The following is a 139,093-nucleotide window of genomic DNA, read 5'->3' as shown; positions in this document are numbered from 1 at the left end:
TTTTCCAATAAATTTTATAATTAGTTATTAACCTTAATGATTTTGGTGCTCAGATTATTCCCGATTTGGCCTCTGGAAGCTCCTTAAAACTAGAAGCCTGGAATTCATCCCAACTTCAGTGGAGTGGCATGATTCGTTTTACAGATGAGATCACTCTGACTGCTGTGTGAGAATGTACTTAGAGGGGCACAGATGAGGAAGCAGGGAGACCCTTGTGTAGTCCAGGTGGGAGATGTGGCTTAGATTAGGGTTATGACATACAGGGGGAGGGAATGGATGGATGTAAGAGAAACACTGGAAGCCAGGTGCAGTGGCTCATGCCTGTAATCCCAACACTTTGGGAGGACAAGGAAGGAAGGAGGATTGCTTTGAGACCAGGAGTTTGAGACCAGCCTGGGCAACACAGCAACACCCTATCTCTAAAAAAAAAAAAAAAAAAAAAGTAAGAATTAGCCAGGCATGGTTCTGTGCACCTGTCGTCCTAGCTAGCTACTTGGGAGGCTGAGGTGGGAAGATCTCTTGAGCCCAGGAATTTGAGGCTCCAGTGAGCCATGATTGTGCCACTGCACTCCAGCCTGGGTCACAGAGTGAGACCCTGTCTCTAAAAGAAAAGAGAAACATTGGAGGTAGAATCAGCAGGACTTAGTGGTGGATTGAATGCACAGAGAGGGCAGAGTTGAGAGCCACCAGAGCAGCGAGGGGAAAGGTGGAGATGTTGACTGATATGGTGAAGACAAGCCGAATGAGGGCTGGGTGGGGTGGCTGTGTTAGATGTGTCGAGTTCTCAAGGTCTGGAACATCTGGTGTTCTCTGACACCCAAGTGAAGGGTCAGCGAAACAACTGGACTCTGGAGCTGACAGAGAAGTCCAGACCAGGGGTCAACTTAAGGCCATGAATCCATGATCTTGGATGAAATGTTGTAAGGGGAGAATGTGAACTGAGATGGGACTCCTGGGGGAGTGCACTGTTTGGGAGTGCAGGGGTGTATGGCCAGAATTTGCAATGGAGAGATAGGTGAGGACCAGGGCACATGGCACCTGGAGTGTCAGGCCGAACACAGCGCTAGGGAGCCCACTGAAGAGTGCTGAGCAGGGCTGTGAGTGACAGGTGTGATTGGCATTTCAGGAAGACTGTTTTGACAGCCAAGTACAGACCATCTGGGGGGCTGTGGCAGTGGCTGATGCCATGGTCCTTTCTAAAGTAAATCTGTTCATCTCTTGCCCCTGGAGGTGGCTCAGCTGGGTCGCCATGCCTGAAATGTCCTCTCCTTGTTCATCTGGGAGCATAGACGACGATTAAAATGGCTGTCTCAACCGCACCTGCCAGCAAACTGGTGATGACAGCAAACCCGTGTCTCCCTGCCTCACTGCGGCTGGAGCCACACAACCTGCTTCAGGTACCTTTTCCCAGCCAGTTGTAATACAGCAGGTGTGGGTATGTACAGGCTGGTCCCTGAGGCTTGCTGGAGTTTGTTTGGAGACCATGATCCTCTGCCCTGGCATGCTTTTAGTTCAGCGTGGTCTCTATCATTCAGTCTGCCACTCATTCAAACGTTTATGTTGTCCCCTCCCACCCCGCACGGACCATGAAGGGTGGGTTCAGGTCTGAATGAACATCCTGGGGTTCATTCTGTGTAGTTAGTCCTCTTATTGTTGGACTAATTAATTCCAGGCCTCAGGACGTGGGCTTTGGGCCTGTGGCTGGGCAATGGGGCCAGATGCAACTCAGGAATCGGTGCTCAAGCCCATCCACTCATTCTGCCACTCAGCAAACATACATTAAGAATTCAATGCCTACCAGGCTCTGTGCATCCAGTATCAGAACATGGCTCCTGCCCTGTCAAGTCTAATAGTGAGTCATAAGTGAAAAGAATTAGTTATAGAGCAACCTGTAGAGTACCACAATCGAGGCACAGGACGTTCAAGATGTGATGACATAGACACAGCTTCACCCCTGAGAGCGGGAGAGGACACCAGGCAGAGCTTGAGGAGTAAGAGGGACAGGTCTGACGACATACACCAGGGGACCAAGCCCACAGGGACGCAACCAAGCATGTCTCTGTCCACAGGCAGGAAGCTCATTCCACTGCCTCTCAGGCCTCTGGGTGTTTGTTTTCTCTGTTTTCTATTTCAAATATTCCCTTTCTCCCATTTGGAGGGGGCGGGGACTGTTTTTATACTACTTCCCAAAAATCTCAACTTGCATGCTTAATTTTATTATTTTATCTTTTTGACACTAAAAGCATTTAATGCTGTTTTTTACCTCTGCATATAGCTTTGACTGTTAATCCTACTTTTTTATTTTCTAAATAGTCTGTTTTTAAATTTTTTTATTCTTGATTTACATCTTGTCCTAAGGATAATTTGAGATGCTACTTAGGTCTCAAAATTTCTAAGTGGTGTGTTTTATATTATTGTTAGTTGTATTGCATTTTGATCCGAGAATGGTTTCTAGAATTTCTACTTTTCAAAATTTACCAAAATATTCTTCGTAGCTTAATATTTATTGAATTTTATCCACTGTCCATGAAACTTGAAAAGAAGGTGTACTGTTTGTTTTCAGGGTAAGAAATTTATATGTTCATATCCTCTGTCTCTTATTTATTTTTTGATTACTTGTTCAGAAAATGTGTTAGAATATTTCCAATAAAACTGTTTTTCATGTTTTTTCTTGTATTGCTATATATTTTATTTCACAGTTCTTTGTTATTTAACATAAGGGAAAAAAAAAGAAATTAAACCTATCCGAGGATTTTGGCGAGGCTGAGGTGGGAGGATCACCTGAGGTCAGGAGTTCGAGACCAGCCTGGCCAACATGGCGAGAGCCCGTCTCTACTAAAAATACAAAAATTAGCAGGGCAAGGTGGCAGGCGCCTGTAATAATCCCAACTACTCGGGAGGCTGAGGCGGCAGGAGAGTCGCTGAATCTGGGAGTTAGAGGTTGCAGTGAGCCGAGATTGTGCCATTGCACTCTAGCTTAGGCAGCAGAGCCAATAACTCAGTCAGAGAGAGAGAGAGAGAGAGAGAGAGAGAGAGAGAAGGAGGGAGGAAGGAAGGAAGGAAATAGAACCCATTCAAGGCTGGGCACAGTGGCTCACGTGAGCCTGTGATTCCATCACTTTAGGAGGCCAAAGTGGGTGATCCCTCAAGCTCAGGAATTTGAGGGCAGCCTGGGCAACATGACGAAACCCCTTCTTCAGCAAAAAATACAAAAATTAGCTGGACATGGTGGTGTGTGCCTATAGTCCCAGCTACTTGGGAAGCTGAGTGGGAGGATCACTTGAGCCTGGGAAGTAGAGATTGCAGTGAGCCAAGATTGTGTCACCGCACTCCTGCCTGGGTAACAAAGCAAGATCCTGTTTCAAAAAAAAGGCTGGGCGTGGTAGCTCATGACTGTAATCCCAGCACTTTGGGAGGCTGAGGCAGGCGGATCACCTGAGGTCAGGGTTTTGAGACCAGCCTGGCCAACATGGTCATACCCATCCCTACTAAAAATATAAAAGTCAGCTGGGCCTGGTGGTACATGCCTGTAGTCCCAGCTACTTGGGAGGCTGAGGCAGGAGAACTGCTTGAACCCGGGAGGTGGAAGTTATAGTGAGTCGAGATCATGCCACTGCACTCTAGCCTGAGCAACAAGAGTGACACTCCATCTCAAAAAATAAATAAAAAGCAAAAAAATAATAATTAATCTTTAAAAATTAATTAAAAAATTAATAATTAATAATTAATCTCAGCCCTTTGGGAGGCCGAGGTGGGTGGAACACCTGAGGTCAGGAGTTCAAGATCAGCCTGACCAACATGGTGAAACCCCATCTCTATTAAAAATACAAAAATTAGCCCGACTTGGTGGTACATGCTTGTAATCCCAGCTACTTGGAAAACTGAGGCAGGAGAATCACTTGAACCAGGAGGTAGAGGATTATGCTATCACACTCCAGCCTGGGCAACAAGAGTAAAACTCTGTCTCTAAATAAATAAATAAATAATAAAAATATAGGCTGGTTCTTCCTCGTGCTAGGCATTGAGCCCTTGGAGCCAGGCCTGGGTCATCCCTGCCCTGCCTGCTCCGGTGCACCCTGCAAAGCCTCCTGCTCGTGCCCCTGGAGCATGGGAGGTTGCTGAGCGTGAGCGTCAGTGTCCGGCAGGAGCTGCGTAGCAGGGAGGGCATCCATGGCTGCAGCCAACAAGGGCAACAAGCCCAGAGTCTGGAGGAATATTTGCTTTGTGGCAAGCCACGATGCAGAGGGCTCCCAGAGCCACGTGTGCTTTGATGAGATGCTGCATGACTTGCTGGTCATTGACACCTGCAGTGACATTAGCTTTCTGGTCAAGGTTGGCTTCCCAAAGATCCTGCGCAGGTAAGAGATTACCTTCGCTCTGCACCCCCACCTCCCACCTGCACAGGCTGAGCAAAGACGTCCCTGAGGCACCAGTCCCCAGCTTGGTCAAGCTCCCCAGCGTCATACCTGTCCCTAAAGGTTACAGTGTCAAGTGCGAGTACTCAGTGCACAAAGAGGGCGTCCTCAAAGCGGAGATGCTGCTAGCCTGTGAAGGTGGCCCCAGCACCTGTGTGCGCTGGAACCAGGGGCCAACTCCATGACACACCCAGCTGCTGGATGATGTCAAGGGCACGGGTGCCACACTGGAATACAACTCACAGTACAGCACTGGCAGTTTTGACTGAGGCCAAAGCTCTGCCTGCCCCAGCCCCTCAGCCTTAAACGCAGCCTTAAACGGTCCCCATGACTTGCTGCATGATGGTGGCTTCCTCACCCCTCTCCACGGTGGGCACAGGGTGGAGTGGCCACACCCAGCCTCCCACCTCTGCCTTCATTCCTGCCATCACCCGGCCTCTCCCGCATCCTCCTCTCCCACTTCCTCCTCTCCATGGGCCTCAGGTTCCTGCTGGAAGACATGGGTTGAGACAGCAAAGAGGCTGTCTTGGGAAGGGAAGGGGAGAGCCTGGGCTGGGTTCTCCCACTCTCCACCCCAAGCCACAGGGGCTCCACCCAGTGTCTGGGGGGAAGACAGAGCTGGCTCTGTGACATCGTGGCCCCATCACTGCTGCTGCTGCCTGTCATCAGTCACCTCTCCTGCCCCTCCCTCTTCTCCACTGCTGTCTACCATGAGTAGGAGGGAGTGCGGTCCCCAGCTCCCACCCCTCAGGTCTCTGTTCATTGTTACTTGTTTTGTTGTTGTTGTTACTTGGTTTTTAAGTGACTGGTTGGGATAGAACCCTAAAGAAATAAAAATTCCAGTGGATATAAAATTTAGGTGGCTCATGCCTGTAATTCCAGCACTTTGGGAGGCCAAGACAGGAGGATCACTTGAGGCCAGGAGTTTGAGACCAGCTCAGTCAACAGAGTAAGACCCCATCTCTATCTACAAAAATAAAAAAATTTAAAAAAGAAATTAAAATATGTATTAACTGAAATTAAAAATAATAGAATGAAACTTATCTGATAGAAAATATACATATTTTTTAAAACTAGGCCAGGTGCAATGGCTCACACCTGTAATCCTAGCACTTTGGGAGGCCGAGGTGGGTGGATCACCTGAGGTCGAGTTCGAGACCAGCCTGACCAACATGGTGAAACCCCATTTCTACTAAAAATACAAAAAATTCGCCAGGCGTCATAGCGGGCACCTGTAATCACAGCTACTCAGGAGGCTGAGGCAGGAGAATCCCTTGAACCCAGGAGTCGGAGGTTACAGGTGAGCTGAGATCACGCCACTGCACTCCATACTGGGCGACAGAATGAGACTCCATCTCAAAAAAAAAAAAAAAAAAAAAAAAAAAAAAAACATGTAACTAAGGCTTGGTGCAGTGGCTCACACCTGTAATCCCAGCACTTTGGGAGTCCAAGGTGGGAGGATCACCTGTGGTCAGGAGTTCAAGACCAGCCTGGCCAACATGGCAAAACCCCACTTTTACTAAAAATACAAAAATTAGCACCTGTAATCCCAGCTACTGGAGAGGCTGAGGCAGGAGAATTGCTTGAAGCCCAGAAGCAGAGGTTGCAGTGAGCTGAGATAGTGCCACTGCACTCCAGCCTGGGCAACAGATGGAGACTTCGTCTTAAAAAAAAAAAAAAAAAGTAACTAACAATATCGGGTGGTGGGACCCGGGCATTTTTGGACCCCCATACCTTCACCCACGCCTCAGAGAGCAGCTGCTTTGAATTGGAAACACCAAATTTTCGTTTCACTTAAGTAAATCCTTCATCAGCTTAGCTTCTTGAACGTGTGCGTTTCATACTCAACACATCCAACCTGTAGGGCCCCATCCAACCAAACCACCAAAATCCCCATCGCGGCTGGGCGTGGTGGCTCCCGCCTGTAATCCCAGCACTTTGGGAGGGCGAGGCGGGAGGATCACTTGAACCCAGGAGTTCTAGACCATCCTGGCCAACATGAGTAGTGGTGCACACCTGGAATCACAGCTACTCAGGAGACTGAGGTGGGAGAATCGCTTGAACCCGGGAGGCAGAGGCTTCAGTGAGCCAATTGCGCCACTGCACTCCAGTCTGGGCGACTGAGTGAGACTCTGTGTCAAAAAAGAAAAAGAAAAAGAAAAAAAACTCCCTGTCCTTTAGTTCCCGAAGGGATCTTCGCTTTCCGATGGGCTGAGGCAAGAAGGGCGGGTCGCAGCCAAGTCACTGGCGGGAAGAACGGCAAGAACGCTTGCTAGGTCGCCGCGCAGCTTCCGCTGCGAAGAGAACCAAGGGGCGGGGCGGGGAAGTGAACTCCCCGCCCCTATGACGGTGAGGCCTAGGATTGGCTTGCCGCTGTAAGGCCACGCCTCCAACCCGGGAAAAGCTGCGGCCAGCAGGGCGGTTCCGAGAAGGACCAGTAGGGGCGGCCTGCATGTCAATCCTGTCCGCGGCGCCTGCCTCGCGGGGCGACGCCAGCGGCCCGGACGACTGAGACCTACCTCGAGTAATCTCCCTGGCCCCGCGCAGGGAGAGATGCCTCTGACCCCGGGGATCCTGGGAAACGCACGTTCCCCGGTTGATCATTCAGGCTGCACTGCAGACCCGGAAGGCAGATCCAGCGACTTTTTTTTTTTTTTTTTTCTGGAGATAGAGTCTCACTCTTGTTGCCCAGGCTGGAGTGCAATGGCCCGAACTCGGCTCACCGCAACCTTCGTCTTCCAGGTTCAAGTGATTCTTCTGCCTCAGCCTCCCGAATAGCTGGGATTACAAGTGACCGTCACCATGCCCGGCTAACTTTTTGTATTTTTAGTAGAGACTGGGTTTCACTATGTTGGTCAGGCTGGTCTCGAACTCTTGACCTCAGGCGATCCACCCGCCTCAGCTTCCCAAAGTGCTGGGATTACAGGCATGAACCACTGCTCCTGCCCAGATCCAGCAAATTCTGAGAATCCTCAGTGGACCCTTGTCTAAGCTGCTGCAAAAAAAGGGATTGGACTCACTGGTCCACCTCCAAGGAGCCTGTCCTGTCTGACAGTCCCCATTTCTGACAGTAGTCACTGGGCTTATCTGGCCTAAAGCCAAGAGCTGGCCCTGACTCTTGACATTCACTCGATGAGTGGCCTTGAGCAGTCATAGCCTATTTCTGGGCTTGTTTCTTCATGCTATTGTTAAGTCCTATGAGGACTAGATGTCCTCAAAGGTCTCTTCCAGTTCTTAGCCTTGATACAGACTTGATAACATGTGGAATGATTCTTTGTAAATCTCTTATTTATACAATTCACATTGCTATTTAGCCACCTTCACCTTCTTTTCTTTTCTTTGTAATACAGTGTCTCACTCTGTCACCCCTGGAGTGCAGGCTGGAGTGCAGTGGCACAGTCCTAGCTCACTGCAGCCTCCAACTCCTGGGTTCAAGCAATCTTCCTGCCTCAGCTTCCCGAGTAGCTGGAACCACAAGGCATGCACCACCATGCCCCATGCCTGGCTTTTTTTTTTTTTTTTTTTTTTTGAGATGGGGTTTCATGCGTGTTGCCCAGGCTGGATTGCAATAGCGAGATTTCAGTTCACTGCAACCTCCGCCTCCCGGGTTCAAGCGATTCTCCTGCCTCAGTCTCCAGAGTAGCTGAGATTACAGGCATGTGCCACCACACGCGGCTAATTTTGGATTTTTAGTAGAGGCAAGGTTTCTCCATGTTGGTCAGGCTGGTCTCAAACTCCTGACCTCAGGTTATCTGCCCACCTCGACCTCCCAAAGTGCTGGGATTACAGGTGAGAGCCACTGCACCCAGCCTTTTTCGTTTTTTTTTTTTTTTTTTTTATTTGGAGAGATGGCATCTCACTATGGTGCCCAAGCCCACCTTCACTTTCTGTACACAAAAGTTCTAGAAAAAGAGGGGAAAGGCTGGCTTGGCACCTAAAAATAAAATAGGGACTGTCAACAGATCCCTGAAAAAGTGACTGCCTGCACTCAGGGGATGACGCTGGAGAGGATAATGGAGTGTCCACTGTACTCTAACTCCCTCATTTTGCATACAAGGAAACTTTGACAGCAGCTAAGTCACATTAGGAGGAAGAACCCAGGTTTTCTGATTTCATAATCAGTTCCTTTACACAGTGTTAGCAAATAGAAGGCATAAATATGTTAAAACAGGGAAAGAAAATTATCCACAGGAATAAAAGCAAACAATTTAATTTGTAGCACTTCCCACTTTGGTGTACTTATGATTTCTATCCTGCCTACATTCATGGTGACTTACAAAGCAAAAATAGAGCAATAAAAAATAAAACAGAAGTGAGTTATTTCTCTCTTCTGCTTTTCCATCTATCACCATTGAAGAGTGCTCTCCACAAGAGCTTCTAACCCCTACCTTAATGTTCCAAACCCACCTTTGTAATCTTTTTTTTTTTTTGGAGATGGAGTCTCACTCTGTTGCTCAGGCTGGAGTACAGTGGTGTGATCTCAGTTCACTGCAACCTCCACCTCCCGGATTCAAGCGACTCTCCTGCCTCAGGCTCCAGAGTAGCTGGGATTATATGCGTCCGCCACCACGCCCAGCTAAGTTTTGTATTTTCAGTAGAGACGAGGTTTCACCATGTTGGTCAGGCTAGGCTCAAACTCCTGGACTCAAGTGATCTGCCCGCCTCAGCCTCCCAAAGTGCTGGGATTATAGGCGTGAGCCACTGTGCCTGGCCCCACTGTTGTAATCTTTTTCAGTGGTCACATGTCCACCTTCCAAAAAAAAAGAAAAAGCCACCTAACCCCCAAAACATGTGCCATTTATATGAACTGTTCAGACAAGGCAAATCCAGAGACAGGAAGTCCTTTAGTGGTTGCCTGGGGTAGGATATTTAGGGGCAACAAGTAACTGCAATAGATACAAAGTTTATTTGGAGTTGATGAAATGTTCTAAAATTAATTATGGTTATGGTTGCACAATTTTGTGAATATACTAAAATTCATTGAATTGTACACTTTAAGTAGATGAAGTGCCAGGTGTGGTAGCTCACAAGCGTAATGCCAGCTACTCAGGATGCTGAGGGGAGAAAACTGCCAGAGCCCAGGAGTTTGAGACAAGCTTGGCCAACACTCGAGACTCCATTGTTTTGTTTTGTTTTTTAAGTAGATGAAGTTGGCTGGGCACGGTGGCTCACGCCTGTAATCCCAACACTTTGGAGTGCTGAGTGGATCACTTGAGGTCAGGAGTTCGAGACCAGCCTGGCTAACATGCTGAAACCCTGTCTCTACTAAAAATACAAAAAATTAGCCGGGTGCAGTGGCTGACACCTGTAAACCCAGGACTTTGGGAGGCTGAGGCGGGTGGATCACCTGAGGTTAGGAGTTTGAGACCAGCCTGGTAAACATGGTGAAACCCTGTCTCTACCTAAAAATACAAAAATTAGCTTGGCATGATGGCAGGAGCCTGTAATCCCAGCTACTCAGGAGGCGGAGGTGGCAGTGAGCTGAGATTGTGCCACTGTACTCCAGCCTGGGCAACAGAGTAAGACTTCGTCTCAAAAAAAAAAAAAAAATTTAGCCGGTTCTAATAGTGCCTGTAATCCCAGTTATTTGGGAGGCTAAGGCAGGAGAATTGCTTGAACCTGTGAGGTGGAGGTTGCAGTGAGCCGTGATCACAACACTGCACTCTAGCATGGGTGACAGAGTGAGACTCTATCTCAAAAAAAAAAAAAAAAAGGAGATGAAGTGTATGTCATGTGAATTATATCTCAGTAGAGCTGTTACATCAAAAGAGGCACACCAAAAAGTAAAACAAAACCAACCAACGTGTGCCTGTGTTTCTTCCCTAGGTTCTGTGTGGCTGCATCCTCTCACTCTGGGATATCTGGGTGGTGTTCTCAGCTATCCGCTCCTGCAGAAGTTTCCTGCATCTCCAAATGTGTCCACCCCAGGATCCCCATCTTCCATCAGCCACCACTTTACACTCTGCCCAGCTCCACGTGGTGGAAGGAAGCATGCCAGCTCCCCCGATCTCCTGCTCGCCTGCCTCAGCTGCCACCTCATTTCTTGGTTACCCAGGATGGAGTTAGGATAGAGAAGGGGAGAACAGAACAGGCAGAAGACAGGCGAGTCCACTGGATATTGGAAAAGGGATAAACTTCCTAGAGCAAACTTGGAAAGAACAAAACATTTCAACAACCTTGAGAAGGAAAAGGTACTTTAATCTTTTGTGATATTTTTCCCTTGTGGACTACGAGTGTTTGAGTACCTTTTTTCATGGCTATCTTTTCTGGAAGTGATTCCAGAGGGAGCATCATTTTTTTTTTTTTTTTTTTTTTTTTTTTTTTTTTTTTTTGAGACGGAGTTTCGCTCTTGTTACCCAGGCTGGAGTGCAATGGCGCGATCTCGGCTCACCACAACCTCCGCCTCCTGCGCTCAGGCAATTCTCCTGCCTCAGCCTCCTAAGTAGCTGGGATTACAGGCACGCACCACCATGCCCAGCTAACTTTTTGTATTTTTAGTAGAGACGAGGTTTCACCTTGTTGACCAGGATGGTCTCGATCTCTCGACCTCGTGATCCACCCGCCTCGGCCTCCCAAAGTGCTGGGATTACAGGCTTGAGCCACCGCGCCCGGCCCAGGGAGCATCATTTTAATAGTTTATTCACACAGCTGTGAATTAAACATCTACTTTCTTTTGTTTTGTTTTTGAAACAGTTTCTCTCTGTGTCACCCAGGCTGGAGTGCAATGGCACAATCTCGGCTCACTGCAACCTCTGCCTCCCGGGCTTAAGCGATCCTCCCACCTCAGACTCCCAAGTAGCTGGGGCCACAAGAACATATCCCCACACCTGGCTACTTTTTGGATTTTTTCTTTCTTTCTTTTTGTTTTTGTTTTGTTTGGGGGGTGTGTGTGTGTGGGTTTTTTTATTTATTTCATTTGTATTTTTAGTAGAGACAGTGTTCTCACTATGTTCCCCAGGCTGATCTCAAACTCCTGGGCTCGTGATCCACCTGCCTCGGTCTCCTGAAGTGCTAGGATTACAGGCATGAGCCACTGCACCCGACCTAACATCTATTTTCTTCTTCTTTTTTTTTTTTTTTTCCTGAGACAGAGTCTCATTCTGTTGCCCAAGCTGGAGTACAGAGGCACAATCTAGGATCACTACAACCTCTGTCTCCAGCGTCCAAGCAATTCTCCTGCCTCAGCCTTCTGAGTAGTCGGGACTACAGGTGCATGCCACCATGCCCGGCTAATTTTTGTATTTTTAGTAGTGGTAGGGTTTCACCATATTAGTCAGGCTGGTCTCAAACTCCAGACCTCATGATTCGCCCACCTGGGCCTCCAAAGTGCTGGGAATACAGGTGTGAGCCACTGTGCCCAGCCTAATTTTTGTATTTTTAGTAGAGATGGGGTTTCACCATGTTGGCCAGGCCGGTCTCAAACTCCTGACCTCAGGTGATCTGCCTGCCTCAGCCTTCCAAAGTGTTGGGACTACAGGTATGAGCCACCATGCCCAGCACATCTACTTTCTTTATGACTTTATTAAAAGTTCACCTTTGGCCAGGCTCAGTGGCTTGCACCTGTAATCCCAGCATTTTGGGAGGCTGAGGCAGGTGGATCACCTGAGGTCAAGAGACCGGCCTGACCAACATGGTGAAACCCCCATCTCTATAAAAAATTCAAAAATTAGCCTGGGTGTGGTGGCACACACCTGTAATCCCAGCAACTTGAGAGGAAGAAGCAGAAGAATTACTTGAACCAGGAGATGGAGGTTGCAATGAGCCAAGATCGTGCCACTGCATCCCAGCCTAGGCGACAGAGCAAGACTCTGTCTTAAAAAAATTAAATAACGCCAGGCATGGTGGCTGAAGTCTGTAATACCAAAACTTAGAAGGCCAAAGTGGGCAGATCACCTGAGGTCAGGAGTTCAAGAACAGCTTGGCCAACATGGTAAAACCCCATCTCTACTAAAAATACAAAAATTAGCTGAGCGTGGTGGGGCTCACCTGCAATTCCAGCTACTCAGGAGGCTGAGGGAGGAGGATTGCTGAACACGGGAGGCAGAGGTTGCAGTGAGCCGAGATCATGCCACTGCACTCCAGCTTGGGTGAGACAGCAAGACTCTGTCTCAAAAAAAAAAAAAAAAAAAAAGTCCACCTTCTCAGAGAGGTCTCTGCTGGCCAACCTATCCAAAATTTCAACATCTTCCTGACCCTACTTTATTTTTCTCAATTTTTTTTTTGTTGTTATCTCTCTTAGTAGAATTTAAACTCTGGTATGGGTTGGAATTTTTGTTTTTTAATTTTTAACTGTTTTGTTCATAACTACAATGGTTACGAGAACCCAGAGTAAGTGCTCCCTAAGTATTTACTTATTGAATGAATGAATGAACCTACAATGTACTGGGCATTTTTGTGATAAAGAAGAAAAATCTTGTTTTGTTTAGACAAGATCTTCCTCTGTCCCCGGGGTTGAGTACAATGGCACAATTACAGCTCACTGCAGCCTCAAACTCCTGGATTCAAGTGATCCTCCCACCTCAGCTTCCAGAGTAGCTAGGACTACAGGCATGTGTCACCACGCCCAGCTAATTTTTGTATTTTTTTGCAGTGACTGGTCTCACTATGTTGCCCAGGCTGGTCTTGAACTCCTGGGCTCAAGAAATCCACCTGCCTTGGCCTCCCAAAGTGCTGGGATTACAGGCATGAGCCACCTCGCCCAGCCTGGAAAGTCTTAAAAGAATTTTGTGGCCAGGGGTGGTGGCTCACACGTATAATCCCAGAACTTTGGGAAACTGAAGTGGGCAGATCACCTGAGGTCAGGAGTTCAAGACCAGCCTAGCCAACATGGTAAAACCTCTCCTCTATTATAAATACAAAAATTACAAAAATTATGATGGCATATGCCTGTAATACCAACTATTCAGGAGGTGGAGGCAGGACAATCGCTTTCACCTGGGAGGCGGAGGTTGCAGTGAGCTGAGATCATGCCATTGCACTCCAGCTTGGGCAACAGAGCAAGATTCTGTCTCAAAAAAAAAAAAAAAAAATTGTAAACCTGACAAATTTATGGCTAAGAGTCAAGGGAGATAAACAGGCTAATCTTTCTTCCATCATGCAGACCCATCTAAAGGAACTCTAAGGTACAAGGAGAGAACATCCAGAATGATGCTTGGGGCTAGGGCCATGGATGCACATCTCATACCTTAACAGTTTCTGTGACTGAATTATTTCATATGGAGACACAGAAGATAGAGTGAATGCTAGACAACTCTCTGACTACCAGGATTGCCTTCTCATCCAAGCTCAGTGTCAGTCTAAATTTTTCAGAATTACATAGCATTTTAAGCTTCATTTCCCTCTTCTGTAAATTATGATGACAACATCTTCCTATGTATAAGAATTCAGTGAGATAGATTGTGAAAATGGCTGGGAATCATAGTTTACACCTGTAATCCCACCACTTTGGGAGGCTAAGGTAGGAGAATCACTTAAGGCCAGGAGTTTAAGGCCAGCCTGGGCAACATAGCAAGACCCTGTCTCTACAAAAAAAATTAATTTTTTCTTTTTGAGACGAAGTCTTGCTCTTTTGCCCAGGTTGGAGTGCAGTGGCACAATTCCAGCTCACTGCAACCTCTGCCTCCTGGGTTCAAGCAATTCTCCTGCCTTAGCTTCCCAAGTAGATGGGATTACAGGCATGCGCCACCATGCCTGGCTAATTTTTTTTTTTGTATTTTTATTAAAGATGTTGGCCAGGCTGGTCTAAAACTTCTGACCTCAAGTGATCTGCCCACCTTAGCCTCTCAAAGTGCTGGGATTACAGGGGTGAGCCACCACGTGCACCTGACCAAAAAATATAAATTAAAAAAATAACCAGATGTGGTACCATGTGCCCATGGTCCCAGCTACTTGGGAGGCTGAGGCAGAAGATTGCTTGAGCCCAGAAATTTGAGGCTGCCGTGACCTATGATTATACCATTGCATTCCAGCCTGGGGAAAAGAATGAGGCTCCATCTCTAAAAAAATAAAATAAAATGTGAAAGCATCTGTCATTCCCTGGTGCACACTAGGTGTTCGATACTTATCATCTTTGTCCTTTCTTTGGGAATCTACTTCTCTCTCTTGTAACAGGCTTGTTACTCAAGAGTTTGAAGCTATATTGTCTTTTGGTTTGATCTTTTAAAAAATGGGAAATTTCAGCCAGGCGCGATGGCTCATGCCTGTAATCCCAGCACTTTGGGAGGCCAAAGTGGGTGGATCACCTCAGGTCAGGAGTTCGAGACCAGCCTGGACCACATGATGAAACCCCATCTCTACTAAAAACAAAAATTAGTCAGGTGTGGTGGCACGTGCCTGTAGTCCCAGCTACTCAGGAGGCTAAGGCAGGATAATCGCTTGAACTTGGCAGGTGGAGGTTGCAGTGAGCTGAGATCACACCACTGCACTCCAGCCTGGGTGACAGAGGGAGACTTCGTGTCCAAAAATATAAAAGGAAGTTTCCCCTTGAACTTTTTAAGGTTTCATTGGTTCTGATTATATGTATTTTAATCCCTTAGGTAGAGAGTTAAAGAAGAAGGTTAGAGATAACTGGTGAGAAGGAGTTGGGGCTGACATCTGCTTTAGGTTTACTCTTGGGCACAGAACCCAGAACCTGAAGGAGCTGCCAGTGGAGGCTCTGGGTCCTGATCATGCCCCTCTTCAGCCCCAGATGTTTCAAAAAGCACAGTGCCAAGCACAGGAGCCCTGGAATCAGCCCCCATCGGTTTGAAATCCTGGGTCTGACTGTTACTTTCTGACCTCAGGCACCGACCTTTTTTTTTTTTTTTTTTTTTTTTTTTTGAGACAAAGTCTCACTCTGCTGCCAGGCTGGAGTGCAGTGGCGTGATCTCGGCTCACTGCAACCTCTTCCTCCTGTGTTCAAGTGATCCTCCTGCCTCAGCCTCCTGAATAGCTGGGATTACAGGCATGCACCACCACGCCCAGCTAATTTTTATATTTTTAGCAGAGATGGGTTTTTGTCATGTTGGCTAGGCTGGTCTTGAGCTCCTGACCTCAAGTGATCTGCCTGCCTCAGCCTCCCAAAGTGCTGGGATTACAGATGTTCAGACACGGCTCCCAGCCAACCTTGGCCTTCTCATTTGCAAAATGGAGATCCTCCCAGTGCTGACCCTATGGCGGTGGTGAGGCTAGAGGAGGCCATGGGCAGGAAGCACTCAGCAGGTGCTGGACTCCCAGGGCGCCTCTAGAGTTTGGAATTCAGAATCAGAATCACATTGGTTGTTTGGCTCACAAGGTTGCATGGAGACAGCTGAGACTGAGATGTAGCTTTGGCTGAATCCTAAGCAGGGCCTCCAGGTCAGGGGGACTGTGAAGAACTACCAGACTTCAAGACTAAGACTCTCCTCTCTGTTCTGGGGACTGCCTGTCCCTTCCTCTGTACCACTAATGCTCGGCCAGGAATCCGGGGAGCTGCTTCTAGCCACAGGCCAGGACTGAAAGTCAGTACCTATTGCGTCTCCAGGGCACCTCCTTAGGGCATGTTTCCTCAGACATTACTGAATGTCAACTACATGCTAAGTACTGTGCTAGTTGCTAGGGCAGGACAAAAGTAAATGCAAGGACCTTACAATCTAACTTGCGGAATAATATGTGTGTAACTATGTCATTACCCAACTGATAATTATTTGTTGATCACCTGCCATCTGCAAGAAATAAGACACGGATTTAGGCAAAGCCATAGAAATCCAGAGAGAGAGATGGCAGTGGTGTGGTCATGTCCTCCTAATGCAGTGCTCAGCCTCCAAAAAGGTTGATGAGACAGATGGAGGGATGAATGGTTGAATGGCTGTCAGGGAAGCCTTGCAGAGTGGAACTAGGCCTGGACCTTGCTGAACAAAACTTACTCACTAGAACAGATGGTGCAAAGATATGGTCCTCAGGGCTGGGAGAGGTGGCTCATGTCTGTAATCCCATCACTTTGGGAGGCCAAGGCAGGAGGACTGCTTGAGTCCAGAAGTTTTTTTTTTTAATTAAACTTTTTTATTTTTATTTTTGAGATGGAGTCTCACTCTCTCAGGCTGGAGTATGCAGTGGTGTGATCTTGGCTCACCGCAATCTCTGCACCCCAGGTTCAAGCGATTCTCCTGCCTCAGCCTCCTGAGTAGCTGGGATTACTGGCACCTGCCACCTCACCCAGCTCATTTTTGTGTTTTTAGTAGAGATGGGGTTTCACCGTCTTGGCCAGGCAGGTCTTGAACTCCTGACCTTGTGATCCACCCACCTCGGCTTCCCAAAGTGCTGGGATTACAGGTGTGCTGGGATTACAGGTGTGCTGGGATTACAGGCGTGAGCCACTGCACCCAGCCTTTTTTTTTTTTTTGAGACGGAGTTTCACTCTTGTTACCCAGGCTGGAGTGCAATGGCGCGATCTCGGCTCACCGCAACCTCTGCCTCCTGGGTTCAGGCAATTCTCCTGCCTCAGCCTCCTGAGTAGCTGGGATTATAGGCACGCGCCACCATGCCCAGCTAATTTTTTGCATTTGTAGTAGAGATGGGGTTTCACCATGTTGACCAGGATGGTCTCGATCTTTTGACCTCGTGATCCACCCGTCTCGGCCTCCTAATGTGCTGGGATTACAGGCGTGAGCCACCGCACCCGGCCTGCACCCAGCCTTTTTATGTTAAACTTTAAGTTCTGGGATACATGTGCAGAATGTGCAGGTTTGTTACATAGGTATACATGTGCCATGGTGGTTTGCTGCACCCATCAACCTGTCATCTAGGGTTGGTTTGTTTAGACAGAGTCTCATTCTGTTGCCCAGGCTGTAGCGTAATGGCATGGTCTCTGCTCACTACAACCTCTGCCTCCCTGGTTAAAGCAATTCTCCTGCCTCAGCCTCTCGAGTAGCTGGGACTACAGGTGCATACCACCAACCCTGGCTAATTTTTTTTTCTTTTTTTTTTTTTGAGACAGTCTTGCTCTGTCGCCAGGCGCCAGGCTGGAGTGCAGTGGCGCGATCTCGGTTCACTGCAATCTCCACCTCCCGGGTTCAAGCAATTCTCCTGCCTCAGCCTCCCGAGTAGCTGGGACTACAGGTGCACGTTACCACGCCCAGCTAATTTTTGTATTTTTTTAGTAGAGATGGGGTTTCACGATGTTGGCCAGGATGGTCTCAATCTATTGACCTCATGATCCGCCTGCCTTGGCCTCCCAAAGTGCTGAGATTACAGGCGTGAGCCACCGCGCCTGGCCAATTTTTTTTTCTTTTATATTTTTAGTAGAGATGGGGTTTCACTGTGTTAGCCAGGATGGTCTCGATCTTCTGCTCATCATCTAGGTTTTAAGCCCTGCATGCATTAGGCATTTTTCCTGATGCTCTCTCTCCCCTTGTCCCCCAAGTCCAGGAATTTAAGACCAGCCTGGGCACCATGGCAAAACCCTGTCTCTACAAAAAAAATTAGCCAGGCTTGGTGGCACATGCCTGTAGTCCCAGGCACTCAGAAGGCTGAGGTGGGAGGATCACTTGAGCCTGAGAGGTTGAGGCTGTGATGAGCTATGATCTCACCACTGGGCTACAGCCTCGGTGGGTGACAGAGTGAGATCCTTTCCAAAAAAAATCTGAGAAGCTCTTAAGGAGACTGAGTGCACACTCTCTGAAATTTGTCTTTTACACACATGCACCTCTTGGTCTACCTTCCACTAATGTGCTTTTGATTGACACAGGTTCCAAAAATCTATTTCTCTGTTCCATAAAAAACATCTATGTGGCTGGGCAAGGTGGCTCATGCCTGCAATCCCAGCACTTTGGGAGACTGAGGCAGGCAGATCACAAGGTCAGTAGTTTAAGACCAGCCTGACCACCATGGTGAAAACCCATCTCTATTAAAAATATAAAACATTGGCCGGGCATGGTGGCAGGCACCTGTAATCCCAGCTACTCAGGAGGCTGAGGCAGGAGAATTGCTTGAACCAGGAAGGCAGAGGTTGCAATGAGCCGAGATGGTGCCACTGTATTCCAGCCTGGGCGACAGAGCAAGACCCCATCTCAAAAAAAAAAAAAAAAGAGAGAGAGAAAAATACATCAGTACAAGTTGATCCTCAGGCTCTGAGTCAGGAAAATACTGGGGAGTAGTGGAGATTCTGGCAAACTTTGTGATGCAGCCTGGTCTAAAGGGAGCAGCTGGGCCAGGCACAGTGGCTCATTCTTGTAATCCCAGCACTTTGGAAAGCTGAGGTGAGCGGGTCACCTAAGCCCAGGAGTTCAAGACCAGCCTGGGCAACACAAAGAGACCCCATCTCTACAAAAGAGGATTTAAAATTATCTGGGTGTGGTGGTGTGTGTCTGCACACACCAGATACTTGAGAGGCTGAGGCGGGAGGATTGCTTCAGCCTGGGAGATTGAGAATGCAGTGAGCCAAGATCATACCACTGCACTCCAGCTGGGGTGACAGAGCAAGACCCTGTATCCAAAATGAATAAATAAATAAGAAATAAAGGGGGCAGCACTCCTCAGATCAAGCCAGTTGCTGAGTGCATGAACATGAGTGAAGTGCTTCCAGCTATTAAAAAAAAAAAAAAAAAAAACGCTGGAAATCTGAGGTTTTCTAAATGAAGTCTCTCAATTTTAAAATAATGGCTCCAATGTATTTATTTATTTATTATTTATTTTTATTTTTATGTTTATTTTTTTGAGACGGAGTTTCACTCTTGTTACCCAGGCTGGAGTGCAGTAGCGCGATTTCAGCTCACCGCAACCTCCGTCTCCTAGGTTCAGGCAATTCTCCTGCCTCAGTCTCCCAAGTAGCTGGGACTACAGGCGTGTGCCACCATGCCCAGCTAATTTTTATATTTTTAGTAGAGACGGGGTTTCATCATGTTGACCAGGATGGTCTTGATCTTTTGACATTGTGATCCACCCGTCTCAGCCTCCCAAAGTGCTGGGATTACAGGCGTGAGCCACCGCGCCCGGCCCGGCCTTATTATTTTTTTTTTAGAGACAGAGTTTTGCTCTTGTTGCCCAGGATGGAGTGCAATGGCGTGGCCTTGGCTCACCACAGCCTCCCAGGTTCAAGTGATTCTCCTGCCTCAGCTTCCCCAGTGGCTGGGATTACAGGCACGCGCCACCATGCCCGGCTAATTTTGTATTTTTAGTAGAATTTTGTATTCTTGGTATTTCTCCATGTTGGTCACACTGGTCTCAAACTACCGACCTTAGGTGATCCGCCCACCTAGGCCTCCCAAAGTGCTGGGATTAAAGGCGTGAGGCACCAGGTCCAAGCCAAATTATTTATTTATTTAATTTTTCTGATACTATCTCACTCTGTCACCAGTCTGGAGTGCAGTGGCTTGATCTCGGCTCACTGCAACCTCCGCCTCCCGGGTTCAAGCTATTCTCCTGCCTCGGTCTCCCCGGTAGCTGGGACTACAGGTGTGCACCACCATTCCCAGCTGATTTTTGTATTTTTTAGTAGAGACGATGTTGTTGGCCACGTTGGTCTCGAACTTCTGACTTCAAGTGATCCGCCCACCTCAGCCTACCAAAGTGCTGGGATTGCAGAATTGAGGTACCACGCCCAGTCACTGCCTTCAATTTAAAAAACAAAAAAGAAACTCTCCAGGCCAGTTGCAACACATTTCCCAGTTGCATCTGCCAGTCTGTGACCTCTACTTAGGGAACCAAGAGAGATTAGAGAGGTGGGCTTGAGCCAGGTTTCAAATCACCTTGAATGGCAAGCTAAGGTATTTTTGGAACAGGAATGTGGCCTGAGGCAAGGATTTGGGAACGCCTCGTAGTGGAGTTCCAAGTGAAATAAAGGTAGAGGCAAGAAGGGTTGCAGGGTGTTGCAACGACGCAGGTTTGCGGCGCTGAGGGGAGGACTGGAAGGACAGGTTGGATGAAAAAGATGAAGCCTACAAGTATGGTCAGAGGAGAATGACGGGAGCAGGCGCGAAGCAGGAAAGAAACTAACAGGCTCCGACTTTACTAAGAATGAACCCACTCTCTTGGGAGGGGCCAGGCAGTTTGGTGCCGCGCGTGCTGAGTTTGAGAAGCTAGCCCAAAAATCTGGTCTTGACAGCAACACGAAGCGGGGCCTGAGCTCCTCAGTGCGGCCCCAGCTCCGCTGCTCACTGCTGAGCGACCTGGGACGAGCCCGTGTGGATAAACCAGGCGCCTCTAAGGAGGAGCCAGGATCCCCTCCTTCCCAGGCTGGCGCTCGGGAGAGTAGGGGATTGAGGATGGAGAGCGCGGGCCTTCCCGCGGGGTTCAGGGTCTACAGCGAGGCGGGAAGGGGGCCCTTCCAGAAGTGGCAGGAGAGGGCCGCTCCCTCGGCCAGCCTCAGATCTCCTGAGCTTCGCGAGCACGAGCAGCTGAGGTCCTGGTAGACTCGCGCCCCGCAGCCACCGTGCAGAGCCGCGGCCCTCTCCTTGCCTCCCCAGCGCCTGGTCCTCCCTTGCTGGAATTCAGGGGTCAGGGATGCCTTTGGGGGACTCCTTCCCCTCCTACGGTCAGAGCGCCAGGTCGGGAGCCGCAGGTCAGGAGCCGGAGCCGGAGTCGGAGCTGGAGCGGGACCCAGGCCGGAAGTGCGGCACCCTCCGCGGGCCTCTCTAGGAGCCGGGGCGCCGGCGTCTCAGTGGGAATAACCCCTTCCGCTCCGGGAGGCCAGCGCCACGGGTTCGCTCGCTTTCTTCCTGAGAAGGGCCAAGTGGTCGCCGCTAGTCACTCTAGGGACATCTGGAGGATTGAGTGCCTGTAACAGCGCAGGGCCCCGATCCACCTCATGGCTTAGCTCCTCGGACAAGTTATTCAGCCTCTATGAATCTCAGCTGTCTTCCTCGCAAGCGGTTGCTGTTAAGGATTCCGTTAATGAATGCACCACTCAGAAGAGCGGCTGGACCCGGCGTAGTGGTGCGCGCCTGTGATCCCAGCACTGGGAGGCCGAAGCTGGAGGACAGCCTGAGCCCAGGGGCTTGAGGCACTGCAGTGAGCTATGATCACACCACTGCACTGCAGCCTGGGTGACAGTGAGACACTGTCTGAAGGGGGAAAAAAAGCTAGATGTCATTCTTTTCATTATTTTTACTCTGCTGCGAAAGGACTGCTGGTGGAGGGTCAGGTTTGAGACATGAGAATAAGAAACATGATAAAAATGATAGTAATAACTGCTATTTACTGAGGGCCTTCTGTGTGCTAGGTTCCTTATACACCTTATCTCTATAACCTCAGGGCAATTGTGTGCAGGGAATGTTAATATTATTCCCATTTTTATGGGTTAACGGGTTAATAACTGAGTATATGTCAGAGTCTGATTCCAGAGTGCACGATTTTCGCTCTCCTCTGCACTGAATCTCCATTTGGGAAATTTTCCTGGGAATTCCAAACTAAAGCATCAAACTTGAACGTCTAGTTAGTTCAGAGCTGTGCTAAATCACCTAATTCCTACAACAGGATGAAAATCATGAATGGTGCTGGCCCAGAACAGCCACCAACTTCATTTAAAGAAGAGCTCACGCCTGTAATCCCAGCACTTTGAGAGGCCAAGGAGGGACGACTGCTTCAGCCCAGGAGTTCCAGACTAGCCTAGGCAACATAAGGAGACCCAGACTCTACAAAGGAAAAATAAAATAAAATAAAATAAAAAGCCAGGTGTTGTGGCCTGTACCTGTAGTCCCAGCTACTCAGGAGGCTGAGGTGGCAGGATCACCTGAGCCCAGGAGGTCGAGGCTGCAGTGAGCTGTAGTCATGCCACCACACTCCAGCCTTGGTGACAGAGTAAAACCCTATCTTAAATTTAAAAAGAAAAAAAAAAAGGCCGGGCGCGGTGGCTCAAGCCTGTAATCCCAGCACTTTGGGAGGCCGAGGCGGGTGGATCACGAGGTCGAGAGATCGAGACCATCCTGGTCAACATGGTGAAACCCCGTCTCTACTAAAAATACAAAAAATTAGCTGGGCATGGTGGCGCGTGCCTGTAATCCCAGCTACTCAGGAGGCTGAGGCAGGAGAATTGCCTGAACCCAGGAGGCGGAGGTTGCGGTGAGCCGAGATCGCGCCATTGCACTCCAGCCTGGGTAACAAGAGCGGAACTCCGTCTCAAAAAAAAAAAAAAAAAAAAAGAGGCTGGGTGAGTTGGCTCATGCCAGGACTTTCTGAGGCCGAGGAGGGTGGATCATGAGGTCAGGAGTTCAAGACCAGCCTGGCCAAGATGGTGACATTCCATTTCTACTAAAAATACAAAAATTATCCGAGCTAGGCATGGTGGTGGGTGCCTGTAATCCCAGCTACTCGAGAGGCTGAGGCAGAGAATTGCTTGAACCCGGGAGGTAGAGGTTGCCGTGAGCCAAGATAGTGCCACTAGACTCCAGCCTAGGCAACAAAGCAAGACTCCGTCTAAAAAAAAAAAAAGAGGACCTTGTGACCTCGAAAAGAAGCAAGTTTTTGACAAAGACAGAAAGCAGACAGGGACTGTGTTTTAAGGATAAAATAAAACCATGCTCTTATGTGCAAGAACAATTACCATCCGGCCCCTTGTTCACACAGCCTGTGGAGTCTTGAAGAACAGCCCTTTTGTGCTGCCTTTCTCCCTGGCTATTAAGAGTTTGTGGAGACCTGGAGGACATGGCCTGTCTTGTCTTCCTTTCATTCCCTGTGGAGCTTGAACCCTAGGGATTTAGCAGCTAGAGAGTCATGGAAGAGAACAGGACAGGGAGTAGGGAGGGCCTAGGGTGAGGACTTGCTCACAGCCATGCCCTTGGCCATGTTGCTGGCTCTGCCTGATGTAAGCTTTGAGGAGCAGGGCACTGTCCATCTTGCCATCTCTGCATCCTAACCCTGAGAACAGTGTGGGGCTTTTTCAGGAGGATTCCACAGGTTGTGGTTTAGTCAGGACTACAACCCAGATTCTTTACCTGCTGGCTGAGAGCTTCATTCACATTGCATTCTCTCTGGTGGCCAGGTGTGGTGGCTCAGGCCTGTAATCTCAGCACTTCGGGAGGCCGAAGCAGGTGGATCACAAGGCCAGGAGATTGAGACCATTCTGGCCAACACGGTGAAACCCCATCTCTACTAAAAATACAAAAAATTAGCCGGGTGTAGTGGCACACGCTTGTAGTCCCAGCTACTCAGGAGGATGAGGCAGGAGACTTGCTTGAACCCAGGAGGCGGAGATTGTAGTGAGCCAAGATCGTGCCACTACACTCCAGCCTAGAAGACAGAGCAAGACTCCAACTAAAAAAAAAAAAAAAAAAAAAAAATTCTCAGCCAGGTGTGGTGGCTCACGCCTACAATCCCAGCACTTTGGGAGGCTGAGGGGGGTGGATCACTTGAGGTCAGAAGTTTGAGACCAGCCTGGTCAACATGGTGAAATCCCATATCTACTAAAAATACCAAAAAAAAAAAAAAAAAAAAAAATTAGCTGGGCATGGTGGCTCATGAGTGTAGTCCCAACTACTTGGGAGGCTGAGGCAGGAGAATGGCTTGAACCAAGATGCAGAGGTTGCGGTGAGCTGAGAGCAAGCCACTGCACTCCAGCCTGGGTGACCGGAGCAAGACCCTAAAAAAAGAAAAGAAAAGAAAAGTGTGCATGGTCTTTGAATCCAAGATCGTGCCATACTCCTCTTGGTGCCTAGTGTACCTTCTGTGAGACACTTACTGCCCTGGCCATTTACACCAGAGATAATTCAATGCAACCTGAAGTTCCCCCACTTTTTCTTTTTCTTTTCTTTTCTTTTTTTTTTTTTTTTTGAGACAGAGTCCTGCTCTGTAACCCAGGCTGGAGTGCTTTGGCTTGCTGTAGGCTCACTACAACCTATGCCTCCTGGTTCCAGTGACTCCCCTGTCTCAGCCTCCTGAGTATCTGGGACTATACGCACATGTCACCGCGCCTGGCAATTTTTTTTTTTTTTTTTTTTTTAAGTAGAGGCAGGGTCTCACCATGTTGGCCAGGCTGGTCTCGAACTTCTAGCCTCAAGTGATCCACTCACCTTGGCCTCCCAAAGTGCTGGGATTACAAGCGTGAGCCACTGTGCCCAGCCACTCTTTTTCACTTTTAAATTTTTCTGTAGAGATCGGGGGGAGCGTCTCACTATGTTGCCCAGGCTGGTCTTGAACTCCTGGGCTCAGGAGATTCTCCCACCTCAGCTCTTTTCACTTTTTATATTTTGAAAAAGAATCCATGGCTGGGCACAGTGGCTTGTACCTGTAATCCCAGCACTTTGGGAAGCTGAGGCAGGTGGATCAGGAGGTCAGGAGATCGAGACCATCCTGGCCAACATGGTGAAACCCCATCTCTACTAAAAAAAATACAAAAATTAGCTGGGCATGGTGCTGTGCACCTGTAGTCCCAGCTACTGAGGAGGCTGAGGCAGGAAAATCACTTGAACCTGGGAGGCAGAGGTTGCAGTGAGCCGAGATCAAGCCACCGCACTCCAGCCTGGGCAACAGAATGGAAAGCCGTCTCAAAAAAAACAAAAAAAAAAAGTAGTATTCGCATGATTAAAAGAAATTCAGCCAGGCGCGGTGGCTCATGCCTGTAATCCCAGCACTTTGGGAGGCTGAGGTGGGCAGATCACCTGAGGTCAGAAGTTGAAGACCAGCCTGACCAATATGGTGAAACCCCATCTTAAAAAAAAAAAAAGAAAGAAAGAAATTCAAACTGAAACAGAATTCACATGATTAAAAGAAATTCAAACTGTATAAAAAAGTAGATGTATAAAAAAGCAAGATTCCCTCCTGCTTCTGCCCACCCGCTTCCTGTTCCCTCTCCTGAGCTGAGCTCTGTTACCAATTTCTTGTGTCTTTCTGAGCTAGTCCATGCATATGCAAGCATCTCCTTTTAGAAAGCACAGAATGGATGGCACACAGTAATGCTTGCTTTCCCCTTGCCTTTTTCACATCAGAACCTATTTTGGAGAATGTTTCATCTCAGTTTCTACATAGCTGCTTTTATTTTCAAAGCCAATTATTCCATTATGTGGATATGCTATGATTTATTTAATCAACTCTACGGTGGACATAGATTATTTTCAGTCTTTTGCTATAAAAACATTTCAGTGGAAACTGTAGTACGTAAATAAATCTCTGTGTGCATGTGTGACCATGCCTGTAGGATCTAGAAGTGGAACTGCTGCATCAAAGGGTGTGGACATTTTGAACTTTGATCAGTGTAGCCAAATCTTTCTCCAAAGAAGTGCAAAAGTATGCCCTTACTAATGTTTGAGTACCTCTTTCACCACATAGCAGATAATTATATTCAATAACCTCTTAGGTTAAAAACAGTATTTCAGACCAGGTGTAGTGGCTCATGCCTATAATCCCAGTACTTTGGAAGACGAAGGCAGGTGGATCACCTGAGGCCAGGAGTTCGAGACCAGCCTGGCTAACATGGGGACACCCTGACTCTACTAAAAATGCGAGTATTAGCTGGGTGCCGTGGCACATGCCCATGGTCCCAGCTACTCAAGAGGCCAAGGCAGAAGAATCACTTGAACTCAGGAAGCGGAGGTTGCAGTAAGCCGAGATCGTGCCGCTGCACTCCAACCGGGCGACAGGGCAAGACTGTCTCAAAAAAAAAAAAAAAAAAAAGTGAGTGGTGAGTCTGTGAGCATAAAAATTATCTGGTTGTGGCGGTGCTCACCTGTAGTCCCAGCTACTCGGGAGGCTAAGGTGGGAGGACTGCTTGACCCTTGGGAGGTCGAGGTTGCAGTGAGCTAGGATTGTGCCACTGCACTCCAGCCTGGGCAACAGAGAAGACCTGTCTCAAAAAATGAATAAACAGGGCTGGGCGCAGTGGCTCACACCTATAAGCACTTTGGGAGGCCAAGGTGGGTGGATCAAGACCAGCCTGGCCAAGACGGTGAAACACCATCTCTACTAAAAATACAAAAAAATTAGCCAGGTGTGGTGGCACGCGCCTGTAATCCCAGCTACTCGGGAGGCTAAGGCAGAGAAATGCCTAAACCTGAGATTTGCCACTACACTCCAGCCTGGGCGACAGAGTGAGACTCCATCTCAGGAAAAAAAAAAAAAAAAAAAAAACAAATAAATAAAGCCACTATTACAAATCATATATTCCAGCCTTAATCCCAGTAGATGATCTAGAGAATGTCAAATTTTAAGCACTGGTTAGGCCAGGCATGGTGGCTCATGCCTGTAATCCCAGCACTTTGGGAGGCCAAGGTAGGTAGATCACCAGTGGTCAGGAGTTCAAGGCGAGCCTGGCCAACATGGTAAAACCCCATCTCTACTAAAAATATAAAAATTAGGCAGGCATGGTGGCTCATGCCTGTAATCCCAGCACTTTGGGAGGCTGAGGCAGGCGGATCATGAGATGCTGTAATCCCAGTACTTCAGGAGGCTGAGGCAGAAGTTCCAAGACCAGCCTGACCAGCATTGTGAAACCACATCTATACTAAAAATACAAAAATTAGCGGGGCATAGTGGTGCCCGCCTGTAGTCCCAGCTACTTGGGAGACTAAGGCAGGATAATCACCTGAACCCGGAAGGCAGTGCTTGAAGTAAGCTGAGATCTCACCACTGCACTGTCTCAAAAAAAAAAAAAAAAAATTAGCCAAGTGTGGTGGCACGCGCCTATAATCCCAGCTACCCAGGAGGCTAAGGCAGGAGAATCACTTGAATCCAGGAGGTGGAGATTGCAGTGAGCCGAGACTGTGCCACTGCACTCCAGCCTGGGTGACAGAGTGAGACTCCATCTCAAAAGAAAATTTTTTAAGCACTGGTGAAGTCTAAGAAAAACCAGGACAAACTGTAACTTTTGGCCCTATGGGGTTACTCCTCAGATACACAGTATCTCCTCTCTGCTCAGCTCCAGGGGCCAGAGAGAATGAAACACAGTGGCCCTGGAAATATCCAACCAGTAAGATGATGATTTCTGTTTCATACTCTAACAGGATAATATCTGGAGGTTTTGCTGTTTGCCCTTTTCCTTTTTTTCTCTTTTGTAGAGACAGGGCCTCACTGTTTCACCCCAGCTGCAGTACAGTGGTGCAGTCATAGCTCACTGCAGCCTCCAATTCCTGGGCTCGAGCAATTCTCCCACCTCAGCTTCCCCAAGTGTTGAGATTAAACGCTTGAGCCACGGCACCCAGCCTGCTTTTGTACTCTTAGAGCTACCCACTAGGTTTAGAGCAAGCCTGCCTATAGGGGCAGTCAAGCTGTGCTGGTGTCAAGCTGCTCTAGCTGCAGGTCATCTGTTAGGCCCCCTCCTTTTTTTCTTAGAAGTCTAGGGTCTTGTTATGTTGCCCAGGCTGGTCTTAAACTCCTGGCCTCAAGTGATCCTCCTGCCTCGGTCCCCACAAAGTACTGGCATTACAGGTGTGAGCCATCTCGCCTGGCCAGTAATGGCGGCTTTAAAAGCATGACTATCAAATTCATGGCAGCCATACTCAGTATCATACATCATTGGGGCTTTGTCTATTCATGTCCACGTTAGATTGGATCCAGAAATAGGGGATGGGGTTGAAGATGTGGCCCTGTGCATCACAAAATATTAATTTGCTGAAGACCCACAGGAGAATTTTCCTGGATGGAGCACATGAATTGTGGACCCAGTATTTATTTGCATAGGTCTCTAGAAAGATCAGCCAATCTACATATAGCATATGTTTTGTGTACCAACACGAGCTTCATGTTATAATTCCCTCTTTAATTTCCCCTTGCCATTTCAGTTATCTTAATCATAGCACTTACTCCATTACTACTGCTACTGTCAGTAATGACAATAGCCAAGATTCAGCAACAGTGAGTCAGTAAAGATCAGATGCCAGGCACCTGTTGGATAATATGTGTCTCTGTAAATGTTTCATGTCCTTTTTGAAACCAAGCAAGATATAAACAAAGAAACAAACAAACGAAACTGTAAAATTCCCTCCTCTCCTTTATGGGACTCACTTGAAGGTGTTCTTTAAATATCTGAAGCCTTATATAACTAGAGAAAGGCTCATAGGTAACCTTATAACTGTGTGTTTGAAAATGAACCAGCTGGGCGTGGTGGCTTACGGCTGTAATCCTATCACTTTGGGAGGCTGAGGCGGGCAAATCACTTGAGGTCAGGAGTTCGAGACCAGCCTGACCAATATGTTGAAACCCTGTCTCTACTAAAAATACAAAACTTAGCCAGGTGTGGAGGCATGCACCTGTAATCCCAGCTCCTCAGGAGGCTGAGGTAGGAGAATCACTTGAACCCAGGAGGCACAGGTTGCAGTGAACCAAAATGGCACCACTGCCTGGGTGACTCTCTGGTGCATTGCAGTGAGCACGATCTCAGCTCACTGCAACCTCTGCCTCCTGAGTTCAAAAGATTCTCTAGTTTCATCTTCCTGAGTAGCTCGGATTACAGGCATGTATCACCAAGCCTGGCTAATTTTAAATTTTAGTAAAGACTGGGTTTCACCATGTTGGCCAGGCTGGTGTCAAACTCCTGACCTCAGGTTGTCCGTCTGCCTAGGCCTCCCAAAGTGCTGGGATTACAGGTGTGAGCCACCTCGCCTCACCTATACATTTATTTACTCGATTACATATTTTTTAATAGCTTAAAGTTATGTTGACTTTAAAAATGTAAAAATTCCATAATTTCAAAAAAAAAAAAAAAAAAAGCCTGTGTTTAAGTCCTCTACTGATAGTAAGGACCATGGAGGGTTCTGAAGGGGAACGCAGCAGTACTTTTAGGAAGATCCATGGGGCACCAGATGAGCAGGGAGAAGTAAAGGGTGCTGGAGTGAGACAACACATTTGAAAGTCACTACAGTGATTCACGAATGAGGACCTGAAGACTCCAGTGGCCGGGGGTAGGGAAGTGAGAGTAGCAGGAGCGACACAGGCCTCAGGACCTACTCATGAAGGGGGTGGATCCCTCTGGCCTTGGGGAGCAGAATGATCAGGTGTAGTGTAGGGCAATGGAGCTGGTGAATCTGCGGTGACTGCCTAGTGGAAAGATCTGTTAGGGAAATGGAGAGAAGGAACAAGGCAACGAGGCGGTGGCTCATGCCTTTCATCCTAGCGCTTTGGGAGGCTGAGGTGGGAGGGTTACTTGAGGTCAGGAGTTATAGACCAGGAGTTCAAGACTAGGAGTTTGAGATCAGCCTGAGTAACAGAGCAAGACCCTATCTCTACAAAAAATACAAAAATTAAGTGAGTGTGGTGGTGCATGCCTGTAGTCCCAGCTTCAAGAGGCTGAGGCAGGAGGACCACTTGAGCCCTGGACTGAAGTAAGCTGTGACTGTGCTACTGCACTCCAGCCTGGGTGACAGAGTCACACCCTGTGTCTTAAAAACGGGTGCACCAGGAGTGGTGGCTCACACCTGTAATCCCAGCACTTTGGGAGGCTGAGGCAAGTGGATCATGAGGTCAGGAGTTCAAGACCAGCTTGGCCAAGATGGTGAAACCCTATCTCTACTAAAATTACAATAATTATCTTGGTGTGGTGGTGGGTGCCTGCAATCCCAGTTACTCAGGAGGCTGAGGTAAGAAAATCACTTGAATCCAGGAGGTGGAGGTTTCAGTGAGCCGAAATGGTGCCCCTGCACTCTAGCCTGGGTGGCAGAGAAAGACTCTCAAAAAAAAAAAAAAAAAAAAAAGCAGGGGGGTGTGGGCGAGAAGAGGGCTAGGGGCTGGGCAGCAGACATCTAGGGATTTGGGAATTGGCTACACTGAGATTTCTCAGGAAGAGAACATAAGGGAAGGGCTCAGGTCTGGGCTGTGGAAAATGCAGCTGTTAGCAGGCACCAGGAGGGCAGGCGGTCTGATGTGTGAACCATTACGGAGACACGGTAGGTTTTTGGGCGGAGGAGTGACTGATCATGAAATTCCAAGGTGAGAGGGACCTGCCAGTTCCTCAGCCTCAGCTCACGCCCCACATTTAAGGACTGCAGTTCTGAAAAGCAGCTGCCAGCACACCTGTGGTTCACATGTCTTCAGGAAGGAGGCCTACCCTCAGCGTCCCATGCCTGCAGTGAGACTCTCTCCAGGTGAGAGGGCACCTCAGGTGCGGAACAGCATGGATCTCTCGAGCATCACCATCCTGCCCTCTAGAGTGTCCCTGGTCAGAGCTCAGAGGTTGGAGCTTGTCATCTCAGGAAGTGGCTTTGAGAAATCTCTATCTCCTGCCTACCAGGAGGAGGCTGTGGGCTCAGACGAGGAAGAGTGAGGCCAACCCAGCTCCACTGGTCACCTCCTTCGGGAGAGGAAACATATTCTTCCTGAGAGGAAATACATTCTTCCCAAATGCTTGGACATGCATTACCTCATTTACCCCTCTGTCCCTTGGGTACCAAGGCTCATCTTCCCAAAGAAGAGGAAGCTGAATCTCCAAGAGTTGCCCAAGACCACACCAGCCAGTGAGGATGGTGCAGGATTTAGACCTGGGTCTATCTCCAGGACCTCACTGGAGTTTTTTTGTTTGTTTTTTGTTTTGAGATGGAGTTTTGCTCTGTTGCTCAGGCTGGAATAAAGTGGCGCGATCTCAGCTCACTGCAACCTCCAACTCCTGGGTTCAAGCGATTCTCCTGCCTCAACCTCCCAAGTAGCTGAGATTACAGGCACCCACCATCACACCCAGCTAAATTTTGCTAAATTTTTTTTTTTTTCTGAGATGGCGTTTCATTCCTGTTGTCTAGAATGCAGTGCAATGGTATGATCTTGGCTCACCACAACCTCCACCTCCTGGGTTCAAGCAATTCTCTTGCCTCAGCCTCCCAAGAAGCTGGGATTACAGACATACATCACCATGCCCGACTAATTTAGTATTTTTAGTAGAGACAGGTTTTCTCCATGTTGGTCAGGCTGGTCTTGAACTCCTGACCACAACTGATCTGCCCGCCTTGGCCTCCCAAAGTGCTGGGATTACAGGTGTGAGCTATCGCGCCTGGCCAGGAACTCACTTTTCTTGCAGCCCCTCTGGGCATAAGGCCCATTAACTAAGAAGAATGTTGGGCAAGTTGTTCATGACAGGTGTGGGGGTGGGACCCTCTTCATTCCTGCAAGAGCTCCCCTGCCAGGCAGGTCACCGCCATGACTGCAATGCCAGCTGACTGTGGGCAAGAGAACATGGCAGCCTTTACATCCCTAGGAGCAGGATACCCAGACTGTTCCTGGAGGATGTATCAGCCCAGATGGGGGTGCCTTGCCCTTCCCAACTCCTCTCTCCAACTCTGAGGGAGAGGACGGAGGGACTGAGAGGCTCACCCTTCCGTCCCAGACATGCTTGGGTCTATCTGAGCAGGAGAGGTGTGTTTAGGATCCACAGTGGCTCTGAAGCCAGCATGCTTGAGTTTAAATCCAGCCCTGCCAGAGGTAACCTGTGTGCAAGTTTCTGTCACTAGGCTGATAATAATGTTAGTGCCATGACTCACGGAGGTTTAAGGAGTTGCTACATGCAAACGCTTGGAACAGTGTCTAGTGATCAATAAATGTAACTATGTCAGTAGGCACCATCCTCATGTGTTACTCTGGAGCTGGGCATAGTGGCTTATGCCTGTAATCCCAGCACTGTGGGAGGCCAAGGTGGGAGGACAGCTTGAATCCAGAGGTTTGAGACCAGCCTGGGCAATACAGTGAGATCCTACCTCTACAAAAAATTTAAAACTTGGCCAGGTGTGGTGGGTCACACCTGTAATACCAGCACTTTGGGAGGCCGAGGCAGGTGGATCACAAGGTCAGGAGTTCAAGACCAGTCTGGCCAATATGATGAAACCCTGTCTCTACTAAAAATACAAAAATTAGCCAGGTGTGGTGGCAGGCGCCTGTAATCCTAGCTACTCAGGAGGCAGAGGCAGGAGAATTGCTAAACCCGGGGGTGGGGGTGGGGTGGCAGAGGTTGCAGTGAGCCAAGACTGCTCCACTGCACTCCGGCCTGGGTGACAGAGTGAAACTCCATCTCAAAAATAAATAAATAAATAAATAAATAAATATTCAGGAAGAAGTTTTGTAAGGAACAAAAAATTATTAAATTCAGTTAGCCAGGCATGGATGGTAGCATGCACCTGTATTTTCAGCTACTTGAGAGGCTAAGGTGGGAAGATTGCTTGAGCCTAGGAATTCAAGGCTGCAGTGAGCTATGATCATGCCACTGCACTCCAGCCTGGGTGACAGGAAGACACTGACCCTAAAAATTAAAAATTACTCAGAACCTGGGAGACATAGACTAAGGGGTCCAGAATCTATCCCTACAGCTAAACAGGGGTTAGGACATTAGCAGTGAAGAACCATTTATAAAATGAAGCCACCTCAGCCTCAGGGTTGAGGACACAGAGGAGTAACAGGGATGGTGACCAGCTGGCAGGTCAGTGCCGGTAAAGACGGAAGCTGCCCAGCCACAGCGAGTTACTGACGTGAAAATGAGGATTATGTTGCCACATCTTTGGATTTTCCAAAGAAGCAGGAAATTCTATTTTAATTTTTTTTTCTTTTTTTGTTTTTTTGAGATGGAGTCTTACTCTGTTGACCAGGCTGGAGTGCAGTGGCGCTATCTCAGCTCACTGCAACCTCCGCCTCCCAGGTTCAAGCAATTCTCCTGCCTCAGCCTCCTGAGTAGCTGGGATTAGAGGTGCATGCCACCATGTCTGGCTATTTTTGTATTTTTAGTAGAGACAGGGTTTCACCATGTTGGCCAGGCTGGTCTCAAACTCCAAACCTCAGGTAATTCTCCAACCTCAGCCTCTCAAAGTGCTGGGATTACAGGCATGAGCCACCATGCCCAGCAATTTTTAATTTTTAAAAATTTAATTCTTTTTTTTTTTTTTTGAGATGGATTCTCACTCTGTTGCCCAGGCTGGAGTGCAGTGGCGTGATCTCAACTCACTGCAACCTCTGCCTCCTGGGTTTTAAGTGCTCCTGCCTCAGCTTCCTGAGTAATTGGGATTACAGGTGCATGCCACCAAGCCTGGCTAATTTTTTTTGTATTTTTAGTAGAGACGGAGTTTCACCATGTTGGCCAGGCTGGTCTTGAACTCCTGCCCTCAAGTGATCTGCCCACCTCAGCCTCCCAAAGTGCTGGGATTACAGGTATGACCCACTTTGCCTGCCCGGCGACCCTCCCTCCCTTTCTTTCTTTCTTTCTTTTTTTTTTTTTTTTTTGAGACATGGTCTCACTCTGTCACCTAGGCTGGAGTGCAGTGGTGTGATCATGGCTCACTGTAGCCTCCACCTACCAGAAGTAAGTGATCTTCCTGCCTCAGCCCCTCAAGTAAGTGGGACCACAGGCATGCACCACCATGCCTGGCTAATTGTTTTGAAGTTTTTCATAGAGATGATGTTTAACTATGCTGCCCAGCCTTCAAACGCCTGGGCTCAAGTGACCCTCCTGCCTCAGCCTCCCAAAGTTCTGGGATTACAGGCATGAGCCACCAGACCTGGCTTTTAGCAATTTCTTTTCTCTTCTTTCCCTCACTTCTTTTCTCTCTCTCCCTCCCTCTTTTTTTTTCTATACAGGGTCTCACTCTGTCATCCAGGCTGGAGTGCAGTGGCTCAATCTCGGCTCACTGCAACCTCTGCCTCCCGGGCTCAAGTGATCTGCCTGTCTTGGCCTCACAAAGTACGGGGATTATAGGCATAAGCCACTGCAACAAGCTATTGTATTTTTAGTAGAGACGGGGTTTCACCATGTTGGCCATTCTGGTCTCAAACTCTTCACCTCAAGTGATCCACTTGCCTCGGCCTCCCAAAGTGCTGGGATTACAGGTGTAAGCCACTGCACCCAGCTGCCTTTAGTGTTTTCTTTAGCTTTCTTTTCTTTTCTTTTCTTTTTTATTTATTTATTTTTTTTTTTTTTTTTGAGACGGAGTTTCACTCTTGTTACCCAGGCTGGAGTGCAATGGCGCGATCTCGGCTCACCGCAACCTCCGCCTCCTAGGTTCAGGCAATTCTCCTGCCTCAGCCTCCTAAGTAGCTGGGATTACAGGCACATGCCACCATGCCCAGCTTATTTTTTCTATTTTTAGTAGAGACGGGGTTTCACCATGTTGACCAGGATGGTCTCGATCTCTTGACCTCGTGATCCACCCGCCTCGGCCTCCCAAAGTGCTGGGATTACAGGCTTGAGCCACCGCGCCCGGCCTTTTTTTTTTTTTTTTTGAGATGAAGTTTCACTCTTGTTGCCCAGGCTGGAGTGCAAGGGCAAGATCTTGGCTCACTGCAACCTCCGCCTACCAGGTTTAAGTGATTCTCCAGCCTCAGCTTCCCAAGTAACTGGGATTACAGGCATGTGCCATCACACCTGGCTAACTTTTTATATTTTTATTAGAGATGGCCACCACTGTTCCTGGGTTTTTAAAGCTTCTTCTGCTGTGAGCCAGGTGCCTTCTGAGATATGGGAAAAGAGGTTCTCCCTCCTGGGCCAGAGAACCCCCACTGGCTTCTTTCCTGCCACCATGAGCCTCAGTTTCCTCCTTTGAGGGGAGGTGTTTAGGGAAGAGGGGCTGGGACAAAGGCTGTCACAAATCCTTCCCAGCTGTGCCTGTCCCTGCAGCCACAACTAGCGCAGCCATGACTTCTATCAAGCATTGGGGCCATGTTTAGTCTGTAGGGTGTTCCCTCTCAGGTCTGCCCTGCCAGACCCTGCTCCCATCTCAGGGATAGTCCAAACAAAGGCTGGTCTCAGGGGACCAGCAGCCGCCAAATCTGAGATAGGGCTTTCTGGGCGCGGCTCGCACAGCCCTGGCGAGATGGAGAGCGGCCAGAAGCCCAGGGACCCTCGTGGGCATTGGGGCTGCCCCAGATGCCTAAGCTGCCTGCTCCCACTGGAGACAGGGACAGGGGCGGCTTCCCAGCCTCCTCCCAGCTCCCACGGCTGTCCCCTTTTTTCCCCAGGCTGCGGGAGGCAAAGGGTTAAATCCCATAGAGCTGATGCTCTGACTCCAGGCTAGAGGGGCCCGGGAAGCTGGGGTCACTTCCTGCTCCGTCCCAGTCACCCTGAACTGGTCCCCGGGTCCTCAGCCTGGAATCACCCCTTGAGAAGGACCCCAGAGTCCTCCGCGCCCAGCCCGTCCCCCGAGGCAGGGCACTGAAGGGGTTAAGTCCCCTGGGGCTGGATTCCGCCTTCCAGCTTTTCCCAGACCCCAGAGCCGTGAGTTGGGGACGCCTGGGTTCCTGGGGGGTAGCCTGGAGGGCCCGGGACGGCCGCCGGGGAACAATGGGGCCTGGGAGGCGGGGGCCCGGAGCCTGGGCCTGAGCCCCCGACCCCCGGCCCGGGGCCGTGGCCGGGGGTGGGGGCGGGCGGGGGGCGCAGAGGGCCGAGGATTCTGGGAAGCGCGGGGGTCGGCGGCGGGGGAGGGGAGCCTGGGGATTCTGGGAAGAGGGATCGGCCGGGGCCGGGGGCCGGCGCTGCCAGCGCAGCCCTGGAGGAGCCCGGTGGTGCTGGAAGGAGCCAGGACCCGGGGGCCGGGGGTGGGGGCAGAGATGCCCAGGCTCTGGATCAGCAGCGGGACGGGGCCATGGCTCCGGGGAACAGAAGTCCGGGTGTTGCAGGCAGTGCGGGGGCCGAGCCGGGCGGCCGCATTCCCACCGCCTCCATGTCAGGGTCACCCTGGGCCGCTCCCTACACCTCTCGGGAGGCGGCTCCTTCGTCCCTCCCTCTGCAGCGAGGCCATCGCGAGGTCTCAGGCTGGCGTGCCGGGCGCCTGGGCTCCCAGGGCCTTGGCCTCCCGCAGTCTTCCCACCTCCATGCTCTGTGCCGGCCCTGTCATTAACCCTTTACCTCCTACCGCTGGGTGGGAATTTCTCGGAGGTCATCGATGTCCACAAGCTCTTACCTGTTCCCAGCAAACACAGCAGAGCATCCTTCCCAGATGGGACATCAGGCAGCCCCCAGCCACCAGCGTGGCAGAGGTCCCCTCTTCCAGCATCCCAAAGACACTTACAGGCTGGAGAAGGGGGATTCTCCAAGCTTAAGTAGCTGCAGAGATGAAGAAATTAATTTACTTCCTAAATGCTAACTTCTGTCTCTCCTACTGCTCTTTGGCAGGGTGTAGCCCGTCTTGCTTCACCTTGGTCACCTCTCGGCTGCCTCCTGCCATGTCTCACTTGCCCCACTGCCCCTGTGCACAGTGCCCACCCCACACAGCCATTCAAAGTTTCCAGGCCGCACCCCAGAATTCTCCCAAGGCTGTAAATGGTGTGGGACGTCCTCCTCCTAGGGCTTTGTTCCTGTGGCCCCGTTCCCTCATACTGGACTCATCTCACTATTTTTGGAGTGATAGCTGGCTGTTTTTTTTTTTTTTTTTACCAGGGGGCCACTTGGAACTACTGCTCCTTTGCTGCCATCCCCTTGAAAGCTGATCTTTAAAGGCATTAGACCAAACAGGTGTTCCAGGGGTAGGAACATTTCACTCATTCATTCAACAAAGTTTCTGGAGCACCTATTCCATGTCAAGCACCATCCTAGGCTTGGGGAATAGCCTCAACAAAGCAGAACAAAAGGAGTGGAAGGAGGGTTCAGGTGGGAGTTGGGATAGGAGGGCTTCGGTGGGGAGTACGGTTCCAGCTCATGGGCACAGACCCACAGGCCTAATCACTGGGTCCAACTCCTTTTCTAGCCTGGGAAACCCCTGGGCTCCAGGAATTTCTCCAGCCTATTCTCACTGACAGCAGGCTCCCCGTGAGCTGTCTTCATCACCTGTCTCCTGCCAGCCTTCCACAAGCATGAGAGTTTCACATGACTCCCAAGGTCACCTCATGCTCTCAGAGACAGGGACGAGCCAGACACGGAGCCCTGTTTTTGTGATCTTAGCTCTGCCACTTCTCAGCCTTGACCTTGGAGAGGTCTCCCCGGGCATTGACGTACTAATCTGTAAAACGGACAGCCTGATTCCTGGGTCTCCTCACCAGGCTGTGGGAGAACTGGGTGAGAGAAATGATACCATGGCAGGTGCTGTGTCCCCTGCAGTGTTCACACAGCATCCATTCTCCCCTTCCTTTTTCTCTCCCTCTGGGTGGTTCCTGCAGACACTCCTGGCAGCTTTAAACTTCTCCTCTCCCCACCTCTGGCCTGACCCTCTTTCTGTGCTTGTTTTAACGGGAAAGTGCCCCAGTCCTTTTAGAGGGCCCTATCCCCGCTGGGAAACGTTTTTTGTTGTTGTTGTTGTTGTTGTTTTGTTTTCTTTTTGTTTTTAACCCTTTAAGTGTCTCAGGCAGCCTCGGTTCTCTTTGGAGCACAGAAGGGAAAAGTTTATTGGTCTCAATTAGCAGCCCCATTAAGGAGGAAAATTAGAGTCTTAATGAGCTTCCTCTGATTAACAAAATAACAGGTTTCCCAGCCTCTGGGCATCAGAGGTGTGGGGTGAAAACCTCCTTCCCTTGTGGATGTCAGAGACAGCTCCAGCCCCCAGTCTGGGTTCAAAGGATTATGAGTGATGAGTTTTTAATTACACTCTTAAATTCACCTGCTTACTTAGTTGTGATCTTAAGATCTGGAGCAGGAATCAGGCCTGCAGGGGATGGGGGCCACAGCAAGAACCCGTGCCCAGAAAAATGGGGTGGTAGGACACTGAAGCTCACATAAGGAGGAATGGGGCAGGACAGGGCAGGAGTGAGGTTCAGGGGGAGTAAAGCAAAGTGTAAAATCAGCTCCCAGTGTGTGCTCATCACTCTCTTCCCCCGCAGGGTCCCTGGAACACTGCAGTCCTGAGCTCTGGGATGGAGCCGGAGACTGCGCTGTGGGGCCCGGATCTGCAGGGTCCGGAACAAAGCCCCAACGATGCTCACAGAGGTGAGGGACACAAGAAGGGGCCTCAGTCCTGGCAAGACAGTGGCCCCGGTTCAGGGAGGGGCCTAGACTCTGGGGGACACACAGGGGAGGGAAGAGAGACCAGACCCCGTGTTCTGAAAGGGGCTGGGGGCTGGAGACTCCCTTTCTCTCTGTAGGTGCCGAGAGTGGGAACGAAGAAGAGAGCCCTCATCAGGAAAGTTCTGGGGAGGAGATCATCATGGGAGACCCGGCTCAGAGTCCAGAATCCAAGGACTCAACAGAGATGTCCCTGGAGAGATCCTCCCAGGACCCCTCTGCCCCCCAGAATCCCGCAACCCCACTGGGTCACTCCAACCCCTTGGACCACCAGACTCCCCTAGACCCCCCAGCCCCCGAAGTAGTCACTACCCCATCTGACTGGACCAAGGCCTGCGAGGCCAGCTGGCAGTGGGGCACGCTAACCACATGGAACAGTCCCCCGGTGGTCCCCGCCAACGAGCCCAGCCTCCGGGAGCTGGTGCAGGGCCGCCCGGCGGGGGCAGAGAAGCCCTACATCTGCAACGAGTGTGGCAAGAGCTTCAGCCAGTGGTCCAAGCTGCTGCGGCACCAGCGCATCCACACGGGTGAGCGACCCAACACCTGCTCCGAGTGCGGCAAGAGCTTCACGCAGAGTTCACACCTGGTGCAGCACCAGCGCACGCACACGGGCGAGAAGCCCTATAAGTGCCCCGACTGTGGCAAGTGCTTCAGCTGGAGCTCCAACCTGGTGCAGCACCAGCGCACCCATACAGGAGAGAAACCCTACAAGTGCACGGAGTGCGAGAAGGCCTTCACCCAGAGCACCAACCTCATCAAGCACCAGCGATCCCACACCGGCGAGAAGCCCTACAAGTGCGGTGAGTGCCGCCGGGCTTTCTACCGCAGCTCGGACCTCATCCAGCACCAGGCCACGCACACGGGTGAGAAACCCTACAAGTGCCCCGAGTGCGGGAAGCGCTTCGGCCAGAACCACAACCTCCTCAAGCACCAGAAGATCCACGCGGGCGAGAAGCCGTACCGCTGCACTGAGTGCGGAAAGAGCTTCATCCAGAGCTCGGAGCTGACCCAGCACCAGCGCACACACACGGGTGAGAAGCCCTACGAGTGCCTAGAGTGCGGCAAGAGCTTCGGCCACAGCTCCACCCTCATCAAACACCAGCGGACTCACCTGCGCGAGGACCCATTCAAGTGCCCGGTGTGTGGCAAAACCTTCACCCTGAGCGCCACGCTGCTGCGGCACCAGCGCACGCACACGGGCGAGCGGCCCTACAAGTGCCCCGAGTGTGGCAAGAGCTTTAGCGTCAGCTCCAACCTCATCAACCACCAGCGCATCCACCGCGGCGAGCGGCCCTACATCTGCGCCGACTGCGGCAAGAGTTTCATCATGAGCTCCACCCTCATCCGCCACCAGCGCATCCACACCGGGGAGAAGCCCTATAAGTGCTCTGACTGCGGCAAGAGCTTCATCCGCAGCTCCCACCTCATCCAGCACCGCCGCACGCACACGGGAGAGAAGCCCTATAAGTGCCCTGAGTGCGGCAAGAGCTTCAGCCAGAGCTCCAACCTCATCACCCATGTCCGGACGCACATGGACGAGAACCTCTTCGTGTGCTCCGACTGCGGGAAGGCCTTCCTGGAGGCGCACGAGCTGGAGCAGCACCGGGTGATCCATGAGAGAGGGAAGACCCCGGCGCGGAGGGCTCAGGGTGAAGCCCTACTGGGGCTTGGGGACCCCTCCCTGCTGACCCCGCCGCCGGGAGCCAAGCCACATAAGTGTCTAGTGTGCGGAAAGGGCTTCAACGACGAGGGCATCTTCATGCAACATCAGAGGATCCATATCGGAGAAAACCCCTACAAAAATGCGGACAGCCTCAACGCACACCCAGCCCCCAAACCTCAGTTACGACCCCCGAGGCTCCCTTTTGGAGGGAATTCCTACTCCGGGGCTGCGGAGGGCAGAGCCGAGGCCTCTGGACAACCCCTTAAGCCACCGGAGGGTCAGGAGGGCTTCAGCCAGAGGCTGGGGCTGCTGTCCTCCAAGTCCTATATCTGCTCCCACTGTGGAGAGAGCTTCCTGGATCGCTCTGTACTCCTCCAGCATCAGCTCACCCACGGCAACGAAAAGCCCTTTCTCTTTCCTGATTATAGGATTGGCCTAGGGGAAGGCGAAGGGCCCAGCCCCTTCCTAAGTGGGAAGCCCTTTAAATGCCCTGAATGCAAAAAAAGCTTTGGTCTCAGCTCCGAGCTGCTGCTGCACCAGAAAGTCCATGCAGGTGGGAAGAGCTCTCAGAAGAGTCCAGAGCTGGGGAAGAGCTCTTCCGTCCTCCTGGAGCACCTCAGGAGCCCCCTGGGGGCCAGACCCTACAGCTGCTCAGATTGCGGGGCCTCCTTCCTCGACCGCGTAGCCCTCACCCGGCACCAAGAAACACACACCCAGGAAAAGTCCCCCAGTCCCGAGGACCCCTCTCCAGAGGCAGCCACCCTGTCCACAGGCCAGGAAGGTGAGGGGGAGGCCACTACCCCGACAGGGAGCAGCAGCCACGGGGAAGGGGAAGAAGGAGAAAGCGCCAAAACCCAAGAAAAGCCCTATCTGTGCCCCGAGTGTGGAGACGGCTTCACAGAAGTCACAGCCCTCCTGCTCCATAGGAGCTGCCACCCAGGGGTCTCCCTGTGAAATGGGTCTGGAGACCAGGGGCCTCTCTCTCTAGAGAGGAACACTGGATTTCCCCCCCCCCCCAAAAAAAATTACATGGAAAGGAGGATAACCCTGTCAGATGATAGTGGAGTGGAGGAGAAAGAACCCTGGGATAAAACAGTGCTTTTACATCAGTGATGAGAAACCCTATAAAATTGTTGGTGGGAAGCACTTATAAGGCAGTAGAGAAAAACTGTTGGGTTAGAAACCCTATAAATATGTAGGAAAAAAAAAAGCCCTTTAAGTCTGTAGCAGAAAAACCCTATAAACCATAGTGGATAAAAGCCCTATTAATTGTAGGAAGAGGTCCCAATATGTCTCTAAACAACCCTATAAAACTGTATCAAAATCCTTAGGAAAATCCTATAGGGTTGGGGAAGTGCCTCGATGGCACTGACCCAGGAGGAGTGACCCTCAGAAGGTGCAGGAAACACTTCCCCTTCACTGTTCCACAGTGTTCTCTTCTAGCAGCCCTGGACAGTTCCATGGAGGAAGCAGCCCAACTGGGGGAGTGGTGTGGGAACTGGGTGGAACTGAAAAGGAAGAAGGGAGAAAAATAAGTGACCAGGAGCTCTGGAGCCCCCAGAGGAGATAAGACAGAGACTAGGAAGAGAAGGTCCTGCTCACTGCACTGGGGTTCCTTAGGGTTTGAGGCCAATTTTAGATGAATTGTGTGCATTAGGGAAAGAGGCTGTGGAATTCCTTATCAAAAAGAACCCCAAAATGAAGAAGAAAAACAAATTGGCAAGCCTTTTTAAAGGCTGAAGTTTGGGGTGCAGAAACATGGTCAGTGTAAGAATACTGAGAAACCACCACAAAAATTAGGGGGCAGTTTCTGTTAGATTGCTTTGAGGGGAGCAAAACAAGGTGGAAAAACTGATCACAGGGAACCCAGTTAACTCCAGCCCCTTTTTGCTTCCGGGAGCTTGTGAAACTGCAAGTTACAGGCAGGTCCCAGCTCTTAGACTGCGAGAGTTCTCCTCGCAACAGGCAGGACCACCCTTTGTCCCTGCCCAGCCAGGGACTTCTACTCTGCAAGGCCTCCAGGGATGGCGGTTGCCTCCCACCATGTTCTCAGGTCTCATCCTCAGGAGGTTTTTCCTGAAATCTAACTGCCACCAGTGGCAGCTCATTTCCTCGAATTCTGTCCTCAGTAGAGAGAGAGAATCGCTGCTAGTCGACCTCCAAAGAATAAAGCCCTTCAGAGACTTAGGGCCTGCGTGTGGGCCTCCCTAGCCTTCTCCAAGTCAGCAGGGCCACAGAATTTCTTAGAAAGCTTTGATTAGCCAGCAACCTGATTTTAAATCTCAGTCATTCAATCATCTTTGTTGGTAGCAAGGCTGCCCCGCAGGGTAAGGCAGCCCCCAACCCCGGGTAGGGGTCCAGACACCCCATGGACTGAGCCACAGGTACCTGAAGAGGCCACCGAGGCCATACCACCCTCCTTACCCTGGTACCTGGAGCCCCCCAGGGTTGTGAGGATCCAGCCTGATCTCAGCCTTGGGATGGATGGAATGGATTCCGCCCACTTGGCTCCTCTCTCCTCCTTAGCAAGAAACCTTCAGAGGGAAACAGAAGGATGAGAAGGGCTCCCCTGCCAGGCCCATCTCACCTCCCACACCACACAATTACACATTCATAAACCCAGCCAAGCTTGCTCACAGGCCTGGGCATACGTGGCTGGGGAGGGGCAATTGCCCTGTGAGATGGCGGAAGAGAGAGAACTCGAATGAAACATCCGTAACAAGAATCCCACTCCCTAACCCTGGAGACCCCTTCAGAAGGAGAGGACTCTGCTGGCGCTGGGTTGGAAAGGAAATGCTCGCCGACCCCGGCAGTGAGCTGTCCTGGAGTAAGAGGACTGAGATGCCAGATGCGGGGAGTCGCGTCTCAGAAAGGGGTGACCTGGACTTCTGCAAAGCTGCGGAGGAGACCTCTTAATTCCATGACCTAAAGGTTCACACAATGCAAATCCTTTGCCTTTCATCTATCCTGCCCCCAGCGGATGACCCTCACATTTAAAAGGATCAAAATCTAGAACACTGTGGGAGGGAAATGCCAGGCCTGCTGGGGAGAGGGAGAAGGCAGGCCTCAGGATTGTGGGGAGAACCTTGTTGCCATCCATGTAACGCCCCAGCCCACCTAAGTGCCAGGAAGGGAAGCACTACTGAGGGAGAGGCTGCCTGCAGGTCTCTTCCTGAAAGAATGCTGATGAAGGGGGCGTCCTTGTAAGACTGAGGAAAGAAGTCCTCCAAGTCTAGGCAGATTCCCCCCCTGCCCCAGGATGGTAGCAGAAACTGAAATTGTAGAGACAAACCCCTCACAAAGCCAGAAGCAGATGCCTTCAGAAATGGGCTTGAGGAATCTGTCCCCAGAAGAGTCCTGGGGAGCAGCTTTTGGGGCTCAGAGGCCAGTCCAGGGGGAGGCAGGCAGTGTGGCTGAAGGCCATTGCAGGCCTGTTTCGGACTAGGGTGTAGCATATGTAGTAGGATGCTCGCATGTTGTAGGGATGGGTGAGGGCTAAGGGGCTTGGCTCTGGTATGGGATGGATTCTGTGAGCAGTTTGTGGGATTAGGCATTTTGGAATAGGACAGGGGCAGGGTCAGAGACCTTTGGGGTGTGGCCTGTTCTCTCTTGCCCATCTCCCCAAGCTCCTTTCACCAGGGGCTCCCCTCTTAAGAGTGAGCTATGTCTTGGGAGGATTGAAGCAGGGAGGTGGCAGCAACTAGAGTTGCTCAGATCGGCTCAGATGAAGGCCTGGGGTCAAGGCATTTGCCCACCAGAACCGAGTCTGGAAGGCACTTGTCCAACCACATGCAGGCCACAGGCCCCTCAGAAACGCCCTGGTGGAGGGAGGAGTCCAAAAAATAGGGTCAGGGAGTCAGTGGGGAAAGCAAAGGGAAGAGCTTAGAGTGAAACTCGAAACTGCTGTGGATATGGAGGTCAGATGGGAACTTGGAACTGGGCATGAATCCTGAATGGTGGGGAAACTTGAAGCCATCACAGCCAAGAGGTGGGGTTCTGTGACCAGCCCTGAGGTCAGCAGCTCCCAGACTCCTTTGCCCCCACTAGGGAAGCCCCAGTCACCTGACTTGTCCCCGTGGAGTGAAGAGAGGCCCCACTTTTGAGTGTTGTGTGTCAAAAACAGTGTTGTGTCACCAGTGGTCATGTTGCTTAGTTGAAGAGAATAAAGGGAATAAGATTTCCTGGATGTTTCTTGTTTTCTCTTTCAGCCTAGAGAGAGCTGAAAGAGGGAGGCCTCGCCTTGAGCCGGGGCCCAGGAGTGACTGAAAAAGCTGAGCCCAGCCCCCAGGCCCACTCTTCACCCAGGGGTCCTAAAATTTCCATCCAGTGCTGGCTTGTGGGAGACTGAGAGGTTTATGAAGTTTTAATCTGCACACCCTTGGTGAACAGAGGGATAAATCTAATGAGATGACGGCAGAGACAAGCTGCTCTCATCGGTGCCTGGCCTCCCCACCAGCAGGACTGCAGAGTGGCTGCCTGGTAGCTCTGGGACTGGCCAGCTAAGGCCCACCTGTGCAGCCCCAGGGAGGCCTCTCTGGCCACCATGCTGGCACCCTGCCACGGGGAAGTTCTGAGGATCTAGTTTCAGAAGCTGGCATCCACCGGTCCTGGTTCACTTGGGGACCCTGGGGAGAGGTGAGTGGAGACCTGGCTTGTCATCTCACTCCCAGGATGTCAGCCCCTGCACCCTCACTGTGTGGAGACACTGAGGCTCAGAGAAGGGCAGCCACTTGTGCAAGATCCACAGCAAGCCCATGAAGGAAACCAGAATGGCCAGGAACTCAAGCATGCTCTATGCCCACTCCATCCTAATGCCAGGCCTGCCTCTGCTCAGTCTCCTGGGCCTAGGCCTGGCCATGGGGGGTTTGGGGGGGGTCCTGCCCCAGCCAGAAAGTGTTTCCCCACCTTTCCTGTACCCCTGACCAGGTTCAGTTTCTCCTTCCCTTCCCCACCTGGAAAGTGGGGTGGGTAGGGAGAAACAAGTAATGAAGGCTACTCCACATTCTCTGTGTGCCAAGCCCTGGGGACACTGAGGTCCATCAGAAGGAGTCCCAGCACTGGAGAAATCTGCAGGAAAGTGACCACAGAGGAAAAGCAGGCACAGGGCAGTGACTGCTTCAGAGACTTAGCAGAAGAGCTGTGAACCCAAAGATGGTGCCTGTCACAGTGGAGGGCTAGGAAGCTTCCCTGGGGAAGTGACCTGAAGGATGAGGGTTGCAAGAAGACCTAAGAGTAGGTGTATGGGCTGGGAGCAAGACAGGGGACAGGGGTGCATAACAGCTGGGAATGGGCTTACAGCAGAGGGGACTGAGGGAAGATAAAGGCAGAGTGCAGAGCCCACACTGTGGACCCCCTGGAGCAGCTCAGGGAAGGCACCACATGGAGATATTTGAGAGTGACATGATCTCTCGCTACAAGAACAGTGGTGATTCTCGAAGTCTGGAGCTCAGGAAAGAGAAGTGGCTGGAGCAGTTATGTCTTAGCTTAGCTAGAGCTATGACCATGAATAAACATACCCATAGTGGCAAAGTAGATCTAGTTTAGGAGTGGAGACAGAGAACCAGCAGAAGACAGCATGAGAAAAACCAGGACAGGACAGTGAAGCACAGCCAGATGCACGGGAAGTTTTAAGAAGAGAGTGGTCGGCCGGGCGCGGTGGCTCAAGCCTGTAATCCCAGCACTTTGGGAGGCCGAGGCGGGAGGATCACGAGGTCGAAAGATCGAGACCATCCTGGTCAACATGGTGAAACCCCGTCTCTACTAAAAATACAAAAAAAAATCTAGCTGGGCGTGGTGGCGCATGCCTGTAATCCCAGCTACTTAGGAGGCTGAGGCAGGAGAATTGCCTGAGCCCAGGAGGCAGAGGTTGCAGTGAGCCGAGATCGCGCCATTGCACTCCAGCCTGGGTAACAAGAGCGAAAACTCCGTCTCAAAAAAAAAAAAAAAAAAAAAAAAAAGAAGAGAGTGGTCAATGTCAGGCACCCACTGGCCAATCACAGGCAGTGCCCAAGGTCTGGCTGAAACGGGCATGTTCACCAGTGATGCCAACATCTGTTCACCCCCAAGAGGACAGCCAAGGTCAGGGTGGGCCCAGCAGTTTCAGTCTGCCTGCCACTGGGACCACTAGGGGTAGTAAGCAGTCAAACCATTAAGGTAAATCCTCCTGGCACCGCAGGCTCATGGGAAATGTTTATTAAGAGTCTCGTTCCTGGCCAGGCCTGGTGGCTCACGCCTGTAATCCCAGCATTTCGGGAGGCCAAGGTGGTAGATCACAAGGTCAGGAGTTCGAGACCAGCCTGGCTGTAGTGAATGAAACCCCATCTCTAAAAATACAAAAATTAGCCAGACATGGTGGTGCGTGCCTGTAAATCCCAGCTACTTGGGAGGTTGAGGCAGGAGAATCACCTGAACGCGGGAAGCAGATGTTGCAGTGAGCCGCCACTGCACTCCAGACTGGGCAACAGAGTGAGACTCCGTCTCAAAAAAAGTTTGGTTCCTGACCTCCCATCAGTGTTTGCTGGCCCGCTGACATTCTGGGATTTTCATCCCGTTCCCTTGGACTTGACCTTGAGTAAGTAGTTTGATGCCAACTTTTATTATGTATGACCTTTTGCCCCTCTGATAAGGAGACTGACAGGCCTTCAGAGCAGTTATCTAGGAAGACGATGCGTGGTTACTTGGCCTTTACTCAAGAGCCCAGGCGAAGGCGACTCCTGGAAGAGGACTGCGCGCCTACGGAGGCGTGGCTGACCTCCACCTGCGACTGCTGCGGCGCTCCTGAGACTGGTGCTCTCAAGGGGCGCAAGTGGCCGCGTGTCTATGATGTAATATCCTGCGTTTCTCCCACCCTCGCACCGCTGCTCCTGGCCATCGGCACTTCCTCAGCAGCCCGATGTCCTCCCCTGCCGCGGCCCGCGCTTCCGCCAGCTTGCCCGCCACCGCCAGCACTGCGCCCGAAGTCACCATGGCCCGCATCTCCGTCTCCAGTCCGCTGTGGTCCAGCAGCAGCAGCTCCCCTGAAGCCCCGGGCACCAAGGGGGGTCCCGAAGCGGACACAACTGCTAGTCCTCGCGAAGGCACCACCACTAAGAAGCACGCAGCCCCTACCATGGCCCTGGCCCCATCGCCCTCGCCGGAACCAACCCCACTGTGCACCGGTTCTGGCGCCAGCCCCAGTCCCGCCTCAATGAAGGATTCGCGCAGGGGACCCACAGCGCGCTGAGCCCAAGGGCGCCGCTCGGCACGCAGCGTACTGCTCCCGAAGGCGATTGCCATTAAACTCGTCATCCCGCTAATGTGTCCTGATCTGTGCATTCAAGGGATGTGGGGGTGACGCTGCTTAGAAGTGGCCGGCAGGATCTGGTTCAGGCCCGCCTTTGGCCAGGGCAACAGGGAAACCAGCTCTCCCTCCAAGAACCACTTTGCCTTGTACGGACCAGGAACTACACTTCCCAGGATGCAGCCCAAGGCGTCCTTCCATCCCCGGGCCAATGACATCCGGGGGCGTGGCCAGCCCGGGGGTATGTGGGAAGAGGCCAGGATGGTCCGCTGCAACCACCATTCTCTCCCCTTTGAGCCCAGTCTGGGATCCCTGCCGGCCGTTGTCTCAAAACAGCCTTGCTGCTGAGGTGGGCGGAAGCGGGGTTTCATATTGGCACAGGCTTCTCCCCCAGATTCACACCAAGCCAGGAAAGTGCCCAGCAGCTGCTGCAGCTAAAATCGGGGGACTACATTCGGGGTGTGAGGCCCGGCTACCATGGGTGCAGGCCGAGGGTTGAACGTTTATTCATCACAATTAACAGCCTATACAAGAATCTTAAAGCAGAGGCTATGGGTCTAAACGGGCCCCTGCAGCTCCAACCCTCTGGCCTCTCTGGGTGCTGCCCTCACAGCCCATGGAGTATGCCTGGGCAGGCAGACAGGACACAGGCTCAGTCACAGGGTGTCAGGGGAAGCTCTTCTACCTGGAATGACTGGAAGTTGGCCCAGCGGCTGGGGCTGGTCTGTCTTCCCCTCCTGGGAAGTTCCACCTCCACTGTAGTTAAGGCCACCAGGATGAAAGCAGAGTTAGGTCCAGGGACCTAACCAGAGCCTTGGGGTGCATGAGGTGGGAATAAATGGGCTTGGAGAGAAGTGGAGATTGGGAAGGGGCCTGATTAGCATAGAAACTAATGATGTTGGTTCAACACCCACAAGATGAGGACAGTGACTGCAGCAACCTTAGAGCTTCACAGAGGAAGCGAGTGATGCCGTTTGCCAGGAGGGTACCTCCCTTCAGTCCTTGGCACAAAAGCCAGACCAAGATGTCCAGGGAACTCCACAAGACAGAAGCCCTGCTGAGGTCAGGGGGATGATGGGTGAAAGAAAGTCTCCCTGGGGCCTGTGGTCCAGTCTTAAACAAGGGAACACGGACATGGCCCACTTGTGAGCTGGTAGGCAAGGAGCAAGCCTTCTCTACGGTAGGAGAGCACAGCCTGGGGAATTTCCCTTAGGGCTAGGATGCATCGATGGAGACAAGTTGGGTCCAGTTTCTGGGAAGCTCAGTTGAGTGCTCTGGGCTCCTCAAGCCTCTCAGGCAGAACTTGCCTGTAGGACAGTGCCCCTAGGCTGTAGCTCTGACCTTTAGGAAAAGATGGAACAGAGCTTGGCTGATGCTACGCCCACTACCATGCACCAGGGTCCCCAAACCAATTAGGTGGGCAGGGGCTGGGCCCATGGGGTCCGGAATGGAGGGTGGGACCACTAGACTTGGGATGGGGAGGGGCTAGGGGCACAGCCCCCAGGGTCCATGGTGTTCCAGAGTCCCCTGAGTTTCAGGTTCAGCTGATGTAGATACGATGGAAGTCGTGGGCACCAAAGGCCGCGTTGCACTTGGGGCACTTCCTCTGGCGGGCCTCATAGCGGCCCCGCACGCACTCGAAGCAGAAAACGTGGAAGCACTTGGTAAGGACTGCATCCTTCTTGCGGGTGTTACAGCAGGGGCAGGTCAACCGCGCCTGGGCCAGGCAAAGGCATCAGCTTGGGAACAACTCTGACAGTGCCCAGACCCCAAGCTGACAGCCGGAGTAGTCCAGGCCAAGCCCACCACACAGGAGACTGCACCTCATCCTCCCGTAACCCTGGAGGTAGGGACGAGCACTCTATGAATGAGCAAACTAAGGCACAGAGGCCAAGGTCTCAAAACTAGAAAGTAGCAGAGTCTGGATTCTAACCTGGGCAGTCACGTCTCCCCTCAAAAGGACAAGGACGCACAGGCCCAGCCTGGACTCTGCCTTGGGGCTTCATTTCCTGCCCCACTGGCCTTTTCTGGTGAAATCCCAATCTTGTCTACCTCTTCACCTGCACTTGCTAAGTCACAGCTGGAATGGCAATGCCACTAGAAATCTGTTCTCTCTACACTCAAATGGACCCTGCTATAGGTCCCTTCTTAGCCCGAGACTTCTCTTCTACCATCCGGAGGGTCTCACCTCCAACTCCAAACATGAATTGACTCAACCTGGCATCCCCCAACAGTCCTCCTCTGGCCTGCTAAAACCCCAGCCCAGCCTGCCGCCTTAGCAGCCTTCCTGCCATCACTCCTGTCTCCCAGGACCCTACGCACCAGCACTGAACAGGCTCCCAAGCCTGCCTCTACCTCATGGCTGCTTCCAGCTGCCTCTGCCCTTTAAGGCTCAACTGTTTCCAAGGGGTGACCAAGCCATACGTGGCTTCCACCTCTGCCTCTACTGACATTCCCCAACCCCATTCTTCAGCCCAGCCCTTCTGCCTTGAGCAAACTTTCCAGTCTCCCAAGAGGTCCCACAGGCACCTTTTCAGCATCCTTTGACACCACTTCACAGAACTTCTCCTCCACAGGCTTCCTAACCTCCTAAATGGTACTGGCCATCCACCCAGTTTCTCAAACCAGGAACCCAGGAATCCTCCAAGTGTTCCCTTTCCCTCACTCCATTCATTTGATACATCCCGAGTCCAAGCCATTCTGCCTCCAAAGTGTCTCCTGAACCCCACTTACTTTGGTTTCTGCCTCAGTGACTGCAACACCGTAACAATTTCCCTGCCTCCAGTCTACCTCTTACAGCCCAAATCCAACAGCCAGTCTAACCACATCACTCTCCTGTTTAAAACCTTTTGGCTGGGCACAGTGGCTCATGCCTGTAATCCCAGAACTTTGGGAGGCTGAGGCAGGTGGATCGCCTGAGGTTGTGAGTTCGAGACCAGCCTGACCAACATGGAGAAACCCCATCTCTGATAAAAATACAAAATTAGCCGGATGAGGGGGCACATGCCTGTAATCCTAGCTACTCCTCAGGAGGCTGAGACAGGAGAATTGCTGGAACCCAGGAGGCGGAGGTTGCGGTGCCAAGATTGTGCCACTGCACTCCAGCCTGGGCAACAAGAGCGAGACTCTGTCTCAAAAAAGCAAAAACAAAAACAAAAAAAACCATTTGAGGTTTCAACTTTGCCTACTGTACCCTTTAGGAGGTGACACCGCCTCTCCACACTGGCTCCTCTGACTACAACCTCCAGTGCTGTCCCACCAACAACCCCTCCCCTCAGGCCTCCACATCTGCTATTCCCCTTGCCTAAAGCCCCTCACCCCGTTCCTCATGGCCACATCTGGCCCTTTCTTCTGGTCTGCTGTGGTGACATTCCCTCCAGGAAGCCTGCTGACCCCAGGGCCAGGGGAAGGGGCTCCTTGAGTCCCCTCAGTCCCTCTGGGCTCTGCCATCACATTACACATCTGGGATGAAGAAAATTATTTGGCTGCCTCCTCCCACAACTGACTCAGTTTCAAGAGGTTAGAGACCAGGGCCAGTTCCTAGCTTCCCAGCCCACACCCGGTCAGGTACTGTGCCTGGTACACGGTCTGTGTGCAGCAAACACCTGGTTAGCATTTAACTCTACAACCGCTGTGTTGTGCTGCCACCTTCTGCTGCCCCATGTTACTTCCAGGGTCCCCTGACTCTCCACTAGTCTCACCAATCCCACATCTACAATTCCCAGGTGGACAGGGCACAACTTGGCCCATAGCCCCACCTTGTACTCCTTGATCTCCTCCTGGAGGATTTCGTCAGCATCCGCGTAGACCTCCACCTTCCTCTGCTTCTCTAGCTTGCGCCGCAGCCGTGAGATGTCCTCCTGAGGCAGGAGAGGCCTGGCTAAGGGCAAGGGTCCTCACCCTTAAGCAGCTTGCTCCCAGGCTAGGTCCAAGACCCTGGACCAACCTGGCCCAGCCCCTCACCCCTGCACACACCTGAGCTCTCTTGAGGTTGAAGCTCTCTTTCTCACGAGCAGCTCGGCTTTCTGCCAGGCAGGGCTGGATCTCCCGCAGCCGAGTCTGCACGTGCTCCAGCTGCACCTTCAGGTCCTCAGCCAGCTGGGCAGCTTCCACAGCCTGAAGAGTGTGGGACAGGAAGGAGGTACTACTGGTCTGACCCTGGGGACTCAGGCATGTGGAGTCATGGCCCACCAATGGTTGTGTCCAGTATCCCAGTGACGCCTGCCCTGGAGCTGGTCCTGCTTCCTGAGCTCTGAGTCTTCCCTTCCTATTCTCCCTCTCAAGTTCCTCCCCTGTGTGATGCTGTCTGGTTTTTGAGACTTCACAGGACTCTCCTCTCTGCTGCCTTCAACTCCCCCAACACAACACAGCTCCCCTGGGACTCAGCTCAAGTGTCACCTTCTGAGAAGCTCCCCTATTTTTCTTTGACAACACCTTAGATTGCTGAACAACATTTACTACGACCTGCACTATTTTATTTGGGGGATTACTGGCCTACTCCGCCTGCCAAGACCTGAAGTGCCAGCTTTGACAGGAAGGCAAGCACCTTTTTGTTCCCACTGTCTCCACAGCAATCAGCACAACTCCTAGTACATAGCAAGGGCGTAAAACATACTGCTTAAATGGGCCGGGCGCAGTGGCTCATGCTTGTAATCCCAGCACTTTGGGAGGCTGAGGTAGATGGATCACGAGGTCAGGAGTTTGAGACCACCCTGGCCAACACAGCGAAACCCTGTCCCTACTAAAAATACAAAAATTAGCTGGGCATGGTGGTGAAAGCCTGTAATCCTAGCTACCCTGGAGGCTAAGGCAGGAGAATAGTTTGAGCCTGGGAGGTGGAGGTTGCAGTGAGCTGAGATTGCACCACTGCAACTCCTGCCTGGGCGACAGAGTGAGACTTGTCTCAACACACACACACACACACACACACACACACACACACACACACTGCTTAAATGAATGAACTAACTAGTGAAGAAAACAGCTTCGGAAGAAATGACAATCAATGTTAATTTTAAACCTTTAGCCCAAGCTAGACATTTTTTATATTTAATACAACAATGTGACAGGGAACACCACCCCCACTTTACAGCTAACCAGTGAGTGGTTACAAAGGAGAGCATGGAGCTAAGGAGGCTTGAACCCAAATACCAGGGCCACTCTTTCTTGAGCAGATCAGTCCACCTCCCTGAGCCTCAGTTTCCTTATTTATAAAATGAGGCTAAAAACAAAATCCATCTTTTTTTTCCCCTAGGGACAGAGTCTTGCTCTTGTCACCCAGACTGCAGTGCAGTGGTGTGATCATAGCTCACTTCAGTCTCAAACTCCTGAGTTCAAGTGATCCTCTCACCTGTCAGCCTGTTACCTGAAAAGCTGGGATTACAGACGTGCACCACCACACCCAGCTATTTTTTTTTTTTTTTTTTTTTTTTTGAGACAGAGTTTCGCTCGTGTTACCCAGGCTGGAGTGCAATGGCGCCATCTCGGCTCACCACAACCTCCGCCTCCTGGGTTCAGGCAATTCTCCTGCCTCAGCCTCCTTCAGCTAATTTTTAAATTGCTTGGTAGAGATGGAGTCTCACTATGTTGCCCAGGCTGGTCTCTAACTCCTGGCCTCAAAACCTCCTGTCTCCCAAAGTGCTGGGATTACAGGTGTGAGCCACCACACCCGGCTCTAAACCTCATCTTGATAGAATTAGTGAGAGTGAAATGTAACCGAGCAGATCAAGTACTCAGCATGTGGTCTGGTAAATGTTCAATATGTGTGAACTGTTCTGGGAGAGCCTGGCTTCATCCCAGGCCATCGAGTCAGGTGCTCTGAGCAGAACCGGAAGGTAAGGAGGTGAGTCAGCAGCCCAAGCTGTGCTTCCCCCAGGCTGGGCCTCACCTTCCGCTTGTTGAGCTCTAGGGCTTGGCTGCGCAGTGTCAGCTCCTTCTCCACACCACCAAGGCTGCCCTGCAATGCCCTCTCCTTCTCCTCCAGCTTCTGCACAGTCAGTAGCTGGGCATCCACCTGAGGACCAGAGGACAACTCAGGGACACAACCCCCACCTCTCCAGCTCGATCCTGCAAACTGGAGGTGGCCATACCTGGGACTTGAGGCCAAGGACTTGCTCGCCCAGCTCATCTTTCTCTTCCCGCAGCAGCTTGTGAATCTGGTTGGCCTTGATCCGCTCTGACATCAGCTTAAAGTTGGCGTCGTCCTTCTCCCGCAACTGCTGTAGCAGCCGCCCGTTCTGTTCCTGCATGTCCTCAAAAGCCTGACCTGTCACATCCATCTCTGACAGCAGAGCCTCCTCCTCCTGTAGCAAGTGGGAGGGAACAAGACAGAACGTGGGATATGGACAGGAGGGCTGTGAAGAACCATGGGAAAACGCAGCAAAGCAAGAACCACATAGGGGACTCAAGACTATCAAAATGCTACAGGTGCTAGAGGCACCCAACAGGGTATGAAGGGATCTCTCTGCATTCAGACTCGAGGGCACTACAGGGGCTGTACCTGCTTGGTGGCACCCAGCTTGCGCTGCAGGTGTTCTATCTGCTCCTCTGCCTGCCGAATGCGCCGCAGGGCATCCTCATCCGCGATCTTCTTGCTCTCCCTTCGATCCCTCTCCTCCAGTTCCCGGATGCGGCTCCGCAGCTCATCCACCTACAACACAGGGAAAAATAAGCTCTCTTGGCACCTCTTCCTGCTGACCTAAGACTCTGCTCTAGCCTCTTTGAATGCCCCACAAGCCCCAGCTGCCCTCACCTCAGCCTTGGCCTTGCGTTCCGCTGCCATGAGCTGCACCTTATCCCGCTGCTCCTTGGGCGCCGACTTGTACATGTCCAGCAGCAATTTCATCTCCTTCTGGCTCTCCTGGGCCTTCCTGGCAAGAAGGTACAGGAGGGAGTCTTGGGAGTGGGACTGGGGGCCACCTATCAGGGTCAGGAAGAAGACAGGAACAGAGACTCACTTGAGCTCTGCTCGGAGACCCTTGAGGAGTTCTGATTCCTTCCGCTTGGCCTCTTCCACCTTGGACTTCTCCCGTTCTGCCCTTGAGAGAGCTGAAGCTACAGGCAGAGGTCCCAGGCCAGGACCTTCCCGTTCCCGAAGCTCCCGCTTGGGCCTGGCCTCAGGTTCTCTGCCCCGGAAGGAAGGGCCCTGGGCCCCAGGAGTTAAGGCCTGGACATCCTCTTCAGAAGGGATCAGCTCCTCCTTCTTCACTGAGGAGGTAGTAGTGGTGGTGCCAGGCATTGGAGCCATCTCCTTTCTGTTGTCGGGGGTACTGACAGGACCTGGCCCACCCTCCTCTTTCCCTGGGGCTGGGACATTGAGGCCAGAGTCCTCTGAGTGGCCCAGATTGGGGGTGGAGTGGGTAGAGCCACTGGGCTGGGCCCGGAGCTGCAAAGGCAGAGAGGAAGAGGCATGAAGTGAGATGGTGTTCAATGGAGTCTAGCCAAAGATTTTCCAAGGCAGCCCCTCCTCACCTTGCCAATCTCAGCTTGTACCTCTCGAAGTTTCCGCTTGTATCGCTGGGCATCCCCTTTTAGCTGGTGGTTGTGGTTTTGAAGACTACTAATCAGGTGGCGCATCTCACGGTTGATGGGCCCTGGGGGAGCATCAGGAAGGGTGTCAGAACTAGTTGCTGGGTTAGGGCTCCAACCCCTCAGTGGAGGAAGAGGCTGTGCCATCCACTTCCACTGTGCAGGAGGAAACATTATGGCCTCGATTGAGCATGACCTCATTGAAGTAAATAATGCTGACTTCAAGGAAACTCATCCAAAGGTAACTGGACACTGCCTATTCCTATGACTTTTGCTAATGTAGAGCATTTGTTTTTTTAAATAGAAACAGTGTCTCACTTTGTTGCCCAGCTTGGTCTCAAATTCCTGGCCCCAAGTGATCCTCCTACCTTGGCCTCCCAAAGTGCTGGGATTACAGGTATGAGCCACCATGCCTGGCCTAGGTTTTTGTTTGCTTTTTAATATATCCAATTTCCTTTAATAGAAAAGGTAACTGTAACATTCACAAAACTTAATCAACTTCTAGATTCTTAAACATCACCATCCTCCTTACACTTCCCTGGCCTCCCATCCAAAATTGCAACACCTTTCTCCTGATACTTCCCATCTTCTTTTTCTGCTTTACTTTCCTTAAGTTTATTTGTCAGTAGCTAACACACTTTCCATTATTCTTCTACTAGTCCATCTTCCTCTAGTCTGTCTTCTCCTATTAGAATGTTGCTCCACATGGCAGGAATTCCTTGTTTTGTTCACTGGCATAACCCCAAACCCTAGAACAGAGCCTGGCTCATAGATGGCATTCGATAAATCTTTGTAACACAAGTATCTGAGAGAGGGAGAGACACCAACAGACCAGAGGACTGTGGACAGGGCTGAGAGCTCAAAGTCTGCATGTGCCTGCTCCATCAGACACCCCAGTTGGTGTGACCCTCACTGTGCCTGGGAGCCAAGCAGTGCAGGCCGTCCTGTGAAAGAAAGGGGCTTAGCCTCTTGCAACTGGATAAGCAGCCCCACATCAAGGCCTAGCACTCCCAGATAAAGCCCCACCTCTGCCCTATCCTCACCACATACCCGCCTGCTCGTTGGCCGCCAGATTCTGCTCAAACTCGATGCGCAGCATCTCGTACTCCTTGCGTACCTGGGCCAGCGTGTCCTCCAGCTGGATGACCTCTGTGCGCAGCTTCTTCTGCAGCCCCAGCTCGTCGCTCTGTGGGTTTATGTGTTAAGGACCCACAAAGCCCCTTGGTCCCACCTCAGGACTCAGTGGTTTAGGAAGAAATCTATTCTCCAGGAACCACTGGCAGGCACACAGGGCCTCTGAAGCCAGGAATACCTCAACACTAAGGGTCTGGCCCTTAGCCTAGCCCCTATGCCTGTTCCAGGGCCATACCTCCATGTGCTCGATGTGTCGCAGATGGGAGTTCTTGGTAGCCAGCAGCAGGCCCCGAGCCTCGTCCAACTGGGTCTTCACTTGCAGAGATTCGTTGTACAGCAGTGAGAACTGGGACTGCAGCACACGGTACTCCGTCGTCTCCCGCACCACCTCCTCAGGAAGGCTCCGCAGGGCCACCTAGGGGCAGAGATGCCCAAATGGGATCAGCAAGATTCAGGGCTCAGCCCCTCCCTTCCAGGCGTGACCTTCTCAGCCCCTATGGCAGCCCACCTTGAGGCGCTCATTGGTCCGCACAGCCCCCTGAAGTTCGGCCTGCAGTTTCTCCAGCTCTGCCATGCGGCTGTTGGCCAATTCTTGGTTTTCCTCCAACTCTGCATTCAGCATCTCAAACTACAGATAGGGAAGGCAGGGAGGTGGGGCCAGGTGTGGCAGTAGGCCTCCCTTACATCCCCACCATTCGCTCCACCCCAACTGCCCCTGTGCAGGGCAGTGATTGATTCTGATGCCCCAAACCAAGGACTTTCCTAAGGGCTCCCAGACAAATTGGAGAAAATTCAATATTGCATGGTCAGTGCTGGGAACTAAGGCTCTTAACTGATAGGGAGTCAGGGAGGCATTTCAAGAAGCCCTAAAGTGAAGGTAAAGGGAAAAAGGGTACAGTGACCACCGGATGCCAACTGACTCCAACTCACTTCCATCTCTCTCTTCTGTACTTTGTCTTTGTGGTACTCATATCAAACCGATACATTATTTCACTGATTTCTTTCTTTTTTTTTTTTTTTTTTTTTTTGAGACGGAGTTTCACTTTGGTTACCCAGGCTGGAGTGCAATGGCACGATCTCGGCTCACCACAACCTCTGCCTCCTGGGTTCAGGCAATTCTCCTGCCTCAGACTCCTGAGTAGCTGGGATTACAGGCACGCGCCACCACGTCCAGCTAATTTTTTGTATTTTTAGTAGAGACGGGGTTTCACCATGTTGACCAGGATGGTCTCAATCTCTTGACCTCGTGATCCACCTGCCTCGGCCTCCCAAAGTGCTAGGATTACAGGCTTGAGCCACTGCGCCCGGCCTTCACTGATTTCTTATCTGCTACCACAAGTAGAATCTAAAGACATATTCTTTTATTTCCTGTCTGGTCCATGAAAGTTTTGATCTCTATTTTGTTCTTGCCAATATGCCTATTGCCTAGCACGAAGTGTTCAAAAATTTACTCAACAAGTATATGAATGTATGAAAGAAAGAGCAGCAGAAGTGACCAGGAAGGGCCTCAGCAGTGGATGTTTGTCCTTTGTCCTGAGGGGAATTTCAAGGGTGCAACAGAGAAGAGGTCATGGGAGGCGCTGGGAAAAAGATGCCACTCACCTTCTGCATGCTGAGTGTGATCTGGCCCCCCTGGAAGCCTGAGGAGCTCCCAGACACATAGTAGCCAGAGTTAAGCTGGGGAGAGAAGATAGACAGGCAATGAATGTGGAGGGGAGGAGCCAAGACCCCAGCACCCAGCCCTGTCTCACCTGCCCCAGCACCCCAGCCTCACCTGCTCTAAAGCCTCAGCCAGGTGCTTATTGAGCTTTTGCTCTCGCTTCCGCAGCTTCTCGATGTCCCACTGCAAGTCCTCCACTGTTGTCTCCATCTCCAACACCTTGGTCTCTGCCGATGTCACTTTATCCTGAAGCTCGGAGTACTGGGAACAATGAGGAAGCTGACGCTTGGATGGGGGACTTGGTTCCTGAGGTCCTTGGGTGCCCATCTAACCCAATTCCTGCCTGATTCTAATCCCACCCCCAAAGCCCCTGACTCCTCACCTCCATTGAGATGCGGTGATGCTTCTCCTGCAGTTGGGTGGCCAAATCCTGCAGCCGCCGGTTCTCACGGCCCAGCTCTCGGGTGCGTGCCCGAGCTGCCTCACTGAGGGGCTCACTGTCCCCTGGGAAGGCAGGGCCCAGGTAAGAGCCCAGCTCAGGGAAATGGGGCAAAGTACTAACTTATTCTGGAGTCTGCTATGTGCCCAGTGTGATCTATCAGCTGTCTTGCCAATTTCTCATGACAGAGTCAAGAGTCTTTATCCCCACTGCACAGCAGAGGAAACCAGCTCAGAGAGGGGAGCCACTTTCCCAGCATGTCCAGGTGAGGATGGCAGAACTCAAGTGGGAGAAGCCTGTCAACCTGAAAGGCCTGAGCCTTTGATGCTATGCATTGTGGATCCACAACCCACACAAAGTACTCCAGAGAGGCTCTACCAGCATCAACTCCTCCAACCCATCTCTCTAGCATTCAATCCAGGAATCAAAGTTGGAACCTCCATTTATAGCCTAACCTACCCTCCCAAAAACACGGCTGATTTATTCCTTGGGAAATTCTAGCCACCCCTGGACTCAGGCCTTAGGGGCATTGGGAAGGAATGCCATTAAGATGCAGGTGGATACGGACATCTCTTAGGTATGGGTACAAAGAACCCACCTCGGCTGTACACTCGCTGACAGAGTTCCTCCACCCGACGCTGTAGGCGGTCTGAGGCCTCTACCACACGGGACACAGCTGCCTTGGAGAACTCCATTCGGCCTTGAAGCTCCAGCTCCACCTCCTCACTGCTGCTGGCACCCAGTGCCACCACAAAAGCCAAAGCTGGCTCACTGAGAGGGGGCCGCAGCTGCACTGGCAAGGGCTCTGGGAGGAATGGATAGACCCTCATGAGGATAACAGCAGCAGTTATTACCACTCTGTACCAAGTTTCAGACTGAGCCCTTCAATACTCATGACTTACTTAATCAACACAGCTATTATCTCCATCTTAAAAGTGAGACAAATGAGGTTCAGGGACGTAAATAATTTCCTCAAAATTACCAGGACCAGGAAGGGCCTCGGAGGTGGCTGTCTGTCCTTCGTCCTGAGGGACAATGACCACCAAAGCTACAGAGTTGCATATCATGTCCTCAGGGAAGCCTCCTGTATCATGTACTCAGGAAAGCCTCCTGTACTTTCCCATTGTAAATTATGCACTCACAAACACACACATGCATGCACACAGCTACTCCCTTTTGGGAGAACCAGTACTTTTTGCTTACTATGTTTATGATAATTTCCTCCCTCATAGCAAGTGCAATACTCACTTCTAAAGCAGCGTCAAATACATAGTTAACACTCAACAGTAATAGTGTTTTGAAACAAGTAAGTGTCAAAACATGAATTTCTCTACAAACCAAGTTAGACTCCAAAGCCTGTGTTTTTGTGCACTGCACTTTACTGCCCAAACATGAAATCCATTTTGTGGGTAGTAATAAGGCAGGCAATTCAGGGGCTAAACACCGAAGTCCCCTCGTCCCCAGGAAGCTCCCCAGAACCCAGGACTCTGGTCCTACCCCTCAACTCTGATGTCCCCGGCTCTGGAAGAGGAGTCCCATCACATGTTAGCCCCTCCTGGGTCCCAGGTGCCTCAGGCACTGATGACAGCTCCCTCTGGCTCTCATGGCATCGGAGAAGGGCTTCCACAGTTTCATCCAGCTGAAAGGAGAAAGAATCAAAAATGTTATGAATGCCTCAGTGCTTTCCAACATGATACCGCTTTCCCAGCAGGTGAATCTGAAGATTGGCAGCTGAATCAAGGCCTGGTCTTGGAAAGCAGAAGGCACCCACCTGGGCCCAGTAGCGATTGACAATGAGGAGTGTGGCATCATCTGTGGCCTGCCGCTTCTCCAACTTCTCAATTCGTTCTCGGAGTTCATCTTCACAAGCCTGTCGCTGTTCCAACCGCTCTGCCAGTTTCTTGTTCTTGAACTGTAGTACCTTCAGGTCCATCTCCTCCTACCAAGGTAAACAAAGGGGTCGAGTAGGAGAGAGAGGGTCACGTAGGGCCAAGAAACCAATCACAGAGACAGAGGAGCAGAGCATCTGTAATGCATGGGAGATGGGGGTTTTCCCAGACTAACCGCTAACAGAATCTAAGGAGGTTCAGACAACCCACAGCGAAAGTGTCTTGGTTGTGAGGAGGCTCTCGTTGTTTCTGCCTGGCCCCTTCTAACTCTTTAGTCTTTGACAACTCACATGCCCTCTGGGAACCTGTTTTCCTATCTGTAAAGGGAAGACAGGCGTCGTGTTCTCAGATTCTTTCAACAGAGCATCCTGTAACGCGTACCTTGCTAAACGTGGGGAAGTGGGTGTAAGACTCTGGACAGTTTAGGCAGAGAACAGAAGGAGGGCTCTGACAAGTTCTGAGTGTTAAGGAAAGAGCCCACGAACCGTGGAAGAGATGCCTCCAAGACGAATGGGCTCGATAAGAGTGGTGGTGGTCTTCTCCTCACGACTCAGCTTCTTCTCCGGGGGCCCTGAGCCCCCGTCGCCGGCGGCGCGTTTGTTGACTGGCCCAGACATGGCCGCAGCGGCAGGTTCGCGCACGGTCCCCTGAGGGGCGTTAGGCGGCAGAAGGCAGTACTTCCGTCACCTACAGAAGACAGAGAGCAGAGATGTGGGAACTGCTGGTGCTTCACAGCCCTAAACAACCCCTACTCCGCAAACACCTGCTGGATCCCGCCCCCGCCGGCGCCAGGGCCCTCACCAGCAGCAGAGTCAGTTTAGGACAGCCATCTTGGATTTCACCGGACGTCACCGGCCTCCTCCGGTGCGCAGAACGCAGGCGCCAGAGGCAGCACCGGATGTGAGGAAACGTCTTTATCGTCTGATTCTATTGGTTGCGCTTGGTCCCGCCTCTCGGGTGCTTTGGCTTCTTCCCAAACACCTCCTCTTTCTCTCGGTGATTGGCCCGAGAGGCAGTTCCCATGGTAACTGACACCGCGCTCCCACTTCCCAGCCTGGAGAAGAGTTCCGGCCCTCCTATTGTTGGCAACTTGGAAGAGAGGGCGCCCAGGTGGGCATTCGCAACTCTTTACGTATCTGCGCGTTCTCTTCGCACACACTGGCGTGAGCCTGCATTTTCTGCCCTCCTTCCCTCGCAAGCACCCTTGGCAACGGTCGCCGTTGAGACAGGAAGACGCTCCAACGGATTGGCCCCTCCGCGCCTCTCCGCGCGCAGACTGGCCAGAGCGAGGCGAGCGCCCGGGCTTGGCAGCCGCAGACCGAGAGCTGGCTGTCTTGGAACCGAGGCGGCGGGAGCTCGCGGCGTCCTGCAGCACAGTAAGAGCGGCGAGATGCTCAACCGCAAGGCCAGCCACTTCCTGGGAATGAGGGTGCAGTCGGAGCTTGAACACCTCTCCGAGCTGCGGCGGGAAGCGGGAAAGGATCGCAGGTCAGTGCGTGGTTCAGCTGCGCGGACGCGAGCAAATATGCGGAACCAGTCGGCGGCGGCGGCGGCGAAAGCGGATGAAGACCCTGGAGCCAACTTGTTCCCGGTGAGGGCAGGACAGTCTGGTCCGCTCGTGAGTATTTATAAACAGGCTCCCCAGCAGGCGCCACCCGTCTTTATGTTTACTAACGTTCGGGACGTCTCCCAGGCTGCCTGGGCGAGGAGAGGCAGGGGTGTGTGACCCCGGTGGTTACTGTGCTTACGAGGAGCACTTGGGGCCTGCTGAAGCCCGCCCTCGCCCGCGCCTCTCCTTCTAAGTCCTTGAGATGAGATGGCAAGTTACATACAGCGCCTTCTTGTGCCCGCTGGAGATTCGCCATGGGCCAGGACACCATAGCTCTGCCTCCCCAATTCGCTTTCTTTCCACAGCCGCCGCTGCCCCGGCCCCGGATCTGCATGTGGTGAGTGTGAAGAGACTTGGGGAAAGTTACACTGAACACTTGGGTTCCTCCTTCACTGCTTCCCCAACTGTCCTGTCTTGTGGCCAGGGTATCCCCATTTTACAGATGAGGAGACAGGCCTGGAGATGCAATTATTCCAGGTGACTGGAAGCCAGCTTTCCAGCTTCCCCAGTCCAAAGAGGCGGTGTGAGAAAAAAGGAGGCAAAGACAGGATGTAAATGGAGTCTTATAGCCGCTGTGGAATATTGTACAGAAGTGGAAACTGAGGGCCACAGGGGGACTTGACCAAGGTCATACAAGGTAGTGGCAGAGCAGAAAAAAGAACTCAAGATTCCTAACCCTAGGCTTTAGAAATGGAGAGACTCATAAGAGTTCATTTAGGTTCAGAGAGGTAACAGTTTGCATAGTTACACAGCAAGTTGGCAAAAGAGTCCAGCTTCATGCCAGTGGCCTGACTCCCTGTCCCATGCTCTAGCTGTCACAGCTGTGTCATGATATGTAATGCCACCAATACTTTTTCTTTTCCTATAACAGGAAGTACCTGGACATCCACTCCATGCACCAGCTGGAGAAGACCACCACTGCTGAGGAGATGAGGGAGTAGGGACTGAGTGCGGTGGGAAGAGCTCTTGGGAAAGGCTGAGGGGGTCGGGTTGGGAAGACATGAGGAATGGCTGACTCCAAAGCATGTGGTGGGTGTGGGGTGATGAAAGGAGTTTCCGGTTGTCACTCACTCCTCTATCCCTCCCAAGGGTGCTGGCTGAGCTGTTGGAGCTACGGCGTCCTGAGCAGAGCCTACGGGATGCCATCACCGTGGACCTCTTCTGCCACATGCTCATCTTCTGCCGCCAGCAGGACTTCTCACTGGAGCAGACGTCAGCAGCTTGCGCCATGCTCCAGGATCTTCACAAGGCTTGTATTGGTGAGAGGGGGCAGCTACCAGGAAGTTTGAGCCCCAGGGAGAAGAGGAAGCAGAGCTGGCACAAGTGACCATGGGAAGCAGAAGCAGATTTCTGCCTGGATTCTGTCATTACTAGTACCATTATCACACACAACCCATCACCTTTCTAATTCACTACTTCTTTATCTGGAAATTAAGGATACGGCACACATTTTACAGGACTGTTCTGAGAGATAATATGTGCAAATATATGCATAATGCACAATAAAACCTGCTTCAGAACATTTAATAGCTGCTGCTTCGGAATGTTTAATAGCTGAAATGATCTATTTCTTGGTTTATTGCATGGCACTTCCACTAGAATATAAACTTCGTTAAGAGCAGGAACTTGTCTGTCTTGTTCAGTGCCTAAAACAGCATACAGTAGGCATATAGTGGGTATTCAATAAACAAGCCAGGACTGAAACCCAGATCTGTCTGCCTCTGAAGCTTATGGTCATAAACAGCTATTGAGTGAGGTGAATGAATGGTTATCAGAGAGGGGCCTCACTGTCACATCTTGCTTTCCCTACCAGCAACCCCCTTGGGCAACGTGGAGGAGTGCTACCGCTACTTCACCAGTGTCCTTTTTTGCCATGGAGTCAGGGTCAGTTCCCCTAGAATATTCTGGAACCTTTACCTGTCCCCACACAAGATCTGGCCCAGTCTCTCTCAAGTTTATCACCTTTATCTTCCTCTGAAGACCCCAGCAGGTGCTCCCTGCTCCTAGATTGCTGGGCTTTTGGAGGCAAAGCCAGGGCTCTGGGAGGTAGTTAGGGTTCTAACTCCCAGTCACCACCACAGCGGCCTCCTTTCAGCATCGACCTCTTCAAGGAGGAACAACTGCTGGCCCTGGAAGACTACGTGGTCAACACTTACTTCCGCCACTTCAAGCTCTATAAATACGTCTTCACATCCCAGGTAGGGGGTGGTGGACCATGAGAGGCAACCCTCAACCTCCCATTTCCCTCAGCACAGGTGCCCTCCTCTCAACCTAACTCTTCCTTGCTTCCCAGGTGCGGCTGGATCTATCTTTGACTTACATGGGGCTACAGCCACCTATACTGTGGCCGGAGAGTGAGATGGGTAAGTGAGAGTGCCAGGTCAGGTCAGGGCAGGGCTGGGCCGGGCCGGGCCTGGGGCCACAGTCTCTTCCTGCTTCACATTTGCAGAGAAAGAAGAAAGCAAGGAGGTGGAGGAGCAAGCAGTTACCCCCCAGGAAGAGGAGCTGGAGACAGTGGCCCCTCCAGAGCCAGAGCCAAAGCCAAGTGAGGATCTGGAGGGGGCAGGCTGCCCTATCCCTCTGAGCAGGTGTAGAATGAAGGGTTTAGATCACATAAGGACTTCAGACTTTTTGTTTTTAGTCATACAGTCCTTTCTCCAAATGATCCCTTATGTAGAAGTCCAAGCTGACAGATAAAAGCACAGCTGCAGGCCAGGCATGGTGGCTCATGCCTGTAATCCCAGCACTTTGAGAGGTCGAGGCAGCGGATTGCCTGAGCTCAGGAGTTTGCAACCAGCCTGGGCAATATGGTGAACCCTCTTACCTACTGAAATACAAAAAAATTAGCCAGGCATGGCAGTTTGTGCCTGTAGTCCTAGCTACTTGGGAGGCTGAGGCAGAATTGCTTGAACCTGAGGCGGAGGCTGCAGTGAGCCGAGATCATGCCACTGCACTCCAGCCTGGGCAACAGAGCAAGACTCTCAAAAAAAAAAAAAAAAAACCACACACACACACAGCTGTTTAGGGTGGGGCATAAGAGGTGGCTCCAGAATAATTATAATTAGAAAGCCAGTAACAGCCAGGACATACTTGGCAACAGGTGTGCTGTGCATGCCCTGCTGTAAGCATTTTACATACTAACTGATTTAATCCTCCCTCAAACCTACGTGCTAGGTATCAATACTATCCACATTTCACACGAGGAAACTGAGGCACAGATAGGTTAAATAATCTGCCTAAGGTCATACACCTACTGAGTAGGGACCAGAATTTGAATCTGCAAAGTCCAACATAGCCACCCTACCCAACTGCCTCTCATATACGGGCTGGCTGACATTTCCTAAAGGGAAGCAACATTCCCACCTGTATATCCCCCAGGGGAACTTTGGGGGCTTTGCCCAGCTAGGGACCATCCCCCATTCCCAAACAGCATCTCCCCTTGACGCATCCCTTCTTCCCTGTCTGTGCAGGCCACATCCAAGTCCTCCGAGCCTACATCAAGACCCAAGTAAACAAGGAGCTGGATCAACTCCAGCGGCTGGTGGAGGAGCAGCTCAAAGCCAGCGAGGAAAGGCTCAACAGCAAGTTGACTGCATTAGAGCGGCCCTTACAGCTACCTCCCGGAAAAGGCAAGAGCAAGACTAAGTGACCCCCAGCATTTTCTCCAATAAAGGTCTGGGCTAGAATGGCCCCATCCCTGTGCCTTGCTGAGTATCTTCTGGGCTTTCCTGCCCAGGCCAGACAGCAGACACAGGGGCCCCACTCTCCCTGGCATGTAGTGGATTTTATTTCATATGCAGCACAGGCAGCACTGACCAGGCCAGGCATGGCATTCAGAGTGGCTCCCTTCCACCCCAGCTCTGATCTCAGAGCCCTGGCCAGTGGGGAGAGAAGTACCGGGCTGGTCTTTAACAGGGTAGCGGGATTAGTGGTGGGCCTAAGGCCAGAGCCCAGAGGGGCTGGAATGATCAAACCCTTCTTCTAGAGAGTCCTACTTCCTGGGAATCCCTGGCGTTAAGGTCCTAGCCCAGCACCAGTGCAGCCTCATCCTCAGTTATAGCAGTAGAGTCTCCCTCCTCTTCGGGGCCCATGACAGGGAAAGGCCCAGGGGGCCGGTGCTGAAAGAGAGCCGCCCGGTTCTGCTGCTCCCCTTTCTTCACCCAGTGCCCATAGAGCCGGAAGGCACAGTTGTCAATGAGGCGCCGCACCGACCGCAGCGCATAAGGGTCCCTCAACAGTGCATTCTTGGTCAGCGGCCGTACGCGATGGGTGCTTAGGGCCACTCGTCCAGCAGCCAGCACTGTCCACACTGCCACCTGGAAAGGGAATCAGGGTGAGCTCCAGCACAGGGGAAAGATCACAGAACAGAGGCACGGGCCCAGACTCTTGACACTCTCAGGCTTACCCGGAACCGCTGGCGAGGGGTGAGGTTCCAGGCTTGGCTGCCTTCACAACGCTCAAAGAAGGGGTGCTGTAGGGCCTGCTCAGCTGTCAGGCGTGCCTCAGGATCCACCTGCAGCAGCCTGGAGATCTAGGAGAGACCCAGAGCATGAGGGGCAGCTCTTGGGCTTCCCCCATGTCCTCTCAGCCCCAGCTCACCAGGTCTTTGACAGTGCTGGAACGGTCATCCCACTCAGGTGAACTGAACTGGTACTGGCCCTCCATGATCATGCGTAACATCAGGATCTGCCGCCGGTGCCAGAAGGGTGGCGAGCCAGCCAGGAGTGTGAACAAGATCACCCCACAGGCCCAGCTGGGAAAAAGACCGGAGTCAGGTGGGACTGGGTGACGGGCAGACATGGCAAAAGACAGCAAGTACAGGAGGGAGGGGGAGACCAGGAACTCACAGGTCGACCTCCTTGCTGTAGCCTGGGTGGGTTTCATCCATGGAGCATTTAAGGATCTCTGGCGCTAGATACCCTGGGGTCCCACACAACTCTGGGGAGAGAGGACCAAGATTGACAGGATGCCACCAGCCCCTCCAGGGCCCTTAGCACTGGATATCTGCTGGAGCTTCCTCAATGCCGCCAGGACCACCATTGTTCCCATCCTCCTGCCTGCCTTCTGCCAAGTCTCCCACCAAGGCACTATCTCTGCTCAACAACTCAAGTACCCACCACGATCCTGGTGGCCTTCCTAGAAAAACCTGAGTTTTTGGATTGATTTCAAGGTCCTGTCCAACCGTATAATTTGCCTCCTCCAACCCTACCTACCCACTATCCAAGCCAACCTACCTACTCCTTGCACAACTTAGTGACCTTAGTTTTACACATATCATAATGCATATGGAAAGATTATATATTTTTACATACATCATAATACATATGAAAAAATTTTTTTCTGCATTCCTATCTGCCCAAACCTCTTCCTCCTATTATCTCCAACCATCACTCAACCCAAGGGGAACAGGCGGGGATAGGGAATTTATATTAAATTACATAATGGGTAACTCCCTTGTTCAAAACTCTTCCCTGGGCTGGGTGCAGTGGCTCACACCTGTAATCTTAGCACTCTGGGAGGCTGAGGTGGGCAGATCATGAGGTCAGGAGATGAAGACCATCCTGGCCAACATCGTGAAAACCCATCTCTACTAAAAATACAAAAATTAGCTAGGCATGGTCACGCTACCTGGGAGGCTGAGGCAGAAGAATTACTTGAACCAGGGACTTGGAGGTTGCAGTGAGCCCAGATTGCACCACTGCACTCCAGCCTGGTGACAGAGTAAGACTCTGTCTCAAAAAAAAATTTTTAAACCCTTTCCTGATTCCATATCATGACACATGATCAATCAGTTCTAAAGCTCAGAGCCCTCCAAAACTTTTTCTAAGTCTGTATTTTTATAATTTATTTATTTTTACAGAGAGGGTCACTATGTCACCCAGGCTGGAGTACAGTGGCACTATCACAGCTCATTGCTGCCTTGGGCTCTTAGGTTCAAGTGATCCTCCTCCTTCAGCTTCCTGAGTAGCTGGGATGACAGATGTATGCCACCATGCCAGGCTCAAGTCTGTATTTTTAGTTTGTTCTACCACTCAGGCACCAATTATTCCAGTAATTTCTGAACTGTGTTCCATGGCACACTTCCAGTAGATTTTAATAGCCCCAAATTGCAACTGACTTTCTTGGGAAATTCATTCCTATACCACGTATTTATTGAATAACGTGGCATTGATTCACCAGTGGCAAATCAGATGTGCCCTTATCAAGCTCACTGTCCACCTGAAGGCAAGCAAGAAATAACAATAGGGCTGGGCCCAGTAACTCACGCCTGCAATCCCAGCACTTTGGGAGGCCAAGGCTGGTGGATCACAAGGTCAGGAGATAAGAGACCATCCTGGCCAACACGGCGAAACCCCTTCCCTACTAAAACTACAAAAATTAGCCTGGTATGTTGGCATGTGCCTGTAGTCTCAGCTACTCAGGAGGCTGAGGCACGAGAATCACTTGAACCCAGGAAGTGGAGGTTGTGGTGAGCTGAGATCATGCCCTTGCACTCCAGCCAGCGTAATTTTGAGACTCGGTCTCAAAAAAAAGAAAAAGAAAAAGAAATAACAATACAGTAAAACGTGTTGTGAATGAAGAAGATAAGACAACAAAAAGCAAGGGGACCTAAGCTGCCCTGGAGGTTTAAAGTGAAACCTGAATTACCCAAGCCAAGGGAGAGGATGGAGTGGGCAGAGGCAAAGATGAGTCCAGAAAGGGGAAACGTACATGTGTAAGCCCAAAGGGTTTTAAAGCACAATATCCACCAGACATGGAAGTCCACAGGTTAAGAGTATAAACTCTGGAATCAGACTGTCCAAGTTCAAATCCTGGCATTAGGACCCTGGAGAAGTCATCTCACTTCCCCTCTATTAAAAAGGAAACACAAATACTGTCTGTCACACAGGGCTGTGGAGAGGATTTAGGGGAATAAGCCATGTAGACTGATGTTGGCCAGGCACAGCAGCTCACACGTATAATCCCAGCACTTTGGGAGGCTGAGGCAGGAGATCACTTGGGGTCAGGAGTTCAAGACCAGCCCAGCCAACACGGTAAAACTCCAACTCTACTAAAATATAAGAATTAGCTGGGTGTAGCGGCGGGCACCTGTAATCCCAGCTACTCAGGAGGCTGAGGCAGAGGAATAGCTTGAATCCAGTAGGTGGAGATTGCAGTGAGCCAAGATCATGCCACTGCACTAGAGCCTGCATAAGAGAGCCAGACTCCATCTCAAAAAAAAAAAAAAAAAAAAAAAAAAAAAGACTGATGCCTGCCTCATAGTGAATGCCCAGTAAAGAGGAGCTTTTCATAAGTCCAGTGCAAAGCCACCAAGGGGGGAAGTCAGTGGCAGACTGAAGGCTATGAAGAATCCCATAGGTGAATTGTATTTGAAGTTTCCCATTTGCGCTAGAAATGTTCCTGTCATGACAAATGTATTCACGTCAGGTGAGCCTGAGGCCCAGGACCCAGGTGGGAAGTGCAGTTTGGACACATCACATCAGGTTCCTGTGGTCCTGCACTCCAGACCCCAAACATAGCTGAGCACAGCTCTGCCTTGCTCCCTTTTTTTTTTTTTTTTTTTTTTTGAGACGGAGTTTCACGCTTGTTACCCAGGCTGGAGTGCAATGGCGCGATCTCGGCTCACCGCAACCTCCGCCTCCTGGGTTCGGGCAATTCTTCTGCCTCAGCCTCCTGAGTAGCTGGGATTACAGGTACGCGCCACCATGCCCAGCTAATTTTTTGTATTTTTAGTAGAGACGGGGTTTCACCATGTTGACCAGGATGGTCTCGATCTCTTGACCCTGTGATCCACCCGCCTCGGCCTCCCAAAGTGCTGGGATTACAGGCATGAGCCACCGCGCCCGGCCGTTTTTTTTTTTTTTTTTTTTTTTTTTTTTTTAAGAGATGGGGTCTCGCTGTTGCCCAGGCTGGAGTTCAGTGGCTATTCACAGGTGCAATCCCACTACTGATCAGCACAGGAGTTTTAACCTGCTCCATTTCCAATCTGGGCCAGTTCACCCCTCCTTGGGCAACCTCGTGGTCCCCCACTTTTGGGAGGTCACCATATTGATGCCAAACTTAGTACGGACACCCAATCGGCATAGCGCACTACAGCCCAGAACTCCTGGGCTCAAGTGATTCTCCCACCTCAGCCCCCCAAGTAGCTGGGACTATAGGCATGCGCCTCCGCGCCCAGCCCTGCTCCCTTTTTTTTACCTCTGTGGGGCTCAGGCTGAATCAGCATTCCTTCCTCCAGGCTCCCCTAGCATGGCCCTCTGCCCACTTGTCTGTCTCCATCCTCTCCAGGTCAGGAAGCCCACTCTGAGGTAAACACAAGCCTTGCGCCCAGAGGTTACTTGGCAAGTGCTCACTGACTTCTCCCTTTTTCTTGGCACCAGGGACTCGGCACTCAGACCCAGCCAACCAATGTCATCAGCCTGGGTCTCCCCTCCCAAGCCTATTAGGATACCAGATCCCCTCACCTCGTAGCTTCTCGCCAGGTTCCAAGTGACAGGAGAACCCGAAATCTGAAAGTCGGATCTGCATATTGTCATCTAGGAGAATATTCTCGGGCTTCAGATCTCGATGCACAATGTTGTTGGCATGGAGAAAGCTCACTGCTTCCAGCAGAGACCGCATGATGGACCTTAGGTGGGGGTAAGGGGTGCAGTCTCCTCCTCTGCTCCTCCCTGCCCTGCCCCGCCCCGCCCCTGCTCACCCCAGGGGCTACAGGCTCAACCCTTACCTGGTTTCCTTTTCTGAGAGGGCCACCTTCTCTGTGAGATAGTCAAACAGCTCTCCCTTCCGCATCCTAAGGGAAGGAGGGGCATAGGAAGCAGGTGCACCCCACAGTGGGGGCTGAGAAAACAGACCAGTGCTCATGTAAAATATAGTGGAAGAGGCCACTAAAGAGAGATTCCTCTGCAGACAAACCAAAGGGTCTAGAGACACGGCAGTCCAACAAGGCAGTTTGGCCTGGTGTGTTCGCAGCTGAAATATCTGTATTATGCCATGATGGGGCAATTGTAGCAAAAATAAGAGTCGTCTGTGACAATAATTTATAGGAGGTTCTTGTTGTCTGAGAATAACTATGCCTGAAAAAGGCCTCTCAAAGTGAATTTATAAAGAAAATGAACCGGCCAGGCATAGTAGTTCATGCCTGTAATCCCAGCACTTTGGGAGGACAAGACAGGCGGATCACCTGACGTCAGGAGTTCGACAACAGCCTGGCCAACATGATGAAACCCTGGCTTTACTAAAAAAATAAATAAATAATACAAAAATTAGCCAGGCGTAGTGGTGGGCACCTGTAATTCCAGCTACTCGGGAGGCTGAGGCAGGAGAATTACTTGAACCCAGAAGGCGGAGGTTGCAGCGAGCCAAGTTTGCACCACTGCACTCCAGCCTGGGCGATAGAGCAAGACTCCATCTCAAAAAGAAAAGAAAAGAAAATAGACCAAAATTTCAGTCTTTTGTGGCACAAAGGTTGAATTGGACCTTGTTTTAAAATTCTGTCTTTAAAACCTGAGGTTGCAATCATGTGTCCGTTAAAAATAATACTTTGAGGCCGGGCGCGGTGGCTCAAGCCTGTAATCCCAGCACTTTGGGAGGCCGAGGCGGGTGGATCACGAGGTCGAGAGATCGAGACCATCCTGGTCAACATGGTGAAACCCCATCTCTACTAAAAATACAAAAAATTAGCTGGGCATGGTGGTGTGTGCCTGTAATCCCAGCTACTCAGGAGGCTGAGGCAGGAGAATTGCCTGAACCCAGGAGGCGGAGGTTGCGGTGAGCCGAGATTGCGCCATTGCACTCCAGCCTGGGCAACAAGAGCGAAACTCCGTCTCAAAAAAAAAAAAAAAAAAAACTTTGAAAATTGAGGTTATAATTGCAATTCTGCATCAGTCCTCAAAGTAATTTATGAGGTGCTGTTTGTGGGAGTGCCGTCACTCTGCAGGGCTGCAGGATGGCAAAACAGACATCCCTACTTCCCCTCTGACTTCTGCAGAGGGTCATTTCTGTAAATATACGGAAGCTTTCGTGAACTTTTTCCAAGGCCCTCTCTTAAATCTTTGGAATTTAAATCATTGTCTTTTGAAATACCTTTGCAACTGATTTGCATTATACTGTGTAACATCTGAAATTCAGATTCTGACCAGAAAAAGAACTGATGGGCAGAGACAGACACCAGAGTAGTTAGTGTGTTAAGCAGTGCGATAGGCTGGTGAGCGAGGATCTATTTTCTAAGTGGTCAGTCCACGGCTGAACACTCTCAAAATAGCTTTCCCGCTGCTCACCTTATCACCATGGAGAACACTGGGAAAGCAATCCCTTCGGTCATGAGAACTCTTTGTATTTGACTAGTCAATACTAGTTTCTTTCTTTTTTTTTTTTTTTCTTTTTGAGATGAAGTCTCACTCTGTTGCCCAGGCTAGAGTGCAATGGCATGATCTTGGCTCACTGCAACCTCTGCTTCCCGGGTTCAAGCGATTTTCCCACCTCAACCTCCCCAGTAGCTGGGACTACAGGTGTGCACCATCACATCCGGCTAATTTTTTGTAATTTTAGTAGAGACAGGGTTTCACCATGTTGGCCAGGCTTGTCTTGAACTCCTGACCTCAGGTGATCTACCCACCTCAGTTTCCCAAAATGCTGGGATTATAGGCATGAGCTACCTCACCTGGCTGGTCACTATTACTTTTAAAGAATTTGCCTCAATCATGGCACCAAGGAAGAAGAGCCCCAGCTGGAGCAGGAAGGTGTGAGGAGGGTGCCACTGAGCAGCAAATGCTGGACTATACATGGATGCCTAGCACATGGAGGTGGGGAGGAAGCTTTTCATATGGTGGCAGGGAGATACTCACAGGTCAAACACCAGGAACATGAAGCTAGAAGACTCGTAGGAATCGATGAGGGTGACTGGGGAGAGAGGAAGAGAGGCAGAGAGACAGAGATGGAAAGGAGTGGATGCATATTAACGGTGCTAGGCCACCCTGGGACAGCAGCGGGCTGTTACTGGGAAGGAAGGAATACCAGAGGAGACAGCGGGGGCCCAACGGCTGGCCACTCTTCAGTGGAATGAAGCCAGAAGGAAGGGAGGAGAGGCGTGGAGGCAATGTTGGGGGGACGTGGGCTATGGGAAGGGCCAGGAGGAGGTCGGGGGGTCGTCTGCTAACAGGAGCAAGGAAGACAGCCTCACTGATGTGGGGGTGGCCGGCGACCTGGCGAAGGATGTGTGTCTCTCGCCGTGTGGCTTCCCGCACCTCCTCTAGCTGCTCAGGACTCAGCCGCTCAGCTGTTACTTCCATAATCTTCACAGCAAACTCGTGGCCAGTAGCTCGATGAACACAACGGCGGACCACAGAGCTCACTCCTCTGTCAGAGCCAGACAACAACACAAGTCAGGGCCTCTGTACTTCCATTTCAGCACAGGCAGGGGCCTCAGGATCCTCAAGTTCACTGTGCCAGACTCTGAAGACCCATCTGAACCATGGGGCGACAAGTTTAGGAGCTCACCCTGGCTTCACAGCAGCCTCAGGAACCTGGGTACCCAGCGAGGCGCAACACAGAGCCCACAGGGAAGGCAGGTAGGACCTGGGTTCAAATCCAGGCTCTGCACTTCCTCCACAGGAAAGCCTACGCAAGTCACTCCCACCCTGAGCCCCAGCACCTGCTCCTTCCACGAAGGAAGAAGAAAAATCTAACTCTCTCCATATACCACTCGCACTTCCCTGATTAATCCATCCAAATCCCAAAGTTCCCTCAAGTGTAGGAAGCTCCAAATAAATATGAAGCCATTGACTGGAAGACCAAAGCTGAGAATTAGACATTAGTGTAGACCCCAGATTTGCTACCAATTAACCTAAGCGGTCCACTGACATAAGGTCCTTGGGCTTTAGCTCCTGCAGCTGTAAAATGCGGCCAAAAGTATCCTGAAGGAATGTTGAAGGGCATCCATGAGGTACACACAAAGTTCTAGACAAGGATTTCCTTGCTCAGACTATCACCAACTCCATACGACCCTACGCATTCCTCAGACTAAGGAGCAAATACCTCCAGGATCTGACCTTGAATCCCATTTCTTCTGCTGGCTCCCTGGCTGCCCTTCACAGAGCCTTACTGCTATGCTCTCTGGGGCCTCCTTGTCATCATGTAACTCACTTGGGAATTCAGTCACCCACATCTAGTTAAATCAAGGGATGTAAACTACTGATCCACAAGCCAAGAATAGCCCTCAGATGTTACATTTTGGCCACTACAATGTTTTTTTGTTTTTTTTTTTTTCTTTACAAATCTGAATTCACACATCATAGGTGGGATAAGAACCCTCCACCTTCCACAATACTCACCACTTCCTACTCTCTTACTCTTGGCCACTTCACGGTTTTAATTTCCTGTGCAAATCTGAGTTTGAGGCCATGTTCTAATTATGACCCAGCTTCAATGAGCCTCTGAGAATTTGATGAAAGCTGGAGACATCTACCACAAACATACATTTTTAAGATTTTGAAGACCCCCCTGAACTCCTAATCATACCTCAAGACCCAGCCCAAAGGTGACTCCTCCTGGGAAGCTGTGCTTTTCTGGAATCCCATAGCACAAGATACAGACCTCTACCTATCTAGCCTGATGCCTTTTTAATATTCAGGTTCCAATTTCAGCCACTTCACATGTTGCACCTCCGGGCATAAGCATCTTTTCTAACCTCCCCGTGTTGAGCTTTGTGTCTGGCACAGCAGGTGCGCTTCAAACCATCCGTGTGTGTTGAAGGCATAAATAAATGAATCCGTGAAAAAGCAGGGTTAACCCAAGGTAAAAAGTCTAGTCACCAGGTGTTCCCCACAGACCACTGATTCTTCCCATTTAGAACTATCGGCCGGGTGCAGTGGCTCACACCTGTAATCCCAGCACTTTGGGAGGCTGAGGCGGGCAGATCACGAAGTAAAGAGTTCAAGACCAGCCTGGCCAATATGGTGAAACTCCATCTCTACTAAAAACACAAAAATTAGCCGGACATGGTGGTGCATGCCTGTAGTCCCAGCTACTCGGGAGGCTGAGGCAGGAGAATCACTTGAACGCGGGAGGCGGAGGTTGCAGTGAGCCTAAATCATGCCACTGCACCCCAGCCTGGGCGACAGAGCAAGATTCCGTATATTAAAAAACAAAACAAAACAAAACACATCTAGTCCTCTCCTGAGAAAACCCGAATTTGAAAGAAAAACACACACACAAAATCCCAGAACTCTCCAGCCCTCAAACGGAAGCGGGAATACTGGCTGGGGCCTGACTTCTCTGGACCTCCGTTTCGCTGGCCGCCGCCTCACCTGCCGATGACGTCCTTAGGGTCGTACTTTTGATAAAACTCCTTGGCAGCGGCCCAGTCCGGCAGCTCATCCTCTGGCCCCACGTCCAGCGTCATCCTGAAGGAGGCGGGTGCCTGAGCGGAGGAGGAAGGTAGTGAGGGCAGGGAGGCCCACAGGCTCTGAGACGACGCGCATCGCGGCTCCCGGGGGCGCAGCCCTTGCGGCTGGGGCGCCAGGGTCCTGGGGGTTGGGGGAGGGGCGGGGGAAGGACCGGGACTGGGGAGACCCCCGCAGAAGGGCCTGGGGTGGAAGGATGGCAGGGGCAGGGTAGGGCAGGGCAGGGAGGGGCGGGGGTGGGGGAGGGAAGAGGTGCCCAGGAAGCAGGGGGAAGAGGCGCCAGGGCAGCCGGCTGTTGCCGCGCAGGCGCACTCGGGCGGGCGCAGGGAGGGGACGGGGGTCTCGCGCAGGCTCACCCGCTGGGGCAGGCAGAGGGGCCAGGGTGGACGCGAGGCGCGCTGTTGCCGGGTTCGCCTGCAGTCCCTCACCTTAACCCCCGGCGGCGGGCGACGACCCGAGGCTCCTCCTCCATCCTGTCGGCCAATGGCCAGCGCCGCCCGAAGACTCAGGCTCAGAAGCCCGGCAGATTGGAAACCGGCCGTCCAATACGGGCTGGGCCAGGCATCGGAGCTCTGGGTTGACCTAAGGCCGCGAAGCCGGGGTGCGGCTTCAGACACCGCCAATCACCGTGTGGCATCTGTGGGCCAGCAGAGGGCGGAGCTTGTTGTCAATTTGGCTTGGAGGCCTGGACTGGGACCCGGAAGTTGGGTTTACGGGGAAACGTGAGCTCTGGGTAGCCGGGAAGCGGGAACTTCCTGCGCCTCCAGTTCCTAGGCTTAGCAGGGTTCCTTTGGTCTCCTCCAAACATCCCTAACTGAATTCAGCATTTTTTTTTTTTGAGACAGGATCTCGCTCTGTAGCCCACGCTGGGGCTTCTGTTGTAGTGACGAGATTATAGCTCACTGCAGCCTTGAACTCCCGGGCTCAAGCAATCCAACCCCTCGGCCTCCCAAAATGCTGGGATTACAGGCTTGAGCCACAGCGCTCAACAAGCTCTTTTCAATATTAGCAGCCTAGCCCAAAGCGGCTGTCTTGAGTACATTCCAGCTCTTAAAAGATTTGGACACGCGCTTGGACCCCAGCTTGGCCTTCGTTTGAACTTAGAAGGTCAGAAGCATCCCCGTTCTGCGGCCACTTCAGCTCCTCCTGAATACATCCAAAGCCCTAGTGTTTACTATCTGGGATTGTTTATACACTTTCTCAATCTTCCACCCTTTCCCAAAAGCCTTGTATCATGCTCTGTTCTAAACTCACTAGGTTGCAAGATTTTGCCAGGAGTGACTCAGTGCGTAGCTCAGACCTGGCATTCACTTACAAATTTTTGATGACCATCTAAGACCTACCGACTAGGCTGAGAGCAATGAAACACACACACACACCCCTTGTGAAGGTTATGTTCCAGCCAAAGATGAAAGGAATCAATTTATCTTCCAACAGCTATCTTGGAAATGACACTTTGGGATTACAATTAAAGGGAAGAAACAAGAATTCAGGTAACTTTTTTTTTTTTTTTTTTAGATGGAGTCTTTGTTGCCCAGGCTAGAGTGCAGTAGCGCAGTCTCGGCTCACTGCAACCTCTGCCTCCTGGGTTCTAGCGATTCTTCTGCCTCAGCCTCCCAAGTAGCTGGGACTACAGTCATGTGCCACCACGCCCCGCTAATTTTTATTATTATTTTTTTGTGTATCTTTAGCACAAAGGTTTGAGGCTGGTCTCAAACTCCTGACCTTGTGATCCGCCCACCTTGGCCTCCTAAAGTGCTGGGATTAGGCGTAAACCACTGCGCCCAGCCTTAGGTAACTTTTTATAGAGTACTTCTGACTTTATACCATCAATCAAAAGGCAGGCCGAGCGCGGTGGCTCACACTTGTAATCCAAGCACTTTGGGAGGCAGAGGCGGGTGGATCACCTGAGGTCGGGAGTTGGAAACCAGCCTCACCAACATGGAGAAACCCCGTCTCTACGAAAATTACAAAATTAGTCAGGCATGGTGGCACATGCCTGTAATCCCAGCTACTCGGGAGGCTGAGGCAGGAGAATTGCCTGGACCTGGGAGGCAGAGGTTGAGGTGAGCCAAGACCGTGTCATTGCACCCCAGCCTGGGCAACAAGAGCGAAACTCCATCTCAAAGAAAAAAAATTGAAAGAAAATAATTGCAAGCCGGGCGCGGTGGCTCAAGCCTGTAATCCCAGCACTTTGGGAGGCTGAGGCGGGTGGATCACGAGGTCAAGAGATCGAGACCATCCTGGTTAACATGGTGAAACCCCGTCTCTACTAAAAATACAAAAAAATTAGCTGGGCGTGGTGGCACATGCCTGTAATCCCAGCTACTCAGGAGGCTGAGGCAGGAGAATTGCCTGAACCCAGGAGGCGGAGGTTGCGGTGAGCCGAGATCGTGCCATTGCACTCCAGCCTGGGTAACAAGAGCAAAACTCCATCTCAAAAAAAAAAAAAAAAAAGAAAATAATTGCAAGGAAATTTTGAATTTTAGATTTGTTGTTTGGTAATATAATGGGATAATTATTCTGAAGCTGAGTAATCAACATATTGATGTGACTGGAAGTCAAGGTTCTTACTGTGGGAATCTGGAATGGGGAAAGTGGAGAAAGAACCCTATGACTGACTGGATTTTTTTTTTTAATTTTTTAATTTTTTTTTTATTTTTTGAGATGAAGTCTTGCACTGACACCCAGGCTGGAGTGCAATGGCGCAATCTCAGCTCACTGCAACCTGACTCCTGGGTTCATGCAATTCTCCTGCTTCAGCCTCCTCAGTAGCTGGGATTAGAGGCACATATCACCACACCCGGCTAATTTTTGTATTTTTAGTTGAGATGGGGTTTCACCATGTTGGCCAGACTGATCTCAAACTCCTGACCGTGATCCACCCGCCTCAGCCTCCCAAAGTGCTGGGATAACAAGCGTGAGCCACTGCACCCGGCTTGAATGGAATTTTTTAAATAACTTTTTTTTTTTTTTTAGACAGAGTTTCACTCTTGTTGCCCATACTGGAGTGCAATGGCGCGACCTCGGCTCACTGTAACCTCCGCCTCTTGGGTTCAAGTGATTCTTCTGCTTCAGCCTCCACTGGGATTACAGGCATGTGCCACCATGCTCGGCTAATTTTGTATTTTTAGTAGAGATGGGGTTTCTCCATGTTGATCAGGCTGATCTCCAACTCCCAACCTCAGGTGATCCGCCTGCTTCAGCCTCCCAAAGTGCTGGGATTACAGACGTGAGCCACTGCGCCTGACCCTAAACAATTTTTTAAAGAGTTAAAATAGATAAAATTAGGTCTTTATGCCGGGCGCGGTGGCTCAAGCCTGTAATCCCAGCACTTTGGGAGGCTGAGGCGGGTGGATCACAAGGTCAAGAGATCGAGACCATCCTGGTCAACATGGTGAAACCCCGTCTCTACTAAAAATACAAAAAATTAGCTGGGCATGGTGGCGCGTGCCTGTAATCCCAGCTACTCAGGAGGCTGAGGCAGGAGAATTGCCTGAACCCAGGAGGCGGAGGCTGCGGTGAGCCGAGATCGTGCCATTGCACTCCAGCCTGGGTAACAGGAGCGAAACTCCGTCTCAAAAAAAAAAAATTAGGTCTTTATAGGCTCTTACCTCTGCTTTCAGAATGCCCCGAAGCAGTAACATCCCAGTAAAACACTTAGTGTCTAGATACTGATTTATCAGTAACAGTCCCCCAAAAAAGGAAGTCTGTTCATGAGAAATGGCCAATTTCTAGGCTTCAGCAGGTAAAAAAGGTGAGTCTGGAGCAATTTGTGCCAGAAAATTACTAATGAAGAGGGCTTGTCACAAGGACAAAGGAACCAGATTGAAGGAGTTTCCACTGATCAAAATCAGGGATTAAAATAATAATGAGAGGCATGAAAAAGCTTGCTGATGTGCTCCAAGTGTTATATTCCTCTAGGTGGTGAGTGACTTACTACACAGGTTTATTTATGATAAAACATTCATTAAGCCGCACACTTAAGATCTATGTGTTTTACTGTATATAAATTATGTCTCAACCAAACACTTTAAGAATACTGACAGTAGCTGGGCGCGGTGGCTCATGTCTGTAATCCCAGCACTTTGGGAGGCCAAAGCAGGCGGACCACAAGGTCAGGAGTTCGAGAACAGCCTGGCCAATATGGTAAAACCCTGTCTCTACTAAAAATATAAAAATTAGCCAGACATGGTGGTGAGCGCCTGTAATCCCAGCTACTCGGGAGGCTGAGGCAGGAGAATCGCTTGAACCAGGGAGGTGGAGGTTGCTTAAGTGAGCCAAGATTGTGTTACTGTACTCCAGCTTGGGCAAAAGAGACTCCGTCTCAAAAGAAAAAAGAAAAAAAAGAATACTGACGGCAATGGATATAACAAATAGAAAAATCTGAGCTTGTACTGAAGCTAAAAGTTTTAAGTAAATAAATGAAGAAGTTCTTTATAGGATGCCACCTAAAAATGTAGAAAGGCCGGGCGCGGTGGCTCAAGCCTGTAATCCCAGCACTTTGGGAGGCCGAGGCGGGTGGATCACGAGGTCAGGAGATCGAGACCATCCTGGTCAACATGGTGAAACCCCGTCTCTACTAAAAATATTTTAAAAATTAGCTGGGCATGGTGGCGTGTGCCTGTAATCCCAGCTACTCAGAAGGCTGAGGCAGGAGAATTGCCTGAACCCGGGAGGTGGAGGTTGCGGTGAGCCGAGATCGCACCATTGCACTCCAGCCTGGGTAACAAGAGTGAAACTCCGTCTCAAAAAAAAAAAAAAAAAAAATGTAGAAAGAATGATGGCTAGAAGACCAACATTTTGCAAGTCGCATAAGTGACCTGGGCATTAAAATCACTGGTGGAAGTCTGCTAACACAGGATGTTTATATACTTTTTAACTACAAAGAAAAAAATAATCTTTACCTTGCAAAAATGACAGACATTATCTTAACCAGTTGTTGCTAACACTACCAATAAGAGAACAAACAAATGTCACATGCCTCCTGATGTAATAAGCAGTGAAAAGACACAACTTATATAGTATTTCTGGCAAAAAGTTCATTCCTGAATCTAATTATAACAACCTAAATTGGAGGGACATTCTACAAACAACTGGCCTTCCTTTTAAAATGTCATATAAGCTGGATGTCGTTGCATGCGCCTACAGTTCCAGCTACTAGGAAACTGAGGCAGGAGGATCTCTTGAGCCCATGAGTTCAAGGCTGCAGTGAGCTATGATCACACCACCACACTCCAGCCTAGGCAACAGAATAGAAATTGTGTAAGTCCACAGTTTGCAGAGTCTAGCCTGAACAACAGGGAGACCCACCTCCTAGAAAAAAAAAATTTAAAGAGGAAAAAAAATAGTAATACTGACAACAATAGATATAACAAACAGAAAAACCTGAGATCATACTGAAGCTAAAAGTTATAAGTAAATAAATGCAGTCTGGGTGACACAGTCAGGCCCTGTCTCCAAAACAAACAAACAAAATGTCATAAAAGCTGGGGCAGTGACAGACACCTATAACCCCAGCTACTTGAGAGACTGAGGCAGGAGGATCACTTGAGGCCAGTTAGAGGCTGCAGTGAGCTATGATAGCACCTGTGAATAACCACCGCACTCCAGACTAGATCGTGAGACAATGTCTCTGAAATTAAAAAAAAAATTTAAAAAATCATTTGTCATAAAAGACAAAAAACAAGATGAAGAGCTATGCAAAAGTGAAGGATAGGCCAGTCGTGGTGGCTCATGTCTGTAATTCCAGCACTTTGGGTAGCCAAGGCAGGCGGACCATCTGAGGTCAGGAGTTCAAGATCAGCCCAGCCAACATGGCAAAACCCTGTCTCTACTAAAAATAACAAAAATTGGTCGGGCATGATGGTGTATGCCTATAGTCCCAGCTACCTGGGAGGCTGTGGCAGGAGAATCACTTGAAACCAGGAAGCAAAGGTTGCAGTGAGTGGAGATTGTGCCACTGCCTGGGAGACAGAGTGAGACTCCATCTCAAAAAAAAAAAAAAAAAAAAAAAAACCTGGGTACGGTGGCTCACGCCTGTAATCCTAGCACTTTGGGAGGCCAAGGTGGGTGAATCACCTGAGGTCAGGAGTTCAAGACCAGCCTGGCCACCATGGTGAAACCCCATCTTTTTTTTTTTTAATAGCATTTTAGGTTTGGGGGTACATGTGAAGAACATACGAGATTGTTGCATAGGTACACACGTGGCAGTGTGATTTGCTGCCTTCCTCCCCATCACCTGTATCTGGCATTTCTCCCCACGCTCTCTCCCCCCAACTCCCCACACCCCCGCTGTCCCTCCCCTATTCCCCCCACCAGACCCCAGTGTGTAGCACTCCCCTCCCTGTGTCCATGTGTTCTCTTTGTTCAACACCCACCTATGAGTGAGAACATGTGGTGTTTGTCTGCTCTTGTGTCAGTTTGCTGAGAATGATGGTTTCCAGGTTCATCCATGTCCCTACAAAGGACACTAACTCATCGTTTTTGATGGCTGCATAATACTCCTTGGTGTATATGTGCCACATTTTCCCTGTCCAGTCTATCATCGATGGGCATTTGGGTTGGTTCCAGGTCTTTGCTATTGTAAACTGTGCTACAATGAACATTCGTGTGCATGTGTCCTTATATTAGAACAATTTATAATCCTTTGGATATATACCCAGTAATGGGATTGCTAGAAACCCGATCTTAAAAAAAAAAAAAAGAAAAATTAGCTGGCTGTGGTGGGGTGTGTGTGTAATCCCAGCTACTCAGGAGGCTGAGGCAGAATTGTTTGCACCCAGGAAATGGAGGTTGCAGTGAGCTGAAATCACCCTACTATACTCCAACTTGGATGACAAAGCAAGACTCCATCTAAAAAACTAAATAATAAATAATAAGGATAAACAGCAATTCAAGTTTTTTTGTTTTGGAGACAGAGTCTCACTGTGTCACCTAGACTGCAGTATAGTGGTGCGATGAAAGCTCACTGCAACCTTTGCTTCCCAGGCTTAAGCGATCCTTCCACTGCAGCCTCCTGAATAGCTGGGACTACAGGTGCATGCCACCATGCCCATCTTTTTGGTATTTTTTGTAAAGGCAGGGGTTTCACCATGTTGCCCAAGCTGGTCTCAAACTCCTGGACTCAATGATCTGCCCTCTTCAGTGTCCCGAAGTGCTGGGATCACAGGTGTGAGCCACTGTGCCCAGCTGAGACATGACAACTGAATACAATGAGTGTTGTCACTTGCCTTAAAACAGAAATGGCTACAAAAGACAATATTGGGACACCCAGCAAACTTGAATATGAACTATATATCAGAAGACAATATGGTATCAATGCTACTACCACCTCTGAATTATATAATTGTACTATAGTTAGGTGAGCTAATGTACTTGTTCTTAGGAGATAATCATGACATTATTTAGGGATGAATGACCCACCCCCCAAATAGTTTAGCAATAAAGCAAATGTGATGAATGTTAAAAATGATAAATCCTGGTGAAGGGCATACATGAGTTTGTTGTACAATTATTTCATTGTTTTGAAATGTTTTCAAAATAATTTAAAAACCAGTAAGACCTCATTTAATCAGTGTAGAGTAATGGGATATTCTCCTCTAGTAAACTAAAGCTGCTCCTTAATCCATTGGCTCAAAAAGTTTCCATAAAAATCTTTCTTGTAGCCATAAAAAGGAATGAACTCATGTCTTTTGCAGGGACATGAATGAAGCTGAAGCCATCATCCTCAGCAAACTAACAAAGGAACAGAAACCAAACACCACATGTTCTCACTCATAAGTAGGAGCTGAACAATGAGAACACATGGACACAGGCAGGGGAACACCACACAACGGGGCCAGTTGTGGGGGGCGGCGGGCCAAGGGGAGGAGAAGAGCATTAGGACAAATAGCTAATACATTCAGGGCTTAAAACCTAGAAGATGGGTTGATGGGTGAAGCAAACCACCATGGCACATGTATACCTATGTAACACGCCTGTACGTTTTGTACTTGTATCCCAGAACTTAGGGTAAAAAAACAAAACTTTTTTTTTTTTTTTTAGTAGAGACGGGTTTTCACCTTGTTGTTGACCAGGATGGTCTCCATCTCTTGACCTTGTGATCCACCCACCTCGGCCTCCCAAAGTGCTGGGATTATAGGCGTGAGCCACCGCGCCCATCCAAAAAACAAAACTTTCTAAAATGTGTTACCCTTTTTTCCTCCTGATTAAGAAATTGCAGAGTGAACCCAATAAAAATCTTCTCTAAAAAGCAATAGTTCTCAAACTATGTGCACTGAATCGATTGGGAAACTGAGAAATCCTGATGCCCAGGCTGCACCTCACACCAATTAAGTCAGAATGCAGACTGGGTAAAGCCCAGGCCTAAGTAATTTTTAAGGCTCCCAGATGGTTCCACTGTGTAGCTATGTTGAGAACACTGCCCTGTATAAGACTTCTACCCACTGTTGTAATTCTAACTTCTGGGACCACCAATCGATTTCTTCTTTCTTTCTGGAGCATGTGGGAACACTGAAGACAGCCATCATGTGCCTCTCCTTCCCCTCCAATCTCCCTTCAGTGTGCAACATCTCTCATTCCTTTAGGTGCTCTTCTGGACTCTGAATTATGGTAAGGTACTTGCTAGGGCACATGTACTCCAAAAGGCATGACTCTTAATATCCCCAAACTGCAAACATCCCAAAGTCCACCAACAGAAAATGGACAAATTGTGATATATCCATATGACTGAATACTACACAGCAATAAAAACTACACCTATTCCAAATATTGATGAATCTCATACTGTTAAGAAATCAACATGAAAAGAAAACATGATTCCATTTATATAAAGTTCAAATGCCGACAAAATTAAACAACATTTCTAGAAGACAGAATGGTGGTCACCTGTAGGAAGAAAGGAAGCAGCAATGATTGGGAGTATAAAGGAGGCTTTGAAGTGTTGGCTGTGTTCTAATTTCTTTACTGAATGTGGTTATTCACATTTGCTTTGCGTTAATTTAATGAACTGTATACTTGTTTTGGGTATTTTCCTATATGTATGATATAAATGTTATTATGAGACCCAAGATAAAAGATATGAAAATCCATTTTAATCATTCAAATCACCATGTACAGAATGGCTGTTGCTGTTACCCAACTCTTTCATTCCTCTCTGAGCTCTGGAACCAAAGTGTCTGGGTTCAGTCTCAGCTCTACCATTTACTAGCTGAGGACGTTGTGCAAATCTGTGTCAGTTTCCTCAAGTATAAAATGAGAACACTGTCATTTCAGAACACTTCCTCCAGTTTTCACTGATAGTAGGTACCTATCATATGTGATATATTCTTAAGATGGATATGATAGTATAGATACCTACTATCTAAGTGACTGAAAACTGTAGGAAGAAATATAAAGTGCTTATAACACAGCCTGGAATATAGTAATAAATAGTAGCAGCTGCTACTACTCTTGGCCTCAGAGTCTCTGTGGATGTACAAGGGAGAAGCTGGGGTCTTTCCAAGATGGGAAACTTCCAGAAGAAAATTAAAATTGTTTCCTTCTCTTGGAACTCTTGGATGAGGTGGATGCTGGCTTCTGCTATCAGTCAGATGTCCAGTCTGGCTCTCACCAAGGACCCAAGGAAAAGCAGGGGGAGAACAATTAGACAGGAACATTTCACCACTAAAAAGGCTTTTATTACAAAACGAACTCTAATAAAACCAGATCTGGTCTTCAACTCCCCTTCCCGCCGCCCTTCACTGGGTAGAGGCCCTAGGGTGGGCTGGGGTAGGGGAGATGGGTGTGGTGGACCCTGAAAGAACCAAGCAGGCTGCCTTTCTCTCATCAGTCTCAGCCGCTGCCCTCCTTTTATAAAGGGATAGAAGAGCTCTTCCAAAGCCCCTTGAGAGAGTCCCCATCCTTCCAACCAGGACCACTGCTGTCACAGGACCTTAGCAATGCCGCATTGCAGGATCCAGGTGGTCTTGGCTGGCTCTCAGCAGAGGCCACCCAGGGTCACTCAGCCTGAGCGATGGCGTAGGAGAGCAACCACAGCAGCAGGGGGCCCAGAACGAGGACAGCACACCAGACAGCAAAGCTGGCCAGGATGATTTTCCGGGCCCGGGCCCCCCAGCGCACTGCCTCCTCGAACCGGCCTGCCTTATGCCGCTCTTCCGCCTGTGGGGGCAGGTTCTTGGTTAGGTTTTCCTGCTGTTTCTGCCCCAATGTGCCCATTTCCCCACTCCACTCCTCCTTCTCTGCCACAGATCAAAACCTCACATCCAAACCCTCTACCTCCCTTTCTAGTTTCTGATTCTCACCTCTGATCTGCAAAATATGATAACCATCTCTGGGCTCTGCCTACTTCTCAGGGTGGCCACAGTTACCTCACAAGATCGCACAGGGGAAAGTACTTTCCAAGTCTTTTATTCCCATTCTTTTCAAACATCCTAGATTGATTCAAAATTTGTAACCACTGGCAAGAAACAGTGAGCCTGGAGTATTTCACTCATGCCCAAACACTACCTCATTCTCATAGTCCATTGGGCCTCATCTGTTTCATGTTTTTTTTTTTGAGACGGAGCTTCACTCTCGTCACCCAGGCTGTAGTGCAATGGTGCGCTCTCACTGTAATCTCCGCCTCCCAGGTTCAAGCAATTCTGCCTCAGCCTCCCGAGTAGCTGGGATTACAGGCGCATGCCACCACACCTGGTTAATTTTGTATTTTTAGTAGAGACGTGGTTTTATCATGTTGGCCAAGCTGGTCTCGAACTCCTGACCTCAAGCGATCTGCCCACCTCAGCCTTCCAAAGTGCTGGAATTACAGGCATGAGCCATAACACCCAGCCTCTCTGTCATCATTAAGGACTCTTTTTAGTATTTTGTCCTAATGGAACCCCGAAATTCTTATAGTAAGTTTCTGTTAAAAGGTCTAGGGTTGAGAAAATTCCAGGATGAAGTTTAAGTTAGTCTGTGTAGTCTTTCCAAAAGGACATGTGCTGTATTAAAAACAGGCGAAGCCCTCTCAAAAACCCAATAGTGTCTTCCAGACTCCTGGAGATTGTGCTCACCACCATTCAGCTGCCTCCAGCCTTGCACCCTCTAAGTCACCTTCCATGTAGGCCTTGAGAGTGGATCTTTCTAAAACTCATATTTGACCAAGTCCCTTTCCCTGCAGGAACCATTCAATGGTTCCCCAGTACTTTTAAGACAAAGTCGAAACTCTTAAGCATAGAATTGGAGGCCCTTGGGAATCTGGGTCCTCTGGCTTCATCTCTCAGTATTCCTCACTGGTCCAGTTGTGCTCCACAGGCCTTTGTACACACTACTCCCTTGACCCAGAATGCCCTTCCACCCTTTTTCACTCACCCTTTAAGGTTAATTCCTGTCACCTCTCCTAGGATGCCTTTCCAGTCACCTACTCTACCACATACATGTACATAATCATATATATATATATATATATATATATATATATATATATGTATGTATATATATATCCTCCCTGGCTCCCAGAGTGTCCTGTGCTTCTTGTATTACAGTACTGATGAACTGCATTCTATGAATTACCCATTTTCACTGCCATCTCTTTCATTAGTCCTCTGACAACAAGGAACACTGTCTTATTATTATTTCTGACACTAGGCCCAGAACCGAGCATTGATAGGTATTCAGTAACCGTTTGGTCAATGTAGATAGATCAGATACATGAACCCATTGCCTTATACCCACCCCCCTGTTCCCATGGGAATTGCACTCCTCACCTTGATGGCAAACACCAGAGCCATGACTCCCAGGCAAGAGCAGCCACAGATAATGCTAGTAGCTGCCAAGTAGCGGAGGCGGAGCCAGCAGCAGCGGATGGGGGATGGAGGATGAGCAGCTTCCGTGTTGCTCATCAAGATCTCCACTGCCTTCTCCTCGTCCTCCATCACCTGTGGGCGATAGTCAAGGTACTTGTGAGCCCAACAACTGAGCCCTTGGCCTTGCTTGCTCAGACTCCACCCCTCAAGAGCATTCTGTTCTCATGGCCTAGCCTGGCAGTCAGGAATGCTACCTTACTGGGGAATTCCTCTAGTGACTCACAGAACAGGAGAGGAAATGTGTGGCTGGAATCCTTTTACCTGAGCTTGAGGTTTTGAGTGTTTGAAAGCAAGCCAGTGTGGACATGGCATTATCTGTATTATTTAGTGTTTCGACAAGTGGGAAGAAGCCAAATGACAGGCAGACACCGAGAAGCAGGAGAAATACAGACTCTTGAAAGCTGCTATGAATCTGTTACTTTAATCTGTATTTCAAAGGGCCCCAAATTCCTTAGAGGCTGCCCCCTGAATATTACAGATGTCAGAGAACAGGACCCTAGGTACTACACCCCATTTCAAGCAAAGTGGCCATTTTACATGAAAACAGTGATGGGAATGGAGAAAAGTAAGGATAATGTACCCAAGTAAGCCCTTTTTTACCACTGAAACCAAACACCAGAAAGACCTTCCCTAAGTCAGGGCCACCTCCTCTTCATTTTAACCCAGGCCACACAACACAATTATACTAGCACACTGAGTCCAAAACCTCATTACTCCACAGAAACCTGCATGATGCCCTAGTTAATCATTGTCTCCCTTCTTCTCAGGTCCTCTAGCCCTGGTATCAAACCACCTTTCTATCCTTATCTCCAACCACTCCCCTATAACCCAGACAAAATGAACACCTGTGGCCTCCTGAACCCAAGTAACAAAAGATAGGAAGGGTGAAAGAGGTGAGACAAGCAGAGAGCAAAGAATGATGTGTGCCAAAAAGCTGCAGGGAAGTAGGTATGAAGAAATAACTCGGATGAGATAAATACAGAGCCAATAGGAGGATATAAGGAGGGCCCAGGGAGTGGAGAGAGAATGTAAAAATGAACAGGGATCTTACCTGGCTATAGGCCTTGAGGGACTCTGAGTTTCGGCTCCTGCCTCAGCTTTGGTTTGGCTTGGGTGGTGATGGAGCTGACTCAGGGCTCCAAGCCAAGCCCAGGGGTGGGGTTGGGTGGCCAGCCACCACCTGAAGAGTGCAGGGAGCTGGGAAGGGGTGTGGCTGACTAAAACCAGTTTAACTAGACGAAAAGCAGGGGAGGGCCAAGGGATGGAGCAACTGGAGCTAGTATGCCTGCTCTCTGGAAAAAGGAATGAAAGGAAGCACCTGAGCAAGAGGGATACAAGGGAAAGGTCTGAGGCATGAGAGAGCTCCAAGTCAAGTCCAGGAACAAAGGGAACAAAAAGGAGACAAAAAAGACGTCTGTGACTTCAAACTGACTTGGGAAAGGCACCCTACTTCAGATTCGCCAATCTTTCCTCTTCTTGGGTAGATTTCTGCCTCAAATATACAATCCTGGGCTAGAGATCAGGTGCCAGGGTCTTTGCAAGAGCAAGAGAGGAGAATAACGATGCCCAAGTTCCCACCCAACCCTCCACCAGACCAGAAAATCAGAAGCCTCCTTACGCGGATGCTCATACAGAAACTAAGTTTATTATTTTTTTCTTCTTAAAAAAAAAAAGAAAAAAAGAAAAAACCTCATTGTAGAGAAGCCCCTCCCCTTTCCCCTAAGGGTGGGGGGCTGTGAAAGACAGCTGGGGAATCAAGTACAAGGGGGTGGGGACAGAGACTATCTTGCCACCCTTAACACTACCCAGCCACGTGGGGTGAAGGGGAGGGGGACTGTGATGATCCCCATTTCCATGACAACCAGTTGCCTACCCCCTACTTTGGTGGGAAAAAAGGAGAAGGCCCCTTTGTCTCCCTGGAGGCTTTCCCCCTCAAGACTTCAAGTAGTGGTTAACAGAGTCAGGCCTGGTCATGGAGGGAGCGGCCACAGTGGAAAGCCTAGGTGGAGGGGCAGCCCACTCACGTCTTGGCCTTGCGGCCTCTGTGACTAACAGCAGGGCCAGCCAGGGAGGAAGGGGCGCTGCTGCGCAGGATGCGCTGGTCCCCTTGGTTGGTGGTCCCAACAAGCCTGCGGGGGCCAGGCCGTCGGTGTGGGGTCCCATCCCCTTCCTCCTCCTCACCTGAGGGTTCAGGCTCAGACTCCTCTACTGAACCCTCAGGCCCCAGGGGACTTGGGGGCTGTAGACGGCCCCGCTTCGCCAGCCCAGGACCCCCACCAACTGGGGCCCCTGCTCGTTTGCGAGGCACCTTCTCAGTCTCTAGTGGGGTGACTAGAGACCCTGGACGCAGCCGGGTCGAGCGCAGTTTTGGGGCCGAGACCACAGGAGGTGTCAATTCCAGCCCGCCTGGCCCAGTATCTGCTAAGTCCAGGTCATCCTGAATTACAGCCACCACCATGGACCCTCCGCTCTTCCGTCCTCGAATTCCCTCTGCTTCAAGCCGAAGGCGGGCCAGGCGGGTAAGGGGGCGGCTTCCATCCTCATCAGAAGAACTACCCTCACTCTCCCCCTGGCCCTGGGGTTGCCGTCGCCTCCCCAATCCACAGCTTTCAAGGACAGAAGTGCTGTCACGGTCCAACACAGGGAGCTGGCTGGGCCGAGGTGACGGAGGATTCTTGGGAGGTCGGCCTCTCTTCCGTTTGGGTGGGGACGTTGAAATGTTGACAGTGGTGACAGTGTTGGCAACAGTAGCGGAGGGACAAGCTAGCAGTGGTGGGAGTGGGGGTGGCTGTGTCCGACTTTCAGAGTTGCCATCCCCTGGAGAGGAAATGGTCCCAGGGATGGGCAAATCTCGTGCCTTAGGGGGCCGCCCTCGCCTTCTTTTCTCCACAGGTGACAGGATGGGATTGGGTCTGTGAACTGGCTGGGGTCCAAGAGGCTGGGGCCCAGGAATCAGCTGTGGTTCCAGGACAGGCTCTGCAACAATTAGGGTCCCAGCCCCAGGGACTGGGTCAGCCCCATTGGTTTTTCCCTTCGAGGTGAATGAGGGTGCCTCATCCACACCTCTCCCAGCATCTGCTGGAGACCTGTTCTTGGGAGGCCTCCCCCTCCGACGTTTCACAGCAGGAGGGGTGATGGCGAGCAGTGCTCCGTCTCCATTCTCTGGGGTACCACCACCAGTCACCCCCAGCTCAATGTGACGGCGAGCGATGAAGGGCTGCTGCAGTGGAGTGGGCAGTGAGGATGAAGGAGCAGCTTCACAGGGCCCACTAGCGGGAGGGGAGGATTCTGGCCCTGACATACTTCGGACAGACGGACTTCCCGGGCTGGCACTAGTCTCAGAGACCCCCGACACTAAGGTGCTGGCAGCTCCCCGCTGCTGCCGCCGCCGCCGCACCAGTTCCTTTTCCTCTACCACAGTTACTAGCCGTCCTGGCAGCTTTCGAAGTACTTTGGGGCCTGGTGGTTGCCCTGGCCGACCAGTCCCTTGACCCCTAATTTCCACATCAGCACTGGTGCGACGCCGAGGAGGTCGAGCAGGTGAAGGACCCTCAGGCGAGGAAGTGGCTGAAGATGAGGTGGATGGAGCTGCAACCTCAGCTGTTATGAGTTCCTGTGGCTTCTCTGGGCTGAAGGTTGGGGTCTGGGCCTCTGCCAGATCTTCTGAGTTCCTGTCAGCCTCCAAGGGCTCCTGAAGTGGCTCATCAGATGCTGCTGAGGGTGGGAGCTCCAAGCCATTGCTCTCACTCACACACAGGGGCAACTCCTCACCTTCAGGCAGCACTGTAAGGGTGGTCCCCTCAGCAGAATCTGGTGCCTCCTGCTCTTGACCGTTGGGGACGCTGCCAGCCTCCAAGGTTGGGCTGGATGCAGAAGGGGTGAGAGAAAGGTTCTCCTCTGACACAGGCAAGATCTCCACAGCAACTGGCAACAGATCTTTAGGAGGCACAAGAGTAAGTGAGGAGGTCTCTGAACTGGCCACAGTAGCCAGTTCCAGGGACTCTGGAGATGCCAATGCCTGGGCACACAGTTCTGCCTCAGGCCTCAAGCCCAAGGGGAGGCCGGTGACTGGGGGAGAGATGGGCACAGAAGGTGGACCAACCAAGAGAGGGAACGAAGGAGTTAAAAGAGAGGTTTGGGCTAGAGGAGGGGTATGAGCTGGTGGTGGGGTACAGGCGGGAGGAGGGGTACAGGCAGGAGAAGAACAAGGAGCAATCTGTGAAGGAGGAGGGGGAGGAGAAGGCAAGATATGGACAGGAAGAATGGTTACTGGATTTGGGGCTGAAATGGGTAATGGGACAGAGACTGGGACAGGGACAGGGGCAGGAATTGCAGCCGGAGCTGAAGCTGGAGTGGGTCGAGGCCTAGGTGCTGGCCTCGGAACTCGCTCCCTGGCAGGACTGCAGCGGGGCGGTGTGGTGGTGCTGCGAGTTTGATGGGCAGATATGACAGGAGTGTGGTTTGCCCCTTGAGTCTCAGCCCGGGCTCCACGAAGACGCTCACTGACACGAGTCCCTGGCCTCTCAGGGGCTTTGGCCTTTTTACTGCGCCTGTGGCTGCCTCCACCAGTCCCACAGGAACTCTCATCCCCAGCCCCCAGTCCCTCCTCTTCCTCCTGGGGTAGGCGGAACACTTCCTCCTTGGCTTGGTCCAGGTCTTTTCGGGCAGCTTCCACTTGCTCCTACAACAACAGGGCCCACAAGTGGTCAGGAGGAGGCAAGGAGGGTAGAGAGAGAGTAGAAATTAGCAGCTTCCAGGCTGGGCGTGGTGACTCATGCCTGTAATTCCAGTACTTGGGGAAGTTGAGGCTGGTGGATCACCTGAGGTCAGGAGTTCAAGATCAGCCTGGTATCTTGAACATGGTGAAAACCCATCTCTACTAATAATACAAAAATTAGCCAGGTTTGGTGGCGCACGCCTGTAGTCCCAGCTACTTGGGAGGCTGAGGCAGGAGCATTGCTTGAACCAGGGAGGTGGAGGTTGCAGTGAGCTGAGATCACACCACTGCACTCCAGCCTGGGTTAACAGAGCGAGACTTTGTCTCAAAAAACAAAAAAACAAAAACAAAAAAGAAAAGAAACTAACAGCTCCCCACTGCCAGACCCACCCCTGGAAATACTCACTTCTGCCTGTTTGAGCTCCTCTCGGCTCACCTCCTCCAGTGAGGCCTCCAGGAATTTCATGGCATAGCGCTCAATGGGGGTCAGCTGCAAAGAGGAGCAGTGGTGATAAACGTAGGAACCTGGTACCTGGTATCCAGGGTCCCACCACCCTTGTTTATTCCCACCAGGGAAGACAGAAGGATGGTCACAAGTCGAGGGGAAACACACAAATGCTCAGACCCAACAAGAACTAGTGGGTCAACACTGACCTGTTCTACAAGGGCAGCAATTTCCTGCTCAGCCCGGGACATCTCCTCATCCTCAGCCCCAGGCCGGCCGGCCTCCTCTCCCTCACCAGCAGGAAACCCATCGTTCTCATTAAATTCTGCAAGCTCAGCCACCTGTTCAGCCTTGGCCTGGGTGGCTGCACGGATATCCTCCTCATCTTCTGCCCGACACAATGCCTACCAGGGTGTATAAAAGGAAGAGAAAACATGAGACTTCAAGTACTTTACATCCTGTGATTTGATTCAAGCAAAAACTTAAGACTAAGCGTACACAAACGAGGTTTGCAACAGAACTTAACAACCTCCTAGGCCTGCAGAGTTACCACAACTCAGTGGTCCACACAGGATGAAATGGATTTTACCAGGACTCCCATTAGGGGAAAATAACTATTTTAGAGATGACTTACTAGACTTCCTTTAACGTCAGCTTCAGCTCTCTTTAAAAAAAAAAAAAAAAGCCATCACAGAAAGATGTGAATAAAAACACACAATTCTTTTTTGCACTGAGATGGCTCAAGACAACATAGTGACCACACCTGCTCTTTCCAGAAAGCTCACATGAAAGCCACCAAGGCAAGGAGCCTACAGTACTCAGTGCGGAAAACATCTCCATGGTGCGCTCTGCCTGGGGTTCCTGAACGCCTGTCTACAGCTGGAGAGCTTTGAAAACACACAAATGCTCAGACCCAACACCTCAAAATTACAATTCAGATTTTGAGAGTGGGCCAAGGAGTAATTTTTTTCTCTGAGACAGAGTCACTCTGTCGCCCAGGCTAGAGTGCAGTAGCATGATCTTGACTCACTGCAACCTCCACCTCCTGTGTTCAAGTGATTTTCCTGCCTCAGCCTCCCAAGTATAGTTGGGATTACAGGCACCTACCAAGCCCAGCTAATTTTTGTATTGTTAGTAGAGATGGGGTTTCACTATATTGGCCAGGCTGTTATCAAAGGAATAAATCTTTTTAAAACCTTTCCAAATGTGACTTTATTATGTATAAGTGTTTGAAACAATGTTTCTTTTTCTTTTTTTTTTTTTTTTTGAGGCGGAGTTTCGCTCTTGTTACCCAGGCTGGAGTGCAATGGCACGATCTTGGCTCACCGCAACCTCCGCCTCCCGGGTTCAGGCAATTCTCCTGCCTCAGCCTCCTGAGTAGCTGGGATTACAGGCACGCGCCACCATGTCCAGCTAATTTTTTGTATTTTTAGTAGAGACGGGGTTTCACTATGTTGACCAGGATGGTCTCGATCTCTTGACCTCGTGATCCACCCGCCTCGGCCTCCCAAAGTGCTGGGATTACAGGCTTGAGCCACCACGCCCGGCCTGAAACAATGTTTCACATCAAATACAAATCATTTCTTATATCCACCTCACCGTTTAATCTTCAAAATTACTTCCTTCTCATTAGCATTTCCATTTCAGAGAATTATTTAGGTTGGTGCAAAAATAATGCAGTTTTTAACATTACTTTTGTTTTTGTTTTTGTTTTTTTGAGAAAGAGTTTCAATCTTGTTGCCCAGGCTGCAGTGCAATGGCACAATCTCAGCTCACTGCAACCTCTGCCTCTCAGGTTCAAGCGATTCTCCTGTCTCAGCCTCCTGAGTAGCTGGGATTACAGGCATGCACCACCATGCCTAGTTAATTCTGTACTTTTAGTAGAGACAGGGTTTCTCCACATTGGTCAGGCTGGTCTCAAACTCCCAGCCTCAGGTGATCCACCTGCCTCAGCCTCCCAAAATGCTGAGATTACAGGCATGAGCCACTGCACCCGATGGACGTTACTATTAATAGAAAGTGAGGTTTGTAACTTGCCTTAACAAACACAATTAAGAAGCACTACTGGAATTCAACCTAAAACTAAGGACTCCAAAAGCCTGTTTTTTTTTTTCTACTAAATCATGTGAACCAATAAGTAATGTACTGACAACTATCAAAGGCTGACTGTAATCTGGGAAGCAGAAGAAACATCTCTTTTCCCTGGAAGAGCTCAACAGACTTAACAAAGAACAGGATATGCTATAAGCCAGGCGTCCCCAAATTTTTTACACAAGGGGCCAGTTCACTGTCCCTCAGACCGTTGGAGGGCTGCCACATACTGTGCTCCTCTCACTGACCACCAATGAAAGAGGTACCCCTTCCTGAAGTGTGGCGGGTGGGGGTGGGGGGTGGATAAATGGCCTCAGGGGGCCGCATGCGGCCCTCGGGCTGTAGTCTGGGGACGCCTGCTATAAGCATTAGCTCAACTTTAGGAACTGCCCACTCTTTTTTCACCTGCTCCAGAATATGAGTCTGCTTGCTGGCCACAGTCTCTTCCTCCTCTTCAGGGACAGAGGGCACAGATGAGCTAGAAGGTTCCTCCAAGGGCATATCAAAGAGCTCTCGGATGGTTTGCTATTGGATAGAACACAGGGAAGTGTCAGAGTCAACAGAATGCTAGTCTTAGGTCTAAACTGTAAGGCTGATGGTTCTTGGAAGTAACAGGGGTGCCACTGGTTGAAGACACAGGTCTGTGAAGACCAAAGCAGTCCTTTTTGTTTTTTCTTTGAGACGGAGTTTTTTGCTCTTGTTGCCCAAGCTAGAGTGCAATGGCGCCATCTCAGCTCATTGCAACCTCTGCTTCCCAGGTTCAAGCAATTTTCCTGCTTCAGCCTCCCAAGCAGTGGGGATTACAGGTGCCCACCACCACACTCCGCTAATTTTTGTATTTTTAACAGAGACAGTTTCACCATATTGGCCAGGCTGGTGTCCAACTCCTGGCTTCAAGTGATCTGACCACCTAGACCTCCCAAAGTGCTAAGCAGTTCTCTTTTATAAACAGGAGGAAGTCCTAAAGGCACAGCAGTTTTATTCTGCATAGGCTAAAATATCTTACTTAGTACCTGTTTAAAATAGGCTGTGGTGAAGTTGCCTCCCTCAATGGCCATGTCTCCCAACATTCTCTTCTGATTTGCCTTTTTTAGGATGTTCTCCTCCACTGTCCGTTCACTGATAAGCCTAGGGAGTGATAAAGGTCATGTGTAAGCAGCCAAACATATCAAAGAAACCCCATCAGTAAAGGGGAAGTAAGGTGAGGGAAGACTAGGCAATACCTATATATGTGGACATCCCGGGTCTGGCCAATTCGGTGACAGCGGTCCTGGGCCTGAGCATCCATCGTGGGATTCCAGTCGCTGTCATAAAAAACAACAGTGTCTGCTCCTGTCAGGTTCACGCCCACACCCCCACTCCGAGTTGAAAGGATGAAGCAGAATATGCGTTTGTCTGCATTGAACCGTTCCATCAAGGCCTAGAAGGAAAGGGAAAAAAAAGTTGATATTGGGAGACTTATCCCCCAAAATAGGTCTAAGGCTTAGTGGCACCCTCTCTGGAAGCCCAAATCCTGGGAAAAGAAGACAGAAGTAGAGGTGAGCCTTTAAGGGCTGCAGAAGCCTGGGTTACCTGTCTCTGCTCAACTCTAGTAGACCCATCCAGACGCAGGTAGAGATGGCCATGGTAGGTGAGAAACTGCTCCAATACATCCAGCATTCGGGTCATCTGGGTGAAGATGAGTACTCGGTGGCCCTCTGCCTTGAGCTGCCGTAACAGCACTGCCAACGTCTGCAACTTTCCTGGAGAGAGATGAGGGAGTACAAGGGAGCTAGCTACAAGCTGTAACACAGGTAGAATGCTTAGCAATACAAGGCTGGGGTTGAAAGGTAATCAATCCTTTAGGCCAGGGTTTCAATTAGCCTAGCAGATAAAAAATATTTAACTACGGTGGGATATGATGGCTCACGCCTGTAATCCCCACACGGGCCAATGGAAGGCCAAGGCAGGCAGATCACTTGAAGTCGGGAGTTTGAGACCAGCCTGGTCAACGTGACGAAATCCTGTTTCTACTAAAAATACAAAAATTAGCTGGGCATCGTGGCAGGTGCCTATAATCCCAGCTATTCAGGAGGCTGAGGCATGAGAACTGCTTGAACCTGGGAGGCAGAGGTTGTAGTGAGCTGAGATCATACCACTGCCCTCCAGCCTAGATGACAAAGCGAGAACCTGTCATAAAAAAAATGTATCTATATTTAATGCCATACACGTTCTTCCTTTAAGGGTTTCACCTCTTCCATCTTCTCTTACCTGGAATCTAACTTCTTTGAGTCTAACTAAAAGAGTAGGAGAATACATAACATCCAGGGAAAATCAGAATCTTCAATGGTTACGTGCAAAAGATCCTTAAGTATTACAATAGTCATACCAGCTGAAATCCTGAACAGATTCACAGATTCCATGGTCACAGCTTACAGACCAGGATTTAAGGTCACAGATCAGAACCCTAAAGTCAGATAGGCTCATGCCTGTTATCTAGTTCAACCTTCCATCAAACACGGAAATAACTTCAACATTTCTGATAAGTCAGTTAACACCCAGGCTGGAGTGCAGTGGTGCCATCTCTGCTCATTGAAACCTCTGCCTCCCAGGCTCAAGCCATCCTCCTACCCCAGCCTCCCAAGTAGCTTGGACTGTAGGCACATGCCACCATGCCCGGCTAATTTTTTATATTTTTTATAGAGACAGGGTTTCGTCATGTTGCTCACGCTGGTCTCCAACTTGTGAACTCACCTCGGCCTCTCAGAGTGCTGGGATTACAGACATGAGCCACCAGGACAGACCTTATTTTTTTTTTCAGACAAGGTCTCACCCTGTTGCCCAGGCTACAGTGCAGTGGCATGATCACAGCTGACTGCAGCCTCAACCTCCCAGGCTCCTGCAATCATCCCACCTCAGCCACTGGAGTAGCTGGCACTATAGATGTACACCACCACATCCAACTAACTTTTCAATTTTTGAAGAGACAGGGTTGTCATGTTGCCTAGGCTGGTCTTTAACTACTTAAGTGATCTGCCCACCTCAGCCTACCCAAGTGCTGGTATACAAGTATGAGCCACCACACCCCACCTTGAACACTTTTAACCAAGACTTTCAGTTTCAAATGTAACAAAAACATTTTTTTAACTAAAACATTTATTGAACAAATATGAATAAAAATGTTGATTTTCTTATATTCTAGGATATTTAAGAAATCTCAGTCTGGGCACAGTGGCTCACTCCTGTAATCCCAGCACTTCAGAAGGCTGAGGAGGGCAGATCACCAGGGTAACAGTTCAAAACCAGCCTGGCCAACATGGTGAAACCCCGTCTCTATTAAAGATACTTAAAAAATTAGCCAGGCGTGGTGGCGTACACCTGTAATCCCAACTACTCAGGAGGCTGAGGCAGGAGAATCACTTGAACCCGGGAGGCGGAAGTTGCAGTGAACCAAGATTGCACCACTGCACTCTAGCCTGGGCAACAGGGCGAGACTGTCTCAAACAAAAGAAAAAAATAAATCTCGAAACATGTTACTATAGAAATGTCTGGGCGGGCCCAGTGGCTCACACCTGTAATTCCAGAACTTTGGGAGGCCAAGGTGGGCGGATCATGAGGTCAAGAGATTGATACCAGCCTGGCCAACATGATGAAACCCCGTCTCTACTAAAAATACAAAAATTAGCTGGGTGTGGTGGCATGCACCTATAGTCCCAGCTACTCAGGAGGCAGAGGCAGGAGAATCGCTTGAACCTGGGAGGCAGAGCGGAGACTGCAATAAGCTGAGATTGTACCACTGCACTCCAGCCTGGTGATAGAGTGAGACTCTGTCTCAAAAAAAAAAAAAGAAAAAGAAAAAGAAAAGAAAAAAAAGAAATGTCTGTGCAGGGCTGTGGCAGAAACTAGTCACTTATCCAATAGCCATTCTTGGGTAACAGAATCTGATTAACACTGGACAGCTGACAGAGAGTCCTTGCTGCCAGGTGAAGCAGGCCCCAACCCAACCCCAGAAAACAAATCAAGATTGATCTAAATAAGTCAGATGTCTTCTTTGCTATTCCCCTTTGTCAGTGATTGTTCTAAGTAGGGGCATACGGCTCACTTTGATCCAATGAGTTATGTAGCAAAGTCAGCTGGGAGGTCTTTCGTTCCCAGAAAACTTTGTCAGAGTGTTTTGTCTCACTCAACCCATTGTTTCTCCTCCTTCAGAAAACTGCTGTATACCCCGGAGTATGGCAGCCATCCTAACATCATGAAGAAATGAAAGCATGAGAGAAGATAAAAAGATGGCAGCTACACAACACTATTCTCATATTTGCTCATTAAGTAAACAATAAATGCTCTTGTAATTTAAGCGACTGTTATTTTGTTTTCTGTTATTGCCAAGTAATTCTAGCCAACACAAAAAGGTCCTTGTCTTTTCCAAGACCAAAACTTACTATTTACTTACCGTGTAGCCTTGTGCCACCAGACCTCTTTTCCCATATGTCTAAATAAAAACTCTATACTGCACTGTCTTACTTGCTGTTGTATCCCAAATAATTAGCAAAATATAACAGATGTTCACAAAATGATCACTGAATGAAAGAGTTAGCAGCACATTTTCAATTTTCATGAAAGTCAAATTCATGGCTGGGCGAGGTGGCTCACGCCTGTGATTCCAGCACTTTGGGAAGCCGAGGCAGGAGGATGGCTTGAGGTCAGGAGTTCGAGACCAGCCTGGCCAACAGGGCAAAACCCCGTCTCGACTAAATATGCAAAAATTAGCTAGGCATGGTGGCACATGTCTGTAATTCCAGCTACTCCAGAAGCTGAGGTGGGACAATCGCTTGAACATGGGAGGCTGCACTGAGCTGAGACTGCACCACTGCACTCCAGCCTGGGCCAGCCAGAGTGAAGACCTTGTCTCATAAAAAGAAAGTCAAATTCATGAATGTCAAGAATCTAACATGAGGCCTACATTTCTCCATCTTGGCCATAAGTATAACCTAAAAAACCATCTAAAGCTTTACGGAAATCTCTAGAGACCTTAAGTGCAGCATCACTGATACACCAGTCTTACCACTAAGAAAGAAGTCAACGGTCCTGTACTGGCCAATTAACTCACCGCAATCATATTGGATGAGTCTCAAGTCAGGGAACTGGGTGCGCATGTTACACACAATACGGTGCAGAGGACGAGCCCGGGGCCAGAGCTCAGAGGCCAATTGCTCATGGAAGGCTGCCTGACGTGGGGCCAGCCAAGGAGGTGGGTGGCAGGCATGCAGGGAAGGGGGAGGTGCCTCCACAGGAGGCATGACAAAGATGAACCTGTGAAAGAAGGAGGCAGGCAGTGTAAAAGATGGGACTCTGAAATGCCCCAGAAGTTAACACCTTCACCAGCCCTAAGCACTACATCCACTCTGAAGCCCCAAGACCCACTCCCCATTTGCACTTAGCCCTGCCAACCTCTCAATGATTTCTGACAGCTGGTCTAGTCGCTGCTGGGGAAATAGTACAGCCCGGTGGGCAGCCTCGGTATAAGTCCAAAAGGTGGGGTGGCTGGGGCCAGGAGAACGAGGGCCGATGGGGCTGGCAACAGGTTGGGGCAGGGTACAGAAATCCAGGACTTCAGCCCCATACACGGGTGCCAGGGCCCCATGAGCCTCACTAAGTTGGAAAATCCGTTCCAGGCGTTCAGACCGCTGCCGTTTCCGCTTTTCCTCCAGGGAGTCCTGGGGATGAGAGAAAAACGAGAGAAAGCAATCAGTGCCCTCAGAATCCACATCAAAGCCCGACAAGTTCCCAGACACAAATAAATATATAGAAACAATGAGATCCAAAAATACATTATGCTTTTCGTAGTTTTCCAAGTTATCAATGAGAACTATTCCTTTCACAATGTTAAATAACTTCTCTGCAAGAGAAAACTGATCTTTCCTTGCATTCTATCAGAGCAGAATGACTGAATACTCAAAATTAAGATCTACAATTCCAACTGGTTTATAGAATGGACAATTTGTGGGCATTTCCTATGTAACACTCAACTCCAGGACTACCTTATCTTCTTGTGATGATTCCATAATTATTAGAAGCCTTCTTCAAAACACTGGCCAGAATAAACAGAGGCCAATCAAATCCAGAGCAGGTTTCTGCTAAGGGCCAGACTAGAATGGAGTGGAATGGGAACAGGTAACCAGACATCTGGGTCTCATCACTCTGAGAGAGAAAATGGGCAACCCGGCAGTGAAGACACCTGGATGAATGACTCCAACCCAATCCTTTTCCATTTCTGTGCTTCCAGCTTCACAATATATAAAACCACCTTACTCTCCTTTCTATCACTTATTATGCCTGTAGTTATACATTTGTATGATGATTTGACTAACATCTATCTACAAAATGGTAGGCCCCATATAACATGAAGTGTGTCTTGCTCACTATAATCACCCAGTAATTAGCACAATTTAGCTCTCAACACATTTAGCTGTTAATGAAATAAACAAAATGAGGGAGACTAGACCCCAGGAGATAATTGTGAAGAGTAGTGTCCCAAATCTCCCTTCCTAACTGCTACGAAGTTTCACCTCTTCGCTTGAAGTGCTCTAAGTGAGTGAAAAAAGGTATTCTAGGAGAGGGAAAAACCAACTTAAAGAGCTAGTTCCTTTTGAGGCTAGCTCTCAATAGTAGCAAAAGAGAAAACCTGGCCAGGCGCAGTGGCTCAAACCTATAATCCCAGCACTTTGGGAGGCCTAGGCGGATTGCTTAAGCTCCCAATCAAGACCAATTAGGGCAACAAGGCAAAACCCCATCTCCACAATTATATAAACAAGTACCCGGTGCAGTTGTTCACGCCTGTAATCCTAGTACTTTAGGAGGTTGAGGTGGGTGGATCATGAGGTCAATAAATCAAGACCATCCTGGCCAACATGGTGAAACCCCTTCTCTACTAAAAAATACAAAAAATTAACTAGTTGTGCTGGTGCACACCTGCAGTCCCAGCTACTCAGGAGACTGAGGGAGAAGAATCACTTGAACCCCAAAGGCAGAGGTTGCAGTGAGCTGAGATTGTGCCCCTGCAGTCCAGCCTGGCGACAGAGCAAGACTTTGTCTAAAAAAAAAAAAAAAAAAAAAAACCCAGCAGCCTGGCAGGGTGGCATGCGCCTGCAGCCCCACCTACGTGTGGAGGGCTGAGATGGGAAAATCACTTAAGCCCAGGAGCTGCAGTGAGCGGAGACAGTGCTACTGTACTCGAGCCTGTGTGACAAAGTGAGACATTATCTCAAAAAAAAAAAAAAAAAAAAAATTTGTAAACCATACATCTGAGAAAGGATCTATAACCAGAATATATAAAGAACTCTTACAACTCAATAACGATAAAGACAACCCATTTTAAAAGGGCAGAAGAACTGAACAGATATTTCTTCGAAGATACACAATGGCCAACATGGTATTTCAACCACATGAAATAAAGCTCAACATTAGCCAACAGAAAAATTCAAATGAAAACCATAATGAAATACTACTACACACCCAGCAGGATGGCTATAATCAAAATAAGTGTTGACATGCCAGGCATGGTGGCTCACACCTGTAATCCCAGCATCTTGGGAGGCTGAGGCAGACAGATTACTCGAGGTCAGGAATTCGAGATCAGCATGGCAAAGATGGTGAAACCCCATCTCTACTAAAAATACAAAAAAATCTGGCCGGGTACAGTGGCTCATGTCTACAATCCCAGCACTCTGGGAGGCCAAGGCAAGTGGATCATCTGAGGTCAGGAGTTTGAGACCAGCCTGGCTAACCAGCTACTAACATTAGTAGTAGAGATGGTGAAACCCTGTCTCTACTAAAAATACAAAAAAACCTGGCTGGGCATGCTAATGCATGCCTGTAGTCCCAGCTACTCCAGAAGCTAACACAGGAGAATCATTTGAGCCTGGGAGACAGAGGTTGCAGTGAGCCAAGATGCTGTCACTGTTCTCCAGCCTGGACAACACAGCAAGACTCTATCTCAAAAATAAAATAAAATAAAAATGCAAAAAAATTAGCTGGGCACAGTGGTGCAAACCTGTAATCCCAACTACGAGGGAGGCTGAGGTAAGGTCACTTGAACCTGGGAGGCAGAGGTTGCAGTGAGCCAAGATCATGCCAACACACTCCAGCCTGGGTGACAGAGAGAGACTCCAAAAAAAAAAAAAAGTATTGGCTCAGATGTAGAAAAACTGGAATCCTCACAGACTGCTGCTGGTAATGTCAAATGCCACAGCCACTTTGGAAAAGTCTGACAGTTCCTTACACAGTTAAAACTTAGTTACAATATAACCCAGCAATTATTCTCCTCAGTTAACAGAAACTGAAAACACCTGTCCATACACAAACTTGTACATGAAATGTTCACAGCAGCATTGTTCACAATAGCCATAAAGCAGAAGTAACACACGTTTCCATCAACTCAAGGAAGGTCAGAGCCTCATATGGTATCCATACAATATCATTCACCTTTATAAAAAGAAATGAAGTACTGATATATGCTATAACACAATAAACTTCAAAGAACATTACTCTAAGTGGAAAATGCCGGTCACAACGGACCATACATTACACATTATGACTCCATAGGCAAAACTAGAGAAACAAGTGCAACAGTAGTGATTCAGGACTAGGAGGGATGGAGGGGTTGGGGAATGATGTTTAACAGGGGTAGTGTTTCTTTTTGGGGCATGGAAAGATTCTATGTTGATTGTGTTGATGATTGTGTAACTCTGTATATTAAAAGGTTACTGTACAGTTTACGGCCAGGTGTGGTGGCTCACACCCAGCATTTTGGGAGGCGAAGATGGGAGGATCGCTTGAGGCCAGGAGTTTGAAACCAGCCTGGTCAACTCTGTGTGACCCTCATCTCTATTTAACAAAAAAAAAAAAAAAGAAAAGAAAAAGAAAAAAAAAGCTATTGTACAGTTTAAATGGGTAGATTGCATGGTATATGATTTATAGCTCAAACTGTCTAAAAATAAGTGGCAAAAAAACTATTCTCTACTTGCAGAGCAATCAAAATTCAACGTATCACCCAACATGGGGAGGGAAAAATTCAGCAGACTACAGGTTGCCACCTTGGCTTTTCTCCCTCTACTCTCTACTTCCAACTGGCCAGGACCAACCTGGCAGTATCAGGTAAAGACCAAAAGTGGAGTCAATGGCACTAGTGGAGGGTGGGGGAGTAGGCATGAAGCAAAGAGTAAGCAGCATCTCTGATGACAGTGGGGAAAAGCCAGAGGACCTGGAGGGAACCTACTGGACCTTCCTTCTTCTTAGTTCTAGGTTAAGATGAACTGTGAGTTTAACTCAAACACACAGACATGAGCATAGAGTACAGAAAAAAAAGATACCAGAAATCAAAAGGGACAAAGAAGAGTTCCTTTTACTGCCCACTTATTACCATGCAAGTTAAAAAATGGGAGAAGAGGCCGGGCGCGGTGGCTCACGCCTGTAATCCCAGCACTTTGGGAGGCCGAGGCGGGTGGGAGGCCGAGGCGGGTGGATCACGAGGTCAATAGATCGAGACCATCCTGGTGAAACCCTGTCTCTACTAAAAATACAAAAAATTGGCTGGGCGTGGTGGCACATGCCTGTAATCCCAGCTAATCAGGAGGCTGAGGCAGGAGAATTGCCTGAACCCAGGAGGCAGAGGTTACGGTGAGCCGAGATCGCACCATTGCACTCCAGCCTGGATAACAAGAGTGAAACTTCGTCTCAAAAAAAAAAAAAAAAAAAAAAGTTGGGGGGAGAAGATTGCAACAAGATCTTAAAAAAAAAAAAAAATGGGAAAAGATGACTGTCAGGGTCAGAGGCTCATGATCTTTAACGAATTATATTCTACAGTGTCATCTACCCCCTTAGAAGTTAAAATACTTAATGGAGGTGATAGTTTTAGCAACTGAGAAGTCTTCCTGTCTCGGAGGACTGCCTCTTGTAGAGAAGAGGAGAAAGCAATGGAGTCAGCACATCTGTGTTCCTGTGAATTGTGTAACCTCTAGAACATCATTTAGTAGGCTAGTCTCCTCATCTGTAAAATGGAGCAGTTGAATGCCAACACTAACTCATAAAGCAAGCAAGAACTAAAGAGACCACTGGTAACAAAAACGTCTTGTGATTAATACTTGCAAAAGCACATTTTGTCCTCAATGACCTCACTGAGAAATCCCAATTTACAGGTAAGGATACACAGCCAGGGAAAAGGGACTTGTCCAAATGTCACTCAAGTACTTGGTCCATAACATTAACCTTTGTATTTCACCAGGTTAAATATGACAAAACATTTGTTCCATCCACCCTACCAACACACCTAAGAAACTCAACTTCCTGTTCCTTTTTCAAGGAAGTAAAACTTACCAGATAGAAAGGGGAACGAGGTGGTGGGGGGGGTTGGCGTCGAGGCCGGGGGCCACCAAACGAGGTAGCAGTGGAGGGAGGGCTGGGGGGACCAGAGCGCAATGTCAGTGTGTCAGGCTCATCCTTTGAAACAGGCAGCCGGGATACCATGGTGACAGGCAAGGGAGTGGCACCAGATGCCGAAACCACAAGGGAAGATGACTGGGAAGCTGGGGACTGTGTAGAGGCTGGGGCCAGTGCCAAGGTCTGAGCTGCAGCCGGGCCCAGGGTAGGAATGGGGGCAGGGCTCAAGGTCAGTGTCTGCACTGAAGCTGGGGCCAGGAGTGAAGCAGATGACGATGCTGGAGCCAAAGTCAGCGTGTGAGCCGGGGCTGGGCCCATTGGAGAAGCTGGAGCCAGAGACAGCGTCTGAGTTGGACCCAGTGGTGGTCCTGGTGCCAAAGACAGTGTCTGGGCTGGAGTTGGTACCAGGGATGATGCTGGGGTCAATGACAATGTCTGAGTTGGAAAGGGTCCCTGGGAGTTCCCCATTCCCACAGAGAGTGTCTGAGACGGAGACGAGACTCCAAGAGTGGGTGCTAAAGCTGGGGCTAGGGCCAGTGTCTGCGTAGAAGCCGCGCTCGGGAGAGGTGATGGAACTGGGGCTGGTAGCATAGTTTGAGTTGATGATGGAGCCAACACAGGGGTTGGAGCTGGTACCGGTGAAGCTGAGGCTAAAGGGTTTCCTGGAGTAGATGACGGAGCCATAACTGGAACTGGAGTCTGCGATGAAGCCAGGACAGGAGCAGGACCTGGCGATGGTGCCAGGACTGGAAGAGGAGCCAGAGGAGGAGCTGGAGAAGGAGCCAGAATTGCTGTCTGCGGAGCCGCCATAGGAGCCAGAGGGGTGGCTAGAGCCTGAGATGCAGAAGATGCTGGAGCCAGAAGGGAAGCCTGAGCTGGAGCTGGATTTGGTGCTGCCGGAAAAGGACTGGCCAGAGCTGAAGCTGGCACCAGGACCGGTGAGCATGCAGGGGCCACGGCTGAGTTCAACCCTGGAACATGTGAAGAGGTGGGAGCCAACAACAGAGAGTGACCAGGTGTCTGAGATGAAGACAGGGACGGAGCTGTGGCCAAACCTAGAGTCAAGGCTGATGCTGATGGGGAAGCCCCAGCTGGTGCCAAGGAGGGAGGTCCAGGAGCTGCTGGGACAACAGGTGCCAGTGGTGGAGTCACATTGGTCAACAGAGCTGGGCCTGAAGCCGAAACAGGCAAGGGGGCTGACATGGGGATGGTGAGTGTAGCTGAGGCTGGGGCAGGATGCGTGGTGGGGACAGAGATGGGGAGTGAAGATGATACTGGAACTGAGACCGTAGAGGACACAGGACTAGCAAGGGGAGAAGAGTTGGGAATTGGCATTGGAGAAGAGGCTGGCCCAGGGAGTGAGGATGGCACATGGAGAGAAGAAGAGATGGTCAAGGGGGCAGCTCCGGGAGTTGAAGCTGTGGAGAGAGAAGATGAGTTAGCCCCAGAATTATTTTCCTGACCCTGTCTACTACCCTGTCCCACCTTTTCCTGACCCCCAAGCTTCCCATTTCACAGCAAGCATTCACTCCTACGACATGAAGTCAAACATCCAAATAATCTGACAATTTTAGATTTTCTTCCCCCTAAGAGTCCAACAACTGTATCTTGAAATTAGGTCAGGGCTCACGCAGCCCAATTCTGGGGCCCACTGCAAATCAAGGCAGTATGCTGATATGAAGAGACCTGTACTAAGAAACCTTCAGGCTATGCCATCTCATCTCCATTCCAGGCAAATATTTCTGGCCTTAGCCACCTGGACTCACCACTGACTTCAGGTGAAGGACTGTGGACCAGCTTGAGAAGAGGCCTCACCAGAGTAGGTGTGGGCATGGGGGTTCGGGCAGTACCCAGACTAGGTGTGGGTAGCCGGCCAGGGGTTAATGTGGGACGTGGAGTCAACACAGCTGGAAGCCCAGAGCTCGGAGGCCGGGGTGCTGGGGCCAACGGAGGAACAGGAGTCAGTCCATCCCGAGGGGCTTGTCTCACTACAATCTTCACCACGCCTGTATTATTCACCATGGTTGGTGGCACTGCAAGAGGAAGCTACACTGAGAGGAAGGCAGAAAAGAAACAAGAGACCCAAAGGATGGAAGAAGTCCAGGGGTAGGAGAAGGTGACAGACAGATATCGGAGATATTTGCAAGGGAAAACAACACTGTGGGAAGGCTGGACAGACAGTAGCCCAGAGCATGCCTGGAAGGACCAAGGCCAACAAGGGCTAAGTAAGTAGGAAGGCCAGGAGCCTCACCCTGGTTAGCAGCAAGCGGAAGGCTGAGGCCAGTAGGGGCAGGGGTGGTGCTGGGGGTCGAAGAAGGCAGCACAGAGACAGGGGTAGGGCCAGGGGTCGGGGCCACGGCCTGGATGAGGGCCACATGGGCAGGCTGGCTGATGAGGTGGTGCTGCCCCCCTGCTGACACGAGATGCACCACATTCCCTGGGTTAAGGGAAGAGAGAAAGAGAGAGAGAAGCAGCTATCAGCCTGAGGAGGGCAGAGGCAAGGCAAGAAGAGTGGGAAAGAACAGAGATGGAATAAATTCTCTAGAATGACCTCTTCCCTATCTTTATGAAAGATCCCTCCAACCATGCCCTTTGACCCCACCCACCAAAAGCCTGGGAAAGAAACATAAAGGCTGACATCTAAAAAAGTCACAAAAACAGAGAGACAGGGAAGAGGAAAAGGCAGGACAGGGGGTGGGTTTTACCTACTTTGCAGCGGGCGGGGCTGCCCCACAGCAAGCTGGCGCACCTGGGCACCAGTCAAAGTCAGCTTGTTGCCCTGGATTTGGAAGGTGAGAGGTTTGCTTCCCCCTGCATTAGCCACTGGACGTTGTGCCAGTGAGGCTAACTGCCCGATGCTGACCACTTCACCTGCTAAAAACAAAGAAGACCTTATTGTACACAAGGCTCAACCTGCTCAACACCACTTCATAGACCGCATAAAGCAGAGACCCCATGAAGCACATCTCTCCCCAAAGTATCCATTTCAAACAACCAAGCTTTTCCCACAATTTACCATGCCCCAACAAACTCAGCCTCCACCTACTCCTTCCAATCTCCTTTATGTCCTCTAACACAGCCTGCCACCAGACTGAGCTAATCACCACCCTCTGCTCTACATTGCCCTTTTATCCCAAGTATTTTTCTACTGCTAGGCTTACCACTACTTATTCATCTATGTGTAATCTCCCTGTCAATTCCTTAAGGATTCTTAATTATGATTTAACAATGTCTGGCATAATGACTAATGTGTTAGCTGCTTAAATTTTTTTTTTGAGACAGAGTCTTGCTCATGATTACAGTGGTGCAGGCACGGCTCACTGCAGCCTCCAAACTCCAGTCTCAAGCAATCCTCCCACCTTGGCCTCCCAAAGCACTGAGATTACAGGCATGAGCCATCATGCCTGACCCAAGCTGCCTAAAACCTGATGCTCTCATGGTCCTGAGTTTTCCTCCCATCTCAAGTCCCTCACCACAGAGCCCTGGGAACTTACAGGGCAGGCGAGCCTGCATATCAGGAGATAGAATGAGGCGCTGTGGTGCAGGAGTCGGAGCTGGCACTGCTGTGGTGGTAGCAGTTGCCGTAGTGGTAGAGGTGGTGGTGGCAGCAGCAGGAGGGAAGGTGTAGCCTGGTGGCACTGTCAGGGGCTTCAACAGGCTAGAGGAGCCTGGAGGTGGGGCTGGGCTCAGGCGAACTGGGGCAGGTGGTGTTGGCTTTAGGGACAAGGTTGGCGTGGGAGGCCGTGAGGTCCCACTCAGGACCCCCAGGGGGGATGGCAACACTGTAGACACAAAGCAGTTACCTGTCAGATATAACCTAACTAAAGCCTTAGCCTGGTCCCAGAAGCCTCCATATACTCCCTTCCAACCCATCAAATACTAGACCCCTGTCCCCAACCCAGCTCCTCAAATCCTTTAATTTCACTATTTCTTCCTCAGTCTGAACAACCTTTCTGAAGCACCATGTATCATCCTTAGCTCCCTTTCAACTCACCCTGAGGGAGAGAACCACTGTTGGGCTGCAGTGGAGGCAAGAGGACAGGGCCAGGAGGCCGAGATGCAGGAATAAGCGGAGGCCCAGTAGGTGAGGCTGAAACCATCAGTGGTGCTGGCAGCACTGGGGGGGTTGGGCCAGGGGTGGGCTGGGCTGAGAGCTCAGGACTTGGAGGGGGTCGAACTGGGACAGGGCCCAGGGGCGTCCGTGGGTTGTTCACCACCACCACTGTCCGGCCTTCTTGCTTAGGTACTGGCTGTAGCATCCTAAGAGGAAAAATCAAGGGAGTGGGTAGGGAGAGAAGGAGAATAAGGGGTAGCAAAATCAAAGAAGGAAGAAAATGAAACCGAGAAACATTATAAAAGTAAAGGAAAGGAAAGAGACCCAAAGGAAAAAGAGGGATAGGAATTTGAGATATCAGAAAACACCCAACAGAGAGAAAGGGGAAAAAAGTGACAAACACAAAAGCCCATCCCAGTACCCTCTTCCAGTTATTCTCTCCCTGATTCGCTCCATGTCTGCACTTTCCAGCCATGCATCCAACTCTTTTCTTCCCACCCTAGATCCCCTCCCAGCCAGCTCTCAGCCATTTATTCTAGGAACCACCCCCTCATTCCTTAGTCCTTATACCTGTTGACCTTCATCTTGACTGGCTTGGGCCGGGGTGGGGGGTCAGGAGCAGTAGCCACCTCTAGCAGTACCCGGCGAGAGAGGCGGTGCCGGGGCAGAAATGTGTCTGCCTCATATCGAGAGACACGACCTTCCAGGCCAATAAGGTCAAATCGACCCATGTCTATCCGCTGCCACAAGAACGAACACAAAACACAGTCACAAAAAAAACCAAAATCACATCCTTTGCAACATCAGTGCAGCTGGAGGCCATTATACTTAAGTAAATTAACACAGAAACAGAAAACCTAATACCACATGTTCTCACTCACAAGTAGGTGCTAAACACTGGGTACACATGGACATAAAGATGAGAACAATACACACCAGAAACTACCACGGGGGGGATGGTGGAAAAGGGCTGATAAACTGCCTATTGGGTGCCATGCTCACAACATGGGTGAAAGATCAATTGTACCCCAAACCTCAGCATCATGCAACATACCCCACGTAAGAAAACCCTTACTCTAAAATAAAAGGCTGGTGGCTTAAACCTGTAATCCCAGCACTTTGGGAGGTCATAGCTAGGGACTGCCTGACCCCAGGAATTCGAGATCAGCCTAGGCAACATGGTGAGACCACCATCTCTACAGAAAATACAAAAATTAGCCAGGCATGGTACTGTGCACCTGTAGTCCCGGCTACTCAGGAGCTGAGTGAGGCAGGAGGATTTCTTGAGCCCAGGAGGTTGAGGCTGTAGTGAGCTATGATCATGCCACTGCAACCCAGCCTGCATCACAGAACAAGATCCTATCTCAAAAAAAAAAAAAAGTAAAAAAATAAATAATAGGCCAGGCACCATGGCCCATGCCTGTAATCCTATTACTTTCGGAGGCCGAAGCAGGCAGATCACTTAAGGCCAGGAGTTGGAGACCAGCCTGGCCAACATGGTGAAACCCCATCTCTACTATAAATATAATCACCATGGTTGTGCATGTCTGTAGTCCCAGCTGCTCGAGAAGCTGAGGCACAAGAATCAAGAATCACTTGAACCCAAGAGGCAGAAGTTGCAGTGAGCTGAGACTGCATCACTGTACTCTAGCCTGGGTAACAGAATGAGACTCTTGTCTTAAAAAAAAAAGGAGCAATAATACAATGCACGGTGTCAAAGACACCAATCAGACAATGATTTCCTGGATATAATGCCAAAGACACAGGCACCAAAAGAAAAAAATAAACTGGACTACATCCAAATTTAAAAGTGGGGCCAGGTGCGGTGGCTCATGTCTGTAATACCAGCACACTGGGAGGCTGAGGTGGGTAGATCACCTGAGGTCAGGAGTTGAGACCATCCTGGGCAACATGGTGAAACCCCATCTCTACTAAAAATGCAAAAAGTAGCCAGGCATCGTGGCACACACCCGTAGTCCCAGCTACTTAGGAGGCTGAGGCAGGAGAATCACTAGAACCCAGAAGAATCATCTGAATGGAGGTTACAGTGAGCTCACATTGCATCACTGTACTCCAGCTTGGGCAACAGACTTAAGACTCTGTCTCAAAAAAAAAAAAAAAAAAAAAAAAAAAAGGCCAGGAGCAGTGGTTCATATAATCCCAGCACTTTGAGAGGCTGAGGCAGGCAGATCATGAGGTCAACTGATCAAGACCATCCTGGCGAACATGGTGAAACCCCATCTCTACTAAAAATACAAAAAATTGGCCGGGTGCGGTAGCTCAAGCCTGTAATCCCAGCACTTTGGGAGGCCGAGGCAGGTGGAACACAAGGTCAAGAAATCGAGACCATCCTGGTCAACATGGTGAAACCCTGTCTATATTAAAAATACAAAACATTAGCTGGGCATGGTGGTGCGTGCCTGTAATCCCAGCTACTCAGGAGGTTGAGGCAGGAGAATTGCCTGAACCCAGGAGGCAGAGGTTGTGGTGAGCCGAGATCGCGCCATTGCACTCCAGCCTGGGTAACAAGAGTGAAACTCCGTCTCAAAAACAAACAAACAAACAAACAAAAAAAATTAGCTGGGCATGGTGGTGCGCGCCTGTAGTCCCAGTTACTCCAGGATGCTGAGGAAGGAGAATCACTTGAACCCCAGAGGTGGAGATTGCAGTAAGCTGAGATTGCGCCACTGCACTCCAGCCTGGCAACAGAGCGAGACCCTGTCTAAAAAAAAAAAAAAAAAGAATTAGAATTAGGTGTGGTAGCTTGTGCCTATAATCCCAGAGCTTTTGGAGGCCAAGGCAGAAGGACCACTTGAGGCCAGGAGTTCAAGACCAGTCTATGCAACATATCTACATCTCTAAAAATGAAAAGAAAATACAAAAATCAGTCAAGCATAGTGGTGCATGTATATAGTTCCAGCTACTCGGCCCAGGGGTTTGAGATCAGCCTGAGCAACATGGTGACACACCATCTCTACAAGAAAACGAAAAAGAAAAAAAATTAGCGGGGTTAGCTGCAGTGGCTCAAGCCTGTAATCCCAGGACTTTGGGAGATGAAGGCAGGTGAATCATGAGGTGAAGAGATTGAGACCATCTTGGCCAATATGGTGAAACCCCGTCTCTACAAAAAATACAAAAATTAGCTGTGCATGATGGCACATACCTATACTCCCAGCTACTCAGGAGGCTGAGACAGGAGAATCATTTAAACCCAGAAGGTGGAGGTTGCAGCTTGAGCCAAGACTGCGCCACTGCACTCCAGCCTGGCAACAAGGCAACTCTGTCTCAAAAAAATAAAATAAAAATAGCCAGTCGTAGTAGTGCATGCCTGTGGCCCCCGCTAGTTGGAAGGCTGATGCGGAAAGACTACTTGAGCCCAGGAGTTCAAGGCTGTAGTGAGCTACGATCGCACCACTGGAGACAAACCTTGTCTCTGGAAAAAACCTCCAAGAAAAAAAACTGTGCATCAAAAGACACTATCAACGGAGTGAAAAGGCAACTCATGGAATGTGACAAAATATTTCCAAGTTATACAACTGATAATCGGTTAATTTCCAAAGTATATAATGTCCTACAACTCAACAACCACCACACAAAGCCCCCAAATTAACAGTCTTCAATAGACATTTCTCCAAAGATACATACAAATGGCCAATGAAAAAGATTCTTGACAGCACTCATCATTAAGGAAATGCAAACCAAAACCACAATGAAATACCAATTTGCACTCATTAATATGGGTGTAACAAAAACAAAACAAAACAAAAAACAGTAACAGGTAATGGCAAGGATGTGGAAAAATTAGAACCTTTGTGACCTGATGAGGTGGAAATGTAAACTGTGCAGCTACTATGGTACACATGCGAAGGTTTTTCCAGTATGTAGAAATTTAATTACCATATGTTACAGCAATTGCACTTTTCAGTAAATACCCAAAAAAGAAAGCAGAAGTATTTGTACACCCGTGTTCATTGCCTTATTCACAATAGCCAAAAGGTGAAAACAATCCAAGTGCCCGCTGACAGATGAACAGATAAACAAAATGTGGTGCAGATGCTCCTGGACTTACAATGAGGTTACATCCCAATAAAACCTCAGCAAATTGAGAAAGTTAATACCCTTTAATATCCTCAATAAGCCCATCAAAAAGTAAAAAACTTTAAGTTGAACCATTCTAAGTCCAGATGCTCCTCAATTTATGATGGGTTACATCCTGATTAATGCATAGTAAAGTCAAAAAATATTAAGTCAAACATCATTAAGTCACATGCCTAGAGTACAAATTAAAAAAGGGAATGATACTTAGAGGAGTAGTAAGGATGCAAAAAGTCAGACCCTAGTCTAACAAAAAGAGGTACATGGTTGGAGTAATTCCAATAGCCTTTACATTTTACATTAACAAAATCATACTTACCTGGAGGGGATGGACATCAATGGCCCTTAGCACCAGAGAGGCGGTGCTGAAGCAGATGCCTGGGGTGATGAAAGGGGAGGTAACAGGTCGAGGGTCGAACAGATTTGGATGATTGCAAACTTTTCTCAGCTGCATCAAAATGTTGATGACACTCATGAAATGGCCTGTGGCTAGTGTCTCCTTAGTTCTGGGGAAAGAGGAAAAATAAATAGGACATCCTAACAGCCACTTACACTCCAAGCTCAAGTCCCAGGACCCATTGTCCTTCCTCCCTTACGTGGTCTGTGCCATGAAGTCATCATAGAGACAGCGTTGACGCTTGGAGAGCCTGCAGCGGATAACATGCTCATACTTTTTGGGCATCTGCTTCTCAACATCCACCTTAACTCGGCGCAGTAAAAAAGGCCTCAAAACCTAAAAGCAAATAAGTGGGAGGCTAACAGGAGAATTCAGGCACTGAGCCCCAGCCTAAGCCCCTCAGCAAACACTAATGGAGCCATACAGCACACTATGTCAGACACCAATGACACGAAGATGAGTCAACTGCAAGCCTTCAAGAGATTTACGTCTGCTGAAGGAGACAGACACAAAGAAAATGACACCACGACACAGGAAGTGATCTAAGGAAGCACTGTGGGCAGAACAACTACGCAGGAGAACTCAAACTACATTTTGATGAGTGATTTTAAGTTTACAAGATGATCAAAGTAAATCTAGAAAAACAAAAATTGTGGCCTTGACAGGAAATAAAAGGCAAATCTGTAATCTAAGATTAAATCTGATAGGACACAGTCATCAATGTCTAAAGTGACATGAAAAAAGTGAAGGAAGGGAGGCAAACGAAGGAAAAGTGATAGTTACGGAAGATTTCCTGTTTTCTAGCTTAGTTTACAAATGATAGTGATTGACCAAGATGAAGCAGAAATAATAGGCTATAGGCTAGAGATGTCTGGCTTAGAACAGTGTGGGTTTGGGGCAGGCTCAGTGACTCATGGGAGTTCAAGACCAGCCTAACCAACATGGATCAAAGAGACAGAAACACTGAAAATATAAAGTTGAAAAAATCCAGATAAAGAGAAATCCAAACAGAAACCAATCAGCAGTATCAATCTACTCAAAAAAAAAAAAAAAAAAAAAGACAAAAACATCACCATTAAACAAACAAACAAACAAAAAAACAAAAAACAGGTGGGCCAGGTACAGTGGCTCACTCCGGTAATCCCAAGTTTGGGATTTGGGGATGCCAAGGCAGGCAGATCACAAAGTCAGAAGATCGAGACCATCTTAGCCAACATGGTGAAACCCCATCTCTACCAAAAACACAAAAATTAGCTGGGTGTGGTGGTGCACGCCTGTAATCCCAGATACTCAGGAGGCTGAGGCAGGAGAATCACTTGAACCTGGGAGGCAGGGACTGCAGTGAGCCAAGATCGCCATTGCACTATAGCCTGGTGACAGAGCAAGACTCCGCTGGGGGTAGGGTGAAGACAGGCAAGGCAGTGGCTGACACCTATAATTCCAACACTTTGGGAGATCAAGGCAGGCAGATCATGAGGTCAAGAGCTTGAGACCAGCCTGATTAGCATGGTGAAACCTCGTCTCTACTAAAAATACAAAAATTAGCCTGGCATGGTGGTGTGCACCTGTAGTTCCAGCTACTCAGGAGGCTGAGGCAGGAGAATTGCTTGAACTTAACAGGCAGAGGTTGCAGTGAGGTGAGATCGCACCACTGCACTCAAGCCTGGGAAACAGAGCAAAGACTCCATCTCAAAAAAAAAAAAAAAAAAGAAAAAACAAACAACAGCAACAAAAACAAACAGGCTGGGCTCTATAATCCCAACACTTTGGGAGGCCAAAGTGGGTAGGGCGGATTACTTGAGGTCAGGAGTTTGAAACCAGTCTGGCCAACATGGCGAAACTCGTCTCTACTAAAAATAACAAACATTAGCTGGGCATGGTGGCACAGACCTGTAACCCCATCTACTCGGGAGGCTGAGGCAGGAGAACTGCTTAAACCCAAGAGGTGGAGGTGGCAGTGAGCCAGATCACGCCACTGCACTCCAGCCTGGGTGACACTCTGTCTCAAAAAAACTAAAACTAAAAATAAAATAACAGAATTTATGACTAAGATGAGGTCACTCAATCTGACAATGGGTTAGTCACTAGAATACTGCAGCTTGACAACTGAGTGAGTTCAGCCTGGCAGAGACTTTCCTCTCCCCAAGGGTTTCCTGGGCACTGCCCTTAGAGTTCCTCATCATTCTGGATATCCTGACAAACTACTGCAGGCCCTACCTTGTGGAGGCGCTTGACTAGACCTTCATTATATTCTTGGCTGCCCTCAATCATGCCAGTTAGGGGATTAGAGAACCACTCCTTGAACTCTCGATGAGACTGGAAGACATGGGGCATCAAAAAGTGCATCAAGGACCACAGCTCCATGAGGCTGTTCTGCAAGGGAGTTCCCGTCAAGAGCAGGCGCCTCTGGCTGCAAAGAGACAGAGAATCAGAGGGAGGATGGTCAGCAAGCTCCCAACCTTCTGGGCATTCTGACACATTCCTCAACACAGGCAGCCCACCCTTCAAGCCAAGTCAACCCTTCCATGAATCCCCATCTCCATCTCCACCTGTTGAAGTTGAGGAGTGACTGCCAGCGCTGCGACTTGAAGTTCTTGATGTTCTGAGCCTCGTCCAGAATAAGATAGCGCCAGTTCTTACGGCGGAAGGCCTGGTGGTCCTGCAGCACCAGCTTGTAAGACGTGATACACACATGGAAGGCATTGGGCTTGGTCCAACCCTGAGGAGTCAAAAACAGACAGCAGATAGTGGGATGAGAAGAAAAGAGAATAAAAGGAAGATATGCTAAGCTCCTCAAAGGACAGAAATAAGGTTAGAAGAGACAGTCCCAGCAAAAGAATGGAGCAACAGAAAGAGGAGGGGCCTGGGCACAGTGGCTCACGCCTGTAATCTCAGTACTGGAGGCTGAGGCGGGAGATCTCTTGAGCCCAGGTGTTCAAGGTCAACTTAGGTAACGTAGTGAGACCCCATCTCTACTTTTACAAAAATTTTAATTTTTTTTTTTTTTTTTTTAAAGAGGAGGGAAAGGAACTCATCTGGGAAAAGGGCTTAAAAATTAAGGAGGCATCAATGGGGGGAAGTGACCACATGAAAGATCGAACCTGCCGCTTGAGCTTCCTCTCTTTCTGGGCTCCATAGTAAGTGAGGATTTTAAAGCTGGGACACCAACGTTTCAACTCCATCTCCCAGTTCAACATCACGCTGGTGGGAACAATGATTAAATGGGGACCCCAGTTACCTGTTTGGCAAAAAAATGAGATGGTAAGGAAATGTAAATTTTGTGGTTCCGATTCCACAGTTATAACCCTGACCACCCTTTGGTCCTTCCTAGGATTCCTAGCACCTACACTGTCCTATCTATACAGTTAATGACCAGTCAACGAAGCTGAAGTCACCACTGAACAAGCTCCCCAAGGAGCTAGACTAGGGGGCACAAAAGAAGGGGTCTTGCCTACTTACCTTTCTCACAAGCCAAGTGGGCAAGCAGGGAGATAGTCTGGATGGTCTTCCCAAGCCCCATTTCATCGGCAAGAATGCCATTAAGCTTCTTCTCATACATGGTAACCAGCCAGTCTAGCCCAATGTGCTGGTACTCCCGGAGTTGGCCCCGCAAAAGCAGGGGGATGGGCGTCTTTACCTAGCAGAGAGGAAAAAGAAGCAACACAACAGAAATGAGGCATTTGAAAAAAAAAAAAAAAAAAAAAAAGAAATGAGGCATTTGTCCTGGGGACATAAAAAGTCAAGACATGAGAAAGCAGAGGCCAGAACCTGGGGATACCTGGGTAGTGGCCAGGGTGTAACCCTTGGGCTGGAGACTTTCCGCTGCTGCAGCAATGTCAGTAATTTCCTTCTTTGGACCTAGAGTGGTGGTAGGCCCTGGAGTGGGAGGCCCACTGCCTGCATCTGCCTCACTCCGCTCTTCATCCCTGGCAAGCAAGTACTCTACCCCAAAATCATCATCTTCCTCCTCTTCATCTGCTTGGCTCTGTGACTGGGCATCCTCAGACTCTTCAGATTCAGATTCCTCTGATGTTGAACTTCCACTTTCTTCTTCCTCCTCTGAATGCTCATCTTCCTCATCCTCACTCTGGTCCTCTGCGGAGTCTAAAGCACAAGACCAAGCCTTACTGCTCACCATACTTGCTCCTCCAATGGCTACCCTACCCAGCTCCTGCTTCATGACCACATACTCACCTGACTGACTGCTACTATTCTCTTGAGGAGCCTCTTCTGCTTCCACGGCCCCCTCTGGTTCACAGTCAGAGCTATTAGCATCAACTTCATCTTCATCCTCATCATCACTGCTCCCAGTGCCTGGGGCATAGGCTCCTGCATACTGCTGTAATAGTTCCTCCACAGAAAGCTCACCTGGTAGAAAAAGGAAAAGGGAAGCTTTTGGTTGTTCATTTTACCTATGTCTTTATAGATACTGCTAGACCCAGGTCTGAGGCGAGACAAAAGAGCTTACTTTCAGCATTAGCTAGCAAAGCCAGGCCCCACAATCTGGGCAAGTACCATGAGGGGTGGGAAGGACACCTGCTGGGAAGGACATTATTGACTTGGTGAACCTCTCAAACTTCAAGTCAAATATTGTCCATATCTTCTTACATTAGCTCATCCCTCCACTTCACTCCCATATCAGCATTTAAACTTCTATCATAAGTACTTATCACTTTCTACTTATTATTACTCGTTTATAAGTCTGTCTTTGTCACTAGACATGGAATTCCTCCAGAGTGGATAAAAAGTGCCTTATTTATCTCTTTATCCTTGGTACTGCACACGGAAGACACCAAGTGGATGCTTAGTAAATGTCTGGGGAATGTCACCTTCTCGAGCCAATTCGCTTAGTTCCATGGCATGATCCACTTCCCCTTCCAACTGTTCCTCAGCTGCTATTGTGTCCTCTTCATCCTCCGCTAGAAAAGACACAGAAGCAGGATCAATAGCGATAGAGGCACAGGACATAGTCCAAATGAAAGAGATGAGAAAGCCTGAAAGGTTAGGTCCAGATAATTCATTCAAGGGGTAAGGGGCAACGGGATAGAGAAAAGGCCTGACCTTCATCCTCATTGGCAGTAAACTCTTCATCATCTTCATCTGGATGCCAAGGCCGTTTGTTGCACTGTATGACAGCAGAGGGTGGAGGCTTTACCTATATGGTAAAAGATAAAAAAGGGAAGGGCCTAAGCTTAGAGTAGCAGAAGAACAGCACAAACCTGAAAAATATGCCACAGGAGGATCTCTGTCCCATTGAGTGACAGCTGCCACTGGTACAATCCCAGGGCAAGGGTACAATCAAGGGTTTTCTCTCAGCACCAGCTACCAAATCCTGGCCCCACTGCCTGGGGAAGGACCTGTGAAAGTGCCAGGTAAGAAATAAAGGCACCCAACACATCCCCATGCATTCAAGACATACGGAGAAACAGAAAGGACTTAAGGGTACCATGCCAGCTTCCAACCTATACGCCAGTAAGGGAGTATTAGGGCACGTTCAGAGAAGTGGCAAGTAAGGGTCAGAGCACGACCACAAAACAATTTAAAGAGTAAAGTCAGTAATTTGTGGTCTTGAAAGAGACCACAAAGCAATTTAAAGAGTAAAGTGCAATATGCTCTTCTACTATAGCACCAAAAACTGCCAATCACAAAATGCAACTTGCCCCAAACAGATTCTTCCACAGCCATCTCCAAAGAGCTCAATTGTCTGTAACGAGGCAGAACTCCCAAAACCTGCAACCAATCTCATAGCCCAGAGCTCAGAACTGCTCCCCCTCTGAACCCTCCCTCCGTCTGTCCCTTCTGCCTATACCTCCAACACCTGAGAGGGCTCTTCTTCAGCACCTTCTTCAGGCCCATCTCGGGTGTCACTATCATGAGATGAGGGGGTTCGAGAGGGGCTGGAAGGCTCTCCCAGCAGCTGAGGGGGAAGGGAACGGAGCAGCTCTTCCAGTGGCAGTTCTCCCTCACGACGAAGCAGCTCAATCTCACGCCTCTGGGCCTCTGCATCATTGCCTTCCTGTTGTTCTTCAACCTCAATCGTTTCCTCATCATCCTCTTCCTCCTCCTCTTGGGGTTGAAAGTCCCCATCTATAGCAGGAGAACAAGGTCACAAAGTCCACGGGCCCTGTAAGCCACAGGGTGGGTTTTTCAGCTCTGGAAAGGGTACATGGGGAAGAGTAACAGGGCCAAAGAGAATACACACCTTCATCATCCAGGCGGGAAGCAGTGGGTGGAGGACTGGAGGCAGCTGAGGAGGAGCCGAGGCAAGGGGAAGAGCCTGCTTTGCTGGAGGATAATGGCTGGTTGAGGCTCTGAGACAGAAGGTCCGAGTACTTTTCAGTTTGCCCCACAATGAAGTCCAAATGCAGGTCCAGGGCTTTTTTGCGCTTTTCCTCAAGCCGGGACTGTTGTTTGAATTGCACCACCTGCCACGGTAGTGAAAGGGATCATGCTCACAAGATAAACATTTATTTATGTACTCCTACCCAGCGTTTAGGGAAGCCTTCTTTATGCTAGATCCTGGGCTGGCCTCTCAGGAGAGTAAAGCTAAATAACCTTAACGGGCTTATGCAGGAAGAAGAGCCAGTTTAGCTTCAGGTGGAGAAAAGGTTTGCAATCTAGATTTTTCTTTTAATTAATTATTTTTTTTTGCACAGAGTTCCGCTCCTATTGCCCAGACTGCAGTGCAGTGGCGCAATCTTGGCTGACCACAACCTCCACCTCCTGGGTTCAAGTGATTCTCCTGCCTCAGCCTCTGGAGTAGCTGGGATTACAGGCATGCGCCACCATGCCCGGCTAATTTTTTGTATTTTTAGTAGAGACGGGATTTCTCCATTTTGGTCAGGCTGGTCTTGAACTCCAAACCTCAGGTTATCTACTCTCAAAGTGCTGGGATTACAGGCGTGAGCCACCATGCCTGGCTTTTTTTTTTTTTTTTTAAGAGATGACGTCTCACTATGTTGGTCAGGCTAGCGTCAAACTCCTGGGCTCAAATGATCACCTGCCTTAGCCTCCCAAGCAGCTGGAACTATAGGCATGCATAACCACACCTGGCTGGAGTTGGATCTAAAAAATAGGTAGGTCGGCCTGGTAGAGGGGCTCACGCCTGTATTCTCAGCACTCTGGAAGGCCAAGGCAGGAGGATCACCTGAGGTCAGGAATTAGAGACCAGACTGACCAACATGATGAAACTCAGTCTCTATGAAAAGTAAAAAAATTAGCCAGGCGTGGTGGCAGATGCCTTTAATCCCAGCTACTGGTGAGGCTGAGGCAGGAGAATCGCTTGAACCCAGGAGGCAGAGGTTGCAGCGAGCCCAGATTGCACTACTGTACTCCAGCCTGGGGGACAAAGCAAGACTCCATCTCAAAAAAAAAAAAAAAAAGCAGGTAGATGAAGCCAGGCATGGGGCTCACATCTATAATCACAGCACTTTGGGAGGCCAAAGTGAAAGAACCACTTGAATCTAAGAATTCAAGATCGGCTTGGGTAATCGCACGACCTTATCTCCACATGAAATATTTTTAAGGCAGGCACAGTGGCTCATGCCTGTAATCCCAACACTGGGTGGCCAGGACCCGGGGACAATCTGAGGTCAGGAGTTCGAGATCACCTAGGCCAACACGACAAATCCCTGTCTCTACTAAAAATACAAAAATTAGCTGGACATGGTGGCACATGCCTGTAATCCCAGCTACTCCAGAGCCTGAGGCAGGGGAATCACTCGAGCCCAGGAGGCGGAGGTTGCAGTGAGCCAAGATTGCACCATTGCCCTCCAGCCTTGCTCCCTTGAGGGAGCAAGACTCTGTCTCAAAAAAAAAAAGTGAAAAAAAAAAAAAAAGAAAAAAAATGAAATAAAAAAAATTGTTTTGGCCAGGCACCATGGCTCATGCCTGCCATCCCTGCACTTTGGGAGGCCAAGCAAGGCAGATGAGCCTGACCAACGTGGAGGCTGGGAGTTGGAGACCAGCCTGACCAACATGGAGAAACCCCATCTCTACTAAAAATGAAGTTAGCCAGGCACGTTGGCCCATGCCTGTAATCCCAGCTACTGGGGAGGCTGAGGCAGGGGAATCACTTGAACCCAGAAGGCAGAGGTTGCAGTAAGTCAAGATCACGCCATTGCACTCCAGCCTGGGCAACAAGGTGAAACGCCAACTAAAAAAAAAAAAAAAAAAAAAAAAACTTTTTGGCTAGGCAGAGTGACTCACACCTGTAATCCCGGCACTTTGGGAGGCCAAGGTGGGCGGATCACCTGAGGTCAGGAGCTCAAGACCAGCATGAAGAAAATGGTAAAAACCCATCTTAAAAAAAAAAAAAATTTTTTTAACTGGCACGTAAGATGTGGTAGCACACGCCTGTCGTCCCAGATACTTGGGAGGCTGAGGCAGGAAGATAGCGAGGGCCCAGGAAGTTGAGGCTGCAGTGAGCCATGATCATACCACTGCACTCCATTCCAGCCTAGGCAACACAACAAGACTCTGTCCAAGACAACTAAAAAATAGGTAACTGGCCGGGCGCGGTGGCTCAAGCCTGTAATCCCAGCACTTTGGGAGGCCGAGGCGGGTGGATCACGAGGTCGAGAGATCGAGACCATCCCGGTCAACATAGTGAAACCCCGTCTCTACTAAAAATACAAAAAATTAGCTGGGCATAGTGGCACGTGCCTGTAATCCCAGCTACTCGGGAGGCTGAGGCAGGAGAATTGCCTGAACCCAGGAGGCGGAGGTTGCGGTGAGCCGAGATCGCGCCATTGCACTCCAGCCTGGGTAACAAGAGCGAAACTCTGTCTCAAAAAAAAAAAAAAAAAATAGGTAACTGTTCCCTAAGGGCACATGAGAAAAGCATTCCCAGCTGCAGCATAAAGTCCATGTGTAAATGGCCAAAGATACACAAAAGAAAAGTGGGTATGGAATGGAAGGGAGAGGAAAAGGACATGGCAGGAGGCAAGACTGAAGAAAACACATGCTACACGCCCTGCAAGGGACAGACGGCCTAGAGGTGTCAAGGACAACTATTAATCCCCAAAGTCAGGACACATATTTTGCCACTATACTTTACCCACACAACATAAATGTCATTACAGTTGCCTGAAATTACATTTACTCTCTCAAGGAGAGGTTTTGATCATTCCTACTATCATGCCATCTACCAATCTAATCCATGGCTTTTTCCGTTTCCTGATCCCTAGTGTCTACCTTCTCCACATTGCTCCAAAACTGCCTGACATCCTTGGCCATGGTGGAGGCGATTCGACGCAGCTTGGCCTGCTCCTCCCTCCGGGCCCGTTCCTCTTTCTGCCGCTGCTCTTCGTGGTGCCGGATCACCATGCGTACCACCTATGGGAATGAAGACCCAGGGTGGAAACACTCAAAGCCAAATTTCCCCACCAACCCAAAGGCAAAGAAAATAATCACAGGCAAGAAATCTGGAAAGCCAATAGTTTGCCTAACGCCTACACCATTCTGTTTGGTCCCCATTTCCAACTAATCCACCCTTCAAGGGAAAGCACAGACCTGAAAAGAAAAAGGAAGGTAGTCCCAGTAGAAGACCTACCTTACGTGCCACACCCCGTTTCCAACGGCGCTCCTGAGCGAAGTCAGCAGAGAGCCACTGCATCTCTTCACACAGATAGTCCCAGTGACCTTTGGGGCGAGGGGGCTCTGGTACCTTAGGCAGCCTCTTCAGTGACCAGAAACCCTCCTTCCGCAGCTCAGCAATCCGAGTCTCGATCTCGGCCTCCTAATGAGGGAGAGCCAGGTCAATCAACAGTTCTAAATGCATACTCTGCTCACTGCCACGGCTGAATTCCTGAAGACTATACTGGGCTGAGTGTGTTACACTTATGTTTAGTCCATATACCAAATCTACAGGCAGGTATCATACTCTCTTCAGAGGAGGGAAAAAAGATAAGATTAAGTGATTTGCCCAAGATCACACAGTTAGGTAGTAGTTGAAGATGGGAATCAAAAATAGGTCTGAGAACTCCAAACACCAAATTTTATGCTCTTTCCATTGTTTAACACAATCTCCACACCCCATGGACATAGGAGAGACTTGGGAAAACATATGCCAAGGGGAGCTTCCCAGAGGAGTAGGTAATACATACTTCCTTGACTATAGAAACAAGGCGTCATCATCACTGTAGAATTCTACATACTAGGAGTACGTTCATGATGCATTAAGGTTAGAAATATGCTATAATGCCTAATTTACACGATGTTTTTAAAAATACTGCTTTTGTGAAACTGTACGTATTTATGCAAAAAATACTGAAAAGCAATACATTAAAATGTTTCACACTGGTTACATGTAAAAAAGAGTGGTCATCTTTACTAAAGTTTCTACACTGATGGTCTTTTTTTGTTTGTTTTGAGACAGAGTCTCACTCTGTCCCCGAGGTGGGAGCACAGTGGTGCAATCTTGGCTCACTGCAGCCTTTGCCTCCCGGGTTCAAGCGATTCTCCCTCAACCTCCTGAGTAGCTGGGACTACAGGTGCCGGCCACCACGCCCAGCTAATATTTTTATTTTTAGTAGAGATGAGGTTTCACCATATAGGCCAGGCTGGTCTCAAACTCCTGACCTTGTCATCTGCCCACATCCGCCTCCCAAAGTGAGGCACTACCATGCCTGGCCTGATTATCTTTCATTAAAAAAAAAAAAAGCATTTAAATTTTTTTGACAGATGACTCAAAAAATTCAGGACAACCGCCTTTGTTATTTCTTTCTTCTGACTCTCACTCAGAAATCTAAGTGAGATTTTTCTGGGTCTCACTCTATTGTCCAGGCTGGAGTACAGCACAATCACAGCTCAGTGCAGCCTCAACATCTCGGGCTCAGGTTATCTTCCCAACTCAGCCTCCCAAGTAGCTGAGACTGTAAGCACATGCAACCGTGCCCAGCTAATTTTTTTTTTTTGGTAGGGACAGGGTTTCACCACGTCCAGGCTGGTCTGTAACTCCTGGGGCTCAAGGAATCCGCCTGCCTGGGATTCCCAAAATGCTCAGATTATAAGCGTAAACCACTGCACCCAGCCTATGCCATTATTTCTTTCCTCTCCCGATAAAAACTGCATCAGAGGAAAATTACAACCAGATAGATGAGACAGAACTAAATGGCTTGATTGTGAAGGTAACATCAAGAAAGACATGGACATTATACTAGCTGCCCTCAAACTGGAGTAGGCACCACAATCAGCTAGAAAGCTTTTAAAAACAGATCGCAGCCAGGCGCAGTGGCTCATGCCTGTAATCCCAGCACTTTGGGAGGCCGAGGCAGGCGGATCACAAGGTCAAGAGATCGAGACCATCCTGGCCAATATGTTGAAACCCTGTCTCTTTAAAAAAAAAAAAGGAAAAAAAAAAAAGCAGATCGCTGGCCAGCTGCAGCAGCTCACACTTGTAACCTCAGCACTTTGGGAGGCTGAGATAGGCAGATCACCCGAGGTTGGTAGCTAGAGACCAGCCTGACCAACACAGAAGAACCCTGTCTCTACTAAAAATACAAAACTTAGCCGGGCGTGGTGACATATGCCTGTAATCCCAGCTACTCAGGAGGTTGAGGCAGGATAATCACTTGAACCCGGGAGGCAGAGGTTGCGGTGAGCGGAGATCACACCATTGCACTCCAGCCTGGGCAACAAGAGCAAAACTCCGTCTCAAAACCCAAACAAACATACAAACAAAAAACCAGATTGCTGGGCTCTACCCCCATAGTTTCAAATGGGTAGGTGAGGGGTACCAAGAATTTGCATTTCTTTGGTTTTTGTTGAGACAGAGTCTCACTCTGTCACCCAGGCTGGAGTGCGGTAGCATGATCTCAGCTCACTACAACCTCCACCTCCCAGGTTCACGCAATTCTCCTGCCTCAGCCACCTGAGTAGCTAGGAATACAGGTGTGTGCCACCACGCCCAGCTACTTTTTTTTTTTTTGAGACGGAGTTTCGCTCTTGTTACCCAGGCTGGAGTGCAATGGCACGATCTCGGCTCACTGCAACCTCCGCCTCCTGGGTTCAGGCAATTCTCCTGCCTCAGCCTCCTGAGTAGCTGGGATTATAGGCACACGCCACCATGCCCAGCTAATTTTTTATATTTTTAGTAGAGACGGGGTTTCACCATGTTGACCAGGTTGGTCTCGACCTCTCAACCTCGTGATCCACCCGCCTCGGCCTCCCAAAGTGCTGGGATTACAGGCTTGAGCCACCGCGCCCGGCCTTACTTTTTATACTTTTAGTAGAGACAGCGTTTTGCCATATTGGCCAGACCTAAGAACTCCTGACCTCAGGGGATCCACCCTTCTAATCCTCCCAAAATGCTGGGATTACAGGCATGAGCAAGCAGCCTGGCAGAGAACTTACATTTCTAACAAGTTCCCAGGTGATGCTGATGTTGCCGGCCCAGAGACCACACTTACCACTGGATAAACATAACACAGACTGCAGGATAGAAATAAGTAGAAAACCGCCGGGCGCTGTGGTTCATATAATCCCAGCACTTAGGGAAGCATAGGTGGGCGGATCACGAGGTCAGGAGTTTGAGACCAGCCTGGCCAACATAGTGAAACCGCATCTCTACTAAAAACACAATAATCCCTACTCAGGAGGCTGAGGCAGGAGAATCGCTTGAACCCGGAGGCGGAGGTTGCAGTAAGCTGATCGCATCATTGCACTCCAGCCCAGGCAGCAATGTGAGACTTGTCTCAAAGAAAAAAAAAAGCAGTAGAAACCAGTAAATCTTAAGAGCATCACAGTTTACAAAGTGCTTTCGTGTCTCTTTTCTCATTTTTTTCTTTCGGAGACAGGATCTCACTCTGTTGCCCAGGCTGGAGTGCAGTGGCATGATAATCATGGCTCACTGCAGCCATGACCTCATGGGCTTAGGTGATCCTCCCAACTCAGCCTCCTGGGTGGCTGGGACTACTACAGGCATGTACCACTATGCCCTGCTAATTTTTTGTACTTTTTATTGAAATGGGGTTTCACTATGTTGCCCAGGCTGGTCTTGAACGCCCCAGGCTCAAGAGATCTGCCTGTCTCAGCCTCCCAAAGTGCTAGAATTACAGGTGCAAGCCACCACACCCAGCCGTGCTCCTACAATTTAAACCTCATAATAGCCTATAAACTATTATATCACTCCTGTTTTATTTACAGAAAAAAAAAAAAGGCTCAGTATACAAGCAGTTTGCTCAAGATCATACAGGTTAAGGTAGAACCTATACCCTAAATCCAGACAAAAAAGAAAAGAAACATAAAATACCCAGAGGACATGGGAGTTTAAGCAAGATGATGCCCAAGAATCCTCATGAGCCTTTCTAATACTTACATGCTTGGCCTGTTCTGCAATTTCAGCATGGCTTTTCTCCCACTTTGGGCCCTTGTTAGCCAGGTCAGCAGCCTGGGGTAAGCTGAACCCCTCCAGGGGCACTGTTGCACCATCTGGGGGGCCTGGAGGTCCATCCAGAGAAGAATCTTGAGCTATGTGCTGGGGGGAGATGCCGCCTGCCCCACTAGAGGCTGGGGAACTGGATGAGGCAGGGGACACAGGATTGCTGCCTGTCATGCCGTCCGACACCATCTAGAAAAGAAGAAAATGATGGAGTAAATAAATGCTTAGCACTGTGCTAAATATTTTTGGTACATTATTTCAGTCCATCTTCACAAGAAAAAATTCTGGAGAGTAAGGTGTAAATCTTAGTTTCATAAACACAAACGTTTGGGATAAAGTTTTAATAAGGGATTCCCAGAGCCAAATTTATACGTGTTTGACATGCAAAAATTACATTCTGACATTTACGCAGTTTCCAAACTTAAGAATATATATAGACAGATAAATAGACAAACAGACGAGGCGCAGTGGCTCACGCCTATGATCCCAGCACTTTGGGAGGCTGAGGTAGGTGTATCACCTAATTTCGAGACCAGCCTGGCCAACATGGTGAAACCCTATCTCCAGTAAAAATACAAAAATAAAAAAATACATGATGGTGGGTTCCTGTAATCCCAACTACTCAGGAGGCTAAGTCATAAGAATCACTTGAAGCCGGGCGCGGTCGCTCAAGCCTGTAATCCCAGCAGTTTGGGAGGCCGAGGCGGGTGGATCACAAGGTCAAGAGATCGAGACCATCTTGGTCAACAAGGCGAAACCCCGTCTCTTATAAAAATACAAAAAATTAGCTGGGCATGGTGGCGCGTGCCTGTAATCCCAGCTACTCAGGAGGCTGAGACAGGAGAATTGCCTGAACCCAGGAGGCGGAGGTTGCAGTGAGCCGAGATCGTGCCATTGCACTCCAGCCTGGGTAACAAGAGCGAAACTCCGTCTCAAAAAAAAAAAAAAGAATCACTTGAACCTGGGAGGTGGAGGTTGCAGTGCACCAAGATTGCGCCACTGCACTCCAGCTTGGATGACAGAGTGAGACTCCGGGATGGGGAGGAGGGGCTGAGCACAGTGGCTCACGCCTATAATCCCAGCATTTTGGGAGGCTGAGGTGGGTGATCACCTGAGATCAAGAGTTCCAGACCAGCCTGGCCAACATGGTGAAACACTGTCTCTACTAAAAATACAAAAAACTTGTCGGGCATGGTGATGGGCACCTGTAATCCCAGCTCCTCAGGAGGCTGAGGCAAGAGAATCACTTGAACCCAGGAAGTGGAGGTTGCAGTGAGCTGAGATCATGCCATTGCACTCCAGCCTGGGTGACAAAAGCAAAACACCATCTCAAACAAAACAAAATACAAACCTATCTATTTACAGCATATGACTTCAAATTCTGATCCCTTCAGAGCCTCAGTGATTTCATTCACATAAACAAGTCCCTATTTTCCCATTTCACAGCAAGTATAGCAAATTCACCTACGTAATAAATATGAGCTACCATTAAATTCAAAAGACACCAATAAATCCCAAGCCACCTGAACCTCTTCACTGGACAGGCAGTGGCTGCGGGGATGGCTACTGTTCTCAAACACCAAACACGTCACTTTACAACGTACTGCAAAAGAATTAAGAAATGGAAAACGGGGCTGGGTGCAGTGGATCACACCTATAATACCAGCACTTCAGGAGGCTGAGGCAGGTGGATCATGAGGTCAGAAATTCAAGACCAGCCAGGCCTACATGGTGAAACCTCATCTCTACTAAAAATTCAAAAAATTAGTTGGGCATGGTGGGGGACGCCTGTAATCCCAGCTACTCAGGAAGCTGAGACAGGAGAATTGCTTGAAGTGGGAGGCGGAGGTTGCAGTGAGCCGAGATCACGCCATTGCACTCCAGATTAGGCAACAGAGAGAGATTCCGTCTCAATAAAAAGAAAAAAAAAGTTGGGGCCGGGCGCGGTGGCTCAAGCCTGTAATCCCAGCACTTTGGGAGGCCGAGGCGGGTGGATCACGAGGTCCAGAGATCGAGACCATCCTGGTCAACATGGTGAAACCCCGTCTCTACTAAAAACACAAAAAATTAGCTGGGCATGGTGGTGCGTGCCTGTAATCCCAGCTACTCAGGAGGCTGAGGCAGGAGAATTGCCTGAACCCAGGAGGCAGAGGTTGCGGTGAGCTGAGATCGCGCCATTGCACTCCAGCCTGGGTAACAAGAGCGAAACTCCGTCTCAAAAAAAAAAAAAAAAAAAAAAAAAAAATTAAAAAGTTGGCCGGGCATGGTGGCTCACCTGAGGTCAGGAATTCAAGACCAGCCTGGCCATCATGGTGAAATCCCATCTTAAAAAAAAAAAAAAAGTTAAGAAAAGAAGCGTGGATGCGGTGACTCATGCCTGTAATCCCAGCACTTCGGAATGTTGAGGCAGGTGGATCCCAAGGTTAGGAGATCAAGACCATCCTGGTCAACATGGTGAAATCCCCTCTCTACTAAAAATACAAAAAAAAAATCAGCTAGGCATGGTGGTGCATGCCTGTAGTCCCAGCTACTCAGGAGGCTGAGGCAGAAGAATTGCCTGAACCCAGGAAGCAGAGATTGCAGTGAGCCAAGATCGCACCACTGCACTACAGCCTGGGCAACAGTGCTAGACTCCATCTCAAAAGAAAAGGAAAACAAAGTCCTACTGAAATGTGGATCCTCAGGGAATTCACAAATTCACTCCAGGACATAAGCCTTACACTGTGCCACTCAAATTCCTACCTCAGCTAAATAACAGAAGGCTGTATATCCCAAATTTCCCATTTCTCAGGAAAATTATAAATATCAAATTAACTCAATCAAGACAGTTCAAGGTGAACAAAAAAATAAATACCAAATTGATAAACATCAAAAGCTTACTATACTGCTCACCTCAGCAACACATATACTAAACCTGGGAAGGTACAGAAAAGATTAACATGGCCCCCATGTGACGATGTGAGGTTGACATAATAATTTTTTATAAAAAAGTTAAAAAACTGAAAAAAAAGAAAGCTAACTGTACACAAATCTAGATGTGTGCAGTTTCAAAGCCATGCTTTTTTTTCCTACCCCACACAGTTCCTTGGTATGAGAAAGGAATAAACACTATGCACCATCCATAGCTTTATCTTGGTTTCAGTTCTGATAGAAGTTAAACTATTCTCAAAGTGTACAGTCTTAGAAGCATGTTGCCCCAACCCCCATTTTCAACCTAGCCTAATTCAACCCTTTTCAGGTAATGAGGAGCTTTTGCACTCTTGGAGATAACATTACACTAATGTTAAATAGAATGTGAGTATCCAACAGACCTGACATACTACAGCCCAGCCGATCTGAGCACCAAAGATTCTCCAAAAATCTCCACAAATATTCCCTTGTCACATTTCTTCTGCCTCAGACCCAACAATCCACAAAGCAAAGCAGAAAAGGAACCCTCCCCATTTTCGAACCTGTGTCTGTAGGACTGGGAGCTGAGGGTGAGCAGGGGAGGGGCTGCTCTGCATGGTCCCACTCCCAGGCTCCTCCTTGGATGCCTGAAGAATGACTGGGTCGTTATCACCACTGCTGCTGGCCGAGGGGCTGGCGTCCGGCTGCAGGGCATGCTGGGAGCTGGCCTCATTCTGGGCCACCGGCCACCGGGACCCGCCTTCCAGGGCCCGGGGCCCACCAGGGCGTCCCAGCCTCCGCTCAGGTCCACCAGCCTCTGGAGCACCTAACGTGGGTAAAAAAGATAGAAATGTGGTTAAAGAAGATAAAAAATTATTTTTAAAAAACAGAAGTAGCACTGAATAAAGAGAAACACAGTAATTACAGGTTATATTCTTTAGCACTTACTATGCACGAGATAATTTACTTTCTTGATGTGTTCTATAATCCTCATATCTACCTTAAAAACCAGGTGCTTTTCACACCAAAACAAATATTAACTTCCTTCTACACACCAAGGACAGAGCCATGCAGGAAAGATCCCCGACCTAAATGGAGCTTACATTCTAATACAACCTGTTTCATAAGTTAAGAAGACCTTACAATTTGCAGAAGGTCAGAGTAAGAAAGTGATAGGAGGACTTCAGTTCAGACAGTATGATGTCAAAACCATGGAAAACCTGCCACTCTTCCTGGTAGAGCCAGGGTGACCACGTTTTCCTCAACCCACAGTCTCATATCTGTTGTTCACTACTACAATAAAACCCTCCACAGACAAACCATACACAACCATTCTCACGGTTTTCTAGAATGAAAATCCACAAGAACTGACCAATAATTGCTCTCATTAACTCAAATATTTCTCCCATTAGCATCAGCACAAGAAATGGTAGCAGATCCCTCACCTGTGTGAGCTGAGACCACACCCCCTGTGAAAGTCTGCACTTCCACGGTGCCGCCGTACTGAAGGGAATCACGCCTGAAACAGGAGAGAACAGTGAGAAACTCTTCCACGTTTGCCAACATCCATCAAAGCATATTATTTACTCCATTTTTTTGAGTCATTTACATATACCCCAATCAGTTCAAAGACTTGAAAGAGAAAATGTACAGAAGTTGGAAAAGCTCACATTTCAGATAAATGCAAATCATGTTTCATGAAGACAAATCATGTTTTGTGAATTCCGTATGGACATAAAATCCTTCCCAGGAGGAGCAGGAAAGAAGTGAAACAAGAAAGTTCAAAAATCTTAAGTGTAAAGACTCCAACCAACGAAGGACAAAAAAAAAAAAAGCTGTCACATCCAGAACCTCAGAAATGTGCTACCTGCCTGTATGCCTTTCCAATGAGGGCTGAACGCAGGAATGAGACTGGACCTCCCAAGAAGAGTCAACAAACATGCCGGTCACAGGAAAATCTGCCCAGGATTCAGGGCAGGGCGCTGAAAATCCCATACCTGCGCCATCAGACACTTCCCCAAACACAAGAACCACAGAGAGCCTCAGGAGCAGTCAAAAGTGAGGGAGGCCGCACTGCCAAGAACCACGCACCGGAAAAACAGGCAGGGTGAACCTGCACAAGGCCCGGAAGTGCTTCCCCAGTGTTTAAGGAAATCCCTAAACCAGGGTGCCGCCTTTGATTCACTACCTCCTCCGCCACACGTTCCCAGGACTCGAGCTCACCAAAAGTCAACAAGCCCGAACTCTTGACTTCAGGCTTCGTGACCATCTCCCCTGCCCTCTCAGCGGACTGACCCCGCGTGACCCCTGACCTCTGCCCAAGTTGCCACTAGCCCTGAGATAGCCCCGCCCCCTCGACTCCCACCCCACCCAACGTGCGCGCCGGGCGGGGGAGGGGCCGGCGCGTGCGCGGCTGGAGGCGGAGTGAGCCGGCTGCGCGCACGGCCCGGGGGCTCCCGCCAGAACCCGAGCCCACGCACACAAGGGTCGCGGGGCTAGGAAGCCCCTCATCTGAGCCCGTCAGGGAGCGCGCCCCGCGTCACCAGACCGAGAAAGGCTGAGAGAAGGGAGGGTTCGTGCAGCCAGGTCCCGGTCCCCCGGCTGGATGTGGTGGGCGCGCGCCCCGACTACCCGTCCCACGCCCCCCTTGCTCTTCCCGCGCGCCCCTGAGGGGTGACTGGGTTGGTGGGCGGGCAGGAGCGCACCTGGGTCCGTCCTCTCAGGGCTCGCTCGCTCGCTGAGGCACGCGTGCGCAGAAGAGCGGGAGGGACGAGGAGACACGCCGGGGCCCAACGCCGGCCGGCCTGACCCCCTCAGTCTGTCTCTATGGGCGCGCGCCGACAGCCTCGCGCACCGGCCCCGGGGCCCCGGCTGAGGGTGCGCGCGCAGCACCCCGGGAAGGTGGGAGGGGAGGCGGTGGCGGAAAGATGCGCGCGCATTCAGTCGTCAGGGGAGGAGGAACTGTAGAGCGTCCGCCATCTTGTCTCCCTCTCCTTACCTGCGTCCTCGGGGGCGTGCGCACCACCCCCCCTCCCGCCGAGGAGGGGGGAGGGCCCCCTCTTGGCCACCGCCTTCGAGGCCTTTAAACTCCCGTGGGGACTGCGGCTACTGCCACTGCCTTGCTTCCACTGCTTCTTCTCGCAGCACACAGATGCGGACGGTGGGTGGGAAAAAGGGGGAGACACGCTACTGCCAGCGAACCGCCGCCGCCGCTCCCGAGGCCTCACCAAAATGGCCGCCGCCGTCTCGGCCGCCACCACCACCAGAACCACCACAGCTCGCTATCGCTACCGCCGGCGCGGCCCGTCCTCTCGCGAGAGACAGTAACTGGAGGGTCGGAGGCGGGGAGGCTCGCGTGCAGCGTAGGGCGCCGCCCGGCGCGCAAGGCAGGCTGGGATGTGTAGTCGGCCGAAGGCTGCGCGCGCGCCCCCTCCTCGGAGCGCCCTTACCGTCTCTCCCTAGGGCTACCTGGGGCTGCATTGCGGCTCCCAGCTCGGACCACCGCCACCTCTTGTTTTATTTACAGATCATCCAGTGAGATGAAGCAAGTTAGCAGTGGAATCTGGGCCTCCAGATTCCCATGGCAGTCCACTTCTGTAGCGCTGCTTCATTTTACACCAGGTTGGTCTCCTGATAGCTTTCAAACACATTTGCCATCTGTTCGCAAACTTTCTAGGTTAAGAACCCCCCTTTGGGAATCTGATACCTTTACCCCAGAATAGAACAATAAATAGCAGCTACCTTCTACTGATGCTACATTGTGCATTGATTATCTCTTTTAATTCTAGCAATGCTCCATTTTACAAACGATTTGAGGCTCGGGCGTTTAACACAGTGACAGATCCTGAAGTCAAGATTCCTAGCCAAGCAGTCTAAGCCACAAGAATGCACAAGAATTTTACCACCTGAAGCCCACCCTAAGAGGCCAGGTTAGGAAGCTCTGATGAAGCTCCCCTTCCTCCAATCAATTTAGCCCTTTCCTGTGAAGAAGGAATTGTTGGTCCCATTTTAAGGTGAAGTTTGGGTTGAAAAAAAGGTGGATGATGCCCATCTTTTCTAGACCCTTCTCCCATCACCCCCAGAAAAGGGGAGCCCAGGCCAGAGTCTGAATGGGTTGGAGCTAGCCTTGTGCCATTAACTCCTTGCTTTGTGACCTTGAGCAATTAACTTCATCTTTCTGGCTTCAGTTTCCTCTGTAAAGTGAGGATAGAATTGCTGATGTGAAATTGCACTGAAAGATCTAAAGGGCCAGATGTGGTTGCTCACACCTGTAATTCTAGCACTTTAGGAGGCTGAGGCAGTAGGAGGATCAGTTGAGGCCAGGAGCTCCAGACCAGTCTGGGCAACGTAGTGAGACCTCCTCTCTACAGTAAGTTAAAAATTATTTTTAAAAAAGAGAGAAAAGGCCGGGCGCGGTGGCTCACGCCTGTAATCCCAGCACTTTGGGAGGCCGAGGCGGGTGGATCACGAGGTCAAGAGATCGAGACTATCCTGGTCAACATGGTGAAACCCCGTCTCTACTAAAAATACAAAAAATTAGCTGGGCATGGTGGTGCATGCCTGTAGTCCCAGCTACTCAGGAGACTGAGGCAGGAGAATTGCCTGAACCCAGGAGGCGGAGGTTGCGGTGAGCCGAGATCGTGCCATTGCACTCCAGCCTGGGTAACAAGAGCGAAACTCCGTCTCAAAAAAAAAAAAAGAGAAAGCTCTAAAGAATCACCTAAATGCAGAGTATATTTCACTATAGTTCACTGAACTATATAGTTCAGTGTCTCACACTCATATGATCTTAAGGTCAAGTTTAGCCTTCTGATGTGCTTTGCATAGTGTTTATTTACTTATGTATTAATTTATTGAGTTGGAATCTCACTCTGTCACTCAGGCCACAGTGCAATGGCACAATCTTGGCTCCCTGCAGCCTCTGCCTCTTGGGCTCAAGCAATTCTCATGGCTTAGCCTCCCAAGTAGCTGGAATTACAGATGTGCACTACCACACTCAAGACTCCTGACCTCAGGTGATCTGCCTGCCTCAGCCTCCCAAAGTGCTGGGACTACAGGTGTGAACCACCACCCCCAGCCACTTTATGTAGTGTTTTAATATTCTGGATATTATTAATACTTCAAGCAGCTGGTGCTGTGGCTCATGCCTGTAATCCCACCACTTTGGGAGGCCAAGGTGGGCAGATCACCTGAGATCGAGAGTTCGAGACTAGCCTGACCAACATGGAGAAAGCCCAGCCCTACTAAAAATGCAAAATTAGCTGGGCATGGTGGTGCACGCCTGTAATCCCAGCTACTTGAACCCGGGAGGCGGAGGTTGAGGTGAGCTGAGATCATGCCATTGCACTCCAGTCTGGGCAACGAGACTAAAACTCTTGTCTCAAAAAAAAAAGAGAGAAAGAAAAAATACTTCAAGCAAGAGAATGACATCTCCAATGTGCTGTTCCCAATTGTCTTGCACTGGGCAACTTAACAACTAAACATTTGTCGTATCTGACACCTAAAGGCAGTTAAACTTGTGACCTCTTGTTCATACACAAGCATGTCAGCGATTGTGTTCTCCTAACCAGCATTTTGTCTGCCCGTTTCCTATCTGGCCCTGTGCTGAGTGTAGTGGGAGACACAGGAGGGAAGATGTCACAGTCCCCACTCTGAAGAACTTAGTCTCATTGCAAGATAAGCTGTGAGCTTGGTAAAAGTCCTGGCAGTGTTATGGTCTCTCAAGGGAAGGATGGTCAAGTAACTCTCCAAGGGTCAGGTTGGATACCCAGGGAGGTATCAGGGAAGGCTTCCTAGAGAAGTATCATTCGAACCTGACTTTGAAAATTTAGGCATGAAGACAGGCACTCCAGGAAAATGACAAACCTCCACAAGGTTGATGGCTTAGGTTGGGGAAGAAAGTGAATCAGCTTGTGGCCCAGGCTGGCATGTAGTGGTTCAATCATAGCTCACTGCAGCCTGAATCTCCTGAGCTCAGGTGATTCTCCCACCTCAGCCTTGCAAGTAGCTGAGACTACAGGTGCACACCACCAGGCCTGGCTATTTTTTATTTTTTTGTAGAGAAAGTAGGAAGTCTCGCTATGTTGCCCAGGTTGGTCTTGAGCTCTTGACCTCAAACAACCCTCCTGTCTCAGCCTCCCAAAGTGTTAGGACTACAGGCGTGAGCCACCACACCTGGCCCCAGCTGGTCTTTATGAGGAAGCAGGTTGAGACACTGTTAGAGAGATCTCCTGGATCCAAGTGGCTAAAGGCCCAGCATGCCAGGCTAGGTGTGGGACATTTGTTTGGAAGTGACGGAACTATTGAAAGTTGTTGAGCAAGGGATTGGCATGGCCCATGCTCCACTTTACAAAGGGCGATGTAACAAGATGCATGGGATGTTTCTAAGGCTGAAGACAGGGAGGATACCAGCAGTCACTTGGGTGTAATGGGAGCTGTTGGCCAGGAGGTGGCAGTGGAGATGGGGGGAGACACTAAGAAGGAAAAATTAGCAGAACTTGGCGGTTTATTGCTAGTGATGATGATCCTCTAAACAGCATTCCTTCTGTGATTCCAGTCTTTCTCAGGCTCTTCCTACCTCCCTGGCCACTCCCTCTTCCTCTCCCATAGAGGACACTTCTGGACCCCTCCATCAATTGGTGGGGCTGCTAAGGATTCTTCCCTCAACTGCCTTCTATCATCCAACAAGTTCTCAAGGGCCAGGGCAGATATTGTAAAACTAATAAAGCTTCAGCTTCCAGGACTCCTCCCTTTAATGGACTTTCCATTGGTATTAGTGGCTAGGAGCTACAGAACCGTCTAGGTGAGGTAGAGAAGCCAGGTTGTAACCAGAAAACAACTCACATATAGGCATTTCTGGTGGTTTGCCTAAAGAGATCTTAGAGGGGAAAAGGGTATTAATCTCTAAGTCTCCAGTAATTTCTCATGATTTCCATGTTTATTCTAATTACCATCTCTTAAGCCAACGACTGCCCCAGCTCAGAATCCCCTAACTGCTGCAATCCTCCTGCAGGAGGCCCACTGGGAACCCTGGACTCCTCCATCCAAAAGTGAACTCAACAGCCGGGCACAGTGGCTCACACCTGTAATCCCAGCACTGGGAGGCCAAGGTGGGCAGATTGATTTAGGTTAGGAGTTCGAGACCAGTCTGGCCAACATGGTGTAAAAATACAAAAATTAGCTGGGCATGGTGGTTTACGCCTGTAGTCTCAGCTACTCGAGAGGCTGAGGTAGGAGCATCTCTTGAAACTGGGAGGCAGAGGTTGCAATGAGCTGAGATGGAGCCACTGCATTCCAGCCTGGGCGACAGAGTGAGACTCTCAAAGAAAACACAGACAGGCTGGATGCAGTGGCTCATGCCTGTAATCCCAGTACTTTGGGAGGCCAAGGCGGGCAGATAACCTGAGGTCAGGAGCTTGAGACCAGCCTGGCCAACATGGTGAAACCCTGTCTCTACTAAAAATTCAAAATTAGCTGGGCATGGTGGCGTGCATCTGTAATCCCAGCTACTCGGAGGCTGAGGCAGGAGAATCGCTTGAACCCAGGAGGTGGAGGTTGCAGTGAACTGCAGCCTCTTGTCTGGGCGACAAGAGCAAGACTCCGTCTAAAAAAAACAAAAACAAAAACAAAACAGTGAACTCACCATCCAAACAAAACTTACTCCTCCTCCCTCCGCTCTGAGGAGATGGCACTATCCACTCAGTTGCTCAAGCTAGAAAAGGCATAACTTCGCCTTTTGTCATGCCCCACATCCAGACACCAAGTCTTGTGCATTACCTATTAAATACTTCTCTATCTGTTTCTCTGCACTCTCACAGGACATCCTAAGCCCTTGATGATTTATAATCGCGAGAACTGGCTGGTGTGAAACCTTAGCACCACCACCGTAGTCTCCAATAGCTTCCCCACCTGATTCTTTGATAGGGACAGTTGATGTTTCTCAGTCTTATGTAAAGAGATATACAAATGAGGCTTCCAGATGAACTGAGTCCTCCAGCCTCTGCTCTTTTCCATCCCTACAGCTGCTCCTATCCCCCACTGACAAGCCAAAATTCTGGATCCAAAGCAGTCTGCACCAGCCTCCTTACTGATTTCTGTGTGGCCAGTCTCTCCTGCCCCACCAAAACCCAGTTCCCATGTGGTATCCATTGCAGTGGGGGAATCGAAACAAGCATTTGAGAGTGTGACCTAATGTTAGGAACTGGCGAGGGCAACTACATAATAAAGCAGGTAGAGAGCGGCAGGGGAGGGGCCCTTTTATACCAGGGGGGGTCTCTGGTGAGGTGGCAGTTGGATGGAAACCTGAAGATTTCACATACCAGCCAGAGGAAACTTGTCTCTGCGAATTGGACAGAGTCACTCTCCTCCTTCAGGTCCTTTCGTGGGCTGCCATGAAACCCCTTTCTGAGGCCCCCCTGCATGACAAGCCCTTGGCAGATTCTCCGGCCTCATCTCTCCCAGCGCCCTGCCCTCCAGCCACTGCTGTCTCTCTACAGGCTCTTTTCTCTGTTCTGGGCGTTCTCACACTGTCTTCTCTTTCCTTTCACTTAGTTACAACCTATACATCCTTAGTCCTAGGACGACGTCATGACCTCCAGAAGCCTTACCTGCCCTCAAACTATGCTGTGTCTCCTGTAATAGTCTGTGCTTTTTCTTCTTCTCCATACTCTGGGAATAATTCCTTGGGTTCACTTCTGTCTTGTTCACTTTGGTGCATGCTTGTCTATATCTATTGTCTGGGGGAGTGTCATGCACATCATAAATATCAACACTTCGGGCTTGGTTGATGCCTGTGTGTTGCATGACAGCAATAACTCATGCATGCTATTTTTTTTTTTTTTTTTTTTTTTGAGACGGAATTTCGCTCTTGTTACCCAGGCTGGAGTGCAATGGCGCGATCTCGGCTCACTGCAACCTCCGTCTCCTGGGTTCAGGCAATTCTCCTGCCTCAGCCTCCCGAGTAGCTGGGATGGCAGGCCCCACCATGCCCAGCTAATTTTTTGTATTTTTAGTAGAGACGGGGTTTCACCATGTTGACCAGGATGGTCTCGATCTCTTGACCTTATGATCCGACCGCCTCAGCCTCCCAAAGTGCTGGGATTACAGGCTTGAACCACTGCGCCCGGTTTGAGACGGAGTCTTGCTGTGTCACCCAGACTGGAGTGCAGTGGTGTGATCTCGGCTCACTACAACCTCCACCTCCTGAGTTTAAGCAATTCTCCTGCCTCAGCCTCCAGAGTAGCTGGGATTACAGGCATGCACCACCATACCAGGCTAAGTTTTGTTTGTTTGTTTGTTTGTTTGTTTGTATTTTTAGTAAAGACAGGGTTTCACCATGTTGGTCAGGCTGGTCTCGAACTCTTGACCTCAGGTGGTCCACCCGCCTCAGCCTCCCAAAGTGCTTGGATTACAGGCATGACCCACTGCACCTGACTACTACGTATTAAATTCACTCAAGAAGTATAATGACAAGCACTAGGAACCATCGTGTATTTACATGAATGAACTCGCTTAAGTCTCACAATTACCTTATTAAATAGATTATTATCCTCCTTTTATAGATGGTAAAAAGGACAGTTAAGTAATTTGTCACAAATTACAGAGCTGAAAAAGAGCAGCACAAGGACTGCTGTCCACCCAGAGGGACTTGACTCACATTTGTGCTTTTTTTTTTTTTTTTTTTTTTCTCCCCAGAAGATGGCCTCTCACTCTTTGCCCAGGCTGGAGCTGGAGGGCAGTGGTGGGCATCATGGCTTACTTCAGCCTCAAATTCATGGGCTCAAACAATCCTCCTGCTTCAGCCTCCTGAGTAGCTGAGACCATAGGTGACAGCCACCATGGCAGGCTAACTTTTTTTTCCTTAAGAGACAAGGTCTTGGCCAGGTGTTGTGGTTCACGCCTGTAATCCCAGCACGTTAGGAGGTCAAGGTGGGTGGATCACCTGAGGTCAGGAGTTGGAGACCAGCCTCACCAACATGGAGA

General features: G+C 49.8%; 6 protein-coding genes and 1 non-coding gene across 17 annotated transcripts; 2 read left to right on the top strand and 5 right to left on the bottom strand.

Moving 5' to 3' along the window:
* Window positions 1-35,694: 35,694 nt before the first annotated feature.
* Window positions 35,695-60,673, bottom strand: RNF40 (ring finger protein 40). Of its 4 annotated transcripts, none has more exons than XM_074382030.1 (20): window positions 60,574-60,673; window positions 60,258-60,459; window positions 59,655-59,822; window positions 59,381-59,522; window positions 58,482-58,688; window positions 57,827-57,948; window positions 57,559-57,705; window positions 57,387-57,461; window positions 56,293-56,412; window positions 56,020-56,199; window positions 55,701-55,836; window positions 54,594-54,715; window positions 54,080-54,507; window positions 53,875-53,992; window positions 53,623-53,772; window positions 53,213-53,425; window positions 53,011-53,136; window positions 51,099-51,239; window positions 50,882-50,983; window positions 35,695-36,294 (listed from the first exon to the last, which is right to left on the bottom strand). In XM_074382030.1, exons 2-20 carry the CDS (start codon window positions 60,387-60,389, stop codon window positions 36,256-36,258), a joined length of 2,868 nt encoding a protein of 955 aa, XP_074238131.1. In that variant the 5' UTR covers window positions 60,390-60,459; window positions 60,574-60,673; the 3' UTR covers window positions 35,695-36,255. The 4 variants fall into 4 exon arrangements, with proteins under 4 accessions (XP_074238131.1, XP_003930109.1, XP_010338969.1 ...); XM_003930060.4 differs by lacking the exon at window positions 35,695-36,294 and adding an exon at window positions 47,606-48,840; XM_010340667.3 differs by lacking the exon at window positions 35,695-36,294 and adding an exon at window positions 48,847-48,963.
* On the top strand, window positions 38,024-44,025 carry ZNF629 (zinc finger protein 629). The gene is made up of 2 exons (XM_010340665.3): window positions 38,024-38,106; window positions 38,262-44,025. The coding sequence occupies exons 1-2, from the start codon at window positions 38,034-38,036 to the stop codon at window positions 40,796-40,798; spliced, it is 2,610 nt and encodes an 869-aa protein (XP_010338967.1). The 5' UTR covers window positions 38,024-38,033; the 3' UTR covers window positions 40,799-44,025.
* A 52-nt stretch (window positions 60,674-60,725) lies between the features above and the next one.
* On the top strand, window positions 60,726-65,075 carry CFAP119 (cilia and flagella associated protein 119). 2 transcript variants are annotated; one of them, XM_003930063.4, is made up of 9 exons: window positions 60,726-61,363; window positions 61,687-61,718; window positions 62,253-62,318; window positions 62,471-62,640; window positions 63,195-63,265; window positions 63,463-63,579; window positions 63,675-63,744; window positions 63,831-63,926; window positions 64,852-65,075. In XM_003930063.4, the coding sequence occupies exons 1-9, from the start codon at window positions 60,794-60,796 to the stop codon at window positions 65,028-65,030; spliced, it is 1,371 nt and encodes a 456-aa protein (XP_003930112.3). In that variant the 5' UTR covers window positions 60,726-60,793; the 3' UTR covers window positions 65,031-65,075. The 2 variants fall into 2 exon arrangements, with proteins under 2 accessions (XP_003930112.3, XP_010338968.2); XM_010340666.3 differs by having other exon boundaries at window positions 60,726-61,390.
* Window positions 65,076-65,146: 71 nt separating this feature from the next.
* PHKG2 (phosphorylase kinase catalytic subunit gamma 2) lies at window positions 65,147-86,573 on the bottom strand. Of its 2 annotated transcripts, none has more exons than XM_003930064.3 (11): window positions 86,532-86,573; window positions 75,213-75,421; window positions 74,689-74,801; window positions 72,564-72,739; window positions 72,229-72,283; window positions 70,110-70,175; window positions 69,847-70,010; window positions 66,229-66,319; window positions 65,981-66,134; window positions 65,787-65,912; window positions 65,147-65,697 (listed from the first exon to the last, which is right to left on the bottom strand). In XM_003930064.3, the coding sequence occupies exons 3-11, from the start codon at window positions 74,781-74,783 to the stop codon at window positions 65,404-65,406; spliced, it is 1,221 nt and encodes a 406-aa protein (XP_003930113.1). In that variant the 5' UTR covers window positions 74,784-74,801; window positions 75,213-75,421; window positions 86,532-86,573; the 3' UTR covers window positions 65,147-65,403. The 2 variants fall into 2 exon arrangements, with proteins under 2 accessions (XP_003930113.1, XP_010338970.1); XM_010340668.2 differs by having other exon boundaries at window positions 75,141-75,421; window positions 86,532-86,572.
* TMEM265 (transmembrane protein 265) lies at window positions 81,114-88,174 on the bottom strand. Of its 2 annotated transcripts, XM_003930066.4 has the most exons (3): window positions 87,682-88,174; window positions 86,532-86,702; window positions 81,114-84,945 (listed from the first exon to the last, which is right to left on the bottom strand). In XM_003930066.4, exons 2-3 carry the CDS (start codon window positions 86,697-86,699, stop codon window positions 84,784-84,786), a joined length of 330 nt encoding a protein of 109 aa, XP_003930115.1. In that variant the 5' UTR covers window positions 86,700-86,702; window positions 87,682-88,174; the 3' UTR covers window positions 81,114-84,783. The 2 variants fall into 2 exon arrangements, with proteins under 2 accessions (XP_003930115.1, XP_074238136.1); XM_074382035.1 differs by having other exon boundaries at window positions 86,532-88,174.
* An 82-nt stretch (window positions 88,175-88,256) lies between these two features.
* SRCAP (Snf2 related CREBBP activator protein) lies at window positions 88,257-132,434 on the bottom strand. 5 transcript variants are annotated; one of them, XM_039478148.2, is made up of 34 exons: window positions 132,111-132,434; window positions 130,558-130,631; window positions 129,676-129,938; window positions 126,161-126,412; window positions 122,396-122,581; window positions 122,038-122,178; window positions 119,045-119,267; window positions 118,652-118,929; window positions 117,904-117,997; window positions 117,672-117,761; window positions 117,037-117,210; window positions 116,621-116,946; window positions 116,302-116,479; window positions 115,944-116,080; window positions 115,392-115,561; window positions 115,060-115,252; window positions 113,042-113,178; window positions 112,765-112,951; window positions 108,921-109,090; window positions 108,291-108,556; window positions 107,791-108,078; window positions 107,006-107,170; window positions 106,548-106,733; window positions 106,063-106,329; window positions 104,234-105,714; window positions 99,311-99,576; window positions 98,970-99,172; window positions 95,456-95,625; window positions 95,107-95,303; window positions 94,897-95,011; window positions 94,289-94,408; window positions 92,002-92,196; window positions 91,754-91,837; window positions 88,257-91,311 (listed from the first exon to the last, which is right to left on the bottom strand). In XM_039478148.2, exons 3-34 carry the CDS (start codon window positions 129,727-129,729, stop codon window positions 88,651-88,653), a joined length of 9,654 nt encoding a protein of 3,217 aa, XP_039334082.1. In that variant the 5' UTR covers window positions 129,730-129,938; window positions 130,558-130,631; window positions 132,111-132,434; the 3' UTR covers window positions 88,257-88,650. The 5 variants fall into 5 exon arrangements, with proteins under 5 accessions (XP_039334082.1, XP_010338973.1, XP_010338972.1 ...); XM_010340671.3 differs by lacking the exon at window positions 132,111-132,434 and adding an exon at window positions 131,818-132,085; XM_010340670.3 differs by lacking the exon at window positions 132,111-132,434 and adding an exon at window positions 131,336-131,423.
* LOC120367476 (small nucleolar RNA SNORA30/SNORA37 family) lies at window positions 118,086-118,214 on the bottom strand. Its single transcript, XR_005581857.1, has one exon. It is a non-coding gene; the product is annotated as a small nucleolar RNA SNORA30/SNORA37 family (small nucleolar RNA).
* Window positions 132,435-139,093: the final 6,659 nt, after the last annotated feature.

The sequence above is a fragment of the Saimiri boliviensis genome, chromosome 12 (assembly GCF_048565385.1).
Source record: "Saimiri boliviensis isolate mSaiBol1 chromosome 12, mSaiBol1.pri, whole genome shotgun sequence".
NCBI lineage: Eukaryota > Metazoa > Chordata > Mammalia > Primates > Cebidae > Saimiri > Saimiri boliviensis.
This window is presented reverse-complemented; position numbering and strand designations above follow the sequence as displayed.

Bases quoted from the DNA above. Each gene is read 5' to 3' on its own strand.
- ZNF629 (XM_010340665.3), top strand. From the start codon at position 38,034: ATGGAGCCGGAGACTGCGCTGTGGGGCCCGGATCTGCAGGGTCCGGAA. The intron at 38,107-38,261 runs GTGAGGGACACA...TTCTCTCTGTAG, and splicing joins CCCCAACGATGCTCACAGAG to GTGCCGAGAGTGGGAACGAA.
- RNF40 (XM_074382029.1), bottom strand. From the start codon at position 60,389: ATGTCTGGGCCAGTCAACAAACGCGCCGCCGGCGACGGGGGCTCAGGG. The intron at 58,689-59,380 runs GTAGGACCAGAG...CATTCCTCCCAG, and splicing joins GGGGACATCAGAGTTGAGGG to AGCCCTTGCCAGTGCAGCTG. The intron at 53,993-54,079 runs GTGAGTCTCTGT...CCTTCTTGCCAG, and splicing joins GGTCTCCGAGCAGAGCTCAA to GAAGGCCCAGGAGAGCCAGA.
- CFAP119 (XM_010340666.3), top strand. From the start codon at position 60,794: ATGGTAACTGACACCGCGCTCCCACTTCCCAGCCTGGAGAAGAGTTCC. The intron at 63,266-63,462 runs GTCAGTTCCCCT...TCACCACCACAG, and splicing joins TTTTTTGCCATGGAGTCAGG to CGGCCTCCTTTCAGCATCGA. The intron at 63,745-63,830 runs GTAAGTGAGAGT...TCACATTTGCAG, and splicing joins GTGGCCGGAGAGTGAGATGG to AGAAAGAAGAAAGCAAGGAG.
- PHKG2 (XM_003930064.3), bottom strand. From the start codon at position 74,783: ATGACGCTGGACGTGGGGCCAGAGGATGAGCTGCCGGACTGGGCCGCT. The intron at 72,284-72,563 runs GTGAGGCTGTCT...CTCTCTCCCCAG, and splicing joins CGCCGGCCACCCCCACATCA to TCACCCTCATCGATTCCTAC. The intron at 66,135-66,228 runs GTGAGTTCCTGG...TCTTTTTCCCAG, and splicing joins TACAGCAAGGAGGTCGACCT to CTGGGCCTGTGGGGTGATCT.
- TMEM265 (XM_074382035.1), bottom strand. From the start codon at position 86,699: ATGGAGGACGAGGAGAAGGCAGTGGAGATCTTGATGAGCAACACGGAA. The intron at 84,946-86,531 runs GTGAGGAGTGCA...CTGCCCCCACAG, and splicing joins CTCTGGTGTTTGCCATCAAG to GCGGAAGAGCGGCATAAGGC.
- SRCAP (XM_039478148.2), bottom strand. From the start codon at position 129,729: ATGCAGAGCAGCCCCTCCCCTGCTCACCCTCAGCTCCCAGTCCTACAG. The intron at 108,079-108,290 runs GTGAGTTGAAAG...TTGTGTCTACAG, and splicing joins CAGTGGTTCTCTCCCTCAGG to TGTTGCCATCCCCCCTGGGG. The intron at 106,734-107,005 runs GTAGGTAAAACC...CCCTTAACCCAG, and splicing joins GCAGCCCCGCCCGCTGCAAA to GGAATGTGGTGCATCTCGTG.